This window comes from Pristis pectinata, chromosome 2, assembly GCF_009764475.1.
Source record: "Pristis pectinata isolate sPriPec2 chromosome 2, sPriPec2.1.pri, whole genome shotgun sequence".
Taxonomy (NCBI): domain Eukaryota; kingdom Metazoa; phylum Chordata; class Chondrichthyes; order Rhinopristiformes; family Pristidae; genus Pristis; species Pristis pectinata.
In genome coordinates, this window is record NC_067406.1 from 57,870,809 (window position 1) to 58,014,987 (window position 144,179).

The 144,179-nt window shown below is 39.1% G+C and overlaps 2 protein-coding genes across 5 annotated transcripts; one reads left to right on the forward strand and one right to left on the reverse strand.

Annotated features, from left to right (window-relative positions):
* Positions 1-5,162: 5,162 nt before the first annotated feature.
* Positions 5,163-107,453, reverse strand: micu3a (mitochondrial calcium uptake family, member 3a). 4 transcript variants are annotated; one of them, XM_052010071.1, is made up of 15 exons: positions 106,926-107,431; positions 87,167-87,320; positions 75,924-75,955; positions 72,853-72,931; positions 60,704-60,751; positions 59,232-59,314; positions 47,578-47,652; positions 47,169-47,210; positions 43,181-43,279; positions 36,018-36,112; positions 34,091-34,262; positions 24,873-24,981; positions 23,810-23,967; positions 8,428-8,499; positions 5,163-6,405 (listed from the first exon to the last, which is right to left on the reverse strand). In XM_052010071.1, the coding sequence occupies exons 1-14, from the start codon at positions 107,223-107,225 to the stop codon at positions 8,428-8,430; spliced, it is 1,518 nt and encodes a 505-aa protein (XP_051866031.1). In that variant the 5' UTR covers positions 107,226-107,431; the 3' UTR covers positions 5,163-6,405. The 4 variants fall into 4 exon arrangements, with proteins under 4 accessions (XP_051866031.1, XP_051866030.1, XP_051866028.1 ...); XM_052010068.1 differs by having other exon boundaries at positions 5,164-6,405; positions 8,428-8,496; positions 106,926-107,452; XM_052010070.1 differs by lacking the exon at positions 60,704-60,751 and having other exon boundaries at positions 106,926-107,453.
* A 24,854-nt stretch (positions 107,454-132,307) lies between these two features.
* LOC127587588 (fibroblast growth factor 9-like) lies at positions 132,308-136,762 on the forward strand. Its single transcript, XM_052046000.1, has 3 exons — positions 132,308-132,581; positions 133,993-134,096; positions 136,517-136,762. Exons 1-3 carry the CDS (start codon positions 132,308-132,310, stop codon positions 136,760-136,762), a joined length of 624 nt encoding a protein of 207 aa, XP_051901960.1.
* The last annotated feature ends 7,417 nt before the right edge of the window (positions 136,763-144,179 follow it).

Genomic DNA, 144,179 nt, shown 5'->3' on the forward strand with positions numbered 1-144,179 from the left:
TGTTTAGTCACTTAGTCTTAACTAATTTCCTAACAGTATATGCAAGGGGAACTAGTCTATAATTTCATTGTCTTCAATTTTCTTTCACTTCTCCATTACTAGCATTCATATTTTCTAATCCAAAGAAATAATTTCCTGATTTGGAAAACTTTGGAAGAGTATTTTTAGCAACTTGTTGGAGTGTAGGTAAGTCTTGAAGGACTTCATGCTGGAGTCTTGAAAGAGGCAGCAAGTGAGATAATTGATAGGTTGCATTTAATTTTACAACATTGCTTAGATTTGGTTAAAGTTCCATTAGATTGAAAAATAGCAAACGTAACTCTTTTATTCAAAAACAAAGGGAGACAGAAACCAGGAAACAGACCAATTCACTTAACAGTCACCAAAGGGAAAATATTAGATGGTATTAAATACATTATAGTAGGGCACTAAATAGAATTCGAGGTAATCAGGCAACATTAAATGGCTTTGTGAAAGGGAAATCTTGTTTGACCAATTTACTGGAGTTATTTGAAACATGTAACGTATCCTGTGGATAAAGGGTAACAGGTGGATGATGATTATGATTTTCAGAAGGTATTTGATAAAATCCCACAAAGGAAATTGTGGAGAATAAAAGCTCATGGTGTAGGAGGTAACATCTTGGCATGGGGTAGAAGATTAACTGGCTAACTCGAAATTGAGAGCAGGTATAACTAAGTTGTTTTCTGGTTGGCAGGATGTAACAAGTGGTTTGCCACAGGGATCTGTGGTGAGGCCTCAACAATTTGCAGTTTTTGGAAGGAACCAAAGGAATGGTTAGTTAGTCAATTTACTGATGACAAAGGTAAGTAGGAAAGTAAAGGACATTAGGATGCTACAAAGGGATTATATATGGGTGGAAAAAGTGGGCAAAGAGCTAGCAAGTGGAGTGTCATGGGAGAAGATATGAAATTGTCCATTTTTCAAGGAAAAAAAATCTGAATGATGGGAGATTGTAGAATTCTGAATTGGAGGAATCTAGTGGTCCTAGTGCATGATTTGCAAATAGCTATTAGTCATAGAGTAGAGTAATACAGCATGGAAACAGGCCCTTTGGTCCAACTCATCCATGCCGACCAAGATAACCACCCAAGTTAGTCCTATTTGTCTGTGTTTGGTCCATATCCCTCTAAACCATTCCTATTCATGTATCTGTCCAAATGTCTTTTAAATGTTGTTATTGTACCTGCCTCAACCATTTCTTCTGGCAGCTCATTCCATATACACACCACCCTCTGTATGAAGAAGTTGCCCCTCAGCTCTCTTTAAGTCTTTCTTGTCTCACCTTAAACCTATGCCCTCTGGTTCTTGATTCCCTAACTCTGGTGGGGGGGGGGGGGGGGGGGAAGGAAGACTGTGTGCATTCACATTATCAATGCCCCTTGTGATTTTATGCATCTCTACAAGGTCACCCTTCAGTCTCCTACACTCCAAGGAATAAAGTCTGAGCCTTTCAACCTCTCCCTATAACTCAGGCCCTCAAGTCCTGGTAACATTCTCATAAATCTTTGCACTCTTTCCAGCTTAATGACATCTTTCCTATAACAGGGTAACCAAAACTGTACACAATACTCCAGGTGTGGCCTCACCAGTGTCTTGTATAACTGCAACTTAACATACCAACGCCTATACTAAATGCCCTGACTGAAGGCCAGTGTGCCAAATGCCTTCTTCACCCTGTCTATCTGTGATACCACTTCCAGGGAACTGTGTACTTATACTCCTAGGTCTTGCTTTTCTACAATATTCCCCAGGGCCTTGCCTGTGGGATGTGTTGTAGAACAGAGGGACCCCTACCCTGGTTTGACTTCCCAAAATGTAACACCTTTTACTTATCTGGATTGAGCACGATTTGCCAACCCAACTGATCAAGATCCCCCTCTAACTTTTGATGATCTTCTTCATTGTCCACTATATCACCTACTTTAGTGTCATCTGCAAACTTGCTAACCATGCCTTGTACATTCTCATCCAAATTATTGACAATAAATGATAAACAATGGGCCCAGCACTGATCCTTGTGGCATACCACTAGTCACAGGCCTTCAGTCTGAGAAACAGCCTTTCACTGTCACCCTCTGCTTCCTACCATGAAACCAATTATGTACTCAATTAACTAGCTCTCCCTGGATCCCAGGGGATCGAACCTTCCAGACCTGCATTTCATGCGGGACTGTGTCAAAGGCCTTGCTAAAGTCCATATAGACAACATTCACTGCCCTGCCCTCATCAGTGCTCATGGTTACCTCTTCAGGGAAAAAAAACTAACAGATTTGAGACACTTTTTCCCATGCACAAAGTCACACTGACTATCCATAATCAGTCCTTGTCTATACAGATGCAGATAGATCCTGTCCCTCTGAATCTCCTCCAGTAACTTACTCACCACTGATGTCAGGTTCAGCAGCCTGTAGTTCCATGGCTTGACTTTGCTGCCCTTCTTAAATATAGTGCAACATTAGCCATCCTCCAGTCTTCTGGAACTTCATCAGTGCCTAAAGATGATGCAAATATTATGCAAATACAGCTAGTAATCAGAAAAGCTAAGAGAATTTTATTGTTTATTGCTGGGAAAATTGATACAAAAGTGGAGCTGTCATGCTTCAGTTATATTATGCATCAGTGAGGCCGCCTCTGGTGTACATTTTTTTTAAGGAATGATATAAATGCATTTGAAGCAGATTAACTAGACTGATACCTGGAGCGGTCAAGTTCTCTTATAAGGAAAGATTGAACAGGTTGGGCTTTATTCTGCTGGAGTTTAGAAGTGTGAGAAATGAATTGATTGAAACATAAGATCCTGAGATCCAAGGTGGATGAGGGGAGGATGTTTCATATTTTGGAGAAAATGAAATTTGGGATCACTTTTTTTTTAAAAAATGGGTCATTCTTTGAAGATGAAGCTGAATTTTTCCTATCGTGGGGTTATGAGTCTTTGAAACTCTTAATCTTGGGGGCAATGGGAGCATCAACTTTGAATATTTTAAAGGCAGAGATAGATTCTTGATGGGCAATAGGGTGAAAGGTTACTGGAGGTAGATGGGAATGCAGAAGTGAAGCTAAAATCGGATCAGCTTTGATCTTAAATGGTGGAGCAGGATCAAGGGACTTAGTGAACTACTCCTAATTTGTGTTTTTTGTATCTGCAATAATCTTGTCTACTTTCTTAAATCCTGGAATGAAATCCATCTGGTCTTTGAGATTTGACATACTTTAGTGCCATTTTCTTCATCATTCTTATTTTGCTCGCATCAATTTTTAGCATGTTCTTGTCGTCATTTCCTCAGGATGTACATACTGACTTAATCATTCAACATGACAATTACTTGCATTTACAATATTGTTATCTAGCTTTATGGAGATATGGTCAACATTGCTTTGACCACTGTTTTGTTTTCTAAATGTACACTTGTGTGGAATCTGAAAGCTAAGTAAATTTTTCATACACTTTTTCATAGTCCATACCATATATTTTGTCATCTTTTGCAGCTTTTTTTGAAGCTCCATCATTCTCCACAAACTATACTAATATTTTTCTTTTTACATGCTTTGTTAGTTTTTATTGCCCTTCATACATTCATGGCACTCTTTTGTCAAGTGGAATATTCTTGGCATATTTTCTAATCAAGTGGAACCCTTGGGAGGTTCTTCATTCAATTTAGTTTTCTTTTGGGAAAAACTCCAACTGATCGATTATTATTTTACCAGTTAGATTTGCTCACATTACCAAATAGTGTTTCTGGACTAGAAATTGTGTGGTGCATTGTACCCATTGCATTGCCTGACAAATATCTAATCCTGTTAAAGTTGCCAAATTTCTTCTGTGCACTCAGTATGGTGTGCATACATGTAAATGTGCCTAGACAAACAATAGTTTCAGCATTAACTATAAAGTCATATTTTAAATAGAAAATAATCTTACAAATGAAAAATAAATGATTTTGGAGATGGAAGTGACAAGAAAAGCAAAGTTCTTAAATGCTGAAAATTCAACAATGTGTAAAAAAAAAACCCCAGCAAATCAAAGCTATTACAAAGAAAAGGTTCCTTGCATCTTAAGTTTTGTAAATGAAATAGGTACTTCTTGTATCTTTCACTATTATTAAAGGTGGAATATTTTCAGTGGTGTTTGATCCAATATAATTAACTGCTTCAGTAACAGACTAGAAGACTGGAGGACACTAGAACAGCATCTCTTATTCCACCTGGGTAGTCTGCAACCCGACAGTGTGAACAGTGAATTCAGCATTTTTGGGTAAACTGCTCCCCCGATGTCCCTTTTTTCTCTCTCCTCCTGATCTACCCAGTTCTTCCTACACTCGCCTCAGCCCCCATCACCTACACTCTCCTCCCACTGGTTCCGCTCCCCACCTCCCTCATTTGATTCCATGCTCCAAATTCCTCTCCTATCAGAATCCATCTTCAGCTTTGTCGCCTCCACTTATTACCTCCCAACTTCTGTTGCTATTTCCACTCTCCCCTCCGCCGCCTGCCTTTCACCCCTCCACGGCTGGATCCACCTATCTCTTGCTTCACCCCTTCCTCTCACCTCCTTGTACTGGTCATCTCCCCTCTATTTTTCAGTCTAGATGATCTTGACCTGAAATGTCAACTGTCCACAGATGCTGAGCTGAGTTCCTTCAGCATCTTGATTTTTCTGTACTCTGACAAGGACACTATACTGTGGTATCTGAAGAGCTGTATGATTAAAACAAATGTCTGAATACATGCTGTATGCCCAAACACCTTAAAACATTTTTTAATAAGCAGTTTATAAGTGTAATGATGTTGCTGATTTGACCTGATAAAAGATCATTGGCTTAAAATATGAATTGTTTCTCTTTCTATAGATAATTCAGTAGTTTCAGTATTTTGTGTTTTTAACAGTCCTCAGTGTGTTGCTTTTGTAATTTGAAAATTATGTGGTGTCTTATTGTGAAAAGACTACAAAATGTCACATTTTATTTTGTGTGGTCTGGCATGTTTCTCCATTTGTTTTCCTAATGTCAGGAAATCAGGTCATCCTAATATTCACCATCAAAAAGTATATCATATTGGTGGATGGTGATTTGTAATACTTCGTAAATTTCAGCATGGCAGAGCATCTAAACTCTCATTCACGTTTAATAATGTTCAAAGCCAATAACATTGGAAATCCGATAAAACATTTTATTTTGATAACTTTATTGTCATTGAAATATGCATTTCACAAATGACTAGACCCAGAGCTATCTTTTTTTGAAAATGTGTACTTTGTAACTATATAAAACTCTATAGGCATTAGTCCTCAAGTTTGAACTACTTTTGAATGACTGTAATTAATTGTAACTGTGATAACTGTAGCAACTCAGTTTAAATTTGAAAATGCATACATGCTGTTTAATTATACAATACTACAAATTGATAGGAAGTATACTTACTATGGTTTTATCATACCAATAATGCCATGCACAAATTGCGATACAATAAGACAAAATAAATATAGCTTATTTTCAAGATAAAGTTTGCTTAGCTTGGGTGGCAATGCAATCATTTTGTAAATGATTATGATATTAACATGCTTTCCTTAGATATGAGGAGCAATGCTCCCATTTAAGTTAATGTTAACACTTGTGTCCTTGCCTGACTTTATAATAAACTACATAGAATTGACTACAACAATACAGGCCAATTCTATTCCATACAAACATTTTTCCAGCTCTCTTCATCTAACCTTCTCCAGATTCCACTTGAATACCCCCATATCTTCTGTCCTTACAAATTAAATTCCTAATAATAAACACTTTGAATTCCATTAAAGCCCTAGAAATTAATTAGCTTCCCCCCACCCCCCCCAAAAAAAAAGAATGTTGTAGGTTTGAGTTTTTCATCAACAAAACACACCTTAAGATTAATGTTCAGTCTACTTTGTCCTGGTACCTTTAATGATATTTTATGCCATCTATAAAATCAAAGTGTTCAATCATATCCTGCTTGTTCATATTAATTTTCTACTCTTTCTATCTTTGACTACTCATTTCATATTCTATACATCAAGTGATAGTGAAGCACTAGCATAATACAGAAAGGTTTGTGATCACATTTCTACTCTTAATTTAATCATTTAAAATAAAACAGTTGAACTACTTGAGCAGTGCATTGAATACTTAGCCACAATGCAGTCAAACTTTCCCAATAATTGTGCAGTTCAAATAGGGATAGAAGAGTAATTGCGTTTCTTGCATAGGTAACCAAGTAGCATTCAACCTTGACTATGGATTTTCTGGGATGTTTAAGACCATCAAAAGAAACATTCTTTATATTCTCTTCAAAGTTGCTTCAAGTAATTGCCCATTTTTTATGCATATAGCTATAATAACCTTTACTATCAGGCCATTTGAACACCTGTGTGGGAAGGTGAGAAAAGAAAGTTAGTGTTCGTTACCTTTTAGGTTTGACTGTTCTAATCCTCTTTTCGCCACCCGCTTGTATTCCACCATCCATAAGTTTGAACTGCATGCCCCATATCCCAGAATGCAGAAAATATTGTTTGCCCATCACTACTAATGATCTGAACTGGGTCACAGCCTGGGAACAGCACAATTTTAAAATTCTCATCCATTTTCAAAATGTCTTGCCCAACCCTATCTGTATCATCTCTGCCAGCCCCTCAGCACTTTGAGATCTCTGCATTTCCTCTTTAAATTTTAGTTGCTCCATCATTGCTCCTTTGGCTGCCTAGGTTCTACATAATGGAATCCTTCATTCCCTCCCTATGCCTTTTAAAAGGTTCCTTCATACTTAGTTCTTGAGACCAATTTTGACACTGTTCTAATGTCTTATCTGTCAAATTGTGTTTAATAATGACCTATGAAGTCCTTGCACTGCAAAAGGTGCTATGTGGGTTCAGCTTGTTGTCTTTAAGAAATATTAGAGTCAGTGACTTTTTAAAATCAATTTTATATTTATTGTTGGACAATAAAGATATTAAATGGAAATATCTGCATATTCTGTGCTTCACGAATGTCTTAGTGGTGAGAAACATTATTTAAAGCTAAAATAATGCACAATGTTTTTTAAAAAAAAATTGTAATCTTTCAGTTGATACAAGTGCAATATCAAAGAAAAGTTAATATAACAAACGGGTGAAGCTTGCGGAGATTAGTAGGCACGTTTTGAAAGCTTTTAACTGTATTTTTATTCTAAATATTTACTTAAAAATTTGCAATTATAACTCTACTAACCAGAAAATGTTTTTGATAATTTGAAATAGGGTTATTCCTGTTTAGTTAATCAACATTTTGACCAAAAATTACTTTTTTAATGATAAATTCATTTTCAGCTTCATTAATCAACCTGCACCTTGTTAGACTACAAATAAAATTAAAAGTATATTTCAGTAATGGTAACCACAACACTATTAGATTTCTGTAAAATGCCACCTGGTTTTCTAATATCCAATAGAAAAAAAACTTCCATCCTTTCCTATTCAGGCCTGCATTCAACCCACAACTACCTGGTTACTCTTAACTGGCTTCTAAAATAGACTGGCATTAAAATCACCATGAAAATTACATTAAGGAGTGACCTTGGCACTAGTTCAATTCAAGACAAGGGTATATCTAGTTTAATCCCTGCAGAGTCATCCTTGGTAGCAACTGGGGATTTCTTGAAAAATTGGGAGAGCCATCCTATGGACTAGTCAAGCAACAACCTGACATTTATATCTTTCAGCCAATGTTCTAGACTTATCTATCATACTCCTGTGTATATTCTGTCCCAGCAGCATTATAAAATCAAACACAACCCGATTGTACACATTCATGGGAGCTTTTGTGTTTATTGACATGCAAATCATTTGAGCAAAAAGTAAAACAAAAACTTAAATGTATGCAATTTGTGTCTACGTGTACTGAAGACAGGAACAGATAATTAAAGGTTGGTAAATGGATTAAGACTGAAAATCTTTTTTGAAGTCCACCCGCTGATATCACACAGAAATCTTACAACTGGTTTATCCAATAATTATTGTGTTTTGGAAACCTAAATATCAGACAATATAACTAATATATTGATTGCTTAATTCCAAACAGGAAAATATTTCAGATTGTCCTTCAAACTCCTAAATGCAGCCCCCTGCCTCTATTTGAAAAATCTTATCTAAACCAGCATATATTCCATCAGAGCTTCTCCCAACACACAAAATGTTGGAGGAACTCAGCAGGTCAGGCAGCATCTATGGAGGCACAAAATGTTGGACAAAGAGCTTCTCCATTGGGAGACTGCTGAAGACAATGCAGTCATAAACTTTAATGAAAAAGATAGAATGGAATTACATTTCAACCAATAAAGCATAAACAATAGCAGTATTTTGACAAGCCATATAAATATCCTTTTAAGAAAAATTAACTGATAGATTCTACATACTTATCTGCTGACAAACTCTTTTTTTAGGCAGACTTTAAAACTGGGATAGCCCTGTGTAGATCTGTAGCCCTGCTGGATGAAAGGTAGGAAAGCAGAAGAGACAGTAATATTAAATATTTCGTAGGTTGTAGCTTTAATGAATTTTAAATATCTGAAATGCTAAATGCATTTTAGCTAAGGCAGTATCTTAGTGGTAAATATTAGTCTAATATTGATGTGCATTTTTGGAAATTAATGTAGCATTTTATAATTTTAGTTTATGCTTATGGAAGTGAGATTTTAATTCATTACTTCAAATCAAATCATAGTATGTAAATCACTACTTAAACTAAGTTTACCTACTAAACGTTCATAAAATAAAGTAAATGTTTCTCTTTCTACAATGTTGTCTGACCTGGGTATTTATAGTATTTTCATTCCAGATTTCCTAGAACCAAGGTATTTTGTTTGCATTGTAGATACGACATTACACTAAACAAAATGCTTCACAAATGTAATGTAGTGTGGCGACTCACCGTCTAGTCGGGCGAACCGGCTCGGCAGTCGGGTCGCGCGGCGTCGGAGCGACGAGGCCCAAGATGGCGGCGGGCCTCGTCTTTCCGAGCGACGGGGAGAACCCGCACGCGGGAAGTCCTGATGACGTAGGACTTACGTCATTGCCGGTTTTTTTGGGCGGGAGTTTTTCTCCCTTAAAGGGCCCGCACAAGGCGGGAAAATAAACCAGTTCTGTTTGGCAATCCTCCGAGTAGAGTCTTGTTTTATTCCGCGGTAGCAACCGCTACATTGGTGACCCCGACGGTCCAAACGGCTTTTGGACCCGCGAAATGGACGACAGCGCAGCAGCCAACGCAGTGGCCCTCAAGCTGCCCACCTTTTGGACACTTCGGCCCAGCGTCTGGTTTGACCAGGCCGAAGCGCAATTCCACCTTCGGCAGATCACCTCCGACTCCACGAAGTACTACCATGTGGTTAGCTCTCTGGACCAGGAGACAGCCGCCCAGGTTGGAGACTTCATCCAGTCGCCTCCGGAGGAAGATAAGTACCCGGCTTTCAAAGATCTTTTGATCCAGACCTTCGGCCTCTCCCGTTGTGAGCGCGCCGCCCGCCTGCTTCATCTGGATGGCCTGGGGGACAGATCCCCATCCACCCTAATGAATGAGATGCTGGCATTGGCCGAGGGACACAAGCCATGCCTGATGTTCGAACAGGCCTTCCTCGAACAGCTCCCCGATGACATCCACTTGTTGTTAGCTGATGCCGACTTCAGCAACCCCCGTGAGGTGGCCGCCCGGGCAGATGTCCTGTGGAGGGCCAAGCGCGAGAGCGGTTCGTCCGTCAGTCAAATCACCAGGCCGCGAGCCCAACGCCTGCCTCGCCTGGCCCCAGCAACCGAGCAGCCACGCCCCAGGAACGCAGACGACGACACGGGTGACCAGCTGTGCTTCTACCATCAGAGGTGGGGTGCGGAGGCCCGTCGATGCCGCCCACCCTGCAAGTTTCAGGGAAACGCCAGGGCCAGCCGCCGCTGATGGCTACGGCGGCTGGCCGCCGACAGAGCCTCCTTTTCGTTCAGGACAAGAAATCTGGACGGCATTTCCTCGTTGATACTGGAGCGGAGGTCAGTATTTTGCCCCCGACAGGCCACGACACTCGTGACAGGCCACCAGGTCCTCTACTCAATGCCGCCAACGGTACAACGATACGGTCTTTCGGCACCCGTACGCTTCAATTACACTTTGGCGGCAGCCGTTTTACCTGGACCTTTACCCTTGCCACCATCGCCCGACCACTCCTAGGCGCCGATTTCCTTCGGGCCCACAACCTGTTAGTCGACCTGCGAAGGAAGCGGTTAGTCCACTCTAGCACTCTCCGGACCTATCCCCTGGGAGAAATCAGCCCACCAGCCCCGCGCCTGGACTCCATTACCCTTTCTGGCGACGATTTCGCCAAGCTCCTAGCCGAATTCCCATCGATTTTGGCACCTTCGTTTACAAATTCTCGGCCCACACATGGGGTACGACACCACATCATTACCACAGGGCCACCCCTTCATGCCCGAGCACGACGATTACCTCCAGACAAGCTCCGCCTGGCAAAGGAAGAGTTCCATCACATGGAGGAGCTGGGGATTGTTCGCAGGTCAGACAGCCCCTGGGCCTCCCCCCTGCACATGGTCCCCAAAGCCACCGGAGGGTGGAGGCCCTGCGGCGACTACCGCAGGCTGAATGACGCCACCACCCCGGACCGCTATCCCATCCCTCACATCCAGGACTTCGCAGCGAACTTACACGGGGCCCGCATCTTTTCCAAAGTGGACCTCGTTAGGGGATACCACCAAATCCCGGTCCATCCGGATGACGTCCCCAAAACTGCGATTATCACCCCATTCGGCCTGTTCGAATTCCTTCGGATGCCGTTCGGCCTTAAGAACGCCGCGCAGACCTTCCAGTGGCTGATGGACGCGGTAGGCCGAGACCTGGACTTCGTGTTCATTTACTTGGACGACATACTGATCGCCAGCCGTAACCGCCAGGAACACCTTTCCCACCTCCGCCAGCTGTATTCCCGCCTCCGCGATTTCGGCCTCACGATTAACCCGTCCAAGTGCCAATTCGGACTTGACTCTATCGATTTCCTCGGCCACAAAATCACCAGCGACGGGGCAACACCCCTACCCGCCAAGGTGGATGCTATCCGCCATTTTGCCCGCCCCGACACAGTCAAAGGCCTACAGGAATTCCTTGGGATGGTCAACTTTTACCATCGTTTCATCCCTGCAGCAGCCCGTATCATGCGCCCTCTGTTCTCGCTGCTGGCTGGTAAGGGCAAGGACATCACCTGGACTGACGAGGCTGCGGCTGCTTTCGTTAAGGCCAAAGACGCCCTGGCAGACGCCACGATGCTGGTACACCCTAGGACTGACGTCCCGACTGCCCTCACGGTAGACGCGTCCAACACCGCGGTGGGTGGGGTACTGGAACAGCTACTCGAAGGCCGCTGGCAACCCTTGGCATTTTTCAGCAAACACCTTAGACCGCCCGAACTGAAGTACAGCGCTTTTGATCGGGAACTTCTAGCGCTGTATCTGGCGGTCCGGCATTTCCGATACTTTCTAGAAGGCAGGCCTTTCACCGCTTTCACCGATCATAAGCCTCTGTCCTTTGCCTTCTCCAAAGTCTCCGATCCCTGGTCAGCTCGTCAGCAGAGACATTTATCCTACATTTCCGAGTTCACAACTGACATCCAGCATGTCTCCGGAAAGGATAATGTCGTTGCTGATGCACTTTCCAGACCAACCATCCACAACCTATCCTTGGGTGTCGACTACACGGCCCTGGCTGACGCACAGCAAGCCGACGACGAACTGCCCAGCTACAGAACCGCAGTCTCGGGTCTGCAGCTCCGAGATTTCTTGGTTGGTCCAGGTCAGCGGACCCTACTTTGCGACGTTGCGACTGGTCAGCCCCGCCCTATTGTCCCTGCAGCCTGGCGGAGACGCGTTTTTGACTCGGTACATGGGTTGGCGCACCCGTCCATCAGATCTACTGTCCGACTGGTCGCCAGCAAGTTTGTCTGGCATGGCCTGCGCAAACAGGTCAGTGAGTGGGCCAGGACTTGTCTGCACTGCCAGACGTCAAAAATCCAGCGACACACCAAGGTCCCACCACAGCAGTTCGAGCCTACCCGTAGGAGGTTCGACCACATACATGTCGACCTCGTGGGCCCTCTGCCGGTTTCCAGAGGAGCCCGGTACCTCCTTACCATCGTGGACCGGTTCACGAGGTGGCCTGAGGCAACCCCCCTGACTGACATCACAACTGATTCCTGCGCCCGAGCGCTGCTCACAACTTGGGTCTCACGTTTTGGCGTTCCGGCCCACATCACTTCAGACAGAGGCACCCAATTCACTTCCAGTCTCTGGGCTGCATTAGCGAACCTGCTAGGGACGCAGCTGCACACCACCACGGCCTACCATCCTCAATCAAACGGGTTGGTGGAACGTTTTCACCGCCATCTAAAATCGGCCTTGATGGCCCGCCTGAAGGGTCCTAACTGGGTTGACGAGCTGCCTTGGGTCCTGCTCGGCATACGCACTGCCCCCAAAGAAGACCTCCGCACTTCGTCAGCTGAGCTTGTATACGGGGCGCCACTAGTTGTCCCCGGGGATTTCATACCTGCCCTTCAGGACCAAGGGGAACAACCCCCAGCAGTTCTACAAAGACTGCGCGAGAAGCTTGGCGCCTTGGCCCCGATTCCCACCTCATGGCACGGTCAAGCCCCATCCTGCCAGCCCAAGGAACTACGGGACTGTAAGTTTGTTTTCGTTCGCAGGGGCACACCTCGGGCGCCATTGCAACGACCATATGAGGGACCGTTCCGAGTCATACGGAATAACGGATCCACTTTTATTTTGGACATTGGAGGCAGGGAACAGGTTTTCACGGCGGACCGCCTCAAACCGGCCCATTTGGATCTGCAACAGCCTGTCGAGGTTGCCACGCCACGACGCAGAGGCCGCCCCCCTAAGCGGCAGCTGGCACAGCCCACGGACCTTGGGGACTGTCTCGCCGGTTCTGGGGGGGGTTGTGTGGCGACTCACCGTCTAGTCGGGCGAACCGGCTCGGCAGTCGGGTCGCGCGGCGTCGGAGCGACGAGGCCCAAGATGGCAGCGGGCCTCGTCTTTCCGAGCGACGGGGAGAACCCGCGCGCGGGAAAGTCCTGATGACGTAGGACTTACGTCATTGCCGGATTTTTTGGGCGGGAGTTTTTCTCCCTTAAAGGGCCCGCACAAGGCAGGAAAATAAACCAGTTCTGTTTGGCAATCCTCCGAGTAGAGTCTTGTTTTATTCCGCGGTAGCAACCGCTACAGTAGTATCAATTAGACAACTATAATGCTGTTAGAATTTCAAGCCATCTATATTGCTAGTAAATCATCCATTAAAGCACATTACAGAATACTTGATTTTAGAGCAGAGGTGTTACTACCTTATGTATTTGCTCAGATTTTGTGATTAACAACTAGTAGCAGTCATCATTCATTCTCAGGTTTTCTGTCATCTTTTATACTGCAATTTGTGGTTAAGAAACTATTAAAAAGTGTTGCCTACTGCAGAGACTCTGGGTACATGGCAAGTAAATCAGTCTATCTAGTGGTTAAATTACACCACTTCTCCACTTTTATAATTCTGAATACAAAGTCTCTGGGAGGGGGATCAACGAGAGAAATGTAAGGCTGGCCATGCCATACTGGTCGGCTGCTTCCTGGTTTTTACATTTAACTATGTATGTGCGGCTGACAGAGTTGTCTGATTTTCAGTGAAAATTTAAGGAAGAGCAAATTACCACACAAAAAAACCTGCTTGTTCAAGGGAAAGTTCTCAATCATTTCAAAATGTCTTAACTTTATACCCACAATAATTTATGTAATTATAAATTCTCAATTGCACATGAACTAAATAGTTACCGAGTAAGCTGGAGAAGTGTTGAGCATGTTTATTGAATTTACAGAAGTGCTTAAAGATTGCAGATTCTACCTGATCACTTTTACTTGTGGATTTTCCACTTGTCATTTGTATGCATATTGTTTATAGCACTCAGAATTTTTAACCACTGAATAAGGTACCAAATAAAAATATTAAATTATAAGGTATCTTTATTAGTCACGTGTACATCGAAGCACATAGTGAAATGCATCTTGTTATTGTGTTGAGTGTTCTGGGGGCAGCTTGCAAGTGTTGCCACATTTCCAGCACCAACATAGCATGCCTACAACTTCTTAACCTGTACATCTTTTTGGAATGTGGGAGGAAACCAGAGCACCCGGAGGAAACCCACACAGACAAAGGGAGAATGTACAAACTCCTTATAGACAGCAGCTGGAATTGAACCTGGGTCGCTGGCACTGTAAAGCGTTACACTAACTGCTACACTACTATGCCTGTTCTAAGTTGTAGGTAACCCTTCCCCAAGATTTACATATGGAATACTGGTCAACTCTTCATAACTGAGGGAATGTTGTGTGATCAGAAGTACCACCTTTGGATAAAATGGATCCCGATGAAAGATCATCAAGCTGAAACATTAATTCAATTTCTTAGTCGGTGATGCTGCCTTACTAAATCTTTGTAGCATTTCTAGCATCCACATTTTTCTGCCTTTCAACCATTTGTCCATAAAAGTCTCATAGTTAGTTGTTTAAGATCCCATTTCTCAGATGTGCAAGGAGATCTGGATAACATTCTTCAACTACCACCACTGAAAACCATTAAACAACTTGTTTGTTTCTCTGCAGTTTAAGAGACTTCACTCTATGCAAAATAACTCTCATCTAAACATACCTGTAATCTAACTAACTGTGTGAAGTGCTGCAGGGCACTTCTGAGGAACATGACAAATTGCTCTAAACAATTCAGGTGACAGGCTGTTTTGAGGGCCAGACATATCACATATTGTAGGGTGGGTGGGAAGTTTTGCGCAGTCTGATCTGGCTTTTTAAAATCACAAATTATTTTCTACAACCTAAAATTTTCAGTTAATTGATATTACTGTAATAGTGAGGGGAGAATTAATATGTTGGCCGCATAGCCACTGTGTTGTACATTCAATGGTAAATTGCCGGTGAAAAGAAATCTGCAGGTAGCAAATTATAAGTAATAAGCCAGTTATGTTTTTAATAAAAAAGGAATTGACCACTAAAGTTAGATATGTTCCTGCAGAACTATGTATTACATAAGACTAATATAAAGATAGTAAGTACAAATCATACAAGAGATTAAGAATGAAATGATCCTATTTCAACCATTGACAATCACTGCTTTAGGCTTCTCTGTAATGAATACATTTGGGATATATGTATTCCTCTGGTGACATTGATCTTGTAATGAATAAGTAATAAAAACATGAATAAGTAAAACATGAAGTCAAGCTTTACCACAAAGTGCAGCTGAAGCAAAGAATAGCAATTATGATTTAATACTTTTTTTTATCCTTTCTATGCTTTAGAAAAATATATACAACAGTTGATTGAGCTTGGGAACTGCTGTCCTTTAATATTCTGTATCAAATGTCAACTACAAGAGTCAAAATTTCTGGTGCTAAAACATGCGAGGACTACTGGGATTGAATGAATTATTTGTTGTGCATAAGGGAGCTTTCTGATGGAAAGGAACACGTTTTTCATTACATATGAAAGGCTTACACATATATAGCATCTTCTCACATCTTTCAGAAATGCCTTAAGGCAGTTCACAAAGAACGTGGGTCATTTTGCAGATAGTAATGTCCAACAACAGCATTGAGATGAAAGGACAAGCTATTTTTGGTAAGGCACAAGAAAAAATGTGCTTTATTCCTAAGTGTGCCAACGAGGTCTTAGAATCACTGAAGAAGTAAGTATGACCTTGGTTTAGTATCTTGTTTGATGAACTGCCCCTGCCACAATTCAAAATTCCCTCAATATTACATTCAAATATCAGCCAAGAATATGTGGTCAAGTTCTCCCAGGAATTTGAATCTCAACTTAAAGGGAAGTATGCTGGGAGCATTCCAGATCTCAACCACTCCCTAGTGAAAAAATTCTTTCTTAAATCATGTCAGAATCCCCAACCCGTCTTAAGGAGCAAACCAGCTCACAAACTACCCAACTGCCTGCTGTTCCCATATTGGCCTCATCAGTCACTACAGAACTCATGAAACCTGAGTGGTAGCATGTCATCCTCGATCCTGAGGGACTGGCTAAGTAAAACGTAAAATATCTCAGGATGTTACTCAAAGAAGAATTGGACAATTCTGCCAGTATCCTGGTATTTATCATTTGTCTCGCTGTCAAGTTCAAATTAGCAGTATCATTACCCTACAAGATGGTAGTGACTATACTTTAAAAGTAGCTCGTTTGCTCTGAAGTGTTTTGGGATTACCTACAGTTGTGAAAGAGACTATATAAATGTATATTTGGAGTACATCTGTATGGCATTGACAAGGCCCTGAATTTTGTAGACAGAGGGACAAAGCCTATATGGTGATCTCCATTCCTCCAATTTGGCTTCCATTCAACTTCCATTTTATAAAGCTGGAAACCTTTTCATCTTCAGGTTGTTTCTGGCTAATTTATATTCTTCACTGTCAGTGCAGTAATGGTGGTCCTGCAGTAGATCTCCTTAAATCCCTCGGCTATGGAAATTCTTTTTGGAGCCCACCTGGTTGGAAAATCATCACAATTCACTAAGGACAATGGGGTCAGCTTGTATGGAATTGAGGAGATCGGTGCTATTTTTGCCTGCTGTTGGTCGTTACAAGAAGGGACACTATGAGCCTTAAAGTCTTGCACCATCACATCTTAGACGGTGACAATTAACTTAACTGAAAAAAACTTCAAAGTAATTTAAATCTGCTCAGAAACATCAAAGTTGACAATGGTGTAAATAGATAGTGGAGTATGAAGCAATTCCTGGGCTTCATTTTACTGCATAAGAATAAATAATTAAGTTCAAGAATGGGCCATATGGCACCTTGAGCCTGCTTTGCATTTCAATGAGATCATGGCTGCCCTGATCTTCATAACTCTCAACTTCCCTATAGTCCAAAAATCTATCCATCTCAGCCTTGAATGTATTCAGAGAGTCAATCTCCACAGTACTCAGGAGTAGAAAATTCCAAAGATTCACAATCCTGCAAGAGAATAAACCCTGCAAGAGAATAAATCCCTCCTCATCCGTTCTCAATGGGCCACTCCTTATTCTGAAGCTATGATCCCTCATTCCAGCTTTCCACTTGGAGGGTAATATCCTCTCAACAGCTACAGAACAGCTGTAGTAAGATTTAAAAATATAACTTCCAGGGAAGCAATTGACATGCTTGTAAACCCAACAGTGTATAAGCTATGCAATTTTTACAAAAATACTTCTGATCTTTATGGAGACAATAATACTAATGAACTCCAGTAGATGGCAGCAATGTTCCCCAAAATTGTACATTTTCTGCACTAAAATGTTTTGTGTTTTCTCTACATCAATGAACAGAAACAAAACAAGATACCATAAATATTTGATTTACAAAAATGGATTTAGGGATATGAAACTAAGTTAACTTGAAAATAAAAGCTGTACTATTGTATTGGTTTTGATTGAACTGCAACTACTCAAGTGAATAAATGCCACCCTTTGGGCACATATCATGATTGAATTAAAAAAGTCCAACTGTTGACGAATTACTGCCATCATTGTTCAGATCATTATCACACACCACAAAAATAAGAAATGTTGTAATCTCTTTTAGCTAAAAATGTTGACCATTTCCAGAAATTATAATCTTGAATGAGTAAAGCATCACAGTTAAATAGATCCAGTCAAGAAATGCATAACCAGCAGATGATCCTCACCTCTATCCCACCAGCCTGTCTCACTCCTCCCTTACTTCTGTATATTGGCTATCTTCCCTCTGTACTCCCAGTCCTGACGCAGGGTCTCGACCCGAAACACTAATCATCCCTTTGATTCCTTATATGTTGCTTGATCATAGAACCATAGAACAATACTTCACAATACAGGCCCTTCGGCCCACCATGTTGTGCCGACCTTCAAACCACACCTAAGACTATCTAACCCCTTCCTCCCACATACACCTCTACCTTAAATTCCTCCATATACTTATCTAACAATCTCTTGAACTTGACCAATGTATCAGCCTCCACCAACACCCTAGGCAGCGCATTCCATGCACCAACCACTCTGTGGGTGAAAAACCTCCCTCTGACATCTCCCTTGAACCCCCCCCCCCCCCATTACCTTAAAGCCATGCCCTCTTGTATTGAGCATTGGTGTCCTGGGAAAGAGGCACTGGCTGTCCACTCTATCTTTTCCTCTTAATATTTTGTATACCTCTATCATGTCTCCCCTCATCCTCCTTCTCTCCAATGAGTAAAGCCCTAGCTCCTTTAGTCTCTCCTCATAATCCATACTCTCTAATCCAGGCAGCATCTTGGTAAATCTCCTCTGCACCCTTTCCAATGCCTCCACATCCTTCCTATAATGAGGTGACCAGAACTGGACACAGTAAGTGTGGTCTAACCAGTGTCACAAACCAGCAACAAAAGAAACACACTGAGCATGATTCAGTGTTAAAAACTATTTTATTAATCACTACTTATGATAATACGTAAAATAAAAGTAAAAATGTTAGTATGTTAGAATTCAAAAATGTTAAACCTCGAACGTTAACCCCAAAACTAAACTCGTCGTGTGTGTGTGTGACAAAGTCCAAAACTCCCAGTTCCTGAATGGTTCTTAAAGTTCAGTTCCGCAAGCCATAAGGTGAAACATGAGCAAGGGCTTCTTCAACAACCACTGTTGTCTGAAGATAAGATGTAGATGCAGAAAAACATAGAGAGAGTACATACGAAATCCAAATGTTCCACGATGGAACCCAAACGACACTTCAGTATTTACTCGGTAGTGACTCCCTCACCCCGAAAAGCATCCGAAACGTGGTCGTCCACACACAAATACCTGTTTCCTTCTACAGGTCAGCAACAAAGTGAACTCCACCGGATTACTTCCAACTTCCATACATGGATTTCAGTGGCAAACACAGTTATTGTTTCTCATCCCTCTTTAGAGAAAACAAGCAGGCTGGTGTCTCTCTCCCTTCTCTCTCTCTCTCTCCTTCTTCTTCTAACTTCTTCAACAACGTCATTACGTCCTTTATCTTCTATTGACGTAAGCACGCCCCACACACACATACACACACACTCTCTATCTTAAAGGGACTTTCACTGAGTCCATAACACCAGAGTTTTGTAAAGCTGCATCATTACTTTGCGGCTCTTAAACTCGATCCCACGACTTATGAAAGCTGACATCCCATAAGCTTTCTTAACTACCCGATCCACCTGTGAGGCAACTTTCAGTGACCTGTGGATATGAACCCCCAGATCCCTCTGCTCCTCCACACTGCCTAGAATCCTGCCATTTACCTTGTACTCCACCTTGGAGTTTGTCCTTCCAAAGTGTACCACCTCACACTTCTCCGGATTGAACTCCATCTGCCACTTGTCAGCCCAGCTCTGCATCCTATCAATATCCCTCCGTAAGCTTCGACAGCCCTCCAACACTATCCACAACACCACTGATCTTTGTGTCATCTGCAAACATGCTAACCCACCCTTCCACCCCCTCATCTAAGTCATTAATAAATATCACAAAAAGTAGAGGTCCCAGAAACGATCCCTGTGGGACACCACTAGTGACAGCCCTCCAATCTGAATGCACTCCCTCCACCACAACCCTCTGCTTTCTACAGGCAAGCCAATTCTGAATCCACACAGTCAAGCCTCCCTGGATCCATTGGCCTCTGACCTTCTGAAAAAGACTACCATGCGGAACCTTGTCAAACGCCTTACTAAAATCCATGTAGACCACATCTACTGAGTTCTTCCAGCAGTTTGTATTTTAATCCACATCACATCTGGCTTCAGTGTATTCCTGTACAGTTACTTCCATCATCTCCACATCACAATGATCTGTCAGATTCCTGCTCCCCATTTTTCTTGGGCCCAGTTTTATTCAGGTCCACAAATAAAATGGTCTAAATGTTCCCGTAACTAGTCAGCAAATGATGCTCGTTGTTAGTTAGAACTTGCTGTCTGTTTCATGTGCACAAGTTACATGGATGACATGGAGCAACATATTTTTGACAGAAATATTTGGTTCTGCACATAATGGTAATGCCCACATTTGAAGTTGCTATTTTTTTCATTACTAATAGTGAGCACTATAAGCAGTGTCATTATTTTGATATTAATTTTTTTGTATTTTTTAAATTTTCAGTGCTGGGGATTTGATTTTAAAGTTACAGTATTATTTATGCTGTTAATTTCTGGCCCTAAATATCTCACTGTCCCATCTAGAATAATTACTAAATTAAAATGATCCAGAACCACGAGTTCAAATTCCCCAATGGTAACGCAATGTAACATAATAGATTTCTAAGAACAACCTAAAATCTGCCAAGCAAACTATTCAGCTGAGACAAACCAATGCATTCAAACAAGAGTTTAAAAAAAAGATCAGTAAGCATTGAGCTAGGTATTGAATTCCAAAGTAGCAAAGCCATTCTCAGCATAGTGAAGCATGCAATGTTTCCCCAATGGAAACTGGAGTATAAATTGGAAGAGCTGTCCCAAAATCTAGTCAAGCAAATGCCTGAAATAGCTGAAGTTACAGAATCATACCTTCCAGCCAATGTTCCAGGCTCATGAATCACTGTCCCTAAATATATTCTGTTCCATTAGAAGGACATATTCACCAGAGGTGGCAATACAGTGGCATACAGTCAGAGAGGGAGACGCCTGGGAACTATCACATTGACTTTAGATTCTGTGAAGTCTCATAACATGTTAAGGAAACTTTTTACTGATCACCGCCTATTGCCATCCTTCAGCTAATAAATCAGTGTTCCTCCATGTTGAAAACCACTTGGATGAAGTGCCATAAGTAGGATGGATGCAGAATCTGCTCTGGGTGACATTCAGTGTGACTCAGCAACACCGTCACTGACTGAGTCTTGACTTAGCTGCCAGTTGGGTCAGCAACAGGTGATGAGAGAATAGGAGGGAAAACCTCAACTGACCTCAACATCATCAATCTACCTGTTGCATTTGTGTCTTTCCATTACACTTGGCAGGATTGACCAGCAAGGTGGTATCTTCAAATTGAGAAAGATCCGGATGATATTCTGGCCTCACAAATGGTAAGTAACATTTGTGTCACACAAATGGCAGATATTGACCATCATCAACAAGATAGCATCTAACAATTTATCCCTGATATTTAACCACAGTACCATTGGCAAGTTCCTACTATCGATATCCTGGGCATTAACACTGAGCAGAAACTCAAATGGACCAGCATAAACACCAGGTCAGAGGCTGGATATCCTATAGCAATCATATTCCCTCCCAACTCTCTCTGAAGCTTATCCATCTTTTACAAGATGCAAGCCAGGAGCATGGAGTAAACCCCAATTACCTGAAATGAGTGAAACTCCAAAAACACTCAAGAAGCTTGACACCATCCTAGACAAAGCAGCCTGCTTGATTGACACACAATCCAAGGCACTAAAATATTAATTTCCTCTGCCACTGACACAATATGGTTGCAGTGAGTACCATGTACAAAATGCATGTCAGTTCATCTTCAAGGCTTCTTCAACAGCAACTCTCAAATGCAAAATCTCTATTGACTAGAAGGACTAGGGCAGCAGGTACATGAGAACACCACACTTTGAAAACCCTCTCCAAGGCAGCCACTATATTAACTTGAAATATTCCACTGTTGCTTCATCATTGCTAGACCAAAATCCTAGAACACTTTATTCAACATCACTGTGAGTAACTTCACCAAAGAAAAAGCAGCAGTTCAAAATGGTGGCTCAGCTTGACCTTCTCCAAAGTAAATTTTGATAGGCAAAAAATACTGGTTTGATCAGTATTTTTCTAAAATAGTTCAAAGTTTAAGGTTGTATGTACAATACAAACAGCAAGGCATGTCAATGCTGATGCAGACATGGTGATAATGTTAGCAGCAAAGCAGTGCAACTATAAAGTTTGCTCACTTGCCACTTGATGCTGCTGTACCATTTCAAAGTCAAGTTTATTGTCATATGCACAAGTACATGTGTGCACAGGTGCAATGAAAAACTTACTTGCAGCAGCATCACAGGTACATAGCATCAGGTAAGCAGCATTCACAAGAAAAACAAATTAAAATAAAATATACACAATTTTTAGAAGAAAGAACACAACCGAACAAAAAAAAAGAACAAAGTCCATTGTAGTGCAAAGTGATCAGAAGTGGTCATAGTGTTGCTATACTGAGGTAGTGATTAGGGTTCTGCCAGTTGGTTCAAGAACGAAATGGTTGAAGGGAAGTAGCTGTTCTTGAACCTGGTGGTGTGGGACTTCAGGCTTCTGTACCTCCTGCCCAATGGTAGCTGTGAGAAGATGGCATGGCCTGGATGGTGCGGATCTTTGATGACTGATGTTGCCTCGAGTCAGTGCCTCATGCGGATACTACTAATGGTGGGGAGGGACGTGCCCATGATGTACTGGGCTGACTCCACTATTCATTGCAGCTTCTTACGTTCCTGCGTATTTGATTTGCTGCACCAGACCATGTTGCATGTTATCAATGCTTAAATAGCAGTGGGTAATATTAGCCTTACTACTATTTTGACAACAAATTCTGACATTTACTTTTAATCTATCAATTCCATTCACAACTTTCAATTCTACCTCTAAAAACACTAAAAGCATTTATTTCTCTCCTTTTGTGCAGCTGTTCTCTTTTGCTAATTTTTAATGATATAGCGTCGTCGCATTTAACAAACACTCTAGAACAAGTGCTCTTTTCTACCTTCAAAAACAAAAATTTTAATGAATCACCAAGTTATCTTTCTTTCCATAATTCACCATCCTGTTCTTTATTTGTTTCCTCCCTCTTTGTATGGTGCCATTGCCATTTATTACATGAAAGTCACATTATAATTGCAAGCTATTGCAGAATATATACCACTGCCAGTCTAGACTCAGGCACAAAGAAGGATAAAGCGAATTAAGGATATTGGCAGTGAGGAGGAAAAACATGGGACATGGATGAGAAAGCAATTGTATTATCAGAGGACTAGCTGGTTGACTGATGATGTCTAAATGAAAACTGGTCTCACTGTGCTGCTTTGGGATAATGATTCAAAGGAGTAAATGGGATACAACTGTCAAAATTGGGGATGGATTTTTTTTAAGAAAAGAAAGCTCAAGAAATAAGAGTTTGTTATAATATACTTCAATTGATGAAGAAACCACACATTTGTATTCCTTTAACTATAGAGATGTTAAAATGAAAATATTACAATGTAGCTTACTCTTTAGATATTTATAAACAGGAGTTAGATGAAGCTATAAATCACAGTTTTGTAATAATGTGGCTTTATCAGACTGGGTAATTAAAAAAATGCAAGAGCAATTTTGAATCCTTGTATGCATAAGTATGTAAACAATGGATGGTGCACTTAAATAGGCCACATTTTAAATGGATGAAAGATTTTAAAAAAAGTGGTTACTCACTATGACAAGATCTTATAAAAGTATCCTTGAAAGTTTAAACATTAAATAGAGGTTTGAGATAACACTGGGCTGATCCAGAAGTGCTACTGTTTACTTCAGTTACACGTGCTTAGCATTCCAGTTGTTTTCAATTGCATTAAAGATGTAATATGTTTTTTTCTGATTGAATGATATGAAGGTAATTATCACCTATTAAGCTGTAAAGATAAGTAAATATACTTTCAAAGCAATTCAGCAATAATCTTTTGTAAAACTATATATGCTCACCCTAAATCCTCTGTGCAGCCGATCTTTCATAACACCAATGAATTCCTTGTAACTTAGTTGGTCATCTTTGTCTACATCAAAGATTTTGAAGACTGTGTTCACCAAATGTGAAGAAAGCTTGAGGCCTGTGGCCACATATACAGCACGCTTAAACTCATCTGCAAAATCAAGCCACAGAAAGAATTAAAAGTGTGAAACCACCTTTCCTATATTGCCTAGATTTGAGCTGTTTATTTGACAAAATTAAAAATTAAAAAATTGATTGCTCTACTGAAAGACAATTTATAAAAAAAACAAGGAAGATTAACTCAAGTTTTATCAGTTTTACAAATATTAATAGTTCACTCGAGAAAGGTAATCTTTATAGAAGTTATATTACCATATCTAAGAAAATGATATAATGAGCAAATTATTATCAAAAAGTATTTCAACAGTCCAAGGCATGGTAAATGAAAATAATTTTCAGAAGGAGATGTAACTTAATATTGTTCTAGTTACAATGGTACTTACACACACACAAACAACAACAAATTTATTATCCATTGCCGGCATTCTTTGAACTTGCTGCCAAGAGATGGTATTACTACAGTGTCGGTTAAGAGGCGTTAATATTTTCAGGTCACATTATCATCTTCATTACTATTTCATCCTCTATCTCCAACAATCACAACACGTCAGTTAATTTTATTACAGAAAAATGTATACAAACAGTTTTAAATCTGTAATTCTTATAGCTTTGAAAATAAAAGCAATGACTACCCAACAAGGATGTAAATACTTTTTAAAGGAGGAGGAGGTCACAGTAAACTATTTCTTATAAACATAGCAGTAAAACAGTAAACCAGTGCTAAAAGCCATTAAAAGTGCTTCCCTAATCATTACTTAAAATAATGCCAGGAGCTCAAAACTTTAAATAATTACACAAAGTGTTCATTCAGGGTAGCCTTTTTGGTTCTCAAGCACGCAAACTGAAAAAACATGATCAAAATGAATTGTTCCCAAATGAAACTGCTCCTACACAAACTATTTGAAAATAATACACTGGAGTAATAGTTGTACTCACCTTGCCCAATTGATCGATTTGCAAAATTATACATCTGCATTGCAATGGCAAAATCCTCCAAGTTATTCAAGAATTGAAAAAACGATCTGAATTCATCAAAAGTGATCCCCTAAAATGCAAATAACATAAACATCTAGTGAACCATTACACGACTCAAATAGTTTTTGATGTCAATTAAGAGGCCTTTAATTGTAACTGATTGGGTACTATATTTGATTTATTGTTATGGGTTCCATATCTAACACTTCATGTGTGATATGACCCAGCAATAGAAGGTTAATACTAGACTTGATGATCACACACAGAGTGAAAAATTTTTGAAGGTCAGCAAACTTTCCTCAGATTAGGTCAAAGATTCTTTCAGCTGACCTTTTTGACATAATTCAGTTAAAATAACACTTTGAAAAAGTACTTTTTAATGAGTGCCATGTACTAATTGTGCGCTTACAGCATTTGGGAACTTGTAGTGTCCACAAACATAGCCCAATTAGGCAGATCTTTTAATTTTTGACATCATGCGTAAGATTTATCCATGTCCGACAATACATCCCAACCTTCAGAACATTGCACAACACCATCCTTTTTATTTGTATGGTTTTCAGGCCACGAAAGGCAATTAAGAGTTCTAATTTGTAACTTACAAAGTAGATAAAAAATGAAGGTATGAAAGTATTTTCATAATAAAATGGGATAACAAAAGATATAAGGCAGAAGAGATAGATTTCCACAGCTATTTAACATCAGCCTTTTTGTGTGCCTAATTAACACAGCAAGGGGAAGAAGGCAAGAAGGAATGTACATTGTTACACATGTATTAATGACCTCTATGTTAATAAATTATTTCCAAAGCTCTATATCGTATCAGATCTGGGTAGTTTGAAAATTACTTATAACTTCTGCCAAAGGATAAATAACCCATATCCAGAAGTACAAGTTCAAATTCTACCACGACAGATGAAAAATTAAATATTTAAATAAATCTCAAATAAAAATTTACATCAGCAATGGTGACCTCAACATCTCCCTTTGCAACAGGATCCTTAACCTCCTGACCAACAGACCGCAATCAGTAAGGATAGGCAGCAACACCTCCAGCACTATTATACTCAACACTGGTGCCCCACAAGGCTGCGTCCTCAGTCCCCTACTCTACTCCCTATACACTCATGACTGCGTGGCCAGATTCTGCTCTAACTCCATCTACAAGTTTGCAGATAACCACTGTAGTAAGCCATATCTCAAATAATGATGAGTTGGAGTACAGGAAGGAGACAGAGAGCTTAATGACATGGTGTCATGACAACAACCTTTCCCTCAATGTCAGCAAAACAAAAGAGCTGGTTGTTGACTTCAGGAAGGGGGACGGTGCACATGTTCCTGTTTACATAAACAATGCTGAGGTCAAGAGGATTGAGAGCTTCAAGTTCCTAGGAGTGAACATCACCAATAGCCTGTCCTCATCCAACCACATAGATGCCACGGCCAAGAAAACTCACCAGTGCCTCTATGTCCTCAGGAGGCTAAAGAAATTTGGCACTTCCCCTTTGAAACTCACCAAGTTTTATTGATGCACCATAGAAAGCATCCTATCTGGATTTACCATGGTTTCGTATGGCAACTGCTCTGCCCACAACTGCAAGAAACTGCAGAGAGTTGTGGACACAGCTCAGCATGTCACAGAAACCAGCTTCCCCTCCACGGACTCTGTCTATACTTCTAGCTGCCTTGGTAAAGCAGCCAGTATAACAAAGATCCCACCCACCCCAGACATTCTCTCTTCTCCCCTCTCCCATTGGGCATAAGATACAAAAGCCTGAAAGCACGTACCACCAGGCTCAAGGACAGCTTCTATCCTGCTGTTATAAGACTATTGAATGGTTCCCTGGTACGATAAAATGGACTCTTGACCTCACAATTTACCTTGTTATGACCTTGCACCTTATTGCCTACCTGCACTGCACTTTCTCTGTAGCTGTGACACTTAACTCTGCATTCTGTATTGTTTTGCCTTGTACTGTTGATCTGTATGAACGGTATGCAAGACAAGTTTTTCACTGTACCTCGGTACAATTGACAATAATAAACCAATTTCAATACAGACATATTGGCATGAAACCCTTTTGATTCATTAATGTCACTGAGGGAAGACAATCAGCTGTGCAAAATGGCACACTTTAGGGGCAACTTCAGACTCTTAAATCTAATTGAGAAAAATGACACATATTGAAAAATAGCGAATGAGTGATAGTAAACACTGGAGAATACTAAGAGAGAAAATTCAATAATCAAAGTGCAGAACCCATTTCTTGTTACTTAATGAAGTTAGTAGGAAATTACATTTCTTCCATTTTGATTATTGCAAATAACATTTTGAACTTGAACAGAATTGGGACACATTAACTGATATTAATGAACTACAAATATGCTGAAAAGCTGTATTTTCCTCTGTTAACTATGTTGTAATCAGTACAATCTTGGGTAGGAGAAGTGAAGTAGTGCCCTGGGGAGGCATGTTAAAGGGAAAGATTCAAGGAGGAGCAGGTAGGAAAGCAAAATCCTCTTGGGATCAGCTTCTAATATTAACCTTCGTTTGCTAGGTCAAATCATACAAGTTAGATCTACAACCCACAATATTAACAGCCCAGGTATGAGAATGAGCAATACCCTTCTGGAGAGAATAGGAAGAACAAGGAGAGAAAGACAAGTTAAAGGATAGCAAAAAGAGAAAGGAAGTCGTAACCCGTTGTGTGCAAAGATGGGAGGACAGAAAAGAAGAGAAAATCCTGCTGAGTTTGAGGCAACAGACTCTGGTGTAAGGAATAGAATGATGTCAGAGTTTAGTGCTACATTATTCCATGATGCTGTCTTCTTCTGGAGGAGGGATAGAGTAAACTATTTAATATTTAGTGTGTCATATTGGACACTCAAAATCGTAATTCAGTTTAAATTGAAATTTTGCTTTAATTATGAATAAGTACTAAAAGTACATTCAGCAAGATGAGACCATGAACTTAGTACATATTTCTAAACCATTATGAAATAGTCTCCTATACAAAATAAACAGATTTTTCTAGTTTCACATTTAATGGCAAACACTACTAACATGTAGCAACTTAAAGCAAATACAATTGCTTGCACGTTGTTCCAAAATAGATTAACTTAATCCTTTTATAAACAAAACCAATGGGATAATCCAAAACATCCCATGCCTTAAGGATTACTTGTTACACCAGCAGCATTGATTCGCAATGATGCATTTACTTACTGCAAGATTTTTCCATTGCTGAGATACCCAATTGATAACAGACATCAGTTGTTAACAAATGGGGCAATGAGCAAAATACTTCACTACACTTACTTCTGGAATCTTAAAATGAATCTTCATTTACTGATAAGGGAGTTTAAAACTATCTATACATACATAGATAGTTTTAAAATCAAAGGCTTTTAACCAAAATATATAGAGGATGTATCGAAATGCATTTAAAATGATATAATCTTCTAGGTTTTGCTTCCGCTGATTCACATATGGATCATCTGAGTTAGTATAATGAAACAGTATCTTACAATATGAGCACACCATGGCTCAATATGTAATCTCCCAGTAGCACTACCAGAGCTGCTTTCCACTTCATCACAGCACGCCTGTACCCAGTCTCTCTTCCTTCACTTTGCCTCAAGATTCACACACATTCCATTCTCAAAGGCAGCATATATGCCAGTATCCATCCTTCCACTCTCCATTGACTTCTGCAGCAAGAATGTACTTCCATCTTGTGGATCCACTATTGTCAATTTATTGCAAAATGTCAGCCCCAGCCTCAATGGCAAGGATGTGTGGCATCTGGGCCTAGCATTATGTAACACTTGACTGGAAGAGTAAGCTAGCTGGAGGGATGGCAGAGCAGAAATGGATAGAATTTCCACAAGAAATAAGGAAAATGCAGGATAGATATATTCCAAGAAAAAAGGTTTTGAATGGAAAAAAAGCACAAATGTGGATAACGAGAGAGGTTAAGGCTAAAATAAAAGCAAAAGAAAGGGCATACAAGGAAGCAAGAATTAGTGGGAAAACAGAAGACTGGGAAACTTTTAAAAACCTGCAGAAAGAAACTAAGAGGTCATTAGGAAAGAAAAGATGAATTATGAAAGGAAGTTGGCATTCAAAAGGATACTAAGAGTTTTTTTTTAAATATATGAAGAGTAAAAGAGAGACACGGGTTGATATAGGACCAATCGATAATAGTGTGAGAGAGATTATAATGGATGATAAAGAGATGGCAGAGGAACTAAATGAGTATTTTGGCATCGGTCTTCACTGTGGAGGACATCAGCAATATACCAGATAGTCAGGGGTCTCAAGGAATGGAACTAAGTTCAGTTAAGATTACTAGAGAGAAGGTGCTAGGAAAGCTAAATGGACTAAAGACAGATAAGTCTCCAGGACCGGATGAGGTGCATCCCCGGGTTCTGAAGGAGGTGGCTTTAGAGATTACGGAAGCACTGGTGATAATTTTCCAGGAATCGATAGACTCTGGCATGGTTCCGGAGGACTGGAGGGTCGCAAATGTAGTTCCACTGTATAAGAAAGGTGAGAGGCAGCATAAAGGAAATTACAAACCTATTAGTCTGACATCGGTGGTGTGAAAGTTATTAGAATCGATCCTCAAGGATGAGGTTATGGAATACCTAGAGGTGCAAGGCAAGATAGGTCCAAGCCAGCATGGTTTCATGAAGGGAAGATCCTGCCTGACCAACCTATTGGAGTTTTTTTGAGGAAATCTCAAGTAGGGTGGATAAGGGAGAAGTTGTAGATGTTGTGTATTTAGACTTTCAAAAGGCCTTCGACAAGGTGCCGCACAAGAGGCTGATTAATAAGATGAGAGGTCATGGAATTACAGGTAGGATATTGTAATGGGTGGAGCACTGGCTGGTAGGCAGAAAGCAAAGGGTGGGAATAAAAGGATCCTGTTCTAGTTGGCTACCGGTTACTAGTGGTGTTCCGCCAGGGTCGGTGTTGGGGCTGCTTCTTTTTACTTTGTACATTAACGATTTGGATGATGGAGTAAATGGTTTTGTGGCTAAGTTTGCAGACGACACCAAGATAGGTGGAGGAGTAGGGAGCATTGAGGAGACAGGAAGGTTGCACAGAGACCTAGATAGTTTAGGAGAATGGGTAAGGAAATGGCAGATGAGATTCAATGTTGAGAAATGTGCTGTTGTACACTTTGGAAACAGAAATAAATGGGAAGATTATTATCTAGAAGGGGAGAAAATTCAAAGTACAGAAGTACAAAGGGACTTGGGGGTTCTCGTGCCAGATACCCTAAAAGTTAACCACCAGGTCGGATCGGCAGTAAGGAAAGCGAATGTTATGTTGGCATTCATTTCGAGAGGTATAGTGTATAAAAGTAGGGAGGTGTTGATGAGGCTCTACGGGGCACTAGTGAGGCCTCATTTGGAATACTGTGTGCAGTTTTGGGCCCCATATCTTAGGAAGGATGTGCTGATGTTGGAGAGGGTCCAGAGGAGATTTAAGAGGATGATTCCCAGAATGAAAGGGCTTACATATGATGAGCGTTTGTTGGCTCTTGGACTGTACTCACTGGAGTACAGAAGAATGAGAGGGGACCTCATAGAAACATTTAAAATGTTGAAAGGAATGGACAGAGTAGATGTGGCCAAGCTGTTTCCCTTGGCGGGTGAGTCCAGGACCAGAGGGCACAATCTTAGAATTAGAGGGTACAGGTTTAAAACAGAGTTGAGGAGAACTTTTTTTAGCCAGAGGGTAGTGAATATATGGAATTCTTTGCCATGTACAGCAGTGGAGGCCCGATCATTGGAGGCGTTTAAGGGGGAGATAGGTAGTTATCTAATTAGTCAAGGTATCAAGGGATATGGGGATAAGACCGGAAATTGGGGCTAGAAAGGAATAGTTTTCTTTCCTCTCATGGACATTCCCCCATTTCTCTTTTTTTTCTTTTTCTTTTTCCCTTTCTTTTCTTTGGAGCAGACTCAATGGGCTGAATGGCCTACTTCTGCTCCTTTGTCTTGTGATCTTGTGATGTGAGTTGGGAGAAGAGGACAGGACAACCCTGCCCTTGAAAACAATGACTGCTAATTTTAGAGATTCAAAGCGCTCGATGTTTGCTTTGGGTTCAAAGTCTCTGGCATTCCAAAGTGTTACCCCATTTATCTAACATCTTAGTAACTTTACCAATACCTTAAATCTGGAGGACCCCCTGACATTCAATGGACAAATAATCCACTTGTTCACTGGAGGCTGCCATTGATCAGACACTCAACCAGGTGGTCACATTAATACCAATGCAACTTAGACAGGATAAAAGTTGAATATTCTTCTACAAGTGAGTCACTTCACGACTCTCCAAAGCCATTCCACCAATTACAGCATAAATCAAAAATATGATGGAATTAACTCCACTGTCTTAAATGAATGCAACTGCAACACTAACAAAGATAATTGCAGTGCATACTACCTAAAGTATAGAATAATACTGCCAAGAAGGTAGCTATTTTGATGCACGGCAGTAACTCAATAAGATTTCTTCAACAGTACCTCACAAATCTGCAATTTCTACCACTTAGTAAGACAATCACAGCAGGTGTGTGGGAATGTCACTTACAGTCCCCTTCCAATGCATGGACATACTGCTATTCCTGTTGTTGGGACAATATCCTGTATCTCCTTTCATGACAGCTTAGTGGGGGTACTTTTACCTTAAGGACTGCAATAAGAGGACCCACCACCATGCTCTCACGGGCAATAACAGGGCAATCTGGTGAACCTTCCTCTTTCATAAGTATATCCTTCCATAGGTAGGAAGACCTGATGCCTTCTCACCAGGGCCCTATGTAATGAGAGCAAAACATCTTTACTCATATTCAAATCCTCTTGCAATAAAGGCTAACAGTTCATTTACCTTCCTAATTGCTCGATGCAGCTGCACCTTAACTTTCAGTGATTTCTGTATACGATACCCAGGTCCCTCTAAACATCTTTCAATTTCATAGAATCATACAAATGACCAGACACTCAACTGGGTGGTCTCTTCACTTCTCTACATTTAAAATCTACTTTTTCCTCATTGTATTCCATTTGCCATTTCTATTGCACATACACTTAACCAGTCCATATCTTCCTGAAACCCACCCCCCACCACACCTTCTTTTCAGAATCCATCCTGTCATTCAGCTTTGTCAGAAAACTTGACTCCCTCATCCAAATCATTTATACAGATTGTGAACAGCTGGGACCCAGCACTGATTCCTGTAGCACCTCCCCGGACAATTTTTTTTATTCTGCTAGTTACATCAAAGTACTGATAGATTTGTGAAACATTATTTCCCTATCATACGTCTATGTTGACTTTGCCTAATCCGACCACTATTTTCTAATAACAGATTCTAGTATTTTCCCTTTTGCTGATATCAGGCTAACTGATCTGTAGTTCCTCATTTTCTCTGTCCTTCCTTTGTTATATCGTGTGGGGTCCATTTGCTACTTTCTAATTTGTGAGAATGGTGGAAGATTGCAACCAGTGCATTCACCATCTCTGTAGCCACCTCTTTCAAAACCCTGAAATACAGGGCATCAGGTTTTGGGTAGTTACCAGTTTTCAGAACCATTAAATTCTCCAATTCAGTTGTGCCATGAATGGTAATTTCTTTCAGATCTTCATTCATTCTACAGGTCCTCCTCAGGTTACAACATGGTTCCATTCCCAAGCACTGTTTGCAACCCGAATAGTTTGCAAGTTGGAAATGTGGCCACCCAGCAATATATTTAAATAAAACCATATGGCAACCAAGGGTGACATGCAGATAACCAGGATACTGAACTCAACCATTCAGATTTCTCTGTAAGATGCAATGATATTGCCACGAATCAAGTTCTCACACTGTGGAAGATGCCTGCAGCCCTGCAGCAGGTGGCAAATCCATCTTGCCAGTCTCCCAAATCCTCACACATATTTACAGGCTGTATATAGGTCGGGCGTTTGTAACGTGGGGAGGAACTGTAGTTTTGTCGTCTTCTACTATTTCTGGGAAGTTTACTGTTATCTTTCTTGAAGAAGCATACAAATTGTGCAATTTTTCTGCCATTTCCTGTTTCCCAAATATAATTTCTCCTGCCTTAGTCTCAAAGGGACCATGTCAAGATTTACTATTTTTCAAATAATTCCATGGAAGCTTCTATAGTCGGTTTAAATGTTTCTTGCTACCTCATTCTCCGAATTCTTCTTTCTCCTGGTTTATCAGTTACTTGATCCTCCTTTACTGAATTCTGAAATGTTCCCAATCCCCAGGCTTACTGCTCTTTTTGGCAACATTATAAGCCCTTCCCTTATCCTAATTACAATATTGAATTACACTTAACTTTCAGTAGCTACAGCTAGACCACTTTTTCTGTTGGCTTTTTATGCCTTAAAAGGGATATTTTTTTGTTAACTCTGTGTCAATTATTTCAGTATTAGCCATTGCTTCTTTATAGTCATATCTTATAATGTAGTTTCTCAATCTGTGAGAACTGACTTATACCTAACACCTTTGCATTTTGTCTTTTTTAAACTTTAAAGATTCTGGTTTCAAACTAAGCTAGATCACTTTCAATTTTTATTTAAAATTCTATTATATTATGATTACTTTTCCCTAAAGATCCCTTAACCACCAAGTTATTAATTAACCCTTTTTCATTACACATCAGATTTTTCATTTGAATTGAAAAATTCATCTTCATTTGAAAATATCTTGCTTGTCATTTTCTAAACAAGTTACATAACCTTCTGTGGCCCCAAAGGGTAACAATGCCAAATTACTTTTCAGATAACTTATCCTATGAATCTATCCCAGCTTTTGCTCTACCATGAAATGTGGTGGTTAGAGCTGTTTTCGTCCTATTCTCGGAAACAGCTCAACCAAACTCCTTGCCATTCCCACTTAATTTCTAGTGTTTAGCTCTTCTTTGTACTCTTAAAGTTATGCTTTGCCTCAACGAAATGCATTATCTATGTCAAAAGTGTGATTTAATACCAAGTGTTTTTGACTTAGATCAAGAGGAAGATCTAATTAAAGCAGCCCCATAATTTGTTTATTAATATCACAAAATGACTAAATATAAATGTTGTATTAAAAATCAGTTATTTCATCTTATTTTGAGAGAAGGTTCTACAGATCATATGAGAAAAAACAAATACCTTTTCATCAGGAATCCTTTGTCGAACAGACTCCAGATAATTGCCTGTGTTATCTACATTTGTGTAGCGTAGTAGAGTACGAGCAAAATCCTCTTCACTAATTGTGGTCATCCCTTTGGAGTACGAAAGGAATTCAGTTTCCAAAATTTCAGTCTGTATGTTATCCATGAATCTAAAATATTATTACAATGACAGACTATGAGAGAACACAAAACAAAATATTTTCTAATCAAAAACTTGAATTTTTTTGTTTTTTTGATGTGGCACAATTGACTGAAAATAGAATTATTCTTGTGCATGCTACATTTTCCTTCAAGTAAGTTACAGATTAAAGGCTTTCTTATAAATTGCAAGCAACTTAAAGAGCAATTAGGTTATTGCCCACAGTATACTTACAACTTACAAATCTACCTGCTAGAAATAAAAAAGTCAACCTTATTCTAATTAACAGTAACATAAAATACTATAGTAGTCAACAAAATCATATTTTCATGAATTGCACGGGACCCATGCAGTTCATGAAAATATGATGAAAAGTTTTACGATGAAAAGGCAAAACCCAAAACAGCAATGTTTTTGGTCAGGAATCTTGCAAGAATTTATTTCAGATGATTTATCTTAAAGGTTGAGGATAAATTACTCCGCCAGAAATTTCTTCATCATTGTTAGTAATATCTGTAAAACTGTGATGTTCTGTTTTATCTTCCTTTTAAGCAAACCTCTGTACCAGAAGTGGAACTGCACAATTTTGGATTGAATGCTGAAACATAATGAGTATTGTTTCATTTCTGATTGTTCTAAAATAACCTGCAGCAAATTAGATTAGTGTAAAATTCTCCCAGAAATGCAGACCCATAGTTAGGAGGCAAGGCTGAAATTATTTTTACTGGAGTAGTATGGAACAAGAGAAAAGTTGTTGCAGTCTTTGTAAATTACGCAGGATTTTGATGGGATAAGGAAAGTTCTAGATGGGAGAAGATTTCATTTATTAAATGGTGAATTGGGAAGCTAGGAGAAACCTAGCTATACTGAGCACTGTTCTACCACAGAAAAGAAATTAATGGATGTGTTGAGGAAAACATTGATATAAATATATTCATTTATGTCTAAAAAAACTAATATGCAGCATAAAAAGATACAGTTCTATATCTAGAAATACCTAGATATGGTATACATAAAAAACAGAATTAATTTTGGATAGTTAAGGGCATGTAGATTGAATGGCTTAAGGTGTATTCTGATTCTCTAAAATGTTAATTGGGTTAATTTCTGAGACATTATTGCTGCTATCATTTGATGTAATTACAGTTATTGACTGGTCCATGGGAAAATGTAATAATTTTCTTGATGGACTGGAAGGTTTTATGCACTCCTCTTCTGGCACTGCATCTCAGTGCAATCATGGTTGCTATCATGCTGCCTTGTAAAAATTCTGCCTGCTATACCTTATTTTAATCAACACAAACAACCACAAATCAAGTTTATATCTGCTTGGATCTTCCATAAATTTTCTCTTAGTGGCTACAACAAATATTATTACTTTGTCTATCCAATAGCCAATCATATGCATCTGCTGTTGATTTTGCAATTTCTGCTGTTCCTAACTGGAGCACTGATTCCTTTAGTTCACGGTTTTCATCCTCAAACCCCAATGATCTTAGCAATAGTAATGTTTGTAAGCGATAACTCTAAACAATTTCAAGGTACTTACAGCATCAATGACATTTATGTATCACTTTAACACTGAGTATACTTTAACTGATGTCCACAAATGAATCTCTCAAAATAATAAAGTCTAAAATTCAGCAAAAGACCTCCAATGAGGGGAAATTGCTAAAATAGAAGTTGGTTAATCAATATTTTATGCTCAGCATTCCTATAATGCACATCAATTTAATCAAATTAAGAATTCTAATTTGTGACTTACTTGTAAAAGTCTTCGAAATTCAGCTCAGCCTTTCCTTTTCTTCCAAAAAAATGTACAAGTAGTGTAGTATCTACAAAAAAACTTTCCTCTGCACGCTGGAATAAAATAAACATTAGTATTGTATTGGCAGATGGTTTCAAAGTTTTCTGAGTTTAGTATTAATCTATTTGTAAATCTGCAAGCTAAGTCACTTTCTAAAAATTAATTTCTTGTGAAGCAGCCACTTCTTGAAATTTTGACTGTATAAAGCAAATAATCTCTTGTAAAATATTGCTCTCATATCTGTGGTTTCCCATTTAGCAACTCTCCCATACTCAAGCATAGCTTGTCTCACCAGCAACCCTCTTTCCACCTCTAGCATCCATTCTATCATACTACGTGTCTTGCTATTTTTAGTGACATAAGGGTATTACAACTCTAAACTCTTCCTCCCCAGCTTTTACCATTTATTTACACATTCTTCTTTATACTTCCATTACAATGAAATTAACACTGCTTCTCACTCTTTCAAAGATGTCAAATTTCTGCATTTCATAACTTTATTCATTTATTTCTTAAAATATGCAGTACAGAAAGATACATTGCTATATCTAGTGATACCTGAAGATATAGTACAAATAGAATATGTTTTGAATAGCTAAACTGTTCACCTTGGTTTCTCTCAAAATCCTATGACAGTAAGTTCCCCCAATTCCCTACATATCTTTTATTCGTTAGTACCCAAAGCTATTGTTGCTCAGTTAAAAGGAAGCTTGTGATTCAGTTACTGGATATTTTTAAAAAAGTACATACATAGGGTAAATAGGTAAATCTAAACTCTTATCTCTAGTCTTGAAACAGCATAAATTAGCTTCCTTGCTACCCAGGAATCAGTTCCAATCATAACAAACTTATCATTGTTTCCTGTTTAGAGCAGATTTAAAAACTGAGGCTTTAAGGTAATATGGAACGAGAAATACAAGGTTCATGAAGCGACAACCAAGTCAAACACAGTAAATACCATGGAGGTTTAAAAAAAAGGGGGATAAAGAGAGTTTATTGGAATAGATGAAAAACATAGATGATTCTGGAGGAACTAACAGATTTGCAGCTAAAATAAAGACAAGTCAATTGTCTTTTATAAGCATATTAATAGTAAAATGATAGCTGGAGAGAATGGAATCCATGAGGTGCAGAGGCAGATGTAAGTGAATTACTGAATGAGAATTTTGCACCTAAATATTACCAATGTAACACTAATGGGGAAGGTTGTGGAAATAATAAGTAAATTCATAATTAAATTAAAATACTTAAAAAGTTGCTCTCACTCAAAAACTAAATCACTGGCTTTGAAATTATTTTGTCTACTGAAACACTTTTGTATACTAGGTGAAGAATTTTAATCTAAGTCCCAATTGTGTACAGGTCATGCAATTGCCAGTGTTTGTTCCAGTATTGTCAACAGCATGCAATTAGCATTTTGACATCACTCGGTGAAAAATCCAGTTGCATATCCGTGGCCCCTGAACAGTAGTAAACAGTTGAGGCCTGCTCCATTATTTAAAGGAAAGCAACCTTACTTGTTGTGTGTTTGGGGAGTCCAAGATGCAATCTGGTAGGTAGGTGTTATTTAATAAGTTGTAGCGTTCACTTATGATCTAACCCCCCTTCTCTACCCTCCACCCACTGGACCCCTAACCCATCCCCACTCCCATTGTTTGATCATTTGATTTCCCCAACCATCCTTTGTACCTTTGACCCTCAATGGCCCTTCCTTTGATAAACCAGACCCGAGATTCCAGGTCCAACAGACCCTCTGATCCCAAGGTCCCATTCTCAACTACCACCTCCACTACAGTCTGCAACCTACCTAATTTCCTCTGCTAGTTCTGCAACTGTGGAGATGGTGCATATTTTCACAAAGCGCCTTGGGCCTTCTGTGAAAGAATATTGCCAATGGCAAAATTGCAGACAAAATTGGACTACTCCTCTTCTTCCTTTGCTGGTTCAATGTGCTTGTTTTTAGGCACTAAAGTATTTCCAGGCCGCTATTTCACACAGAACATGTCCTAAGTCAGCACAGTATGGGAGTACATTGCAGAGATTTTTACCAGAATTTTCCAATTCTCCTTATATATGGTGAATGGTACTGGAAGACTAAATAAATGTAAATGCAAACTTCAAAATAAAAAGGAAAGATACGAATCCAGCCAATACAGGCCAGTCAGCCTAACACAGAAAATGGGGACACTTGATGATAAAAAGGGGAACAAATTAACCAGCAGTTAAAAAAGAACAGGCTAATAAAAGGTAAACTGTTTGATTAACTCAACTAAGGTCTTTGAAAGGTAATGACGGCAGGTGGTGTGGTTAACGTTGTGCACACAGACTTTCAAAAGGCATGTGATAAAGTGCCTGGCCATTGTCTAAAACCCATGGTATTAAAAGTAAACTAGCAACATCAATAAAAAACCAGCTAAGGGCCTAAAAAATGCCTAAAAATTTATGCCTCAAAGCAAGTATACCTGGTGCTTCTCAGAAGCTGGGATGTGAATCACTGTTTCTTAAAATAAGTTTCTTAATGACTAGGGCTTAAGTATCCAAATTTGAGAATTTCAAAGTTTGTAGAGAATATTAAACACAAGGAACAATGACATACTTCAGGAGGATGTATTCAGACTGGTAAAACTCACTGGGTTCTAGATCATTTTTACAGAGAACTTATGAAGTGATACATTTTGTCAGAGAGAATGAAGAAAAGCAATGTAAATTAAATAGTATAATGTTAAGAGAGTGCAGTAAAAATGACCTGAAGTCATTGTACTCAGATTTTTGAAGGCAAGTTGATAAGATGGAAAATAAAATGTGGATTTCCTGAAGTTATTAACAAAAGAACAGAGCAATGCATGACAGCTGACTGGTATCCTTGTGCTGTATCATTCTGAGGATCCAGAACTAGAAGCTGGTGCTAAAAATATGGCAAATCCAACTTACAATAAATTTAAATTAATGAAAACACAACAAATTGATATGAAACAAACAGAGATGGAACAGGTATAAACAAATGAAGATAAGCGACTGCAGAGAACATTGAACAATATAAAATACCACAAATATATACAAAAAACAAGAATATACAGCAGCAAATAGAAAACAAAAGGCATAAACATTATCCGTAATGATAGGTGGGAGTTTGTTGCATCCCTCTCTATTTACGTTTTAAAGCAGCTTACACTCCCCTGTATGAGCATCCTGTCCTGAAGATGCAGGGCACTTCATTATCTGATTTAAAAATCATGTTCCAACATCCAATAGAGGGTCTGCCTTAAGTAACTGCTGCTGGTTGTATTTTTTGGGGCTTGGGAGAGAGCAGGTATCTCCAAATGTCATGAGGTTGGGGAAAATTACAAAGATAGGGAGGTGTAAGATAAGATTGGAAAACTAACATGTGCATTTAAAAATTACGACCCTGCTGAAGCAGGAGCTACTGTAGGTCAACCAGCACAGGGATGCTGAGTGAACAGGACTTGAAGGTTAGGATATGGAGTTTAGGATGACTTCAAATCTACAAATGTGCAAGCTTAGCTAGGAGAGCAAAGTCAAGCTGAGGAAACAATGACATTGATGAATGTTTCAACAGTAGACATACCAACACAAGGGTAGAATGGGATAATGTTATGAAGATGGAAGTGGATGGCCGTGACGATGGTGTGAACATCGTGTTGGAAGCTTTCCTCAGGCTCATACCAGATACCAAGATTGTAAGTGATCTGAGTCTGCCTCAGTCAGTCACCAGGGAGGAGGCTAGTGAATACGAGTTTTCAGTAGAAACCAAAGACTTTGGTCTTCTCCATAATTAGTCAAAGGAAATATTTGCTCAACCATAACTGGGTGGAGGGCATGCAGAGCTAGTGGAAGGTCACTCTGGAGCTTATGCCAAGATTGATTTGTGGGGATTTTCACAATGAGTTCTCAACTGTGGTCAGCTCTCCCTGGTAGATAGCTGGCTGCTGGTAGAGAAACAAAGGGAAAAAGTTATGGATTTGGCATTGCAGTTAACCTTTTCAAGGCCTTCATATCCCAGCTTTTCTATCTGCTCCCCATCCTCACCATCATGCATCCTCGCTATTAATAGCCAACCCAAAGAATTAAGGCGTAAAGAATTACTTTTTCTAGAGAGGGCTGGTACCTGGCAAGCCATATTCTGCTGCATTTCAATTTGGAACGTGAAATAATGCCTAAATTACCTGCTTATATTCAATTGAATGGAGTCTTGCAGTAGTATTAATTGAATACTGCTTACAAATAGACAAGGTCAGGTCTCCAAAGGCCTACTATGGGACTGCTTGCTTGAGTGTTTGTTTGAACATCTGAAGCATATTTTTTTGACTGCAGGTTTAAATATTTTTACAACCAAAAATCACCCCCAGATGTTTTCCATATTCAGGTTTCTTTCTTCAATAAAAAGAGCATGGTATTGTTTTTGCAAAGGGCCGGAAGATAGAAGGCCCTTCATCATTCCAAAGGAAGCTAAAAAAAATGGGCAGTAGGTTTAGCAGGAGATGGCCAATTCCAACAATGCCCTAAATTACAACAGCAGCTGAATGGCCTTTGGTGTTGCATAAATTCATAATGTAGCCTGCCTGATGAGCTATTACCATTCCCCTCCTGCCCCACCCTGCAAACATTCTTTTCCTCTATCAATGGTACACAGTGGCTTCAGTGTATGCCATCTACAAATGCCTGCCTAGGCTGCACTTAAAGCAAGTCCCAAAACCACCACAGCTCTTACCAAGAAGGACACCACTACCTGCAGATCCCCCTCCAAATGACACAATGTTCTATCTTGCAAAAATAAGACTGATCATTTGTCATTACTGGGTCTAAATGATCAGCATGATGGGAGTACCTTCACCAGAAAGATCTGTGGTGGTTCAAGATGCCTCAACACCATCTTCAAGGGCAATTAGGGATGGACAATAAATAATGCCGTTATAATTTTCATATACACACACACACACACAAGCATTTGACAGCAATAACTAATCTTATAACTTTAACCTTAATGCTAACACTTATTTGGTTGCAGTTATGTTTCATGTTTGACTTATCTTAACATCATTTTGCTCAACCCTGTTCTAGCTGTACACTTTTTTGCAACTCTGTGGTGTTATATGTCATTAGCAACTAGGATGTAGGTAGGATGAGGAAGGTGACATGAATTTTCCTAAAGAGAAATGCGGATCACCAACTTTTTCCATTGTCTTTCTCTGATTTGGAATTTTAGACCACTTTCCACCACTGTGGCACAATTTTAAAACACTATAATCAAAATACAACTTTAAATGCAAAGCATTGACAAATATGGGGGAATTCACACTATGCCCATCAATCATATAAGAATTAACAAGTGGAGATAAGCATTTCTGAAGTCTATGCAGGCTAAAAGCATGTGAGAATGTGGAAAGAATAAATGTGTTATAATTAAAATAAGTTATACAACAAAGGAGATTAAAGCCAGATGACAGGGATGAGAACAGGTTATAGTTTACAAGATTACAATTATACTACAGGCCATGTGCATATAATAATGCTTGTTGCAAGCAAATAAACAGTCCTATGGAAAACTATTTTCCACAACAAAAATTGGATGTATTGAAGCCTTGTTATAGTATGGACAAGATCTTCTTATGCAAATAAAAATGAGCATTAAACTGGCAGTGAGCAAGGGACCCACATCACTTTTGGCTGAGGCTCCCAGGTTACAGTATTCCATGATAAACAAGGACTAGGATGCCTTGTGTGGTAGAAAGGGCCTTGCTTGATTAAACATGCACAAACACATTTTCTCCGCACCACTACAGCGAGAGATCAGAGTAACAGTGGGGATCGAGGGACATAGAAATTCATCCTTACCTCAGTTCTAAAGGGATATCCCTTTATGCTGAGGCTGTACCCTTGGATCCTAGACTCTCCTACTAATGGAAACATCCTCTCTACGTCCGTTTCATTTATTATATTATTCTTACATTATTCAAGCCTTTCATTCCCAGGATCAGTCTTGCGAACCTCCTCTGGACCCTCTCCAGGGCCCAAAATGGCTCACGATATTCCAAATGCGGTCTGACCAAAGCCTCATAAAGCTCAGCAGTATATCCTTGCTTTTATATTCTAGTCCTCTCGAAATGAGTGCTAACATTGCATTTGCCTTCCTTACTAATAACTCAACTTGCAAGTTAACCTTTGGGAATCCTGAACTCGACTCCCAACTGCCTTTGTACCTCTGATTTCTGAATTCTCTCTCCATTTAGAAAATAGTCTACACTTTTATTCTTTCTAACAAAGTGCATAACTCCACAGTTCCCTACACTGTATTCCATCTGCAGCTCCTTTGCCCACTTTCCTAACCTGTCCATGTCTTTCTGCAGACTCCCTGCCTTCGCACCACTACCTGTCCCTGTACCTATCCTGGAATCGTCTGCAAACTTGGCCACAATGCCACCAGTTCCTTCATCCACATTATTAATGTATAAAATAAAAAGTTGTGGTCCCAACACTGACCACTAGTCACAGGCAGCTATCCTGAACAGGACCCCTTTATCCCCACTTTCTGCCTTCTGCTACCTCAGCCAATCTTCTATCTATGCTAGTACCTTGCCTCTGACACCATGGGTTCTCATCTTATTTAGCAGCCTGTGTGTGGCACCTTGTCAAAGGCCTTCTGAAAACCCAAGTAAATAACATTCACTAACTATCCTTTGCCTAACCTGCTTGTTACCTCCTCAAAGAATTCTACAAGATTTGTCAGGCAAAATCACTCCTTAATAAAGGGGTGTTATATTTGTGATTTTCCAGTCCTCTGGGACCCTCCCCGACTCTAGTGACTCTTGAAAGATCCTTTTATTTAAATATCTTTTATTTAAGCAAGCAACTTATTCCCAGATTTATTTTTAAATAAATTCAAATCTCAAAACTGCTAGTATGGGAATTTGATTTTCTTTTAGTAGTCTGGTAACATCACCACTGCACTACATAGTCTCAACTTTTGGAATTTAACTCTAGAGTTGTATTGGCATTTGTGCTTTGCAAAGCCCAGAAATGACAGTATAAGCACATTCCAAATAAAATTCATTGGAACAAATAAATTATTAAAATCTTTCAGGACTTTTCAGTTATTTCTGTACCTCTGCAAGATCTGAAAAGAGTGCTTGGCTGGTGTTACGTCTCAATGTATCCCAGTAACTTCGATCTGTGGTATGATCTGGGCAATCTTTTTTTAACATCTGCGGAGTTGTAAAAAGGTATAATTGTTGTAAGGTTCAACATTGTTAAGAAGATATAGTGAAAGTTCCATACAAGACACTAAAAAAAAATGCAATTCTGTTCCCTTTAGTTTGATTGAATTAGGAATTTTAGGAGTACATATTTAGGTGTGCAGCTTTGGTTCCTGGACCTAAAAAAAGTTATACTAGCCTCACAGGCAGTGCAACGAAAGCTGACCTGATGAATTGCAGGAACGAGGGGAACCGTGAAGGGAGACCAAATAGGATGAGCCTATAATTTCTAGAGTTTAGAAGAGTGAATAACAATCTCATTTTCATTAAAACACAAATATTTTTATTATTTATATTAAAGGGTATAGAGCAAAAATCAGATATCTTGAGTTAAGTCATAGATCAGACATGATCTGATTGCTCATGATATGAGCAAGGTCAAGAGGCCAAAGGATCTTCTCATTTTTCTAATCTGAGATGACTTGAAAGAATGTGCCAAAACTAGGTGCCGTGACCCAAGAATAAGGAGCATGCTATTTAAGATGTAGATGAAGATATATTTCTTCAATTTCTTAATTCTGGAATGTTCGATCATAGGAAACTGTGGACAGTCAATCATTGAGTACATTCAAGACTGAGATCTATAGACTTCGGACAAGGGTATCAAAGGAACTGGGCATCAGGTGGAAAATTGGAGCTGAAATCAAGGATCAGTTATGATCTGACTGAATGGTAGAACAAGCTCAAGGGGCTGAAGAGACTAATTCTGCTTCTTTTCTGATCTTCTGGGACAATTCTGAGACAAATAACAATTATTCATAAACATGCTAATTTTCCAGGTAAGGGTTATGGATTTAATTCAATCTATTGTAGTACATTTCAAGTCTATTGTTCTGAAATGGTAGAACATTATTGTTCTTTAAGTGTCAGACTCTACATCTTTGCAGGACTTCAAAAGGGTTGAGGAAATCTGTGAGATGCAGGAATTTGCACACTCGTGGTCTTCCTCTTGACACAGGCTTTCTTGGCGCAGAAATACTTCACAGTAATGAAAACTGGATAGGGGAGTCTGCTTTCTTTGTATAACTTTACAGGTTGTCCCCAGGTTGCGGCAGGGTTCCATTGCTTTGAATTATTCATAACCCAAACAGTTCACAAGTGGGAAATGCAGCCATGAACTGAGTTCCTGCATGTCAGAAGATGCCTGCAAACCTGCAGCAGTCGGCAAGTAAATTCCGCTGGTCTCACACACACTTGTTCATATGCATGGGCTATACATAGTCATGCTTTCATAACCTGGGGAGGACCTGTTTTAAATATATTTATTTATGGTATATATATATATATGCAAGTAAATTAAGGGACACAAAGAATAAAACATTAGACTTGCAATTAATTACTATTTTTTGATAGCCAAATGATGTCAAAATGAGTTTTGGACTGTTAAAATGGTAGCATAGCAGTTAGCGCGATGCTATTACAGTGCCAGCGATCGGGGTTTGATTCCCGTCACTGTCTGTAAGGAGTTTGTACGTTCTCCCGTGTCTGTGTGGGTTTCCTCCCACATTCCAAAGATGTACGGGTAGGTTAATTTGGGTTTAAAAAATGGGCGGCGCGGACTCGTTGGGCCGGAAGGGCCCGTTACCACGCTGTGTAAATAAAATTTAAAAAAAATTCATTCTTTTCTTCTTCCTGCACAAATATTGTTAATGAACTGTTCAAGTACAGTGCTATCATTATGTATTCTGTATGCTATTAGCTATGGAACATAAATGTACTAGACAAGACCAATGAGACAAAGGTATGGAAATATAAACTCTTGGTTTTTAACATTATCTTCAAAATCTTGTAGCACTAACAACAGCATTCATGACAAGTCTTTTTCCACATACAAGGAAAAGTTCACTAAGGTTCAGAAAGCAATAAATTAATAACTGACATTTTGTATCTTTTTGTTAAATCTTAAAAAACAACCAAAGTCAGAATCAATAAATGAGAAAAAAATTACAGTTGTAAAGCTATTGATAATCCTTGTTTCAATAATTCTTTGTTTCTGCATTCATGCATGCACAGAAATTTATTAATTCTCTGTTCTAATTCTGTCATTCTGGACTGTCTTCATTTCTTTATTTGTCAAGTTTTCCCACCTTTTTCCTATTTCTACAATCCTCCTCCTTCCTGAATTCCTTCCAGGTATCTGCTATATTTTTCAACAATTGTTTTCTCCGTGTTCTCTGCCCTGCACACAATTTGTCAAGTTCCTACTCATCTTACTCTAATTAGACACCTTTTTATCTGCATGCCTCATTCACTTATTTTCCCCTAACAGAGTCTAGGTGCAGAAACCTCATATGACACTAAACACGTAGGATTCACATTATCTTGGAAGTGTAGTTTTGTCACCAGCTAGTCTAACTGCTGTAATACTGAGAGGAAGGGGAGAAAAAAAGATCAGAGGCCTTAGACCAGAAAAGTGAGGACGATGTTTGTAATCACTAGAGTCAAGACTGAGGCACAGCCTAGAACAGATAGATGTCGTGCCATACTTTTAAGCTTTGCTTCAAGCTTTTTGCCTGTGTAGTAAAGATATATACCATATAGAACCTTGAGGACTAATAGGTATAAATCACTGTTCACATTGAATATCATATGTTCTGATTTAGGATTTTTCATTAATGTGGTTATATCTCTAAGAACAGGTTTCCAAAGCTCTAAGTCTACGAAATCTAAACAAAACTAATTTGAAGTAATGCAAATAGAAATGAGTGGTCTGAATTTCACATGGCATACTCTCAGGACTTGATGGCCATGAGGGTGTAATTTCTATCCATGGGTTGTCATGTACGAATGAAAGAGAAGCAAGTTGGCCTGTGGCTGGGGTCCAGCAAAAAGATTGCTGCTGGAGATAGTGGAAGTACCAGAAGTACTTCCAGATAGTGGAAGTACCAGAGCCTTGATGTGGATTAATGACAAAAAGAAACATTCAGAATGACGGAAGGACTGAGGTGAGGAGTCAAAAGGAAATAGTGCTGGACTCACTATAAAGTCACTGTAACTAAGACAACTCTATATTAAAGCAACTCATTGGAAAAAACGTGCAGCAGAGTAGAAACAGTTCAAGTGGTAGAGTTGGCTCATCTCTAAAACTATATGGATAAGAAAGTCAGTCTATTTGCAGAGTCTTGTTTGGAATGAGTGATTAGTCCCCAAGAACTATATGGTTGAAAAGTATATGTTACATGGATACCATAGACAAATGAGGACGAAAATGTTTATATTACTATATGTAAAAGTATTACCAATTTCTTTTTTCATAAGCTTATATAAAACTATTTCCTTTCCAATCTAATCAATGTGATGAAAGTGTAAATTAAGTATTTGGTTCAGATTATTTTTTTGCAGACACTAGAAATTATTGATCAACTTCTTCACCTTCCCAATATATGATCAATATAGTCTTCTACAACAGATGTTCTTTTCATTTTCTAATTAAAATACAGTAGCATTTACTTAGTCTATTAGTAGTGGTGTTATCTTATGATTTCATTGATCTTCACATTATAAATTCTAAACATTATCTCAGAAAGTAATATTATAGCACCCTTTGGTAGATAATTACATGAAATTATTAGAATTCAACAATTACCTAATTCAATTTGGATTGACCTTTTAAATAAAGACATTGTTTGACCATGTTAGCAGAGCTTCTGAAGGCTTAATTTCCAAAAATGTATGATACTGAAAATTATAAGGTAGATTTTCTATGCTTCGAAACAAGCTTTGGGGTACTGAATATTGTTAATCAAGATGCATGCTATATTTTGATACTCAAGTATTACACTCAAAATGCATCCTGCATAAATTAACACTGCAGATATAGTTAAAGAGCAATACATACACTGTAAGCAGGAGCATATTGGTAACCAAAAAGTTGCAGATTCTTACATGGCATATGGTGTGGTGTCAAATTACAGATTGTAGTCAGCAAATGAGAAAAGGAAAGGAAAAGGAAAGATAAAGCGATTAGAAAGTGCAGTCAGTCATATAAACACATTCTCAGATTAAACCACACAGGCAGAATAGAACTGAGCTCTTGTGTCTAATATTAATATTTCTCCTTTTATTCTGGAGCCTTGATCTGTTGAATATCATTTGAAAATGAAACTCAAATTATCACTCTTGGCTAGGTTTTTTGAAGGTTTGGTAACTGACATCAGGAGTGATACTATTAAGGCTAAACTGCTGTGATGTCTTTTTAAATAGCCACCTTCATCACAATCAAAAGCCGGAAAGTAATATGTGCTCACCACCAGTGCAGACTTCTCTTCATCGACACCTCTTTTCCCTCTTTTCTCATTTTTCTTCCTGAAAATTTCCTGAAGCTAAAATAAAATATTATAGAATTAACTCACATTCAAATCTATACTTACATGCAATACTAAGTTTACAGTAAATTCAAAGTACCATTGTAAAACCTTCCTTTAACCCTGACCACAGAACTGCCATTAGAATCAAGAGTATACAAACATTCACAATAAAGCAAGCTGGATAGTAAATCAGAGACACAAGAGACTGCAGAAACTGGAATCTGGAGTAACAAACAATCTGCTAGAGGAACTCAGTGGGTTGAGCAGCATCTGTGAGAGGAAAGGAATTATCAACATTTTGAGTCAAAACCCTGCATCAGGGCTGAGTGGAGAGGCAAGACAGGAGTCCAAGGTGACTGGTGGACTGGGAAGGGGTGTAAGATGACAGGCAGGTTGCACCAGGTAAATTATTTAATTTAGTTTCATGTAAAGAGAGAGTCAAGAAGGCAGCATCCATCACTAAGGACCTTCACCATCCGGGACATGCCCTCTTCTTATTACTACCACTGGGGAGGAAGTACAGGAGCCTGAAGAACCACACTCAGCGATTTAGGAACAGCTTCTTCCCCTCTGCCATCAGATTTCTGAATGGTCCATGAAGACTACCTCATTATTCCTTTTTTCTCCCCACTATTTATTTGTTTTGTAATTTATAGTAATTTTATGTCTTTGCACTGTACTGCTATCACAAAGCAACAAATTTCATAACATATAAATCAGTGATAATAAATCTGATTCTGATAAAACTTGTACAACCTTAGATTTATACTTGTACAGACAGCATTTGCTCACTGTGTATTGAGAAGAATATTGGTATTGGCACTAAGAGCGAGTAAACTGACATTCTAATTTCTACAAGAGATCTTGAACCTGACAAGTAACATTGTGGTCGATAATGAAAAGAGAAAATGCTGGAAATATTCCCTCTCTTCTCAGTCAGAGTTTGAACCTTCTTTCTTATCACTATTGGTTTTCAGGGAATGTCCTTGTCTGTACCCCACAGCTAGCTATCCTAGACTGCAGTTACTTACAGTGCAGTGGAGACACAAGAAACTGTAGATGCTGCAATGTAGAGCAAAAAAACAAAACTGCTGGAGGAACAGCAGGTCAGGCAGCATCTGTGGAGACAGAAGGATGGTTGACCTTGAGTCAAGACCCTGCACCAGTCCTATAGTTAGAAGTCTGCCCTTCCAAGACAAGAGCTCACCATGAGTTAGAGTCATAAAGCATGGAAATAAGCCTTTTGCTCACCCAGTTTGCATCAATTGTCAAGCATCCACTTACACTAACCCCTTTTTCATTCTACCCACATTCCCATCAACTCTCCCCAGATTCTGCCACTCACTACATGAAGAGCATTTTACAGTGGCCAATTAAACTACTAACATGCACATCTTTAGTACTTAGGAAAAAACCAGAACGCCCAGATTAAACCCAAGTAGTCACACAGAGCACATGCAAATTCCACACAGACTGCACCAGATATCAGTATTGAAACTGGATTGCTGGAGCTGTGAGGCAGCAAGCTCTACTAGCAGTGCCACAGTGTCACCCATGTCCCTTTGGAATTCTGAAAGGGGAGGGGAAGAATTGTCTAGTTTGGGCTTCACATTTCCAGTAACAGCGGAGTTTTGTATCTCACAGTTCTAGCATTGCATTTTTCTCATTCTTCTGTCCTCATTCTTCTCCTGCAGACAGATCTAATGCAATTAACAAGCCTTCATCACTCTCAGCTGGTACCAACACCATCTGTGTCATCCAGCCCCTCTTGATCTGCACCCTATCAAAGACATCCTTTTGTTCTCTCTACCCCTCCCCCTTCTCTGCAACTTAAAACTTAATGGATTCCTAAATTTTCCTCATTCTGAAGAAAGTCATCAACCTGAAACATTAAGTTTGTTCTCTCTCTACTCGAGCACAAGAAAATAGGAGTGGTAGTAGGCTATCTGTCCCCTTAAACCTGCCCTGCCATTCAATATGATTATGGTTGATTTGCCCCAGGCCTCATCTCCTCCTCTGTGTCAGATTCCCACTGCCCTCAATTTCCCAATCTTTCAAAAATTTATCTACCTCCTCTTTAAAAATGTCCAGTTTTCTAGCTGCCACAATCCCTTGGGGTAAAGAATTCCAGAAGTTCCTTTGCATTTTGGTTTTAATGACTCCTACCCTTAACCTTGTCAGTCACTAATGACCGCTTTGACCACTTTGCACTAAAATGGACTTTGTTTTTTTGTCCTAATGTGTTTTCTTGCAAAAATTGTGCATGATTTATGTTTAATTTATGTTTTTCTTGTAACTGCTGCTTATATGATCCTATGTACCTGTGATGCTGCTGGAAGTAAGTTTTTCATTGCACCTCTGCATAAATGTACTTGGTCATATGACAATAAACTTGACTTTGTCCAATTGTTCAGATCTCTCTCATGTGAAAACATCTCAACATCTATCATATCATGCCCACTTAGGATCTAACATGTTTCAATAAGATCATTCGTCATTCTTCTAACATCCAAAGAATACAGGTTCAATTATTTTGGCTGTTCGTCTTAGAACTTTCTCATCCCTCAAATTAGCCTGGTAAATCTCTTCTGAACTGCCTCCAATGCTAGGACATCCTTTTGTAAATAAGGGACCAGATGCAGCCTGACCTGAGGGTACTTCTAGCAATTTTATTTCAAGTTTCCAATACCTGCCGTTATTTGCTTCTCAATCCCTATGTGTCTGATGTACAAAATACTTCATTGGTGGATGCACAATTTGTGATAGAAAGTGTCTAGATAAATTTTCAGAGTGAGGCAAAATAACGCAGAAACTATTGTTGTTATGTACTCTGGAAAACAACAATTTTTGTCCACGATGTCTTAAAAAAAAAACAGAGTTACTTGTTTGGATTTTCAGGCCCACTTTTCTTCAACCAAATAGATTGAAGAATCCTTTACTGTGCAGGGCAAAGTCTAAACCAGGCAATATAAGTTAGAACAGTTAATTCGCTTAAAAAGATCTATGTACAGAAATCAAAATACAGGTCCTCCCCAGGTTATGACAGGCTTCTATTCCTGAGAACATTTGCAATCCGAACAGTGTGTACATCGGAAATGCAGTCCCCAGCAATATACAAATAAAAACATAAAACATGGTCCCATTCACCCCAATATGTCCTATTGGTCCTTCTTTCCCTTCAAAACTTTTGACTCAGGTGCTTGCTGGGGAAAGCCACATTAATAAAGTTAAATGCCACCACTTCCCCCATCATCTCGCACATTTTTCTTCTCTGCAATGCCATGGATACTATCTTATCTTCCCTGTCATCATTTACAGTAGTATCCAGTAATATTAAATGTTAAAATGATTAAACTATTTGCAATTAGTAATTCAAGTCCTATACAAGTTTTAATAACCCTAATAAAAGCAAGACAATTTGAAAACATGATTAAATATATTCACTGCTATTGGTGAAAACCATATTTTAAATACAGGTAAAAAGATACAGTGGCATGCAAAAGTTTGGGCACCCCTGGTCAAAATTTCTGTTACTGTGAATAGCTAAGTGAGTAAAAGATGACCTGATTTCCAAAAGGCATAAAGTTAAAGCTGACACATTTCTTTAATATTTTAAGCAAGATTACTTTTTTATTTCCATCTTTTACAATTTCAAAATAACAAAAAAAGGAAAAGGGCCGAAGCAAAAGTTTGGGCACCCTGCATGGTCAGTACTTAGTGACACCCCCTTTGGCAAGTATCACAGCTTGTAAAAGCTTTCTGCAGCCAGCTAAGAGTCTTTCAATTCTTGTTTGGGGGATTTTCACCCATTCTTCCTTGCAAAAGGCTTCTAGTTCTGTGAGATTCTTGGGTCGTCTTGCATGCACTGCTCTTTTGAGGTCTATCCACAGATTTTCAATGATGGTTAGGTTGGGGGACTGTGAGGGCCATTGTAAAACCTTCAGCTTGTGCCTCTTGAGGTAGTCCATTGTAGATTTTGAGGTGTGTTTAGGATAGCTATCCTGTTGTAGAAGCCATCCTCTTCATCTTCAGCTTTTTTTTTTACAGACGGTGTGATGTTTGCTTCCAGAATTTGCTGGTATTTAATTGAATTCATTCTTCCCTTTACCAGTGAAATGTTCCCCGTGCCACTGGCTGCAACACAAGCCCAAAGCATGAGCGATCCACCCCCGTGCTTAACAGTTGGAGACGTGTTCTTTTCATGATATTCTGCACCCTTTTTTCTCCAAACATACCGTTGCTCATTGCATCCAGAAAAGTTCTATTTTAACTTCATCAGTCCACAGGACTTGTTCCCGAAATGCATCAGGCTTGTTTAGATGTTCCTTTGCAAATTTCTGACACTGAATTTTGTGGTTAGGATGCAGGAGAGTTTGGAGAAAAAAAAGGGTGCAGAATTTCATGAAAAGAACACCTCTCCAACTGTTAAGCACGGGGCTGGATCGATCATGCTTTGGGCTTGTGTTGCAGCCAGTGGCACGGGGAACATTTCACTGGTAGAGGGAAGAATGAATTCAATTAAATACCAGCAAATTCTGGAAGCAAACATCAACACCGTCTGTAAAAAAGCCGAAGATGAAAAGAGGATGGCTTCTACAACAGGATAGCTATCCTAAACACACCTCAACATCTACAATGGACTACCTCAAGAGGCACAAGCTGAATGTTTTACAATGGCCCTCACAGTCCCCCAACCTAAACATCATTAAAAATCTGTGGATAGATCTGAAAAGAGCAGTGCATGCAAGACGGCCCAAGAATCTCACAGAACTAGAAGACTTTTGCAAGGAAGAATGGGCAAAAATCCCCCAAACAAGAATTGGAAGACTCTTAGCTGTGATACTTGCCAAAGGGGGTGTCACTAAGTACTGACTATGCAGGGTGCCCAAACTTTTGCTTTGAGCCCTTCTCCTTTTTTGTTATTTTGAAACTGTAAAAGATGGAAATAAAAAAGTAATCTTGCTTAAAATATTAAAGAAATGTGTCATCTTTAGCTTTATGCCTTTTGGAAATCAGGTCATCTTTTACTCACTTAGCAATTCACAATAACAGAAATTTTGACCAGGGGTGCCCAAACTTTTGCATGCCACTGTATTGAAGATTCAGTGAACAACTATTTAGAGCTACATTTAACATATATGAAATATATGGCTGCATGGTAGCATAGCGGTTAGCGCGACGCTATTACAGTGCCAGCGGTCGGGGTTCGATTCCCGCTGTAAGGAGTTTGAACGTTCTCCCGTGTCTGCGTGGGTTTCCTCCGGGTGCTCCGGTTTCCTCCCACATTCCAAAGACGTACGGGTAGGTTAATATGGGTTTAAAATGGGCGGCGCGGACTCGTTGGACCGGAAGGGCTTGTTACCACGCTGTAAATAAAATTTTAAAAAAATATATAAAATTTTAAAAATTTTAAAAAGAGAAATAGCATATCACAGCTCATCACCAAGTCTTAGGTAGGAAAAGGGATGAGGTCCTGCAAAAAGACTATAGGGAGTTAGGAAGGAAGTTGAAAAACAGGACCTCAAAGGTAGTAATTTCAGGATTACTGCCTGTGCCACGCGACAGTGAGTATAGGAATAGAATGAGGTGGAGGTTAAATGCGTGGCTGAGGGATTGGAGCAAGGGGCAGGGATTCAGATTTCTGGATCATTGGGGCTTCTTTTGGGGCAGGTATGACTTGTACAAAAAGGACAGGTTGCACTTGAATCCCAGGGGGACCAATATCCTGGCAGGGACGTTTGCTAAGGCTACTGGGGAGAGTTTAAACTAGAATTGTTGGGGGGGTGGGATCCGAACTGGAGAGATTGGGGAAGAGGTGTTTGGCTCTCAAATAGAGAAAGCTTGTAGTAGGTACGAGAGGGAGGATAGGCAGGTGATAGAGAAGGGACGTGCTCAGACCGACGGTTTGAGATGTGTCTATTTTAACGCAAGGAATATTGTGAACAAGATGGATGAGTTTAGAGCTTGGATAAATACTTGGAGCTACGATGTGGTGGCCATTACAGAGACTTGGATGGCTGAGGGACTGGAATGTTTACTTCAAGTGCTGGATTTTAGATGTTTCAGAAAGGACAGGGAGGGAGGCAAAAGAGGTGGGGGACTGGCACTGTTGATCAGAGATAGTGTCACGGCTGCAGAAAAAGTGGACGTCATGGAGGGGCTGTCTACGAAGTCTCTGTGGGTGGAGGTTAGGAACAGGAAGGGGTCGATAACTTTACTGGGTGTTTTTTATAGGCCACCCAATAGCAACAGGGATATCGAGGAGCAGATAGGGAAGCAGATCCTAGAAAGGTGTGATAATAACAGAGTTGTTGTGATGGGAGATTTTAACTTCCCAAACATAGACTGGCATCTCCATACAGCGAGGGGTTTAGATGGGGTGGAGTTTGTTAAGTGTGTTCAGGAAGGATTCTTGACACAATATGTAGATAAGCCTACAAGAGGAGAGGCTGTGCTTGACTTGATATTGGGAAATGAACCTGGTCAGGTGTCAGATCTCTCAGTGGGAGAGCATTTTGGAGATAGAATTATGATCACTATCTCCTTTACGATAGCATTGGAGAGAGATAGGAACAGACAGACTAGAAAGGCGTTTACTTGGAGTAAAGGGAATTATGAGGCTCTCAGGCAGGAAATTGGAAGCTTAAATTGGGAACAAATATTCTCAGGAAAAAGTACGGAAGAAAGGTGGCAAATATTCAGGGGATATTTGTGTGGAGTTCTGCATAGGCATGTTCTGATGAGACGGAAGTCACGATAGGATACAGGAACTGTGGTGTACAAAGGCTATAATAAATCTAGTCAAAAGGAAAAGAAAAGCTTACAAAAGGTTCAGAGAGCTAGGTAATGTTAGAGATCTGGAAGAGTATAAGGCTAAAAGGAAGGAGCTTAAGAAGGAAATCAGGAGAGCCAGAAGGGGACATGAGAAGACCTTGGTGGGCAGGATTAAGGAAAACCCCAAGGCATTCTACAAGTATGTGAAGAGCAAGAGGATAAGGTGCAAAAGAATAGGGCCTATCAAGTGCAGCAGTGGGAAAGTGTGTATGGATCTGGAAGAAATAGCGGAGGTACTTAATGAATACTCCACATCAGTATTCACTATGGAAAAAGACCTGGGTGATTGTAGTGAGGACTTGCAGCAGGCTGAAAAGCTTAAGCATCTAGATGTTAAGAAAGAGGAGGTGCTGGAACTTTTGGAAAGCATCAAATAGGATAAGTCGCCGGGACTGGATGAGATGTACCCCAGGCTGCTGTGGGAGGCGAGGGAGGAGATTGTGGAGCCTCTGATAATGATCTTTGCATCATCAATGGAGACGGGAGAGGTTCCAGAAAATTGGAGGGTTGCGGATGTTGTCACCTTATTCAAGGAAGGGAGTAGAGATAGCACAGGAAATTATAGACCAGTGAGTCTTACCTCAGTGGTTGGTAAACTGATGGAGGAGATCCTGAGAGGCAGGATTTATAAACATTTGGAGAGATATAATATGATTACGAATAGTCAGCATGGCTTTGTCAAGGGCAGGTCCTGCCTTACAAGCCTGATTGAATTTTTTGTGGATGTGACTAAACACATCGATGAAGGGAGAGTAGTAGATGTAGTGTATATGGATTTCAGCAAGGCATTTGATAAGGTACCCCATGCAAGGCTTATTGAGAAAGTAAGGAGGCATGGGATCCAAGGGGACATTGCATTGTGGATCCAGAACTGGCTGGCCCACAGAAGGCAAAGAGTGGTTGTTGAAGGGTCGTATTCTGCATGGAGATCGGTGACCAGTGGTGTACCTCAGGGATCTGTTTGGGACCCTTACTCTTTGTGATTTTTATAAACGACCTGGATGAGGAAGTGGAGGGATGGCTTAGTAAGTTTGCAGATGACACAAAGGTTGGATGTGTTGTGGATAGTATAGAGGGCTGTCAGAGGTTACAGCGGGACATAGATAGGATGCAAAGCTGGGCTGAGAAGTGGCAGATGCAGTTCAACCCAGATAAGTGTGAAGTGGTTCATTTTGATAGGTCAAATATGATGGCAGAGTATAATATTAATGGTAGGACTCTTGGCAGTGTGGAGGATCAGAGGGATCTTGGGGTCCGAATCCATAGGACGCTCAAAGCGGCTGCACAGGTTGATTCTGTGGTTAAAAAGGCATATGGTGTATTGTCCTTCATCAGTCGTGGAATTGAATTTAGGAGCCGAGAGGTATTGTTGCAGCTATATAGGACCCTGGTCAGACCCCACTTGAAGTACTGTGCTCAGTTCTGGTTTCCTCACTACAGGAAGAATGTGGAAGCCATAGAAAGGGTGCAGAGGAGATTTACAAGGATGCTGCCTGGAATGCGGAGCATGCCTTGTGAAGGCAGGTTGAGGGAACGGCCTTTTCTCCTTGGAGTTACGGAGGATGAGTGGAGACCTGATAGAAGTATATAAGATGATGAGAGGCATTGATCAGGTAGATAGTCAGAGGCTTTTCCCCAGGGCTGAAATGGTTGCACCAGAGGACATAGGTTTAAGGTGCTGGAGAGTAGGTACAGAGGAGATGTCAGGGGTAAGTTTTTTACTCAGAGAGTGATGAGTGCGTGGAATGGGCTACCGGCAACAGTGGTGGAGGCGGATACGATAGGGTCTTTTACGAGACTTTTGGATAGGTACATGAGCTGAGAAAAATAGAGGGCTATAGGTAAGCCTAGTAATGTCTGAGGTAGGGACATGTTCAGCACAGCTTTGTGGGCTGAAGGTCCTGAATTGTGCTGTAGGTTTTCTATGTTCTGTGTTCTAAGTTAAGATTTTTTTGTACCATCCATCAAACAAAAATATTGTTCCTTGGTTAACTATTTTAAGAATGACTTGCAGCATGTTGGAATTCTTGAGATGCTCTGTGCAATCTGGATGACCTCATCTACAGTAGGTATCTCCAGTTTGTGCACTGGGCTTTGGACTTTGACTGTTGGTGAGAGGAACTACAGTATATCTGTGAGGGACCTTGGTCTACAAGTCCAAGGATACTTAAAGTGGCAGCGTAGTTAAGAAGGCATACAGGATATTTACTTTCATTAGCTGGGGCACAGAATATAAGAGCTGGAAGGTTATGGTACAACTTTATAAGTCATTGGTTAGGCCACAACTGCAGCACTGTGTGTAGGTCTGGTCACCACACTATGGGAAGGTTGAAATTGCACTGAGGAGGGTATAGAGGAAATTCACCAGAATGTTGCCTGGGATGGAGCATTTCACTTAGAGAACATGAAAAGGCTGGACTTGTTTTGCTTGGAGCAGAGGACGCTGAGTCAACTAAAGCCCAGTCTAGTTTATTCTCATGTGCGTAAGTACAGTGAGGTAAAGGTACAATGAGGGGAGGCCTAATTGTTGTCAAACCAATTGAGACTAATGAGGTATACAAAATTGTGAGGGGCAGAAAATACAGAACTTCTCCCCATAGGAGAGGTGTATAAAATCAGAGGACAAATGTTTAGGGTAAGGGGTAAGAGGTTAAGTGGGGATCGGAGGAAGAGTTTTTTCTTCCCATTGAGAGGGTGGTTAGAATTTGGAACGCACTGCCTAAGGGGATGATGAAGGCAGGCATCTCACAATATTTAGAACATATTTAGTTGAACACTTTAATGGCCAAAGCATAAAAGGCTAAGGGCCAATTGCTGAAAAATAGGATTGGCTTGAATGGTCTGTCTGGACATAGTGGACCAAAGGGCCTGTTTCTTGATGCATGGCTCTATGATAAATGGCACATGTTAGAAGCCTGAAACTGTTCAAATTCATTTTAGTACTTCAGTTTTCACCTGCTTTAGATGCATCATTTCTTGATTCCTTCATGGAACAAAACCCTGAACCTGAAACCAGACATACCTGTACCAATTTATAAATAGTAATCTTTAAACTACACATTTTGATACAAGAGGAACAGAATTAGAGGGTACAGTTTCAAGACAGAGATGAGGAGAAGTTTCTTTACCCAGAGGGTGGTGAAATTGTGGAACTCCTTGCCACGCACAGCAGTGGAGGCCAGATCAGTGGGGGTATTCAAGGAGGAGATAGACAGATATCTAAATAGTCAGGGTATCAAGGGATATGGGGATAAGGCTGGCAAATGGGATTAGAATAGTTTTTTTTTCTCTCTTTTTTTCCCACCCCATTTCTTTTTCCCTTTTCCTTGGAGCAGACTCGATGGGCCGAATGGCCTGCTTCTGCTCCCTTATCTTGTGATCTTGTGAACATTTGAGACTAGGAAAGTTTCATTAATAAATGTTTGCCCTTTTTTGTGCACAGCTCAGGTAAAAAAAAATACACTTTTTCAATTATTAGGGAATGTTTAACCAGAATGTTAATTCAGCTGTTAGAAACTCTGACTCTTCAGTTCTGTACTAGGCTTCTTCATTTAAGAGAGTTTTAAGAAGTTAAATCTTAAACCATACAATGATTAGTATTGATCCATGGAGTTAGCATAGCTACAGGATGTTTTTGTTATAAACTAAGGTAAACGTTAAATGATCTGTTTTGTATTAACTATATTATTAGAGAGAAATGGGTTCTGTATATATGAAATGAATAACAAATACTAGAAATGAACAGCAGGTTAGGTGGCATCTGTGTAAACACAAAATTGGAAGTCTGAGGTATATGCCTGTCAATAGAACTGGAAAAAAGAGATGAACACAAATGCAAAGGAGGGGAGGAGAGAGTTCAAGCAATGGCCTAGGATTTTGAAGAAAGCAAATTAAATTGAATTACAAAAAGGAATGATGGTATAAGGCAAGTGAGAAGTGAGAACAAACGTGGTCAACTCATGTCCCCTGTCCTAGACTTTCTCACCAACGGAAACATCCTTTCAGCATCTACATTGTCAAGCTCTCACAAAATCTTGTGCTTCAATGAGAACAACTCTCAATCGTCTAATCAAGTATTGCCTATTCTGATCAGGAGTGGATACAGTCCTGAAGAAAGGCCTAAAAATGTAAGTTTTTATTGGAAAAAGAAAGTTAAGGAATCCTTTAAAACAAAAGCTTTGACCTGAAACATTAAAAAGTTGCTTAATCTGCTGATCCTTCCATCATTTTCTGTTTATAATTTTAGATTTCCAGCATCTGCAATTTATTGATTTTCAATTATCTCCAATTACTATTATTGCTATTTAAAAATTAAATCCTGAACAAATATGTCACAAATAAGGTCTACTTTAGAATCTGGTTTCATGTTGGTATTGTTCAATATGTATGAAAACACAACTTGGGATGGAGGGGAAAGAGATAATTGATCTAAGCTTTACTGTTGCAAGTGGTAAATTATACTTCAATTCACCGCTACAATTTTGAATTAAGTGCTCACAGCAATCAACAAATGTGCACAATATAAAAAAAGATACTGAAGAAAAGGCAGATAATTTATAAAAATGTGTACACATGCATATTTCTTTGCATGTCAGAATACCTTAAATAACCTTACCTTAACATTTTACATGGTACAAGGCTATCACAGAAGAATTCTTACATTGTCTTCAAAGCAGGTTTTAATAAACAAAATCAATTAAAAATAATTTTCTTTTGACAAGTTACAAAGAACTAAAATTGAGACAGTTTGAAGTACATACCACCAAGAATTCCTTCTTGTCCACCATTTCATTGCCATCAGTATCAAACATGTTGAAGGCTATTTTAAAACCTGCATGAGGCTCTGTAACATTTATGCAAAATATATTAATTATAAAATAATAACAACAGATGAATGCATAATATTCATCACAAGTTTTGGTACATCTATTATCCAAAGGACAAAGTTTTATTAGATACAGAACTTAAAATATTGAACAGGCATTTAAGGTATGTACACTATCAACACATAAGAGACTATCACATTACAAGTAAATCTGCTTGAGTATAAAATTAAAATGCATAGTGCGATGGATTACTAATTTAAAATAAATATTTCCTTGCTTATGATTTTAAGATCAACCAAAAAACTTACATGTATACATTTTCGTATTTCATTATAAGTAAATGTAAGAGAAAACAGAATCAATTTTATCAAGTACTAGATATGTTACTTAGTTGGACCAAACAGCTATCTATTGCATGTTATTTGGATTACACTAATTTCCGGTTTTATTAATGATTTCATCTGTTATTAAGGTTTTATTAGAAGACATGTTGCATGGTTTCAAGTGCTTAAAATTGTATTCAATTGCATGAAAAACAAGCTGTAGAACTTACATAATACCTTTAATTTGCAAAATAGATCCTATGCTGCTTTAGCATAGTAGTGATGATGTAGTATATTTTTGTTACAGCCAACTGGAACTACACAGATGAGAATACAATTAATGAGGACTTGATCAAAAGATTCCAGAGAAATTAATTGAAATACATAGCAATCTTTTGCCATCTGGAACAAAGACGGGTTAATATTTCCCAGAACAAGGAAAAAAGTACTGGCCAAAACAAAAGAACAGGAGAAAAAAAGGGTTTAAAATGGAAGAACAAAAATTGAATGCAGCTAAATGACAATTGTTTGAAATTACTGATTCAGACTCAAAGGTTTCTAAACATCTAGAGGAAAGCAATTTACTGAAGCTTATGCGAGTTTGATTTAAAAAAAAACACAGAAGACTAAAACAGAAAAGTCGAAGGGGCACAGAACGTATTTTTCAGTTTACCATAATTTCTTTAGGTATTTCCTATATATATTTGACCCTTTTCCTACTTGATAAAGGACTCCACTTGAAACTTTAACCAGTTTTGCCTTTTCAGATATTGACAGATTTGCTCTGTATTTAGGGGATTAACAGTTGGCAAGTGAATAAACTAATGCTTTAAAGAAATATTTAACTTACTGAAAAGGAAATTACTGAAATTATTTTGATACAAATTATAAAAGGTGACATAGTTTCATTGTCCTTAATTCAAAAATTATATATAAGCATAACAGAAATATTAGAAAAATGAAATTGTGAAGATTACTTTACTGTTAATTTATATTGATATGTAAAATATATTGATATGTAAAAGTTCTAAAATATGCAAAGCATTTGTTGAAGTTATTAAACATGCCATCTTCTGGACTCACTTGTTAGTATGCACAAAAGAAACAAATATTCAGTGTAGGCAATCAGACCTAGAAAAAAAAGTGGTATCACTGATTATTATAAAAAAAATCAACTGCAGATTTTCAGCATTTAGAAGAACATTTGAAAAGAAAGCACAGCATGTGAGGTGTATGAACTGCAGAGCATGCCCTAATGTTTTTCCAATATGTCAAAACCATCTAGTCTTGTCAGTGAAACAACTACAATCAAGTTTTTAATCCTTTAGTACAAAGTTTCCTGTTTACACTAAACCTGAATGTTAAAGTGCACTTGTCGAGGTTAAGTAGTCTTCTAACTTTACGACCTACTGCTTTTGTTCCCTAAAGCATATAAAAATAGAGAACAAACAGTATAATTGACCTTCTAAGTGGCTACAAACTCAAATAAAATTAAGATACCTATATGGCATTCATCTGCTGATAAGATGCTTCTTGGGTTTTGATAACAGGGTGTAAAACATCCTTAGGTAATCACTCAATTAGTGTGAACAGTTTTTTTGTTTTTATTTGTCTTACAACAAAGAGATTGCCATCTAACAAAGAGAACAGCATCCAATGGGCAACAAATAACTAAACATGAAGCAAACTACTAGCCTCTGAAAGCATTTGGTCCTTTGTCTGTAATAGAAGATTGTGACCAACAGTCAGATAGCTATGGTTGATTGCACTGAGGTTATGGGAGAAAGATTTTGGAATAGTCACCACAAAATAGACCACAAAGGTAACATAAAGGAGCCCTGAAAATAATTAAAAAGAAAATGTACAGAATTATTGAATCTGTTAATAAAAGTGAAGATAATTTTACATTAGTGCTATCATTGCTGTTTAAATACCACGATTGAGGTATAATACACGTTAAGAAGGCCTCTAAATTTTCAGTGGGCCTGCTTCACTACTGCATTTGTGAAAGGAAATCACTAGCCAACAAATGCAGAGTATCAATCCTGTCCTAAAATGACAAGACAGAAATTAATTAATGAGGCAAGGCAAGTAAACGAGATCCTGAAAAGTTGGTATAGCACTCCAATAATCCAATGGAGGGAGCTAATCATACTTCATATACCATTGGATGACTTTTTAAAAATCCCCTATAAATATTTATCATTTTGAGGAAAATTGGTTCCCTCCCCATACTATTTACAGCTTTTCTAAAGGTTTACCTTATTGGAGGGTATGCTCATTGAATTACAACGTAGGCCTCCTGAATTCTCAACCATATGTCTAAGAAATGGGTGAATATCTTCCTTACATCATGGCCCCTGAAAGGAATGTAGGCTGCACAGGGTGGAGATCTAGCAGATCTAAATAATATTGAGATTTAATACAGTAAATATCGAGATCTAATACAGTAAAAATATACCTGTCTCAAAATCCTGGGAACAGGTATAAAATTAATGGTATGCAAGGTACCCAAGTTAATGGGCTAGTAACCCATCTGGAGGGAAGAATTTGGAGGCATGAATTTCAATCACGCCATGGCAGCTGGGGAATTTGAATTCAAGTAATTAAATAAATCTGGAATAAAGATCCAGTATCATTTACGATACTACTAGTCCAACAGAATAAGGAATCTGCTTTCTTTACCCAGTCTGGCACAGTTGCAACCCCAGTTGACTCAACTGCCCTCTGAAAAGGCCCCAGCATTCAGTTCAGAGGCAAATAGGGATAGCCAGCAAGTGCTAGCCTAATTAGTAAGACTCACACCCCATGAATGAATCAAGAAATTTCTTAGCTTTACAAATTGCAAGTTAAATTCGTGAATGATTTTATTTAGATCATTACTGCTGGAATAGATCTGGCATTAGCAAAGTCATTAGCACAGTGAAATATTTTTCATTCAGATAATTTTTACTTTGGTTATATTATAAAATGTGTCAGAGGGACTCAACCTCATATCTGTTTTCATTCATCTTTCTAGTTTCATCAACAAAGCCCATACTATTCATTTCCCAAATAAGAAAATAATTTATTAAAGGGATTGGACAGAATGTAAAATGAAACATATTTTACTATTTTTGGACACAACGGATTAAATGAAACTTTCACATTTTACTTTTTACATTTCCAATTCATAAAAATATTCACCAAAAGCCAAAACAAGTTCATGTCTTCAGTTCTGATGAAAGGTCATAAATTTGAAATGTAAACTCTATCAGTGCTGTCCACTGCTGGATCCTACAGGGAGACTAACTGCAGAGCACCAACATACTGAGATTTTGCAGCTCTTACGCTCTCAGCAGCTCTAATGGAGTTTGAGGTGATTCGGTATGTCACTCAAGTCTCTTATGAATTTCTATAGATGTACAGTGGAGAGCATTCTGACTGCTTGCATCACAGCCTGGTATGGAGGCACCAATGCACAAGATCACAAGAGGCTGCAGAGGGTTGTAGACTCAGCCAGCTCCATCAAGGGCACAACCCTCCCCACCATCGAGGACATCTTCAAGATGTAGTGCCGCAAGAAGGTAGCATCCAGTACTAAGGATACTCACCATCCAGAGCATGCCCTCTTTCCGTTACCACCACTGGGGAGGAGGTACAGGAGCCTGAAGACCCATACTCAATGATTCAGAAACAGCTTCTTCCTCTCCACCATCAGATTTCTGAATGGTCCATGAACACTACCTCATTATTCTTTTCTCTTTATTGCACGATTTATTTTTGTAATTCATAGTAGCTTTCACTGTACCGCTACTGCAAATTTCACGTCATCTAAGCCAGTGATAATAGATCTGATTTCGATATTCTATGCTAGAATACATTTTGACAGGATCTGTAAATCCATTCATTTCAGTGGAGATTTTACAGGTACAAAGAAAGATAAGAGCGAGTTACATTTTTTCCTCATTATATGCTGTTAGAGCAATGTTAAATTTAACTAGAGGTTTTTTTGAAATGTAAATTTTCAATTGTCTTTTTCATGCCTGGCCATGTTTGAATTCTTCTGAATGTTACAAGTATTCCAGAAGGTTTAAGCTGATGGCAAAGCCAAGGGATGGTTTGATATCTGGCAAAATATTCTCAATGATTTTGTGGATTGGATTTGTTTGATTCCCTCCACCTCACTTATCCCAATTAAACTTTGCAAGGCCCTTGTGCCATGCAGTTCTCATGGACAAATCAAGAATGTCCTCAGCCAGCAAGTTTGACCTTATGGGTAGAAATCAGGGTTGTGAGGGCAACAGAGAAGTCCGATGTGCAAAATCTAGGACACTTTTTTTCCTACATACAATATTAAGATTGCAGTGACATATAGAGAGAGTAGTGTGAGTAAAATGACAATCTGGCAACCGTTCTAGCAGCAATATCAAGTAGGCTTGGACTACACTGAATTTATGAAAGAAGTGGAAATTTTCAATGCAGCAGCTTCATATACTGTATTTGCATTAAATTTAGCTGTATTACGCCCTGCTCTACATCCTACATCTCCTACATCCTCTTGTTTAAATACTACAGTGATCTAATCGCACTTTTATCTTTGAACTCTTGCCGTGTTCTATGGCCTCAACAATGCTTCTATTGGCCCACCACAGGTGACGATTTCTTCAGCCATATTGGGTCATGGTCTATAAATCTTGATTTCCTCTGTCAAAAGTATTTTCAAATCCAACTACTTTTGACCAAGTTTTGGGTCATCCCTTATAGTTTAAATTTTCTGTAAACACATCTAAAAAGCATTTGTCATTAGATGGTATATAAAAACTGTTGATATGGAAATTAGTACTTTTTTGTAGTATTGTATAATTAGCTGACAATACCATGCTATGTGAATAGGTAGGTGTTAGGATGAAACAGTACATGTGACAGACAGATTTAAAGAGATAAATTATGTAAACTTGGATTCATGATTACCAAGCAAATCTTAATATATGTATTTAATTTTTCAGTTATATGTCTGGAGGAGCATAGTATTTACTGTATAATTATCCCTGACCTAGACTGGGGACTCTTAAATGTGAAAATGTAGCAAAAAGAAGTTTGTGTCAATAGAAAACAAGATGCTAATACTTAAAATGCTCATAAATTTTTGGACACAAGTAGGCTATGAACTAATGCCTGAAGAAAGAAACTTCATTTGTATGTATGATGGTAAAAGAAATCCAGTAACATTTTTATTAAAGACAAGGAACAGCTTTCAATAAAAAGCATACTCTTTTTAAACATTACAGATAAAATAATAATAAATGAATTGTTCCCTTTTAGATCAGGTTTTGATCAAGCTGCATTTATATCCTCTTGTTAATGGTAACAGTGCAAAACATTCAACATCTGGAAAATATAATTATGGCACAAGTTTATGTAAGTAGTTTTGTTTTAAAGAGCAGAATTACAAATTTTTATCTCACTCTTTGATCCTCTGAGATTCTTCTCTGTTGAGACAATGACTGATTGCTCCAAATTATTCACTTTCTAAATCTATATACAGGGACAGACATAACCAAAAAAAAGTTTTTTGATATATATATGGTCAGCCCTTTCCTATAATATTCATAAGAGAATCATGAAAGCTCATGCTTGATAATCTATAATTGTGGATTAGAAAGAAATATTTTTGATTAATATTGAAATATTCAGACCAATTTACTGAAGCCAAATACTGGAACCACTGATGCTCAGTGATATGCAGCATCCAATTTTTTTAAAAAATGCTATCATGTACCAATAAGCAACCTTTGCTGATCTTCCATCAACATCAACCTCATTGTAAAATCCAGTCTTATGCCCTCTGCTCATGCAGCTGTATCTCCATCCTTCCTTACTCCTCTGGTTTCTACCACATGTTGTTGCCTCAAAAACAAATGCCCCACTTTCCTGCAACACAATGTTTAAACCTTTACAAAGGAGGTTAACATTGCTGGAAACCAAAACCCTAATCAACATCATAGATAACATTCGCTCTTAATGTGACTTTTTTGTACTACACCTTTCTTAAATTACCCACACCCTGTGACATGATTGACCCCTCCATTGTCTCTGTTGCCTGACTGTCTGAAATGCAATCCTGGGTGAACTAAGATTTCATTTTAAAATCATCATCTTCAACCACTTCACAAATACTAATGCCTACAATGGCTCGTCTCAGACATGACCAGACCAAGCAAAGCATCAGCATCGTCATTATCTCTTCCAGTCCTCTTCCATGGTGCTGTTACCTCCAGACTCCTGATAACTCCAACACTCTCCTGGTTGATCACACAGCTTCCAGTCTCCATAATTTTCAGTTGACCTGCCGCTTGTATTCTAACTTGAAACAGGTCCTGGTTAACATCCCTATGCTCAATGACTTGCAATAGAATCTGGTTCTGAAAATATCAGTTCTAAAACTCCCCATGCTTATTTTCAAATGCTCCATAGCAAACACTCCGTCTGTCACAATAATCTCCTCGAAAGTATCTCCATAAATTGTGGGCCTCCTGCTAAGGATTTCATACACTCCTTCGTCACTATCAGCAAAACATGCAGCTGTCTAGACTTAAAATTCCTGAAACCTCTCCCCAAATTCTCATCTTGCCACTCCCTTAAGGCATTCCTCAAACTCACCTCCTCAACCAAGTTTCTGGTCAACCTTTCTGAAGTCTCTTTCTTTGGTTTGGTGTCAATTTTTGTTTTGTTACGTTCCAGCGAAGCGCCTTCAAATACTTTTATTGAGTACTTTAGAAAAGAATGTTATTCTTGCCTATAGTTTTAAAAAACAGATCCATGGAAGTGCTGGTATCAGGCAACTCATTGTTTATTAATCAATGTATGAAGATCAGACTGCAAAGGTCTATCTTACATCACTTGGGTGTTTGAGTGCATTATACAATTGAAACTCAGTAGGCTGTAAATTGCTCATTGAATGGCTAGTTTTTGTTGAAACAGCTGACCTGTTTAACATAACTTGGTAAGCAATAATGATAATGAAAAATATTTTGTGCTTTTTTCTCCTTTTTAAGTAATTGCATGACCTAAATGTGGGCTGATTAACTGATGATAATAGTATGAAATATGCATTTTTGCTCAAGATTAAAAATACTGCAGAACTATACTGTTTGCAATAGTAGAGCAGAATGTGTGATAAAGCTACATTAATATAGCTAGATAAAACACAGGATTGATTAAATACATTGATTTACTGAACACATTTACAAAAAATAGATGTTGAAGTTACAAGCTCATAATGGGAAGGAATTTAATCTAAAACCTAACTACATTGCTTATGTAGAGGTCACACACTTCTGAAAATTTGTACCAGGTCTTCTTGGGATATGATGTGCACACACATGAAAGACAGCAAGCTGGCACAGTGGTATCAAATGGCATGTGACACACACCTTAAAATCATGTGCAGAAGTCATTTATGCATGAGCTTGAAATAGATCAGATAATGGATACATTTATAGGAACCTGCAGATTTAAATGCAAAATTTTTCTTCACCGTTCATGAATGTGATAATACTACCCTTTGACTATATTCCCTCCAGGTATAATCAATGTTTATACAAATGAAAATACTTAATGCCTACTGAATTACAAAGTGTTGCTGTGTTTCTTTGTGAATGCCTCCAAATTCTTGTTCAAATAATTGACACTGACAAGGCAGAAGGTTAAATAGATGTCATTAAGTAGAAAAATTCCACAGCAACACCTCACAAAAAGCTTTCTTACATACATTGTAACTCAATGCTACTCTAACAGTTAATACTGATCACTGTGAATAGAATTAAGAACATAAAATTGTCTTGCTAGCCAGGCACCTCAAACAGATTTAGGCATTCTCGAGTGCCTTCACAAGGCCATCTAAAGATGAGGTTTGTTTGGCGGCCAACATAATACCTTTGTGAGTGACTTTGCTTTGGCTTGAAACTCAACACCAGGATTAACAGGTTTCAACTTAGTTCTGGTGCTCAGTTTCAGTTCCAACATAGCTATTTGGTCTGAGTGTGGAAAAGTACCTACATCACAGGTATTCACAGTGTAGGAATTAACTCTTCAAAACTCTAATGGCAGCTTTATCCATCAACAATGAGCAAGATTCTGGAAATTTAAGGTTTTTAAAATCACATAAACTCCTACCAACAAAGGTACGAAAATCACAGTAATTTTAGCATTTTTTCCAATTACTTTAATGGGTTATGTTCCAGAAATTACAATGGACTACACTCTTGTTTTGGAGAATTTACTTTTACGAATTTAGATAAAACTTGTACAGTAAATATGAGCATTTCCAAATGTCTTAAAACTTCAAAATACCAATGTCAAATCACAAAACTTTCTTTTGAGGACTAAGTATTAGCATTATGTTAAAAGAACTAGAAGGCACCATATGCTACCTTATAGTAGAATTCAACTGCACAAAAGTGGAAAAATACATCTTATGATTCTCTCAAAATTTATTGTTGTATTCTCAGACTGTTAAGCCATTTTTCAGTAGAAACAGTGATTTAGATCCTTTAGTTATGTATCCAGCAATGACAAGGTTTTTAATAATGACTGATGTTTTACACTCAATTATTTTTCCTGCACATAAAAGTAATATGCTCCAATCACTTTTTTATCCTTCCCAAATTTTAAACTAATTTCTATAATGTCTCATCCAAACCAATTACTTGATTTAAACTTCAAGATAGAGACTGAGACATCACCAATATACTAAATGCACGTGATGACCAGGAGAAGCACTGTGGAGGCTGCAGTTGCCTCCTAAAGGACCCAACTTCCCATGCTGTCTGCCCAATGCTAGACCTGGTCCTGGGAATCAGGAAACAGAAGAGGCCTGGACGCTAATGACCAGTCATGGTTCATTGAAGAGCCTAATACAGTATACTAGGAGTACTAGACTAAAACTAAAACTTGAGTATTGCGTTCAATTCTGGTCACCCCATTACAGGAAGAATGTGGAGGCTTTGGAGAGGGTGCAGAAGAGGTTTACCAGGATGCTACCTGGATTAGAGGGCGTTTCTCTGGAGCGGTGGAGGCTGAGGGGAGACCTGACAGAAGTTTATAAGATAATCAGGGGCATAGATGGATTAGACAGCCAGCATCTTTTCCCCCCCGAGGGTCGAAATGTCTAATACTAGAGGGCATGTATTTAAGGTGAGAAGGGCCAAGTTCAAAGGAGATGCGTGGGGCAAGTTTTTTTTTTACACAGGTAGTGGTGGGTGCCTGGAATGTGCTGCTAGGGGTGGTACTGGAGGCAAATATGATAGAGACATTTAAGAGGCTCTTAGATAGGCACATGAATATGCAGAGAATGGAGGGATATGAACTTGTCTAGGCAGAAGGGAATAGGTTAGTTAGGCTTTTAATGACTAGTTTAATTAGGTTGGCACAATATCATGGGCCGAAGGGCCTGTTCCTGTGTTGTTCTATGTTCAATACCAACCTGGTAAAGTTAAAGCACAGGACTACATTGATGCTGAACAGCAGAAGCAGCATGTAATAGGTAAAGCTAAGTAGTTCCATACACAATTGAACAGATCCAGATTCTGGGCTCCTGTAACATCCAGTTCTGAAGGGTAATGTCCATGGAGAGAAGGCACCATGGACATATTTATTCTCAATGATGCAGAAGCCCAAACTAAGTACAAAAGAAAAGGGTGACTGATGAGTTTGTAAACATCAATGAGAAGTACTGAATGGGATGATCTATCTCTGTCTCCTCCTGAGATTCCCATCACGGAAGCCAGGTTTTAGCTAGATGGAATAGCTTCAACACACTTCATGTGTTATCAATAAATGACTAAACACACTGGTTACAAAGGACATGGACCTTAACAACATTGCAGCTGGAGTGCTGTTATGCTCCAGCACAAAGCTCATCTCCAGCCAAGATTCTCCAATACAATGATAATATTGACATCTTCTCAACAAAATGGAAAACTGCCTAAAGTATGTCTGGCCCATAAGGAAAGCAGGATAAATACAATTCAGTCAATTACTGTCCCATTAGCTGACTCTCAGTTATCAGAAAGTGATTGAAAAAGTTAGTGTTATGAAATGGCATTTACTCACCAAAAGCCTAGTCACTGGTGCTCAGTTTGGATTTACTAGGGCCACTAAGCTCCAAGCCTCATTATAGCCTTATTCTAAACATGACAAAAAAGCAGAATTTCAAAAAGGTGAGAGGGAATGCCTTTGGCATCACGGCACGATGACCTAGGCCAGAGTAAAGCTGAAGTTGATGGAAATCAGAGGAAAAACAATCATACACTGGAGTCATATTTATCACAAAAAAAGATGGTTAAGGTTGTTGGAGGCATTTTTAACTCAGATATTCTGCTGCAAAAGGAAATATATCAATGTTCCTTCACTAATAGTGGGTCAGAATTCTGGAATTCCTGACATAATACATTTTACTATCAACTATGGAGGTTCATGAAGGCAACTAACACCACTTCCTCAAGGGCAATTAGGGATGGGCTACAAATATTGGTCAAATTAAAATAAAAGATATACTAAATCATTGCAAGTAATGCTCAAGGAAATAAATGTATGAAATAAATTTTATATGATTGACCGCATTTCCCTTTAAGAGCTCAATAGCAAGTCAGAAAAGACTGAAAAGTGTACCCTAAGACATTGTAGGAATCAAGGGAAGAAACTGCTGGGGCCCTAGCAGAGATTTTTGTATCTTCCTTAGCCACGGGCAACGTACCAGAGACTGGAAGGTGACTAATGTTGTGCCTTTATTTAAGAAGGGTTGCAAGAATAAGCCAAGAAAGAACAGGCTGGTGAGCATAAAGTCAATGGTGGGTAAGTTATTGGAGGGAATTCTGAGAGACAGGACATACCTGCATTTGGAAAGGCAAGGATTGTTTAGGGATAGTCAGCATGGCTTTGTGTGTGAGAAATCATGCCTTATGAACTTGAGATTTTTTGAAGAGGTGACTGAGAGGATTGATGAGGGCAGGGCAGTAGATGTTGTCTACATGTATTTTAGCAAGGCTTTTCACAAGATCCTGCTTGGTAGGCTGGTCCGGAAAGTGAGATCACATGGGATCCAGGGTGAGCTAGCCAATTGATTACAAAATTGGCTTGATGGAAGGAATCAGAGGGTGGTAGTGAAGGGTTATTTTTCAGTTTGTAGGCCTGTTACCAGTTGGTATGCTGTAGGGACAGTGCTAGGTCCCCTGCCGTTTGTCATATATATTAACAATTTGGATGAGAATACAGGTTGCATGATTAGTAAGTTTGCGCATGACGTCAAAATTGGTGGTGTGGACGGTGAAGGAGGTTGCCTAGGCTTACAACAGGATCTAGATCAACTGGGAAAGTGGGCAAAAGAATGGCAGATGGAATGTACTTCAGACAAGTGCAAAGTGTTGCATTTTGAGAGGTTAAACCGGGGCAGGACTTGCACAGTAAACAACTGGGGCCTGGGGAGTGCTGTGTAACAGAGAGAACTAGGGGTACAAATACATAGTTCCCTGAAAGTGGTGACACGGGTACACAAAGTGGTGAAAGAGGCATATGGCATGCTTGCCTTCATCAGAAGGGGCAATGAGTACAAGAGTTGGGACATCATGTTACAGCTGTACAGAATGTTGGTGTGACTGCACCTGGAATATCGCATGCAGTTCTGGTTGCCATACTTTCGGAAGGATGAGATTAAACTAGAGGGTGCAGAAAAGATTCACAAGGAAGGCTTGAGTTATGAGGAGAGACTGGATATGCTGGACTGATTTCCTTGGAGTAAAGGAGGCTGAGGGTTACCTTATAGATGTTTATAAAATCATGAAGAATAAAGGTAATGTGGATGGTCACAGTCTTTTTCCCAGGATAGGGGGGTCTCAAACTAGAGGGCATAGGTTTAAGGTGATAGGGGAAAGATTTAAAGGGGACCTGAGTGGCAGGTTTTTTCCACACAGAGGGTAGTGGGTATGTGGAATGAGCTGCTAGAGGAAGTAGTCAAATGCAGGCAAATGGGATTAGTGCAGGAAGGCACCTTGGTCAGCGTGAACAAGCTGTATAGTTTTGTGACCGATCTGCTTGGTCATGGCACACTATATTCTCTTTCTCTCTCTCTCTCTCTCTCTCTCAAAAGAAGGCCTTTCACCATTCCAACTTCAAATCTTGACCGGTGAAATTGTTAGACTATATTCATGTGGCACAACTATTCTACATTTTTCTTGCTAGTCTTTATATTATAAACTCAAAACTCTTCCATGTTTCTTATCTCACACTAAGTCCTCTTCACCCACTACTCTAGCTTTCACTGACCAACACTAGATTCTCATGTCTGAATTTCATATCTTTTAAACCCCTTCATGGGCTCTCCTCACCCTAACTAACTCCACATTCAGTACATCTTGTCCATTTTCCTTTCACTTCATCACTTTCAGAGCTTTCTTACATTGGAACCACAATTCTGGAATATATCTTTCTTGACCCTTTGCCTTTCTTCCTCTCTCTTCTTTAAAAAGTTCCTCTAAATGTTTGGTCTTATCTTTTAGATTTTTCCTGGCTTGGTATTCAATTCTCAAGTTGTCTCTACAGAGCACCTTGGAATAATTTTACATGAATGTAAACAGAAGTGTAATTTTGTTGGACAATATGCAGTGTGTTGCAGTACCATGCTATCATGTTTTGAAGTGCGGCAAAACTAAGAGTGTGTACAACTTTAAAATGTTTACAGCTTAATATTGTTTGATAGAATGCAGTATTGAAATATGGCATAGATATTCTCCCAACTCTCAAAATTTAAAAGAAAGTAAGAAAAAACAAACTTCCAGCTTACATTGAACTTCTCCGTTGCTGCACCTGCCTTTGATATTATAAATGGAACTCAATTTAAATGCATGAAGCTTTAATGGAATTATAACAAGGCTTGTGGTTCACAAAAAGCAATGCAAATTAAACACTGCTGATCATAAATATAAATAAAAACATAAAATTCCAGAAATACTCAGCTAGTCAGGTAGTATCTGTGGAGAGAGAAACAGTTAGCATTTCAGATCAATGACCTTTCTTCAGAAGAAGTATTTCCAGCATTTTGTATTTTTATTTCAGATTTCCAGCATTTGCATTTCTTTTTGATTCTGATCAGAAACATCCTAGGTTGTTACCATGGGTTCACATTTGACCACAGATATCGTAAATTCACAATGAATAGCAAAGTGGTAACAAGTTATCAAGAGAGTTTTACTCACCCCTATCACACAAATTTCGAAAGAGTCTTGAAGAGCCCTTCCATACTGGCGGAGTTTCTGCAAGCATATTTTCTAAGTCCTGTAAGTTACATTTGGAAATAAAATTCCTCATGAAGAAAAGTACTTTTTCAAAAATTTCTTTTTTAAGTAGTTATTTAATTACAAGTCTACATAGTTTCTAGAATATTTTATTAAAGATGCTAAGTATATTTCTACTCAACAATTTTCTGATCCAACATTGATCAATTAGGTTTTGTGAATGTTGGAGGTATGCTGACAGGTTCAGGACCTGAAATGTTAACTGCTTTTCTTTCCATAGAAGTGGGCTGACCTGCTGAACATTTCTGTTTTTATTTCAGATTTAAGGAGTGTCTTAAAGGTAGAGAAGGAGAATGACAAATGGGAATTGAAGTAGGGAATTATACAACTGAGATCCCAGTGGCAAGGCAAGTGGGGAATGGAAGACCAGACTGGAGAGGTAAGTGATGTGTAATGCTGATGGTGGATTACAGAGATGGGAACAAGTGGGGGTAAAATACATTCATGAGAGTTACACACTTGCAGCATTAACTTTGAATGAGCTGAAGTCTACAATGGCTTAAGAATGACACGCTAGCCAAGAGAGAATTGAAATAATTGAAACTAAAGGTGACAAAGCAAAGGGATAAATGAACACAGGAGGCCAAATACATACATAGAGCTGATACATTTTAAATTTATTCAATCTACTAGCTGTTACATTAACAGAAAAACAATACTACAAAAGTTTCTTTTGCAGTTATAGAACATAGAACATTACTGCACAGTACAGGCCCTTCGGCCCATAATGTTGTGCCGACATTTCATCCTGCTCTAAGATCTATCTAACCCTTCCCTCCCACATAGCCACATGAATGATAGAGAAATGGAGAGCTATCTAAGGGTCTCTTAAATGTCCCTAATGTATCTGCCCCTGCAACCTCTGCCGACAGTGCATTCCACACACCCACCATTCTCTGTGGGAAAAAAAAACTTACCCCTGACATTCCCCTTTATATCTTCCTTCAATCACCTTAAAATTATGTCCCCTCGTGTTAGCCATTGTCACCCTGGGAAAAAATCTCTGACTCTCCACTCGATCTATGCCTCTTATCATCTTGTACACCTCTATCAAGTCACCTCTCACCCTCCTCCTCTCCAAAGAGAAAAGTCCTAACTCACTCAGCCTATCCCCATAAGACATGCAGAGCGTAATTAACCAGACGATTTTCTGTGGTAGCTTTGATAAAGTTACTTTGGATAATACTAAATGTGGACATACATATGAAGTCATAGAGCTAGTCATAGAATTGTACAGCACAGAAATAGTCCCTTCGGCCAACCACATCCATGCTGACCTTCTTATTCATCAACATTCCATTTGCCTGCATTAGTCCATGTCCTTCTATGCCTTGCCTAAGTGCCCACCTAAATATCTCTTAAATGTAGTGATCACATCTAACTCCACCATCTCCTCTAGCAGTGAGTTCCAGATAAAAACTGGAATAAAAAAAGAAGAAAAAATCCTTTCAAATCCCCTTTAAAACATCATCTTCTCACCTTGAACCTTTGCCCTCTTGTTTTTGATACCCCTATCATGAGGAAAAGATTCTGACTATCTACCTCATGCCTCTTATAATTTTATACATCTCTGTCAGGTTACCTCTCAGTCTCCTTCACTCCAGGGAAAACAAATCCAGTCTATTCAATCTTTCCCCATATCTAAAGTCCTCCAATCCAGGCAACATTCCATCGAATTCCCTCTGCATTCTCTCCAACGCATTCACATTGTTCCTGCAGTGTGACAACGAAAACTGCACACTATACTCCGTGTAGTCAGACCAGTTTTGTAAAGTTGCAACATAACATCCGAAACTTGATATTTTATGCCCTGACCTGTAAAGGCAAGCATGCCATATGACTTCTTTATTGCCCTATCTAACTGTGTTGCCCCTTTCAGGGAACTATGGATATTAACCAAGATCCATCTGTTCAGCAACATTCCTGAGCGCCCTGCTATCTACTGCATATGTCTTACCACTGTTTGACTTCCCAAAATACATCACCTTGCACTTATCGGGATTGTATGAAGGGTTTAAATATGTTATTTAGTATACAAACATATGAATATATGAATTGGGAGCATGTATAGACCACTCAGACTTAAGCCTATCCCATCATTTAATCAGGTTACAGCAGATCTGATTTTAGCCTCCTCCACATTTCTGCCTATCCTCAGTAATCTTTTACCTCCTTGCTTTTCAAGAATCTATCTACCTCTGCCATATAAATATGCAAAGACTCTTGTTTGCACTTCCCTTTTAAGAATAGTTCGGAGGACTCATGACTTTCTGAAAGAACCAAAAAATTACCTTATCTACCTTCAGGGGTGAACTCTTCTTCTCAGAGACCCCTAGCTCTAGTTTATCGCACAAGTGGAAGCATCCTCTCCATATCCATCCTGTCAAGACCCCTTCACAATCTGTATGCATCTGATATATCTACTGAATTTATTTAAAAAGAAAGCTATGTTTTTAACCCCCTCTTCTGAGCTATTGATACTTAACATTAATAATAATGTTCTAAGCAAAAAGACTAAATATTTTTGACTTAATTTCTGCCAATTATTGCTTCTGTGACAATGCAATTATTTCCACAATTTACAAGTTTTAAATATGCCACAAAATCAGTTTAAATTTATACAGCAACTTGCAGTTTCTGAATAGGCATTGAAGAACTTTAAATATGCTTTGTCCTTTATCTTTTGACAAACAGAATTTGATTTTAGTTTGATACATTATATAGGCAGATGAGACTCCTAAACTCTTTATATCTTTGATCAAAGTTTGTGTACTGTCACTGTTTTTGTGTCCGGAACCTGTAAAGCAAACAGTGCCATATATTTGATGTCGATAATGGGATTAGAAAACAAAAGTGATCTTTTGATAAACAAAGGAAGGAACCTGTTTTTTGTTATGGGGTGAGAACTTGGTTTGATGGCTAGTTTTCCAGCCAGAAGTGAAAATTAGTCCCATTGTCTCATGATCACTCACCTGCCTTGAGAGTGATTTCCGAGGCTTAAAACCTGCAAAAGAGAAGAGTTATTTCATTTCTTGAAATATGTTAACTGTACAGATAATACCAGTATCCACATATTAAAATTTTTAAAAATTCAATGTTTATTTATTTTTAACACCTGAGCAGAAAAGATTGTGGACTAATTTGATGATTTTTGTGACTATATTTGAATTATGAGATACATTATGACAGATTGTTTTCACTCATTAGTGAGATAGCAATAGGGCATATTTAAGAGACTCGTTGAAGAGTCTAGAAATCCTTTAAAAGAAAGGATTCTAAAAGAACCACATGAATTGGTAGGTAGAAAATTTCACACCTGTAGATGAAGGCATGATCACCCCTGGTGGATTGATTAATTAACTTCCACTAGAGAAGTTCAACCCAGGTTCAAACTTGATCTTGGGTGTTGTATGTGGAATTTGCATGTTTTCCCTGTGACTGAATGGGTTTCCTCAGGTACTCTGGTTTGCTACCACATCCCGAACATGTGTGGGTTGGTAGGTTAATTAGTCACTGTAAATTCCCCCTAGTTTGTACATGAGTGGTCGAATTTGGGAGGAATGGGACGAGAATGTGGGAAGAATAAAAAATGGGATTGACGTAGCATTAGTGCAAAGTAGTTGTTGTTGGTCAGCGTGGACTTGGTGGGCCGAAGGCCTGGGTTCCATGCTGTATTTCTCTATAACTCTTCGAGGAGGCAACAGAATCAGGGAGAGGTGAGGCTTTGGAGAGATTTGAAAACAAGGAAAAGAATTTTAAAATTGAAGCATTGCCTGACCAGGAGTCAATGTAGATCAGGAGCCAGCACGGGATTAGTAAGCAGAGACCATATGTAAATGAAACATGCTACAAGAAGTCACACGCAAAATTTTGGATAAGTTCAAACTCATGCATTCGAAAAATGGGTGGCCTGCCTTGGGAGTATCCAGATTGTCATCTATGAAGGTAAAACAGGCACAAAGGAAGGATTCAGTAGCAGTTCAGCCAGGGCAGAGCCAGAGGCATGCAATGACTCAAAGGTGAAAACAGGCAATCTTGGTGACAAATGGATATGTGGTTAGATTAAGACACCAAGATGGTGATTGTGAATGGTCTGGTATAGCTTCAGACAGCTTTCCAAGAGAAAGCTGTGGTATTAGGTTGGGAAAATAGTTTATGGCAAGGACTAAAGATAATTGTTTATGTCTTCTAAATATTTAGTTTGGAATAAATTTCTTCTCACAATGGAAACTACATGAGAAGGCAAAGACTGAGGGGTGAATGCATTCACCAAGTAGAGAAAATGCAGCCAGATTTAGGATCTTAAACACCCTGATCTCTTTGGGTTTACAAAGCAGCATAAATTGATTCTGTGATTCACCAAAGGTACAGAATCTCCACGGTAGCCTTAGATGGTGGCAATGTAAATATATTTTATATTTCTTTAATTTGAGGACTACATAAATTTCACATCTCCCAATCTACATATACACTAAAATCTAAATGTGCATGGAATGATACATTCCATATTGTCCCCCAGTTGGCTTTCTTCCCAAGATGGTGGACAAAGTGATCACAAGCAATCATGACCTGAGGTGGAGACAGAGCAGATGGCTGGGTTGGAAGGAAGATGATACCACTTTACCATGTATATATAAGTGGGACTTTCATTCAAAATAATTTAGAGACCATTCCTCCATTCTACCTCTACAGTGCATGCCAGCTGTAGCTAAAGTGCTCTCTTCTACAGTAGTAGCATCAGATTAGAACGAAAAAGCCAAAGAAAATGTTCATGCAAAAGGAACATACCAGAAAGTACTGGCCAGCACTGGTTGAAAAGATCAGAATAATAGTTCTTGTACATGGGCCAAAATTGCCAAGAATGTGGAAAAATAATACACAAGCTACTTGCATTGCTTTATAAGTGCTTTTCCATGCGGGGCTTTGTAAATAATAAAGTTATCCAGAGAATTCTGAGCACAAAAGCTTGGTTAAAAAACTAAAAAGTTTAGGAAAGGATTCTCAAAGATTCAGCTTCCAACAGCAGAAAATGCTGTTACCAATTTAGTGATTAAAGCAGAGATAGCCAGAACTAGGGGAAAGCAGATATGTCAGAGATTTTTAGGGTTGGAATAAATTACATTGACAGAAAGACAAGAATGAGGGTCTTAAAAATAAGAAAGTGAATTACAAACTTGCAGGGTTATTTAATGGGGGGGAGAGAGAGGGGGCTGGCGATACAAGTTAGATGGGAAAGTTGTTTACAGGAATAGGGGATGAGGATCAAATCTGCATCTGAGCATTTCATAACACTGGTGCACAGAAATACCTTTTCATTTGTTCGTGCTACTGATGATACAATTATGACAATAAATTACAGACTTTTTTCCCCCCATATAAAAATATGGATTACTTTTCCCAAATGGATGCTTACTGCTGTCAGTCTAAATGTTTCAAGTAATTTTTCCCCCATGATCTGAGCTCCTTATGTGGTCTCCCACTTGCATCTAGGCCAAACATTTCCAATGTAACCAAATAGAAAATTTGGTTGGATAATAAAATATTTAAAAAAACAATCTAGACCGATACATAACCAATGGAAAATGGGCAATAGCCATCTATCAAGACAACAACTAGCAAAACGCGACCAAATCAATTGAACACAGTTTTAGAGCATATTCTAGAAAGTGAATGAGATTTGTGAATTGGACAGGGTGCATAAATAAACAAAAGTGATCTTCAAAATTTGAACAGTTTGTTAGCTAGGTGCTCTGAGAGTGCAGTTGGGAATACTCTTGCACAGTGTGACCAGCATATTTGGAATTTTCTCATTCATGTGAAAGTTCCAAATTTACTTATATACATAAGGCTAAATGTTAGCAGATCAACTTAGAAGGGCCAGCATTCTCCCAGCAAGTTCTTTCCAAAACACTGCTATAATAATTCATCCAATCCTTCCCACAACAAAAAAACTAAACTACATCAGTATCAGGACTAGGCTATTCAGGCAGTCAAATGTTCTCCAACCAATAAGCTCATGATTGACATTAAATTGATTTCCTTGCCTTTATTCCATAAACCTCTATTAACCTTTAAATGAAACACTTTACTAATATCATTACTTAAAACTTTTCAATTTTAGTTTCTAATCCTTGTTCTACATTTTCCAACAAAAAATAGCTTTTTGCTATTTATCCTATCAAATTATTTACTCTTATTAGAGCACGTCAACTACATCATTACTTTATCTTCTGAACTCAAGGGAATTCAAGCCTAATAAATGCAAACTGTACTGTTTCTTTCAGTCCTCTCCTGTTGTATCCCATAACAATATTTTCTTGTCTACCCAGAAGTGCAAGGCCTCCGAAAGGTATATGATCTCGTGTGCAACAGAACAGGCTGCCTGTAAAGTGCTGTATTACTTCATCATTTTGGATATATTACAATTTCTAAATCTATATTTATAATTAAAATGCAGTAAATGCATTGCTTTCTTAATTTAGCCAATTTAGATTCATTGATAATTTAAGCTCTAAATTTGAACGTTATTTTATACATTTTATTTAATTCAAATCACTGAATAATTCCATGCTGTTTAGCATGAAAATGACAGAATTATAAATAATGCGAAAGATTCCATATATATCCCATACTGACCACAAAATTAATACATTAAAATACACTGTTCAGAAATAAACAAGAACGTATCTCAAATAATAACTGTCCAGATGTTTCTTCAATGCCAACATTTAAAAGCACTCAAAATAATCCAGTCATGTGATTTATTTTTAAAATGTATGTTCTATATCTAGGTGCAAAAATATTACACTTTCTAACAGAACTCAGTGAAAATCCAGGTGCTAGGGTCAAGGATGTCTCAGAGCGACTGCAGAATATTCTCAAGCGGGAGGGTGAGCAGTCAGAGGTCATGGTGCACGTTGGCACCAATGACATAGATAGAAAAGGGGAAGAGGTCCTAAACAGTTAGTATAGGGAGTTAGGAAAGAGGCTGAAGAGCAGGACCTCCAAGGTAGGAATCTCTGGATTACTCCCGCTGCCACGTGCTAGTCAGGGCAGGAATAGGATGATAGAACAGATGAATGAGTGGCTGTAATGGTGCAGGGGACAAGGTTTCAGGTTCTTGGATCATTGGAACCTCTTCTGGGACAGGGGTGACCTGTACAAGGAGGATGGATTGCACCTCAACTGGAGGGAAACCAATATCCTGGCTGGGAGGTTCACTAGTGCTACTCGGGAGTGTTTAAGCTAGTTTGGCAGGGGGATGGGAACCAGAGCACTGGGTCAGAAAGTGGAGGGATTGAGAGGAAGGTAGATGTCAAGGCCAGTAAAAACAGGCAGGAGCAAAGTAATAGACACGATGGGACGAACAGTTTGAAGTGTGTGTATTTGAATGCTAGGCGTATTATGGGTAAGGATGATGAACTTGAAGGATGGATCAGTACATGGAACTATGTTGTTGTGGCCATTACAGAGACTTAGTTGAGAGAAGGACAGGAATGGGTGTTTAATGTTCCAGGGTTTTGATGTTTTAGAAAAGATAGAGAGGGAGGTAAAAGAGGGGGGTGGAGTTGCACTACTAATCAGGGACAATATTACAGCTGAAATCAGAGGGGACATAATGGAGGGCTTGTCCATGATATGAGTAGAACTCAAAAATAAGAAAGGTGTGATCACTCTGATGGGATTATATTGCAGACCCCCCATAGCCAATGGGGCATTGAGGAACAAATATGCAGGAAGATTAGGGAAAGGTGTAAAAATAATAAGGTTGTTGTTATGGGGGACTTCAACTTTTTTTAAGATAAGATCTTTATTAGTCACATGTACATTGAAACACATAGTGAAATGCATCTTTTGCGTAGAGTGTTCTGGGGGCAGCCTGCAAGTGTCACCACGCTTCCGGCACCAACATAGCATGCCCACAACTTCCTAACCCATACTACTTTGAAATGTGGGAGGAAACCGGAGCACACAGAGAAAACCCACGCAGATACAGGGAGAACGTACAAACTCCTTACAGACAGTGATTGGAATTGAACCTGGGTCTCTGGCGCTGTAAAGCATTACGCTAACTGCTACACTACTGTGCCTGCCCTGTTTCCTAATATAAACTGGGACCTCCTTAGTGTAAGAGGTTTTGATGGGGCAGAATTTGTTAGGTGCATCCAGGAGGGTTTCTTAAATCACCATGTTGATAGTCCAACTAGGGGAGGGGCCGTACTGGACCTGGTGTTGAATAACGAGCCTGGCCAGGTGATCGACCTCTCAGATCAAGAACAGTTAGGGAACAGTGACCACAAGTCCTTAAGTTTTAAGACAGCCATAGATAAGGGTAAGTATGCACCTTGCGGGAGAGTATTAAATTGGAGCAGGGCAAACTACAGAACCATTAGGCAGGAACTAGGGAGAATTAATTGGGAACAGCTGTTTTTGGGCAAGTCCACATCTGACACGTGGAGGGTGTTTAAAGACCAACTGCACAGAGTACAGGACAGGTATGTTCCAGTAAGGAAGGATGGACAAAAATGGCAAGGTAAGAGAACCTTGGATGTCAAGAGAGGTGGTGAATTCAGTCAAGAAAAAGGACAAGTATGTAAAGCTTAGGAAGCTAGGATCAAATAGAGCACTTCAGGAATATAAAGAAGCCAGGAGGGGCCATGAAAAGTCCTTGGCAAGTGGGATTAAAGAGAATCCCAAGGCATTCGATACATACATCAAGAGGAAAAGGATAACTAGGGAGAGGGTAGGACCACTCAAGGATAAAGGAGGGAACATGTGCTTGGAAGCAGAAGATGTGGGTGAGGTCCTTAATGAGTGCTTTGCATTAGTATTTACCAAGAAGGACTTGGAGGACAGAAGCATGCTAATATGCCAGGGCATTTCGAGATAAAGGCAGAGGTAGTGCCATGTCTCTTAAAGAGCATTAAGGTGGATGCTTCCAGGGCCTGATGGGATATACCCCAGGTTATTGAGAGAGGCAAAAGATGAGATTGCTAGGGCCTTGACCACTGTTTTCGTGTCCTCTCTAGCCACAGGTGAGGTCCCAGAGGACTGTCGAGTAGCTAATGTTCTTCCATTATTCAAAAAGGGAAACGGGGATAATCCTGGTAACCATGGACCAGTGAGTCCCATGTCAGTGGTAGGGAAGTTACTGGAGAGGATACTTAGGGATAGGATTTATGAGCATTTGGAAAACCATAGCCTAATTAGGGACAGTCAGCATGGCTTTGTGCAAGGCAAGTCATGTCTTACTAACTTGATTGAGTTTTTTGACGAGGCGACGAGGATGATTGGTAGAGCTGTGGATGTTGTCTACATGGATTTTAGTAAGGCGCTTGACAAGCTCCCTCATGGGAGGTTCATCCAGAAGATTAAGATGCATGGGATCCTAGGTGAATTGGCCATTTGGATTCAGAACTGGCTTGCCCATATAAGACAGAGGGTAGTGGTTGATGGGATTTATTCTAGCTGGAGGTCTGTGACTAGTGGCGTTCCTCAGGGATCCGTCCTGGGATCTCTGCTGTTTGTGATGTATATAAATGACTTGGATGAAAATGTACATGGGTGGGTTAGTAAATTTGCAGATGATACAAAGATGGTGGCGTTGTGGATAGAGTAGAAGACTGGCGAAGGATACAGCGGGATATGGATCAATTGCAGATATGGGTGGAGAAATGGCAGATCAACCCAGCCAAATGTGAAGTGTTGCACCTTGGGAGATCAAATGTAAAGAGACAAGACTCTTAACAATTTTGAGCAGAGGGATCATGGGGTCCAAATTCATCGCTCCCTGAAAGTGGCTAAACATGTTGATAGGGTGGTAAAGAAGGCATATGGGATGCTTGCCTTCATTAGCCGAGGCACTGAGTTCAAGAGTCAGGAAGTTATGTTGCAGCTTTATAAGACTTTAGTTAGGCTGCATCTGGAGTATTGCATTCAGTTCTGGTTGCCCCGTTATAAGAAGGATGTCGAGGCTTTGGAAGAGGGTGCAGAAGAGGTTTACCAAGATGCTGCCTGGACTTGAGGGCATGTGTTATGAGGATAGGTTGGACAAACTTGGGTTGTTTTCTCTGGAGTGGCAGAGGCTGAGGGGTTTATGAGAGGCATAGACAGAGTATACAGCCAGCATCTTTTCCCCAGGGTTGAAATGTCTAATACCAGAGGGCATGCATTTAAGGTGAGAGGGAGAAAGTTCAAAGGAGATGTGTGGGACAAGTTTTTTTTACACAGAGATAAGATATCTTTATTAGTCACATGTACATCAAAACACACAGTGAAATTCACCTTTTGCGTAGAGTGTTCTGGGGCAGCCCCCAAGTGTCACCACACTTCCGGCGCCAACATAGCATGCCTACCACTTCCTAACCTGTACGTCTTTGGAATGTGGGAGGAAACGCATGCAGTCATGGGGAGAATGTACAAACTCCTTACAGACAGTGGCCGGAATTGAACCCAGGTAGCTGGCACTGTAATAGCATTACGCTAACCACTACACTACCGTGCCTGAGCGGTGGGTACCTGGAATGCACTGCCTGGTGTTGGTGGAGGCAAATATGATAGGGGCGTTCAAGAAGCTCTTAGATAGGCACATGAATGTAGGACAAATGGTAGGATATGGACATCGTGTCGGAAGAAGAGATTAGTTTAGTTGGGCATTTTATTACTAATGAAATTGGTTTTGCACAACATTGTGGGCCAAAGGGCCTGTTCCTGTGCTGTACTGTTCTATGTTCTATATTCTAAAATTAAAAACACAGGATCTAATTTTAAAGGAAATTACAATATTTAAATGGACATTTAATGCATTTAGTTTGAAATAAAAATAAAGTTTACATAAATATTTGCATAAGTAACATATCCAAAGTATTGTTTTCTTTATGGATCAAGATAATAAACGAGCAATGCTCCCATTGACTATAATTGCCTATCATCAATGTACTTCACACAATTAGATTTGCTATGTACATAAATGCAGTTTTTTATGACTAGGGCATAAAGCCATAAATTTCATTATACTTGCATCACATCTTCAGAGTCAGGACCTTGCAAGAACCTAAACAAACCGAGATTAGTGTCCAATAGGAATAGACGTGCATGCAAGTGCTATAGACATAGACTTTGTGCAACAATTAAAGGAACGGCTTATTGCATATGCTATGTGGGCTCACAATACAGGCAATAAAAAATTATCGGTCTTACAAAAACACTCTCAGAGCTGAATCTTGAGCAATTACTTGATCCCTGAACACAATGATCCAAATTTTCTATCAGTAGCAAGGGGATGCTGCTCACTAATGATGTTGTTGAAACCTGCCCAAAAAAGGTTAAGCAGGCTCTGTGGTTTGCTTTTCCCTATTATAATCTGATTTGCAATGAGGTAGGTTCTGCAAGAGATCTGTGGAATCTCTGAAAGGTTCCACATATCAAAGACTGAGCAGCAAATCTGAATGAAGAATTCAGATGGACAACAAAGAAGCGAAAAGCACTAATTTTACCCAAAACATTTTACAGAAACCAAAATAAAGATTAGGATATATACAGTGAAGCCATAAACTGGTAAAAATAAATCCACATACATTAAATTAGTCAAAATTTATTCAAAAACAATTCCTCCTTAGTCTGTCTTAGCACAGTCTTAAAAACTCAGCATCTCACTCAGCAAAGATTAACAGTATTATTTTTTTACAGCAAGAATAGTATACAAGCAGTTGATGTTTAAGCTATGACATAGATTTGGTGTTGATTACACCTTAAGACAGCAACCAAACCTGTGGAGAAGCAGGCCAATTCTGGATTTCTGCATTTAGCTATAAATATGCAAATGTCAGTAGCTGTCAGATTTACAGTAATTATAGTGAACTTCAACTGCAAATTCTGTACTAAATCCTAAACTATTTGGTATTGGCATATTATCATCAAGTGTACCGAGATGCAATGAAAAGTTTCTGATATTTGACTGTACAGGATGTCTGCTTACTGCAAGGTTGTACAGTCTCATTGATTACTTTCATAAAAGAAAGGAATTAAAAGCATCTCTTTTATTGGTGCAGTTTGCATAATTTCTGATTATTAGTTTATCTTATGAATCCCAGCAATGGTCACATGAAGGATGCTTTGGATCCAACTGAAAAGTAATACCTCATGCTGATGCTCTTCTGGAAACAAGCACCAAATTTGTTTTTCTCCTTAGGAGTTACGTAGAGATGGTGATTAACAATTTAAGTCCTTATTTCCTCTGAGCCAGCCAGAATCACATATATACTTTCCTTCCTCTATGTCTTTTGGTTTATAAGGGATCTCTTCACCATTCTTCATCTTGATTCAAACTGACACTGTTCTTCGCCAATTGCTCCTCTTTAGTTCAACTAGATACCATCATCCTAGCTCAGATACTGCTAAAGTTCATTATGCCCACATCAAACTCTTACTTCTAGTTTCTACACATTTCCTCCTCTCTCTTTAAACATACTTATTACAACACAGGAGGTGGCCATTCAATCCAACAAGAACTATGCCAACTCATAAAACAGCAATCCTACTAGTCCAATTTCCCTTCATCTTATTGCCCTGTAGCCCCACAGCATATTCTCTCTCATGCCTTCCCATTTTGTATCTTCTGCCAATTAACCTGCCAGCATGTCATTCGGATGTGGGAAGAAACCATTTAGTCACAGGGAGAACATGCAAGCTCCACAAAGACAATAATCAAGATCAGGATCATACCGGGAACCCTGGAGCTATGAGGCAGCAGTACTAACTGCTGTGCCTCTATGCTGCTCTTCTTCATTACTATTTAGTTCCAGAATTTTTTCTGCTGTTCATAATCTGCCCCTTCCGATGTAATTTATTCCAACTTTCATCCAGCCTCACACCAAGTCTTTTGACTACTTTCTGTACTCCACACAGTAGGTGTATACTGTAGATATTAACTTTTGACAGCAAACACTGATCTTGGTTGAGTTCCCATAAAGTTACTGATCACAGGAAGAGCTGATAGGTAGCACACGTGAACAAGTTATTTGTGGCTGGGCTAAATTCTGTGTGAAAGTCCATGCAATAGTGCAGTGATTTGGATTCATGGCTGCTGATGGGCAAACAGAAGTGGGTTGGAAAACCTAAACCATACCTTGACAGTTGTTTATCTATGTCAGATAAACAACTGTCAAATCAAAGCATTATACACTCAGCAGCTCCTGTCTATTTTGCAAGTTGCTTCCCTATATTGAACCAAATTCTGGGGTGGTGAAAAGCCCAAGTTCTAGGTGCAAGGACAGTACTGCTCACTGCATGAGGATTTAATGCAGTCAATACCTGTAGTCACAAGCCACAATACTCAAAAAGACCCACCCAGGCATCTCCATAGTTTCTAGATACAGACCCCAGCCTGCTCTCTATTATCCGCAGGATTTACTTTCCAGCCCTATAATTTTCGACATTTGTAAAATATTTTCTGTATTTCCTTCTAAATTACCCAGCCTTTAATCCTTCATGTAACCTTCTTCCATTTTCTCCTGTACCCTGATTTTCCCATGAATTCGATTCCTGATATTTGTTCTAACATTTTTTTCCTTTTTTAGTTAAAGTTCAACCTTGTTCATTATCCTGGGAGCACCAGCTTTGGATGTCTCTTAATTCATCTTCATAGGGAAATTGTTTGTTCTTATCCGAGCTATACCTACCATCAAGGCCTGCCATTGTTCATTCACTGCTCTTTTAGGCAGTGTTTCTAGTCAACCTGTACAAGATCCCCCTTCAAATCACTGAAATCAGTTCTCCAGCTGAGTTTTCTAGTTGGACATTTTTACCTTTGATTTTTCCTTGTCATGGATCTATAACATAATTATGTTTAAAGATAGCTCTGATCATTTTAACCAGATGTTATTGCATTAAAACAGTCCACTTTGTTCAAAAACTGGATCTAGTATTGCTCTGTTCTAGAAATGAGCATTAAAGATCTCTGGAAATACTTTAGAAGTTCTTTATCTTCCTTTCCCTTTTATCATCTTTCCCAACCTCAACAACAAACCCCCAACCCAAGACCATTTCTCCTTCCAGTCCAGATGTATTAGGGCAAATTAAGTGCCCTTTATCTAAGTTCTGTTTTTTTCACTTTCCTCCAAAATTTGCATTTAACATCCAGCAAAATAGCAGCTCCTTTTCCATTCTTTAAAAATAGTCATATATGAAATCATTTTGAGAACTCAAATGTACTTACTTCTTGGTTCATCTGTTGTGACAGATTCAATAAAGTCCTGTGGGGTCATAAAGAGCTGCCCATCATATTCCAGTGATGTAAACAGTCTAAATCTTTGTTCCTGGGAAGAAACATATAGTTCTACATCTTCAAAATCAGTTTCTTCTATTGTGTTCTGAAAGATACAAAATTAAATGCTTGTCTCATGTTTTTGAATACTGGCATTTGTATTTCTCATACTGTAGTTGCAACACAGAATGATGCACAAGTCATTTATGCATGAAATTTCATGTCAGCCTATTTGATCTAATTTGATTATCATGTTTCTTAAATAAATGAAGGTCATAAATGGGCAAAATCACAAAGCACACTGTTGTTTCAAAGCCCACATAAAAGATACAGCAACAGGACTTTTCCTTCTGAGCTATATAACAATGTGTCTTATTAATAACAGAAAGCAGTGGAAGTTTAATACAACTGGGAAGTGATTTCACTTTGCACCAACCACCAAGTAAACATGGTTAATCCAGTGTTGTGGCCTAATTTGATAATGAAGACATCCACTAAAGAAAGCAGTGCCAAACTATTTGGGCTTGACGTATCAAAAAGATAAATTCTCTAAACTAAGTGCAACATTTCAACAAATGGTAAGACTTGGATCTAATCAACAATCCCGCCTAATCTCAATCAAAGGGTTTAGATAATTGGGATCTAAATCTAACTGCGGGGAGTGAACTCTTTTCCCTGTCCACTTTCAGTCACCTGCATAACTCTCTCTTACATAAGATCACTGAAATAAATTGTGTTGATGACCAGCAATTTCTAGTTGAAATGCAGAAGTCTGGGATGAGCTAGAGGTCTATTACTACTGCATCTGACCGTTTGCTCTGGTGGGACTCACCAGATAAAAAGGATATGATAACAAAAAGACTGAATAATTTATATTCTAGAAGTCGGAAAAAGGATAATGTCCCTTATGACTTTCATGTTGATCACCTAAGCATACAATAAATTGTGCATTATTTTTGAATGTCTGTATTTGGCATCTCTGGTTTAATTTTTCATGCTTTTAGGAAATGGACCACACAAGTTTTATCAAAAATCTAATGTCAGAACCAATATTTTTCATCTAAAATACATTTAATGTATTATCAAATAAAAATTAACAAATTACTTAGCTGCTCTTTCCAGTCACGATGAGTGTATTGGAACTAAAGTGAATTAGAATTACTGAGAATTACAGTGTTTGAAAACAAGAACTAAATATCTTAATTTTGGTAAGTGATGTACTCACTTCATTGAAGTTTACTGCAAGTAGTACAGTACCAGTGGCTCACATTTTGGAGAACAATAAGCTTTTCCAATGTTAATGGTGTCATATTGCATGACATCCAATAGCTGCTACTTTACCGGGCAACTATGCAGCTTTAGTATCCATAATTGCTGTTTTTGATTAAGTAAATGAAATTCCTAACAATCGAAATAAACACCTAAACAAAGGCCATTAAACCCAAATATTAATTTCTCGTCGCTCTCCCAGTATGGCCTAACCTATTGACTCTTCTTAATTTTGTTTTTTTTAATTAAGATAATTAGCTTGTCTTGCATGGTTGTTGACAGCTTAATTAGGTGGGGTGGGGGTAGCTGGTCTCCTCTTACATGTATAGATCCACCTCTAATATTCTTAATTGTTTCTACAAAACAAATGACTACCCTTTCCTTGCTTGTGTGTCAGTTAGCGGTACAATCTTGTTCAGATCTCTTGATATTGCCTGTCTTATCAACAAAAAATTCCTTAAACAACTAATTCATCTCCATCCTGCCATTTTCTCCAAAGTCTTGAATACGCTGTGCTGTTCCCGACAAACGATGATAACAGCAGACTGCCTCATCATCACCTCTCTCAATTGCTCCTGGGTATCCAAGATAACAACCTACCTGTCCAATACCTGATATGGGATGAGCAAAACCTTCCCCATTGGTAAGACTGAAGGTACCATCTTTGGTCTACAGCATAAAATCAGCTCCCTAGCCACTGACTCCATCACTTTGCTAAAAGCAACTATTATGTGGCTTGATCAAAAGATTTGCAATCTTGGTGAAATATAACACAACAATAGCATCTGACTGCATATTTGTAACATAAAGAACATCCAGCTCAACTCTAAGTCCCACCTTTGCCCAAGCTCATCTGTTCCTGAACTCCTTTCTACTTCTAGGTTGGACTATCCAAGAGTTCAGACTAGTCTCCCACCTTCTATCCTCCATAAAGCTGTGGTTACCCAAATTCTACTGCACGAGTTCTAAATCAGACCAAGTCTTGTTCATCCATTTCCTGTATTCACTAGTTCTGCGAGATGTGCTCCTCCAATTTGCTCTCAAACATTCCAGATTTTAATCAACATTTGCAACTGTTCCTTTGTTGCCAAGGACCAAAACTCTGTAATTCACTTCCTCATCCTCAATAACTCTCTTTCTTCCTTTGTCATAAAATTTCTTAAAGTGCCTCAGCATCAAATTCTGTTTGATAACATTCTTACATGAAGCCTTGGAATACATTAAAAGTGCTGTACAAATGCAAGTTGTTATTGTTGATTAAAGTTTTTACTACTCCTCGAAGTTTGCCTTCAATTTGAAAATTTTGGCAGCAGAGTGGTAATTCTGTGGTTGAATTTTGATTGTATAATCTGACTACGTGCAACAACTTGGTTAGGTATATAGTTATTTTACTTCATTTTTCTCTTTTTCTACTCAACAGATTTTCTTCAAATGAATTAAAAAGCATAGAGCAAAATTTGTTAAACAAAAGTTACTGAGGGAAAATGTATAGTACCTTTCTTAAAAAAAGCATGCAGAGAAGAAATGACAATGCTTAGATACATTGCTTTTTCTTCTAGGTATCCTAGGAAATGGAATAATCTTACATAGGGGATACAGAAACAGAGAGAGGAGAGAGCGAGGGACACGGGGAGATAGGAGGGGACGGGGGAGAGGGGGAGGGGGGAGACACCGAGGGACAAGATAAGACAAGACATCTTTATTAGTCACATGTACATCAAAACACAGTGAAATGCATCCTTTACGTAGGATGTTCTGGAGACAGCCTGCAAGTGTCGCCACTCTTTCAGCACCAACATAGCATGCCTACAACTTCCTAACCCGCATGTCTTTGGAATGTGGGAGGAAACCAGAGCACCTGGAGGAAACCCACGCAGTCATGGGCAAAACTTACAAACTCATTACAGACAGTGGCCGGAATTGAACACGAGTCTCTGGCGCTGTAATAGCATTACGCTACCCGGTACACTACCCTGCCTGCTCTTAGGAATAGTAAAGGGAAAAAATAACTGGTGAGAGTTGTCTATAGGCCACCAAATAATATTACAGTGGCACAGGCAATAAACCAAGAAATAGATGTAGCAGAGGATGCGGAGAGTCTACAGAGAGATATGGATATGTTAAGTGAGTGACCAAGGGTCTGGCAGATGGAGTACAACGTTGGTAAGTGCGAGGTTATCCACTTTGGAAGGAAAAATAGAAGATCAGATTATTATTTAAATGGTGAAAGATTGCAGCATGCTGTTGTGCAGAGGGACTCAGGAGTGCCTGTGCATGAATCGCAAAAGGTTGGTTTGCTGCAACTGTACAGGGTACTGGTGAGGCTAGAGGGACACCGGGGGTAAGATGCGAGAATGGACTGCAACAGCTCCAGGTGGTTGGTCCCAATTCTTCCCAAGGGCAGTTTGGCCAGGAGTGTCTGGAGGAGACATTAAAAGAGTTTTCTGCTGGGAAAATAACAAATTTTTAGATATTTACATGTCAGGAAGAAGATTATTCAATGCACATTTTGATTTTCAGTAATTGTAAGTGACACCTGCCAGCAAAAACTCAAGCAGATAGAATTTGGCAAAATATACTCAATAATCAAATGATCTAAACAATTCAACTGGCACTAAAATAAACCAGAATTTACATGTTAAGTCATGAGAACTTCAAATATTGTCACATGGAAGTGAACAATCTTTGCCATGAGTTTACCTAGCTCTTGATAATCACCTACTAGCTCATAAGTTTGGATATAAACAATAGAAGTAGCGATTTCCTTTTGAGCATAATGTCACACACCTGTGGTTAACAGCATTAGCCAAGTATCTAATGTAATGCCACAAGAAGAATAACAACTGCACAACCACCTTTAGGTATTTCCCCAGTTTACAGCTTAAACCTATTTGTTGCCACAGGTGTACATTTATTATAGCTAAATGCAATCTATGCTTTCAAATTGGAGTCTTCTCAATTAATTGAGATACAAGCAACTTACAACATGCCTGATTTCCTTATGGTAGACTCATCCTTCAAAAATGTGTATAAGCATTTCTGTCTTACAGTATTAAATTATAAAGCCATTTCAATGGTATTAGCTTTGCCTCCAATTTCTGTAACCTTCTCCAGTTCTGGCTTCTTCAGCATTTGCATTCCTCCACTATTACCAACTCAAGCTTCAGCTACCTAGCTCTACAATTCCTTTCCAAAGTTCAAAACTTCTCCACCTCTTTCACCCCTCCTTAGAGTTGTTCCTTAAAGCTACTTTAATAATACTTATGTGGCTTGGTATCAAATTTAGTTTGATACTTCAATATAAGTGCAAGATATTGCTGGTAAGGCTCTCACCTTCAGGTAAATGCTCATCAATTCAAACCCTATGTGGTTACAGATTATAAAACCTTCACAAATATCTTTGAATAAATCATATGCATTAAATTTCTTTGAAATGCATCAATTTTTACAAAAACAGAGGGTCCATTTTGACCCAGTAACTTCAAAGTGTAAGACTAGCTTGTTAACTGCTTTATTTTTCAGTGACGTTGGTTGAAGGAGGAAAATAATGGGTGAATTTCCTCATCATCTTTGATCAGTAGCAAGGATTTTTTTTTACATCCACCTGAATCAATTAGAAAAGACAGGAACTTGATTTAACATCTTATCCGAATGAAGGAACGGTATAACTACCTAGGAAATTTATCAATTCACATTGGGCTTTTGTCCATTTCCTGTTAGTATAAAATAGCAGGTGTTTTTAAAAATTTCACACTACTGATTATCTATACTGAATGACCATTAGAGCCATTACTGATCTTAAAGTACAATAAATGCCCAGATAAATTCAGAGCTACATTTTCTAACCAAACAATGTGAAACACTTTCAGAATTTAAAGTTCATTTTAATTCAAGTTCTTGGAGTTATCCTGTCCTCACCCCCAATTCCCTTCTGTCAAATTCTTAAGCAATTTCAAATGAAACACAGCAATAGATGTTCCTTATAAGTAGGTTGCACTCTGTATCATTATCTTAAGTACTAACGAAAAGCAAGGTTCACTGCCAATACGTTGTCTCACATTACCTTGAACTAACACCATTAAATTTTTACTCAGATGTTTCACATTTGGTTTTCCCATGACAACATGATTGACTTCCAGATAAAGAATTCACAACCATTCAAGGGAAACAGGTGCCAAACAATTGTATGAAGCCTCAAGGAAGTAAACAGACAATTTAATCTTTCATCTTACTTAATACAACACAAGCCTTTCATCACACTTGGACATGCCCATCAAGTGATAATGTTTGCCACTTATGGTAAATGTTGAAAAATTGCCTTCAATCAGTCCAGAACGACCCAATACATCAATAATTTTATCTTTGTATTAGAATAAAACACAAACCAATGGAGCATAGAATTAAAAAATTTGCATTGGCAAGAAAGTATGATCATAAACAATTAAGATAAGATATCCTTCTTAGTCTTTCTGCCTTATGATCTCATGATCACACTTCCTATTGTTACAAAAAAATTTAGTTCACAATCTCTGAAATGAGAAATTAATGAACATTTACAAATGACATGGCTTTGATTATCTTCTTTAAATTAAAAAGACAAAAGTGCCAAATGTAGCAAAGGCTATTAGGATGACACATAAATGATTCTGATTAATATTGATCGATACTCCAGGTTTCTTTAGAAGTTGCCATTTCCAGTTAAATTGTTTAAGAAAACTAGAGAGAATAGAACTTTAGGTGCAAGATGTTTGAGGTTTAACAAAATACAAGAATCTTGCTTTGACCAGATTTTTCAAATTCTGAGTTCTTTTCAGCTGATAGCCAAAAACTAGCAATGTCATGTTTGACATTAATGCACAAGCAAAATGCCTCAGAGTTTTTGATAGTAATAAGTACGTGCCATCATTAAAGTCTAGATAAAGAGAAATTTCCAGCATTCATTGACTCCACTTTAAAAGGTAGAAATTAGGAAATCTCTCTCTTTAAGTTAACTTATTGCTTCTGCTGTCTATCTCAAGAAGTTTTGCTATATTAGCATCTCACTAGACACTTTCCAGAGAAATACATGGAACAGCATGAAATCTACGATACCTATGTGATAGAAACTTATTGAACATGCAAGAAAAAAATCCATTTCCGTCTAGTTGAAATTTTAGTGCTGTAATTAATGTTAAACAACTTCTCTGACACTGAAAATTAACAATTATCAGTGTGAAAACACATTCCTTCAGATCTTAATCACTCAAGATTTGAATCATAGAAATGTCATAACATGAGAGTGGGCCATTTGGCTCACTAAGTCTGTTCCAGCTCTTAGAGGTAGAGTCCAATCAGTCCCATTCACCTACTCTTTCCCAAAAGCCCTCAATTTCCACCTTGAATTTATTAAATTATGCTGCCTACAAGACTCTATGTGGTAAAGAATTCCAAAGATTCACAACTCTCCAAAAGAAATTTCTCATCGGTCCGAAATGGGCATCCCCTTATTTTGAAACTATACTCCTTAGTTCAAGACAATCCCAATAAAGGAAATATCCTTTCAGCATTCATGCTGTCAATCTTCATCAGAATCTCATTCGCTTCATTATTTCCTCTCATTCTTCTATACTCCAATGAGTATAGATCCAATTTGCTCATCCTTTCTCTGTACGTCAACTCCTTCATCCCTGTATATCCTAGCAAACCTTGTCTGTGCTGCCTTTAAACACATCCTTCCTTAAGTAAGAAGACCAGTATTGTACACAGTATTCCCGATGTAAATCACCTGTGCCTTGTAAAGTTGCATCAAAACTTCCTTACTTTTATACTCCATATACCTTGCAAGACTAACAACATTTCTCTAATTACTTGTAGTACCTGCATGCTAACTTTCTGTTTTTCATGTACTAGGTCCCCAGATCCCTTTCCCACAACATTTTGTTATGCCAGCATTTAAATATTTCACTGAATAACCTCACATTTTCTCACATTATACTCTATCTGCCAACTTCCTGCCCACTCACTTCACCTAACTTTTTTTTATTATCATTCATTCGGGGGATGCGGGCTTCACAGACTTAGCCAGCGTTTAATTGTCCATCCCTAATTTCCTTGAGAAGGCGATGGTGAGTTGCTTTATTGAACTGCTGTAGTCCTTGAGTTGTGGGTATAGCTGCAACTGGTATTGGTATGTTATTGTCACTTGTACCGAGGTACAGTGAAAAACTTGTCTTGCATACTGATCGTACAGGTCAATTCATTACACAGTCCAGTTACATTGGGTTAGTACAGAGTGCATTGAGGTAGTACAGGTAAAAACAATAACAGTACAGAGTAAAGTGTCACAGCTACAGAGAAAGTGCAGTGCAATAAGGTGCAAGGTCACAACAAGGTAGATCGTGAAGCCATAGTCCATCTCATCCTATAAGGGAACCATTTAATAGTCTTATCACAGTGGGGTAGAAGCTGTCCTTAAGTCTGGTGGTACGTGCCCTCAGGCTCCTGTATCTTCTACCTGATGGAAGAGGAGAGAAGAGAGAATGTCCCGGATGGGTGGGGTCTTTGATTATGCTGGCTGCTTCACCAAGACAGCGAGAGGTAAAGACGGAGTCCAAGGAGGGGAGGCTGGTGTCCGTGATGCGCTGGGCTGTGTCTACAACTCTCTGCAGTTTCTTGTGGTCCTGGGCAGAGCTGTTGCCGTACCAAGACATGATGCATCCAGATAGGATGCTTTCTATGGTGCATCGATAAAAGTTGGTGTCAAAGGGGACAAACTTAATTTCTTTAGACTCCTGAGGACATAGAGGCGCTGGTAAGCTTTCTTGGCTGTGGCATCTACGTGATTTAACCAGGACAGACTGTTGGTGATGTTCACTCCCAGGAACTTGAAGCTCTCAACCGTCCAGACCTCAGCACTGTTGATGTAAACAGGTGCATGTACACCGCCCCCTTTCCTGAAGTCAATGACCAGCTCTTTTGTTTTGTTGACATTGAGGGAAAGGTTGTTGTCGTGACACCATTCCCTTAAGCTCTCTATCTCCTTCCTGTACTCCGACTCATTGCTGTTTGAGATACGGTCTACAACGATGGCATCATCTGCAAACTTGTAGATGGAGTTAGAGCAGAATCTGGCCACACAGCCATGAGTGTATAGGGAGTAGAGTAGAGGGCTGAGGATGCAGCCTTCTGGGGCACCAGGGTTGAGAATGCAGCGACAGTGAAGGAATGGCAATATGTTTCCAAGTCTGGATAGCGTATGGCTTGGGGGGGCAAATTCTAGGTGGTGGTGTTTCCATGCTTTGGCTGCCTTTGTCCTTCTAGCTGGTAGAAATTGTGGGTTTGGAAGGTGTTGTCTGCAGAGCCTTGATGAGTTGCCACAGTGCATCCTGTAGATGGTACAAACTTCTGCTACCGTGCATCAGTGGTGGAGTGAGTGTATGGTTGTGGATGGGGTGCCCATCAAGCAGCCTCTGTTATTCTGTCTGGTGTTGAGCTTCTTGAGTGTTGTATATATTCCTTTGCAGGCTCATTAACCCACCTATCCTTATACCATAAGCAAATTTGGCTTAAGTACACCTAATTGCTTCATCCAAGTCATCAACATAGATTGTAAATAGTCAAGGCCCTGGTACTGACTGGTTGCATCATGTTCCAGTATAGCAATTCGAATGCAGAGGAACACAATAAGATGCAGAGAGAGTGGACTTAATCCAATATATCACAGGCACATCCCTCCCCACCATCAGGGCATGAGACAACATCAATCATCAAAGATCCCCACCGGATCTTTGATGATCTGGGCTGTGCCATCTTCTCGCAGCTACCATCAGCTAGGAGTTACAGAAGCCTAAAGTCCCACACCACCATGTTTAAGAATAGCCACTTCCCTTCAGCCATTCAGTTCTCGAACCAACCTGCATAACCCTAACACTATGACCACTTTGCACTACAATGGACTTTGTTCTTTTTTTGTTTTGTGTTCTTTCTTGTAAAAATTATGATTCATTTATGTTTTTCTTGCAAACGTTGTGTATCTGATGCTATATGCCTGTGATGCTGCTGCAAGTAAGTTTTTCATTGCACCTGTGCATACACGTACTTTTGCATATGACAATAAACGTGACTTTGACTTATCCCTGTGGCACCATACTAGATACTGACTGCCAATCCAACATTAATCCATTTTTCCCCAGTTGTGTTTCTGTATGTTAATCACTCACCCATCCATGCCCACATTACCCCAACCCCATGCACTGTTAGCTTGTGCAATATGTAGGGCCATATCAAATGCCTTCTGGAAATCAAAATATGCCACATCTTCTGGTTCCACTTTATCCATCCTGTTTTTTTACATCCTCAAGAACTCTGGCAAATTTGTCAAACATGATTTCCCTTTCATAAAACCAAGCTGATTCTACTTGATTCTTACGATTATCTAAATGCCCAAATCCCTGCTTAGAAATGGAATCTAGCATTTTCCTGAAGACTGATCTCAATTAACTGGCCTATAGTTTCCTGCTTCTTGTCTCCCTCCTTTCTTGAATAGCGTCATTATAATCTTTTGGGACGTCTCCCAAATCCAGAGAATTTACCACCAATTACAATCCACCATCTCTGCACCACTGTCTGCCTTTTCTTTCAATTTAACACCATCCTTAACGAGCCACAGATGGTGCATCACTTCTGTGGAAATGTTTATCGTCACTGCAAAATACCTTTGCTGAAGTTTATGAAACATTTCCTTAAATGTCTGCCACTATTGATCTGCTGTCTTAACCTTTATTTTTCCTATTCACCTCAGCCAACTCTGTCCTCATATCATAATTACCTTTATTTAAATTAACTTCAGACCCAGGTTTCTTACTCTCAAACTGAATTTGATATTCTGCCATGTTGTGATCACTGTTTCCTAGGGAATCCTTTACTATGAGATCATTAATTATACAGAGATGACCTCTTAAATCTTATCTCCTGTTAAAGCATGCCACTTCTCGCAGAAAGGAATGTCACTTTATTGGTTTCTTCCACAGAAACCAAAGAGGTATTCTATCAATGGGCTTCTGACCCGAGCACAGGACAGGTATCAATGTAGTGTAGTCTGAACCAAGTGAGAGCACCATTCATTTTGGCTGTTATCTTGAGGCAAAACGTTCAGCAAATCAATATGGTTTTTATTTTTCTAAATGGAAAATGTGAACAATTTTGCTATTTTCTAATGCTATTCTACTGTTCTAACACCTATTCTAGTGCTCCATGTGCCACTGGAGGGCTAGAATAACAGCAGCTGATAGATTCAGGCAGCATAGGAATCACGTGACAGGTAATTGCTCTCATTCTGGGCTGCATGGTAATGCCTCATATGTTCTGCTGGTGAAATGCTCTGAAAGGATTGCCCTGGGGTATACTGCTGTCCCGAGAGTATGAACAAGATGGTGCAGCACTACTTAGTGTCTCACTAGCACAACCATTTTTTGTTTCCCCTGGGTTTCCCACAGCAGCAATGGAAGTGCAGCAAAGCATTAGTCACAGACAGAGGAAAGCACAGAAGACTGTGTGGTGCTTCAAAGGAACATCAAGGCAACAACACAGGTACCTACTTATAATCTTGCATTGGTCAGGTAAAGCACTGGAATACTAATTCCTCCTCACGTGCTTTTCACACTCAAAGCAACACATGTACTTAAACCTTCAGAGCACTCCTTAACTAAACAACTTTTTGAAAGTAACTGAATCATTCAATCTCTTGCCTTCAAAGAGCAACAATGACTGTGCAGATGATGTCATTTATTCAAAAGGTAATCTTCATGAAAAATACACAGTGTTCAGAAAAAGGACATAAATTAAAGCCATTTTGATAAATATTTTAATCAGTCTTATCCATTTCATCACAACACCTTGCTTCTTAAGTTCTTCACAAATGGTGGTAATTACTTCTATCGTGCACGTTTGTTCTTTTTTAAGATAATTCTCCTTTCCAAAAAGTGTGCTTCTCATCATCTTGCTACAACTGAAAATGCAAAAGCAAAAGTAAATGTATGCTTTTCTCTTCAGTAGCACTATTCTTTAAATAAACTTAAGCAAATGTTTCTCTTTTGCCGAGAGTTTAGCACTAGCAAGTCAGCTTTCAAAGTATAGCATTCAGCATTACAAAAACAAACAGCTTGGTCTTTGCTTAAAAAAAAATCACTGATATATTTATGTTCATGTACATTACAACACAAAATGATGCTACCTGGCTTTCAACTAAGTCTATATTGATATTTAAATCTCTTGTGTAATGTTGGACCTGGACTCCAGTTGTAATGTTTAATGAGTCCTCTTTTCACCTGGGCAACAAAACAAGGAATAGGAGAGTAGCTTACTTAACTAAGTGACGAATTTACTGGAGATAACACACATATTTAATGATTTTTTTTTGTTTTTCTTGAAAGCAAAAACAGATTTTACCAATTAAAAAATATCCTAACACCCACACAGTGATTTAACCTGGCAATCTTTTGTTATCTATTATAATATAAATTGGATAAAGTGTATTAATTAATGGCAATGTATTTCATGATATCTGAGACTCAACATCTGATGTTTAGAAAAATTGATCCCAGTCTGCAAGGCAAGAATTTATAATTCATATTGTTCACTTTCTTGAGAAGTCGCACACAAATTCTAAGGAGAAATGATACAACCTTATAACTTTCAATGGTTAATACACTATCAACCAATTCATCCTTCAAGTACAGTCATCTCTCACCTCATCTCTGGAATTCAGCTCTCATACATTTTGAACCAAGGATGAAATGAGGTGTGGAGCCGAGTGATGCTGACAGAACTCAAACTGAGCACTGGCAAGCAGATTATTGTTGAAGTAATCACTTTGCTGATAATTGAGGGAAGGCAAATACAACAATTATTTGACAGATTGGATTTATCCGATTTTTTGTTTACAGTATAAACCTTGGGATTTTAATCACTGGGGCACATCTCCAGTGCTCGTCAGGATATCCTCAGGGCCCACAGACTTTCCTATATCCAATGTGTCAGCCATCTCTTGATATCATTCAGGGTAATTTTTATTGACTGAAGACTGACATCTATTAGGTGGGTTTCCGGCTGAGGCCAAGACAGATCATCCACCTGACACCTGTGGCAGCACAGTGGTGCAGTTAGTAGAGCTGCTGTCTCACAGCTCCAGCAACCTGGGTTCAATCCTGACCCTCCGTGCTGTCTGTGTGAAGTTTGTATGTTCTCTCTGTGATCGCTTGAGTTTCCTCTAGGTACTCTGGTTTTGTCCTACATCTCAAAGACATACAGGTTGGTAGAGTAATTGGCCACGATAAATTACCTCTAGTTTAGGTGGGCAGAAGAATCTCAGATGAGAATGTGGCAAGGATAGAATGGGATTGGTAGGATTAGTGCAAATAGGTGCTAGATGACCATTGCAGATATAGTGGGCCAAAGGGCCTGTTTCCACGCTGTACCAGTTGAAGATGGTTACGATGCTTCAGCCTTGTATCACATACACATCTCCGTCAAACAAGGATAAGGATGCCATGAAGCCTCCATCTCTGAAGTTTTCTTAATCATTCACCACTACTTGTTGGGCTCAAGGCCTAAAGCAGGCTTTTTAAAAAAAAAATCAAGGGTGCCAGAAAGACCCAAAGTGTAGAAAGGGAGAGGAAGGAGCAGATAGTGGCAACAGAAATAAGTGCCCAGAATGATTCAGCCCATGCCTGTGAACAGGGGAAGAATTCCATGACCTCACCAAATATGTCAAGGTAAGAACTGTATCTCAGCAATGTAATTTCAGAGCAAACACAGCTATATATTCACATAACTGATACTTCAAAACACATACACAAACAAAATGACAACCATTTCTCCTCCTTAGCCCTTCTCAGCAATGTTTGTGACTTCAATCACACATCATATACGAGGTTATGCAAATGAACCATGACAATCATGCCATTAGAGTCCTTGGATATGAATTTTTCCCTTTGTCTTGCAGAATAAAGTCACCCTCAACAGGAACATGTTTCAGGTAACTGGTAGGGGACCCTTCTAGTCTCAAATGCTTAAAAGACTAGATGACAGCATTCATTTTCTATGGACATTAAGGTAACACAGATTGTTACCCTACTGAGGTCATGCACACCCTTTAACATGCCTCAGTCCTTCATATTTGCACATCACCTGTGTATTGCCCCAAAGAATGCCATGAATTCTCCATTACTTATGTCTTATTTTTATCTTTATCACTGCAGATTCTCATGAGAAACAATTTGTCAAGCATTCTTCTCTCTAGCTCAGATACTGGTACTGAGCAGGCTTGACAAATAGCACATTTTTCAAGTGGAGATATTGGCCACTAGTGGGCAGTAGTTAGGCCAAAGGGATAGGGAAGCAAGTTTGTGATCTCTCTGAAGGAAGATGCAACGCACGAGTTCTGTACCACTATTATGGAGGTGGAATCAATGTATTTGATCCTGAATTACAGGTAATAGTGCTAGCTTTCTCTGCCCAATGTATTAAAATTGATGAATTCAAATTCTAAAGCTCCCCCAATGGGATTTGAACTCTTCTCTGAATGTCCTCTAGATCAACGTTTCCCAACAACCAGTCTGCATACCAGTGCTGGTCCACAGCAATGTCTTCACCAGACCATGCGAGATCAGATGAAATGTGAAAATCAAGAAATCAGATGCTGGAAATTGAAATAAAAACAGAGAATGCTGTAAGCGCATAACAGGTCAGGCTTGTCTAGGGAAAGAAAAACAGCTAACGTTTCAGGTTGAAGCTCCTTCATCAGAACGTTTCATTAGATAAAATACAAATATAAATAACTTTTAATTAAATAAATGTCAGCAATAACTTAGATTTCTGAGTGGAGTGGAAATTCACAAAATCCCAAACGGCTCATCGTTGACATTCTGATTTACTGCTCTGCTTTGGGTCTTCCAGTTAAAATAATGTTTTTGTGTGGTTTTCAGCTGAAATTAACAGGAGTAAAAACCAGCAAGTTAAACAAGGATTTTAGTTTGCTCATGCAGGATGTCAAAGCAGATGCAGTTGGATAATTTTATAGAACTTGTAAAAATTTGGGAAACATAAAACAGATAAGATACATGATTGAGCAACATAATAAAAAAGAAAAAAGTTGGGGAAAAAAGTGAGCAAGCATTTGGCAAGTACGATAATGCATATGTAATGCATGTTTTTTTTCTAAGCAGTGAAAGGAATTGCCCAGACCTCAGTGATTCCATGCAACAATGCCATGAAAGCTTTGAAAATAATTTGAAATCAAGACCAAGCACCTGAACATAAGAGTCTGTGGAATTTTTCCAATGGAAGCAAGATAGAGTGGTGTCTCAATGCACTACAATAATGATAAAGGTATGTTAAGAATGTCTCATCACCTGGCCCATTGCATTGTCAAATGTAAATCACCATTTACATTAGATGGAGACTTAATAATACCTGCTGTTCAGTCATTGGCCATACTGCTGCCAGGAAAATTAGCAACATTCCTTCATCAAATGATACTGTCTCGCGTAGAAATACTGATATTGTAGAAGATACTGAATCCCAATTGATTAAGAGTAAAAATGTCAGGCTGATTTGTAATATGATTAACATTTGAAACATGGTCATTCTTATTATGTTCACTGGGTACTCAAGCAACACATTGCTTCATTGGCTGAACTGAGTACATGAACTGCATCATGCACTGAAAGACTTTCCATCTCTTAAGTCTCCTTTGGTAGTATACTTTTGGAATGTACAGTGGCTTGCTTACCTAGCAGTTATAATTGATCATGCAAGGAAGTGTATCCTGTGTGTTTGAAATGGCAGACAAGATCACAGCTATTAAAATGTACAGTTGGGGAAGAAAGAGTTGAACATAATTGTTTTGACATGCTTCTGTCTTTTGCATCAATGGGTATTGATGACAGTGAAGACACTGATCTCACCCTTCAAAGTGAAATAATATCATCCCATCAAAGTTCCAGAAGTCAAAAGAGTATTGGCCCTCTGACTCATGGAAAAGAAAGCAATGGATATGTGACCCATTCTCAAATTTAGACACCAACATCTCAGTTGCCAATTGCTGAAGTTGTCAAGTGACAAGGGCCTGAAGTTACAATTTCAAAACCAAACATTACCTGCGTCCTTAATTAAGTCAATAAACAATATCCAGAACTCAATAAACATGCAGTCCAAAACATGCTGCCACACATTCCACTTACCTTGGTGAAGAGTGGATTTTCAGCAATGACTGCAACTAAAACCAAGTACCAAAACAGATTCAGCTTTGGAAAGATGCTCCAAGTAACCTTGCCTAACAATCATCCCTGGGTCAAAAAGCTTGCACTGACATGGCAACCACAGAAATCCCCTTAGTATATGGTAACTAAATTGTTTTTAAAAAACTAAATTATTTAATGCGTACATGTAGAAAAAAAAGTGAGAAGGCTTGATCTTGTTATCATACTTTTGATGGTGATTTATATAAATTATGTAACCACATCTGCAGTTTACTTTGGGGATGGAACATGTGTAGAAAGTAAAGCATCGTCCCTAAAATCAAGCAGGGAAATAGGGCTTCCATTTTTAAATATGAACATGCTCATTTCACAGCAAAGGTTTCTTTCAAAATGTTTATTCAACAGAAACCTTCTTGTTATTGGTTTCTGTACCAAATAGAGCGAGTTCCAGGTTATTCAACTTATTTAAATCCCAGTGTGCACTTTCATTTAATTTCAAGCTAACATGGACAAATCTAGCACTGAAACAGAGAGAAAAAAAATCAAGATCTTAAAAGAGGTCCACATCAGTTTAAGAAAATACTTTGTTGGTAGTTGGTGACAAAAGGCTTCAGGCACACTGCTCTAGGTTCTTGATATTGTATCATTACCATTGTTCTATTCATTTTCAAAAACATGAGAAATCAACCATAAAAAGTGTTTCTCACAGAATACTTCAAGCTTGAGACAAAAAGCTTCAAAAACTTCAAATGGTTCAAAACATTCTAGTCTGAACATAAAACATGAGATGAAAAAAGGACATTTAAGTGAACAGAACAAATAGTTTTGTGGAGACAACTGGGTGGGTTTCTGGAATAGAAAGGAAACTGAGGGATACGGATGAGAAGGAATAAAAGAATAGGTCTGTTGTATTAATTAGCAATATAAGTTGCACACAGTAAGATCCTACAAGCAGCAATATGAAAAAGCCCATTAATCTATTTTTAGTAATAGCTAGAACACTAGGGATAACTCCGTTAGCACCCTCAAAATCCACCCAAGAAACCACACATTTCTTCTTCAGAAGATGGCACGTGTGTTTTTTCTTTAATTCATTTTTTTGGGATCTGGTTGCCACTTTCAAAGCCAACATTTATTATCTATCCCGAATTGCTTCTGAAGCCACAAGCAACTGAATAGCTTGCTAGGTTAGTTCACAGGTCATTTAAGAATCAACCATGTGAGGTGGATGCAATGTCACCTATAGTCAGACTGAACAAGGATAGCAGATTTTCTCTTCTAAAAGGACATATGTTAACTAGATAGGATTATTGTAAAAGCCTATGACTTTTGTGATCATAATTACTATTTGCTTCTCCAAATTCCATATTATCGACAATGTAAGTACTGCTATAGTGAGTTGTGAACTCAGTCCACTGGATTATGAGTCCAGTAATTTACCGCTGCACCACTACCATACCGTCTACCTAGATTTTGTGTTCAAGTCTCAGTTGAATGATTTTTGACTCATTACCTTCCAACTCAAAGGTCAGAGTGTTACCAACTGAGCAACAGCTTGCACATTGATCTGGTCAATGAATAAATATCAGATTCAATGTTACTATCATGACTCTTCTTCAAATCTCCAAGTACTACATAGTTATGGATTTCTATATCTATGAAAGACAAAGATGCAAAAACTACTCAACTTCACAATGGACTCCATTTTTATCTGCAATTATAAATGGAGTATGACTAGTCAGTTTTGATCACTGTTGATTCCAAGCATTGCAACTCTTTTGGTATAAATTATTAACTTTTTGGAATATTTGAAATATGTCTACCCATGCACTCTCAAACTGCCTGCACAGAATATGGGTAAACAACAGATCTGAGGCAATGCATTTTAGGAAGTAACACTGGGGTAGGACATATACAGTAAATGGTAGGGCACTAAGGAATCTTGATAAACATAGAGCCTTTGGTGTTCAAGTCCATAGTTCTCTGAAAGTGGCAACACAGGAAGATAGGGTGAAGGCGGCGGCATGCTTGCTTTCATAGGTCAGAACATGGAATATAAAAGTTGGGATGTTACGTTGCAACCTTACAAAACACTGGTTAGACTGTACTTGCAGCATTGTATGCAAAGAACATTCACCAGGGTGCTCCCTGGATTGTAGAACTTTAGTTAGGGGAGAGATTGGATAGGCTGACTTGGTTTTCCCTGCACTTTATTGCACTCCCACCATCCCTCCTAGCACATTTTATTATCCACTGTTCTAGCCGACAGGTACTTTTTAAAACTTTGATCTTGTGGATCATTCCTTCCTCTTTTAGTCTCACCCCAACTGATGTTTACAATTCTCTCTCAAGTGTACACCATATCAACTACAACAATTTTACTAATGCTTTTCTTGTCTAAGTAATGAGATATTAATTCATTAAAACTTTCACCTTTTATTCAATTGGATTTTGATGGAATTACTGGAGGAAATCACCTGGGACCAACTATGATCTTTAAATGCTCTTATTCAACTGCTGCTTATTTTTTTCCAATAATACTTCATGGAATCTGACAAGTAAATAAGTATTTAGGCATGAAAAACCAGGCAGACATGTTTATCATCTCATTTCTATCCTTTCAACACATTGCTGTTTTCTTCATAATGATGCAAACCAGCATGAGGCAAGGTACGACTAACCAGGATGCTGCTGAACAACAACTACAACTCAGATAATGTTGAGTCCTGTAAAAATTTACTTAGATTCAATGAGATCACCCCCTCAATATTCCAAATCTCTTCCATCAGTATTCACCAGGAAAGTGAAGGAGGAGATAGTTGAAACACAAGATACATCCAAAGCTGGTAACATGGAGGTATGAGAGAAGTTGGCTGAACTTAAGTCTATTAATGTCTGAATAGGAAGCACCCTAGGATTTTGATGGAATTACTGGAGGAATTCACCTGGGACTGACCATAACCTTTAAATGCTCTTTGTTTTGGGAGTGGCGCCAGAGGACTGGAGAGTAGCAAATGTTAGTCACTTCCTCAAAGAGTTTTAACCTCAGTGGAAGGAAAGATTTTAGAAACGTTGATCAGAAAGGAGTAATAATCAGCTAGAGGAAGCTTCTTTACATCCTCCTCACTATTTCACAATCCTGCCCAGCATGTACCATCAGCAAATTTGGAAATATGACATTTCATCACCTCGGCCAAATTGTTGATACAGATTTTAAATAACTGTGGTCTAAGCACCAATCCTTAAAGGTATTCCACTAGTCACAGTTTGCCAACCTGAGAAAACACCAGTTTATTACCAATCTTTGTTTTCTGTCTGTTAACCGAGTCTTCGTAATATTACCTAACTCAGCCTGTGCCTCAGTTTCTCTGGTGCTAAAACCCCCCAATGATTCCTGGTTACTTTTGAACTTGACTATTCCAATATATACCGTGCCAGTCTCCCTTGCTCTACATAAACTTGAGGTCACTCAGAGCGCTATTGCAGTTGAAACAGACCGCGTCCTTGTGCTTAATCATCTCCAGTTAAGTAATAGCTTGAATTTTAGACATACGCTCCACGTTCTCAAATCCGCCTTCCCAAGTTCTATTATCTCACCCCGTCGTTCAACTTTCCAAGTTATCCATGCTATCCTTCAGTATCCAGAGTGTAACGGCTCCGCTTCAAGCCGCTCGATCTGCAGTTGCAAAGGTCCGTTGTTTTGAATTATTTCTTAAACCTCTCCAGCTCTTTGTAAAACAATATCTAAGTTTTTTTTGGTCATCTGTTCCAATATCCCCTTCTGAGGCTTGGGGTCAACTTTTTTTTTTAAATTGGATAACGCTTCTGTAAAGCTTGTCGGTACATTTTTCTTAAGTTAGAGGTGTTGTACAAGTACACGCTGCTGCCAGCTCAGCTGAACATGGTGCATCCTCAGACTCAGCGTGGGAGGGCGTTTGAAACCAATGGTGCAGTATCCCAAAGACATTTGTCACTACACATACGAGACCAGCCTTCTGAAGACAGGTTACAGAAATATGATGCGCCAAAATTGGTGATATTAGCATCACCAATCTTTCTGTTTGGTGTGTGTGAGAGAGAGAGAGAGAGAGAGAGAGATGAGAACGTCAGCCTGGATGCTCTGATGGGTAGCCCGGGGGCTCAGCAATCCCTCCCTACTTCGGTCTGCCGACCACGAAGCCCCCACACCCCGCTCCGGCTCCTACCTTGGCCTTCCCCTTGGCTTTTACAACGGGTATTCGCACATCGCCGCAGGAGAGAGCCCATCTCCTCCCGCCGCTCCCAGCCTCCGGCTCCGTGTGGTAGTAACACCAGGAGGAGGAGGCGGCGACCACCGCCGCCCCCCCGCACACCGCCGCCACGCACAGCCCGCGCCTTCCACCCGGCGCCGGCCGCCGCGCACCCCCACCCGCCCCTCCGTTCGAGGCAGGCTTGCTCAAAGCGACCAGTCGCCATCGCCCGGGACACAGGCGCTGCAGCGACACGAACCTCCGCAGAGCGGCCATTGCTGCGGCGGGTTGGCAACCGGCAGCCCGCAGCGCAACGCCGGCAACTCTCGCGAGAAGGATGGCGGGGCGCGTGCGGGGCGGTTGGCCGGGCGCGGGCGGACCGGGCGCAGGTGCAGAAATTCGCCGGCGACTGGCAGTGAGCGGCGCTCGGGTGGACCAGTCGCGTCTGTTTATGGATCGAGCACAACATCGTTTTTGAAGCGTTTCCCACCACCCCACTCAGAAACCAGACTGTCCGGTCGAAAGCTCGGGCAGGTAGCGCATCTGGTTAAAACTAGGTGTTGACTTCGATGTTCGCGCACGTATTATTTTGGTTGTAAAATATGTCGAGCGAAAACGATGCCTGTTAAACGTGTCACAACGTATATGTGCTTAATAAACAAATAACATTTGTTTGCGAAGAAACCAAACTGCTCATCGGGTCAGGCAGCATCTGTGGAGGCAAAGGATAAGAACAAGATATTTATTTATTAGTCACCTGTACATCAAAACACAGCGAAATGCGTCTTTTTGTGTTACTAAGAGTGTGCTGGGGCAGCCCGCAAGTGTCGCCACTCTTCCGGTGCCAACATAGCATTCCCACAGCTCCTAACCTGTACGCCTTTGGAATGTGGGAGGAAACTGGAGCACCCGGAGGAAACCCACGCAGTCACGGGGAGAACGTACAAACTCCTTACAGACAGCAGCGGGAGTTGAACCCAGGTTGCTGGCGCTGTAATAGAGTTACCGCTAACCGCTGCACTACCGGATGTTTCGGGAAGAGACACACTCAGTTCTTCCCAGCAGTTTTTTCTTTGCTCCAGATTCCAGCATTTGCAGTCACTTGTGCAGTGCATGCTTAATCTTATTGTAATAATAATTTTTTTCAAAGGTGGTAGGTAGGGGTGAGGGAATGGGAAGAGTGATGGGGGTAAAGGGGATGAGATGGAGTCGGGTGTGGGAGACGACGATGGTGATATGGGAGATGGCGGGTGGAATGTTGCGAGGAGGTTGGGAATGTCAGGAAGGTTGGGCGATGTTGGAGTGAGGAGAATGGGTGGGGGGTGAGGAGAGTGAATGGACAAGGAAATGGAAATAAGTATAGGGTAGATGGGGAGGGGATGACAGATCGGATGGAGGGATATAGATGGGAAAGAAAGTATAAGGTGGAGATCTGGAAATGATAGGAGAGGAAAAAGGTGGGAAGAGGGGTGGGACTGCGTAGTGGTGGGGTAGGTTGTGGTTGAGGTAGTGTCCATAACAGGTAAAATGGGTTCATACTGCTGCTGCAGTGCCAGGATTGCCAAACTATAGGTGACAGCATCAGATGTTGTGAATAATTTGCTCTCCATATAATACTATTTTGACTGGGCTGCTGGTCATATATTTCCAGATTATAAATAGAATTTTCAAACAGCACATAAAATTGCATGGGGGTTTATTTTTGGAAAATTACATGAGTCCCAAGAGAACTCAGTCTGTGTGGAACAATCAAGGACAACCAGCTGTTCAAAATCAACTGGAATACTGCTCCGTTGGGATCCAATTGAAGAATAGGATATGTTGAAAATTCAGAAAAGTTACCAGACAAGGGTTTTTGTTAGTTCTGTGACATATTACTGATATTTTATATTAATTCCTAGGGTATAAGGATTTGGGGATCATCAATGAAAATGATCTGTCATAAAAGTCAAATTTATCTTGGGCAAAAGGATTAAAAAAGACTAAGAAAAGTAACAGTGATATTTTGATGAAAGCTTTCTTTCTTCCTCCATTATTTTTGAGCCAATGTAATTTCCATTGGTAAACCAAAACATGAATTGCCTCCTTTGACCAGGTCTTTCACAAACATAATTTCAAAACAGTCTTAGTTCAACCCTCCTTATTAGTCAGTCATTCAGGTTGGAGGATGACTCACTTCCACTCTGGTTTTGTAGGTGCTGAGGTGACTGAGAAGGCTTTATGTGAACACCAGACTTTCCCAGGATGTGCCTGACAGGTCAGGTAGGTGGATAGTTTGTCAGGTGTTGCACTCCTTCTGCCATCTTGTGTGCTTCTGTGTGTTCTTCATGCACAAATTCAAGATTCTCAATACAATCCTGTGTGCACTTCTCTACTTTGAGTAGTCATGGACCAGAGGTTCCCAAGAGTCAGTTAAATGTTACATTTTTAAGTAAGGCTTTGAGCACGTCCTTGAATCTTTTCATCTGTTTGTCTGGTATTCACTTTCAGTGACAGAACTTGGAATAGAGAGCCTGCTTCGGGAGTCTTGTGTCAGATGTGCAAGCAACATGGCCTGCCCAACATGGCTGACTGATTGTAATTGGGGCCTCAGTGCTGGATACATTGGCCTGATGGACACTGATAGTGGTTCACTTCTCCAAATGAATTTGGAGAATTTTGCAGTGATAACATTGGTTGTATCTTTACAGTGGCTTGAGATGTCTGCTGCAGGTTAGTCCAAGTCTCAGATGTATATAGGAGGGCAGGAATTACTATTGCATGGTTGACAGTGAGCGCTGTGCCATCATCTGGAGTCATGATCTTCAGGCACACTTTTTAACTCAATCGACCAAAGGCTGTGCTGGCACATTGAAGATGACAGTGAATTTCATCATCTGCCTTCTCCAAGATGCTTCCTGAGATGTGAGGAGTGCTCCACATATCCCATCATGTCACCCTGAACCTTTATTTTTGGAGTTTGATATTGTGAGGCATGGGCATGTTGGTAGAGGACCTTTGCCTCGTGAATGTTGAGTCTAAGGTGTACCCTTTTGTATGCTTCAGTCAGTTATGCCTGGAGCTCTGAGCATGCACACACACACAAGCATCTTTTCCACATTGTAGCTTGATTACTGAGGTTCACATGATTTTGGAGTGTAGTCACCTTAGTTGAATAGTTTCCAATTAGTTCTGAATGTTAGTTCCACTCTCATGTGAAGTTTGTTGGAGGTGAGATGGAGTATTGTGGCAAGAAGGATTGAAAAAATGTTTCAGCCCTTTTTGACATGGGCTTGTTTGATATGGATCTTCATTGGGATATTGAGATTGGCTCTGTCACGGACCCATTCATTAGGATCATGGCTTGTATATCGTCATGAAGCACATGTATGATGAAGAAAAATTTGTGTGGACAGCTGAATCTGAAGAGAGTTCTCCACAGCCTACCCCTCCACTCTCCTCCCCTTCCCCCCACCACCCAGGTTGATGGAATTGAAAGCTTTAGTGAGGTCGACAAAAGGCCATGGATCTTAGTTGGTGCTGTTCGCTGAATTTTCCTTTGAGTTGCCACACGGTGAAAGATCATGTCAACTGTGCCATCTGGATGGACAAAGTCCACACTGCAATGCGCTGCTCTTTGGTCTCTGGGAGGAAGTTTGGGAAGACCTTGGCGATGACTTTCCCTGCAACAGGATGTAGGGTCATCCCTCTGCAGTGATCACAATTGAACTGGTCCCTTTTCTCGATGACAGCCATGATTGCAATATTGAATTCCCCCGGTATAATTTCCTCTTCCCATAACTAAATTCATGACTAAAGCTCTTCACTGACAAGTTTTGGAACGTTCGTGGAGATAGCATCTCCTCTAGGTCTTGTTATTTTTTAGTCAGGAATGGCAACAAAGTTGGACTGTATAGGCTGTGGGATGGATTAAAGACCACACACATCAAGGACATAGTCGTGATTGAGGTGGTTTTTGAAGTTTTCCTTCAAGACTGCCACTCTATTCCTGTTAAGTTCACCTCAGAAGTTGCCTCTCAGTAGAGTGAACCTTTGGAAATCTGGGCCATTGATGGCTTTGACAGCTCTGAAGAGCTCATGCATATCCTGGCTGTCAGAAAGTTGCTGACTTCCTATATTTGACCTTTAAATCATGGGTTTTCTCCTAGATCACTGCCTTCAGGTGCCAGCATAAATGTTTAATTTCTCTCGAGGAAAGGTGGAGCTTCCAATCCAGAAACTCCTCAATCTCCTGATTATTCTCATTAAACCAGACCTCATTCTTCTTGGTAGTCAGACTCTTGGCTTCTTCGCAGGTGTCAATTACGGTGGGCTACTGGAAGTCCAAATGTTGTGGGCACTCTGTGACTAGGAGTTGACTGGTTACCTTTCGGGCTCTGCCTGAGAAAAGTTATCTATTTTGGGTCCTTGAGAGCTTCTATGTTGATGTTGCATCAACATTTCTGTTTGTGCTGATGTTTTGGGGCAAGGTTGATGGAGCTGATAGAATGGATTAGGCAGTGATCAGTCCAGCAGCCATTGGTACCTGTCATGACGGAGATCATGTGGACATCTACCTGGTCCTTCACTTGGACGATGATATAATCTTGGACAGGTAGGTCTTGTACTTGTCTCATTGATGAAACAGGTCGTTGGTTATGACAAGGCCGTGCTCCAGTTTTATCAGGGGAAGGACCCTTCTGGAGTTGGCCTTTGCTACTCCCCCCTTGCTGATCATTCCTTATCAAGGGTTGCATCTTTTCCCATTTGGCAGTGAAGCCACCAGGCAGATCAGTCCAGCTTTCTTTGGGATCTGGAGCAGGATATTTTGAAGGTCAGAGCAGAAATCCTGCTTGACCTCATTGAAAGCTTCCCAGGTTGGGGTCTATGCACTGATGACAGTAGCACGTTGGTTCCGTGTTACCGTGAGTTGCAGGGTCATAAGGCATTTGTTAATTCTTGCAGGGTTGAGCTAACATGCTAGACTAGCCTATTGATGGCGAAGCTCACTCTATGAAGTCGATGCTCCTCTTCCGGTTTGCCCTCCAGAAGGAGGAGGTGTACCTGTTACGGACTAGGTAACTATTGGTGAATGTCCCTTTAAGATAGGGCATTGTGTGTGTGTGTGTGCGTGTGTGTGTGTGGCGTGCTTACGTCAACAGAAGATAAATGACGGAATGACGTCGTTGAAGAAGTCAGTCAGGAGAGAGAGAGAGAAAAGAGAGAGAGACACCAGCCTGTTAGTTTTCTCTATCGATGGATGAGAAACAATAACTGTGTCTGTTGCTACAATCCACTTATGGAAATTGGGAGTAATCCGGTGGAGTTCACTTTGTTGCTGACCTGTAGAGGGAAACAGGTATCTGTGTGGACGACCACGATTCGGGTGCTTTTTGGGGTGAGGAAGTCACTACCGAGTAAACACTGAGGTGTTGTTTGGGTTCCATCGTGGAACATTTGGATTTTGTAATTACTCTCTATGTTCTCTCTACCTCTACGTTTTATCTTCAGACAGCGGTGGTTGTTGAAGAAGCCTTTGCTCATGTTTCACCTTATGGCTTGCTGAACTGAACTTTAAGAACCATTCCTGGACTTAGAGTTTGGGACTTTGCCACACACACACGACGAGTTTAGTTTTGGGGTTAATGTTCAAGGTTTAACATTTTTACTTCTAACATTCTAACATTTTTACTTTTATTTTTCTTATTATCATAAGTAGTATTAATAAAGTAGTTTTTAACACTTATCACATGACTCGGAGTGTTTCTTTTGTTGCTGGTTCGTAACGTACCCAATGCCTCGTTATTCAAACTGGTCATCACCTGCCTGTCATGTATTTTTATGGTGAGAATGCTAATGTCAAAGCATCTGAGTTCTCAAGCTTTGGTAGCAAGAAGGCATTCAGGTCAGTCATGTCTGGGACTATCCATAATGGTCCTGCAATTCCAGGTCCCAACCTTATTATGGTGTAGTGGAAGTTACCTGTGTGTGGTTTCATTTAATGTGGGGTAGCTGTTGCACATCAAGTACATGCAGACTTGACACAAGGAAGTCTTGATCCAGTGTTAAGGGGAACCAAGACAATTGGAGACCACAGTCTGCTGCATTGATATTAATGCTCACATATTGGTTGGCACCTCATAGGTGCCACCCAGCTCTTAGACATTCTCTCTCGTGCATACACACACACACATACTTCTTATTACCTCACCCATGCTCCTGGCTATGCTCTTGGCTGCACATGTGACCTTAGTCCCAGCCACACATTTTCCCTTGTTCCAGACTCTGGCTCTAGTCACTCAGCTAGCCATGTTCTTGCCCACCTGTTCTGGCTGCACACCTGCCCATTTTCCTGATCTCTGGCTCTGGCCACACACCTTGTGCACATTCCCATCACACTCCTGACTTCTGGTTCCAACCACACACTGTTCTGAGTTTCTGAAACAGCAGAAAGTTTATCCCACTCCAAGGATTTGAACCCATAATTCAGGCTGAAGGAATATCACACTGTTGGAAGTGCCATTTTTGAGATAAGACATTAAATTGGAGTCACAGCTGGCCTTTATTTTTAAAAGCAGAATAGCAGGGCGTTTCTTCTGGAGCTTTTCAGAATATTTATCAACATCATGCAAATAAATTATTTGGCCGTAGTCTCATTTCAGTGTCTGGGAATTTTCTGTGTGTTAAATGATTGCAACAGTTCCAACATTACAAAAGTGTTTACATTTCAAAAGTAATTCATGAAGCAGACTGGAACATCCTGAGAATGTAACAGGTATTATCTAAATGCAGGTTTGTTTGTTAAATCCTTTCAGTGATGAATTGCATCCCATTCCACCTCTCTATCAATCTGCCACACAATAGAAAATAACTAATTCATTATGAGCAAAGTTACAGAATCATAAGTAAATAAATAAAGTCAAGCTGCGAGAACTTTGTTCATTATTTCTTGCTGTGGTCTTGTCGCAGGGTGGACAAAATTTAATGGGAATCACAGGTCTTAGGATCGTAGACTACTCCCTAATAATGCCAGATCATAGTATATCTTAAGTGCTGTCAGACTTCTTAATTCAAATTCTGCTTGTTCAGAATCACAATGACAAAACACTACAAGGTTGAGCGCCACCCAAAGAGGTGCATGGTCCTAAAAATGCTCCCCAAGAAATCTAAGATCTTAACTTGTCTCTCCCTGAATGCTCTTCATATTCACCTTTTTAAATGTTCCCAGGTCATCCACTTGCACCTACATGTTCTGCCAAGTCCTTTATTCCTTAATTGTGATCTACTACACTTCTTGTTCTCCATTTTTTTGGTTACACATTTTGTCCCAGGCACATTTGCTGCACCCAGGCTATCTTTAATATTGAGCACCCAACCCTTCTCTTTCTCCTTGCCTTAAATCCTTTGTCCTTACTCTCCAGTTTTGTCAATCAATGTATTGCAGCAACTCTTGCACCTCCTAACCTCTGGTGTCAAAGAACACAGAGATAAGGAGGTTGTCTTTGTGAATGTTAGAAAAAGGAGTGGAAAATAAAGCACACGTAAAGAAGGAGGTTGAAAAATACACAAAACAGAGAGGGAGAGGAAATATTTGGAAAATAAAAGCAAAAAGGAAAATTTAGACAAATAAATAGGAACATTATAAGAAGACTTACATTTGCATGCCTCTGTATCTTAATAAAATAGTCATGTGCATTCAATTACTATTAAAGTTAAGTATTTGTTGTTGTGTAATCATCATTCTGCACCAATTGTATATTACAAAGAATTAGATAAATAGCTAGCAAATTGTACTTTGTTTTTATTTGTTGAGGAGCCACTATTAATTATCAGATGGTCTCCTAACTTCTTCTAACTTATCTGTAGCATTCACCTGAGAATACAAAAGAGAAGCCAATTTAACATTTTCTCTGAAGATCATTATCTCCAAAATTGCAATATACCTTTACACACTGAAATGCCAGATCGGATTATGTACATAAAGAAGAGACTTCTTCATGTACATAGGAAAAGCAATGGGGGATAAGTAAAGTCATTATTATACACTATGCGCTTATAAAGTAGCACACACTGTCAACACACAGCAAGAAATATAATGAATGATCAACCCATTATTTACTAAACAAGGATGAATGTAATTAATCCAGTGATACAATGCTGATATTCTGATGATCATGTAGTTTGAGCATCATTCTTTAGATTATAATATCCTCAAAATTCTTTGACCATGTTATAACTTTTCAGTACTTATTACTACAACATGGCACAGATTCCATATCCAGTGAAATGGTGCCAAGTTATTTATTTTCATGTAACTTGTTATTTTTGTTTCAGATTTATTATCCCACATAAACAATTATGTCCTTAATCTTGGATTGCTCTCTTCATGCTTTACACACTCTACTAAGTCTCAGCAGTACAGATTTAGTACACAGATGACAAGAACCAACATCAACATTTTAACTTGGCTGCCTTTTAAAATGCTTGAATTAAACATGGACATAAATATTTTTATTAGAAAAGAATTTTCATATTTATCTATAATGCCAATGAACTTAATGCCATTGTCACTGTTATTTTTCCAATTAAGTTCAACAATAACTTTAATAAATGTAATTGGTGTAAAACAGTTTTTCATCTCTAATGTACATCTTGAACTTTAGAACCATAAAGTTTGATCTACTGGATTGTTGTATAAACTTCCAGCACCAGATCCTTAGTCAAGGTGCTCTCTTTTAATGCTTCAGTCTTAAACAGAGTTCTCAATCCAAAATGTCATTTGAAGAAATGTGCACAGAAATGTATCATTAAAAGGAAGGACCCAAGCAGAAAGCTTCCTTTGGTTCAATCTGACATTATGGCACAGGGATTCTGTGAAGATGTTGAATGAGACCAATCTTTTGCATGTTTATAGGCATAAAAATAATGATTTTGGTATTGTCGTCTAGATCGTTCTGAATGAGATCACTGGTAATCATTATAGTCGCAATCAACCAGCAAAGCTTTCATAAGTACCCAACAGATACAACTATATCGTGCTGCCCACCAACTCATCTGATGAGCAACAGGCTGTCAATATTGACATCTCATTGGTTTTGTTTCAAAGGTTTACATAAGTTGCTTTTCAGTATGGAGCATTTACTCTTTTGCTGTGGACTCTGCTTCCCCTTGTCTTTTTTCAGCTTGCTGCCTAGGATGTTTTTTAACATTTTGTATCACTGTTGGAAGGTAATAAAGATTGAAAGAACCATCAGGCACAGAGTTCATTTTTAGCTGCTTCCACAGCAATAATGATAAAAAAGAATTACAGTAAAGAAAACTGCACAGTTCTGCCTGATGTCTAAATGAACAAGTCCCTCTGGAGTACCATGTACCATGCTCATCAGGAAGTAGATGACTCAAAGTATCCTGTGTCAAACAAATGCAGAGGATAATTGAAACAACCAAATTGAAACTTGCTCAAGTATGTCCACAAAACAAGGCAAATCCAACCTGTCCAATTAGTATCTACTCTCAGGAAGGATGAAAGTTATGGAAAATATTGTCAACAATGTTATCAAGCAGCATTTGCTTCCTCACCAAAGCTTATTTCAGTTCCGCTGGGACTCCTTTACAGTCTTAATCCGAACATGCAAAACATTCTAGAGTTGAGGTGAGGCTAACTGTCCTCGGCATGAATACAGTATTTGAATATCAAAGTACCCTGGTAAAATTGAATCTTAAATGGAGGAGAAAGAAGTAGATAGGGAGTTTTAGGAGAAAAGTTCTGGACTATTGGGTCAAGGCAGCTGAAATAATGCCACCTCTAAGTTCAGGAGTGCTCTCAAGGCTAATAGACAATAGGAGCAGAAGTAGACCATTCGGCCCTTTGAGTCTGCACTGCCATTTTGAGATCATGGCTGATCCTCAACAATCAATATCCTGTTCCTGCCTTGTCCCCATATCCCTCGATTCCCCTATCTATAAGAAACCTATCTAGCTCCTCCTTGAAAGTGCCCAGAGAATTGGCCTCCACTGCCCTCTGAGACAGTGCATTCCACAAATTCACAACCCTCTGGGAGAAGAAGTTTTTCCTCACCTCTGTCTTAAATGGCCTAGCCCTTATTCTTAAATCATGCCCCCTGGTCCTGGACTTCCCCAACATCTGGAACATATTTCCTGTCTCTATCTTGTCCAATCCCTTAATAATCCTGTATGTTTCAATCAGATCCCCTCTCAATCTTCTCAATTCCAGCGTGTACAATCCCAGTCTCTCCAACCTCTCAGCATAAGACAGTCCTGACATCCCCGGAATTAACCTCGTAAACCTACGCTGCACGCCCTCCGTAGCCAGGATATCCTTCCTTAACCCTGGAGACCAAAACTGTACACAATACTCCAGGAGTGGTCTCACCAGAGCCCTGCACAAATGCAAAAGAATCTCTTTGCTTTTGTACTCAATTTCCCTTGTAATACAGGCCAACATTCCATCAGCCTTCATCACTGCCTGCTGCACTTGCTCATTCACTTTCAGTGACTGATGAACAAGGACTCCTAGATCCCTTTGTATTTCCCCCTTACCTAACTCCACACCATTCAGATAATAATCCGCCTTCCTGTTCCTGCTCCCAAAGTGGATAACCTCACACTTATCCACATTAAACTTCATCTGCCAAGTATCTGTCCACTTACCCAACCTATCCAAATCACCTTGAATTCTCCTAACTTCCTCTACACATGTCGCACTGCCACCCAACTTTGTATCATCAGCAAATTTGCTAATGTTATTCACAATGCCTTCATCTAAATCATCAACATAGATCGTAAACAGCTGCGGTCCCAGCACCGAGCCCTGTGGCACCCCACTAGTCACGGCCTGCCATTCTGAGAAACATCCATTCACCCCTACCCTTTGTTTCCTATCCGCCAACCAGTTTTCTATCCATGTTAATACCCGCCCCCCAATTCCATGAGCCCTAATTTTACCCACCAATCTCCTGTGCGGCACTTTATCAAATGCCTTCTGAAAGTCGAGGTATACAACATCCACTGAATCTCCCTCGTCTATTTTCCTGGTTACATCCTCAAAAAACTCCAGTAGATTAGTCATGCATGATTTGCCCTTGGTAAATCCATGTTGCCTCGACCCAGTCCTATCATTGCTATCCAAATATGCCGCTATTTCATCCTTAATAATGGACTCTAGCATCTTCCCCACCACAGATGTTAGGCTAACTGGACGATAGTTCCCAGTTTTCTCCCTCCCTCCTTTCTTAAAAAGTGGGATGACATTAGCCATTCTCCAATCCTCAGGAACTGACCCCGAATCTAAGGGACATTGGAAAATGATCACCATTGCATCCACAATTTCTAGAGCCACCTCCTTTAGTACCCTGGGATGCAGACCATCTGGACCTGGGGATTTGTCAGTCTTCAGCCCCATTAGTCTACCCATCACCATTTCTTTCCTAATGCCAATCCACTTCAGTTCCTCTGTCACCCTTTGCCTTTTGTCCATCCTTACCTCTGGAAGATTTCTTACGTCTTCCCCCGTGAAGACAGATCCAAAGTACTTATTAAATTCGACTGCCATCTCCCTGTTTCCCGTAATAATTTCACCCGATTCGGTCTTCAAGGGCCCAACATTGTTCCTAACTAACTTCTTTCCCTTCACATACCTAAAAAAGCTTTTGCTATCCTCCTTAATATTCCTGGCTAGCTTGCCTTCGTACCTCATTTTTTCTTCCCGAATTACCTTTTTAGTTAAATTCTGCTGCACCTTAAAAATTTCCCAATCTTCTATCTTCCCACTCAGCTTGGCTCTGCCATACTTCTTCGTTTTAACACAATGCTATCTCTGACTTCCTTTGTCAGCCACGGTGGCCCCTTTCCCCTCTTTGAGTCTTTCCTTCTCTGGGGAATAAACTGATCCTGCACCTTGTGCATTATTCCCAAGAATACCTGCCATTGCTGTTCCACTGACAATTCTGCTAGGATGCCCGCCCAGTCAACTTTAACCAGCTCCTCCCTCATGGCTCCATAGTCTCCTTTGTTCAACTGCAAAATTGACCCTTCTGATTTGCCCTTTTCCTCTCCAATTGCAGATAAAAACTTATCATGTTATGGTCACTACCTCCCAATGGCTCCTTTACTTCGAGTTCTCTTATCAAATCCTGCTCATTACACTGCACTAAATCCAGAATAGCCCTCTCCCTGGTCGGCTCTCGTACCAGCTGCTCCAAGAATGCATCCCGGAGGCACTCTATAAACTCCCTTTCCTGGGGTCCAGTACCAGCCTGATTTTCCCAGTCCACTTGCATATTGAAATCCCCCATAACTACTGTGACATTACCCTTGCCACATGCCAACATTAACTCACTATTCAGCTTGCACCCAATATCCATGCCACCATTCGGAGGCCTGTAGATAACACCCATTAGGGTCTTTTTGCCCTTACAGTTTCTCAATTCTATCCACACTGACTCTACTTCTCCTGATTCAATGTCCCCCCTTGCAAGGGACTGAATCTCATTCCTCACCAACAGGGCCACCCTACCCCCTCTGCCCACCTTCCTGTCCTTACGATAGCATGTATACCCTTGAAAATTCATTTCCCAGGTCTGATCTCCCTGCAGCCATGTCTCCATTATCCCAACAACATCATACTTACTCATTCGTATCTGAGCTTCAAGCTCGCCTACCTTATTCCTGACACTCCGTGCATTCAGATATAGAATTTTTAACCCATTTCTCCTCTCTCCATTCGTATTAATGTTCCGAAATTGTGTAGTTCCTACCTGTCCTCTACCCTCCATCTCGCTATCCTCTATCTCATTCTGGATCCCCTCCCCCTGCAAATTTAGTTTAAACCCCCCCGAGCAGCATTAGCAAACCTTCCTGCAAGAATGTCAGTACCCCTCCAGTTCAGGTGTAAACCGCCCCGTTGGAACACATCCCATCTTCCCTGGAACACATCTCAATTATCCATAAACCTGAAGTCCTCCCTCTCGCACCATCCCCTCAGCCACGTATTAATCTGCCTAATCTTCCTATTCCTCTCCTCACTCGCATGTGGCACAGGTAGCAATCCTGAGATTGTTACCCTGGATGTCCTGCCCCTCAACTTAGCACCTAACTCCCTGAACTCCTTACGCAGGACTTCCTCTCTTTTCCTGCCCACGTTGTTAGTCCCTACATGGATCACAACATCTGGGTTCACGCCCTCCCTCCTGAGAATAACCTGAACCCGATCTGAGATATCCCGGACCCTGGCACCAGGGAGGCAACAGACCATCCGGAATTCCCGATCATCCCCACAGAATATCCCATCTATCCCCCTGACTATAGAATTCCCTATCACTACTGCTCTCCTCTCTTCCTCCTTCCCCTTCTGAGTTGAGGGTCCACTCTCGGTGCCAGAGACCAGACCTCCGCAACTAGTTCCTGGTAGGTCATCTCCACCAACAGTATCCAAAGCGGTATACCTATTATTGATGGGGACAGCCACAGGGGTGCTCTGCTCTCTCTGCATTGGAGGGGCACAGAGATGTCAATGGCCTGTATGGCTAGCAGAATTTTTATAGATACAGCAGATGAATGAAAGCAAGACCAAGGAGAAACTTGAAATAAGGGAAGTGGATCTTAAAATTGAGGCATCGTCAGAGAAGGTGCAGTCTAGATGAACAGGCACTTACAGCATATGGTGAGTGAATGGAACTTAGAATGAGCTGTTATGGGCAGCAGAATTTTGAATGAGCACTTGTCTATTTCGGGTAGAGGATGGGAAGGCCAAGAGAGTATTTGAATATTCAAATCCAGAGGTAACAATAGCCTTGATAAGGCTTCATCAGCAGGTAAAATGATATGGATCAAGAAAAGGGACAGGCGCTAAATGTTGTTACACTGATGATTATATTGCAATTTAAGTGGTGGACTGGTTATGTGGATATAAATTCAGCATAAGTTCAAATGCAACATAAAGATGATAAGTAGTCTTGCTCAGCTTCAGGAAATGTTGGCATGGGAATACCAGCTCCCTGTCTCAGAGTTTTGTTTATAGCTAGGATCAAAGGCAATGTTTCCCAAATTAAAGGAAGTTCCAGTAACATGTGCTTAATATTATTGTTTTTCTCTACTGTGATGAAAAGAGGAAGCCATAATGGAAAAGAGATAAAGTGAAAATAGGAAAAAAAAACATGGAAAAGGAAATAGAAGTGAAAGTCTCAGGTCCAGTGTTGCAGTCAAAATCTGCTCGTAAATGAACATAGGGAAGGCTTATTTCCAGGGCCTTGGTTACATGTCAGATCAGATATAGCTTGCCTTTAAATACACAAGGAATAGAGAGGAAATAATTATCTTAAAACAAAAAAAGATTTAAAATTAAAGGTTGATGTAGATTGCTGATTCCCCTGATGGATGAGATGCCAAGAGGGTGAATAGATCTGCATGAATCACTGCTGATGAATCTGGAAGACCCAGTCATTATTATTCCAGCTACATAGAAAGTTAAAATTTACTTAAAGTAGAACAAAAACAATACTTGTTTATTATTTATAATTTGACAACCAGTTATAAGTCGCGAATCCAGTAGATTACTTGTTAAAAATAATGATTTAAGTTTCCCAGCTGCCAATATATAAAAAGTCTTTATTCAAGCTATTCCAGCTGCTGGTAAGAAATGTCTCAGAATCAGAATCAGGTTTACTATCACTGACATATGTTGTGAAATTTGTTGTTTTGTGGCATCAGTAAAGTGCAAGAAATGAAGACATAAAAATTACTATAAGTTGCAAAAATAAATAGTGCAAAAGAGGAATAATAAGGTGGTGTTCATGGGTTCATGGACCGTTCAGAAATCTGATGGTGGAGGGGAAGAAGCTGTTCCTGAAAATGTTGCATGTGGGTCTTCAGGCTCCTGTACCTCCTCCCCAATGGTAGTAATGTGAAGAGGGCATGTCTTGGATGGTGAGGGTCCTTAATGATGGATGCTGCTTTCTTGAGGCACCGCCTATTAAAGATGTCCTTGATGGTGGGGAGAGTTGTGCCAGTGATGGAGCTGGCTGAATCTACAACCCTCTGCAGCCTCTTCAATCCTGCATATTGGAGCCTCCATACCAGGCAGTGATACAACCAGTCAGAATGCTTTCCACCATACATCTGTAGAAATTTGCAAGAGTCTTTGGTGACAGACCAAATCTCCTCAAACTCCTAACAAAGTAGAGTCGCTTTGTGATTGCATCAATGCGTTGGGCCCAGGATAGATCCTCTGAGATGTTGATGCCCAGGAACTTGAAGTTGCTCACCCTTTCCACTGCTAACCTCTCAATGACGACTGGTGTTTGTTCTCCCAACTTCCCCTTCTTGAAGTCCACAATCAATTCCTTGGTCTTGCTGACATTGAATGCGAGGTTGTTTTTGTGACACCTTTCAACCAGCCAATCTATCTCACTCCTGTACGCCTCTTCATCGCCACCTGAGATTCTGTCAACAATAGTGGTATCATTAGCAAGTTTATAGATGGTGTTTGAGCTATGCCTAGCCACACAGTCACGAGTATAGAGAGAATAGAGCAGTGGGCTAAGCATGCATCCTTGAGGTACGCCTGTGTTGATTGTCAGCCAGGAGGAGATGATGCTTTAGGGGGAATCAGCAAATGAGACAAAGAGACTGTGAAGTATGTTTTCTAGAAGTGAGTAAGAACAAAGAAAAATAATTGTATGTGCTTGTAATCACCCCAAATAAACTCTCAAGAAAATGTTGCAGGTGTGGTACAATATTTTTACAACATGTGCAGGATCTCTTTCTTACCCCTTATATAAAAATACCAGCATGAGAAGGAGAACTTTGGATCTACTAACAGGAATTGAACTAATTCAAATAAAGCTGCAAGAGAATATCTTTGCATTAAAGTCATATAGTTATAACTTGGTAAATACAGCATGGAAACAGGCCCTTTGGCCCAACTCATCCATGATGACCAAGATGCCCATTTACTAGTCCCATTTGCCCGCGTTTGGCCCATATCCCTCTAAACCTTTCCTATCCATGTACCTGTCCAAATGTTTTTTTAAATGTTGTTATTGTGCCTGCCTTAACCACTTCCTCTGGCAGCTTGTTGTATATATGCACCACCCTCTGGGTGAAGAAGTTGCCCCTCAGGTCTCCTTTAAATCTTTCCCCTCTCACCATAAACCTATGCCCTCTAGTTTTTGATTCCCTTTCCCTGAGTAAAAGACTGTGTACATTCACCCTATCTGTGCCCCTCATGATTTTATGCACCACTACAAGGTCACCCCTCAATCTCCTATGCTCCAAGGAGTAAAGCCTTAGCCTGCCCAGCCTCTCCCCGTAACTCAGGCTCTTGAGTCCTGGTAAAAATCTTCTTTGCACTCTTTCCAGCTTAATGATGTCTTTCCTATAACAGGGTAACCAAAACTGTAGACAATACTCCAGGTGCACCCTCACCAGCATCATACATATGCAACATAACATCCCAACACCTATATTCAGTGCCCTGACTGATGAAGGCCAACATGCCAAATGCCTTCCTCACCACTCTGTCTATCTGTGACGCCTGTCTACTACCTGTCTACCTGTGTTTCACCTGTCTACTACCTCTCTACTAGTGATCACAACATAATACGTTTTATGATAAAGAATGAGAAGGACATCAGTTACACATTCCAAATAATAAAATGAAAAAAAATCTAATTTTAAAGAGATCAGAATGGAACTAATAAAAATAAATGAGGAAAAAATACTAGCGAAGAGGTAGAACGGCAATGGTGGCCCATAGTATATGGAAGAAATATATGCCACTAAAAAAAGAAGTAATCTGGTCAGTAATGGTTCATCCCATGAATGAACAAAGAAATAAGAAAAACAATTGAAACTAGAGAAAAAAAGAATAAAGACAAAAAAGAAGGGTATGACAAAAGGACATGAAAAGGGAAACAATGAAATTAAATCAAGGAATATTAAAAAATAGTATTCTATGGACACATTTACACTAAAAGAAAAATAGGATGGGAATAAAACTACAAAGTAATATACATGATAAAAATTATAGGTAAAGACAGGGATATGATACAAATATTAAATGCTTACTTTTATTTGTTTACTGAGGAGACTAACATCAGTAAAAGGTATGAAGACTTTGCAGATGGAACAAGAAGATAATTGGCAAACTAGACAAACTTTTTGAGGATAAAAAGTTGAACCCTGATGGGTCTATGGAACTGAATGGGCTGTTTTTGTGTTATAATACAATGGGCCAGATGGTGCTGGCAGCACTCTCCCTCCGCCAGCCCATCCACCTAACACTAGCTTTGCCATTGCACTTTGGCTGTCATGCAGCTCCCAATGCATTGCTGGCATTGTTGCTGCGCTCATCCCATTAAGCAGAGCAGTCTGCAAGTGGTAACTAGACCATAGATAGTGGAAATTAAGGCTCGCTTTCTACCCATAAATAGCCCTTAAAGCCTTCTGGCAGTTAGCAGATAAAAAACATTTAAATAATAGAAGTTATTAATAAAAACAAAACATATCAAATTCAGTTATAAATACATTTAACTGAAGTAAATTAATTGAAACATTAATGAAGTAAAGAAGAGTCTGTCTTCACTCACCTTTTCAATCAAGGTTCAAATGCAGTAGCCGTGGTTGGCATAAACTGAGTGGACAGATATAAAGTGCATCCAGCCCCTTGGTTTGGTAAGTTATGAATCACCACTGGACTGTAAGTCTAGGGGAAGAGCAAGATGTCAAATATGTTTGTGATCTCTGTCACTTTGCATATTTCCATGCAGGCATGGAAGTTCAAAGCCGACTGATGTGCACACAGCAACTAACTGGTGATTCCAAATAGGTGTACAGGCTAGTTATCAACACAGGCCAATGCGATAATATTTAGTGTTAATCAGCCTAAATATGGTTGTTGTTTATACTATGCTGCATACAGTCTGACTCTTTCATTATCTGAGCCGTTGCAATTGGAGCTGAACACTGCAATCATCAGTGAACTGCCTCACATATTACTTGGACAGTTAAAGTCATTTAAGAAGCAGTTGAGGATAATTTCTCCTCAGTTGTTAACCTGAGAAATTCCTTTGACAATCTCCTGAGATGATTGACTTGCAATAATCACAACCATATTCCTTTGTGCCGGCATGATTCCAGCCCCTGAAAATTTCTCCACAGTTCATATTGATCTCTGTTTTACCAGGACTTCTTGATGATGAACATGTTATTGTTCTGTAAGTACTACTTGAATGCACAGCTGTTGGCTCCTTTCATCATGATGATTAGAAGCAGGCTAATGGGGCAGAAATTTGCCTAATTGACAGGATATACCTGGATGATATAAAAAAACTTACAAATCTTCACTTTGTTTCTAGAAGATAGAATACAAGATAAATTGAATCTGTAACCTTCTGGGAAGCAGAATACATGGTTCCCCAGTGCAGATGATGCATTTAGATCCCAAACAGGGTATGCATGTTTCTTGACACCCATCCTTTCTTGCAAAACTATCTGTAATGTAGCATCCAAAAGTAGCAGTGGTGCATGTTATTGGTGAGCTAAGTCTAGTTTTCAGGTTGCCCTATAAGCTCCAGTTTTAGCTTTAATGAGCAATGACTATTGAACTTTCTTGCATGTGCTCAGAAGTGAATTCCCACAACTGGCTGCAGAATATATACACCATTACAAATTGTCCTGGGTGTGCTTATGATAGAGTAATTAATCTTACCACCAATGGTCTGCCAGGCCATTTCTGAGAATGCAAAGCTTTAACTGTATAGCGTGTATTAGTCATTTAGAGAGAAATAAAGTTGTTTCAGTTCAGAACTAAAAACCTTCTCCATTACATCAACCAATACCTAACATGAGAAGATCATTTCCCCACAAAGGTGACAGAAACCTCAATTATATAAATGCTGGCTTAGTTAGGGACCAGACTCTTGTGTAAAACAGATGCTTGTGTTAAACCTCATCCTTGTTTAAAGAACTCCAACCTACATACAAAATTAAATATGCACCTACCTCTGACAAATGTTTTCTCTTGACTGTACTTTGCACTGATGAAACTTGCCTATTAGGCACACCAATGTTTTAAGTGATTGCAATAATTGAGATTTCTGCACATCAGCTTTGTTGAAGACAAAATTAGATTAAAAATAAAATAATATTTCCAGAATGCTTGTGATTTCTTATGAAATGAGCATTCTGAAATCAACTGGCAGCAATCCATGCTCATATTTTATACAAAATGAGTGATGGAGCATTACAAGGTTGTTTAAAGGCACCAGAGAGCTCTATAACGCCTCACCTGAAGGATGGAACCATTGACAGTGCAGCAACAGTGCAGTATCCACAGTGGATAGCACTCAGAATTTTGTCCACAGATCTATGGAGCATGTGAATAGTAGTGGATTCTGCAGGAGTTACAAAGCATTAGAACATTTGAAAAAGACAGGCAAACCAGTACTAATTGGTCTATTGAATTGCCCACTGACCAATAGCCATGCAACATCCTGGGAGGAGAATAAAAACAAAACAGATAAAAGGAACCTTAGGCCAATTTAGGGGAAAAAAATTCTAGAGACTTTGCCAGGAATCAAATTACTAGAGATTCCATCATCAGTGGGCACTTCACCAAGTGTCTCAACGAGGTTTTGAATGCATTGCATTATTCCAAAGATTATATTCGCCTCCTGACCTAAGATCTTCTGATAGTCTGAGTGGCAGAGTAGCACAGCTAGTAGAGTTGCTGCTTTGCAGTGGCAGAGACCCAAGTTCATTCATGAACCCAGGTGCTGTCTACTTGGACTTTCTGGGGCTTCCAGTTTCCTCCCACTGGCCACTGTAAATTATCCCCAGTGTGTAGATGAATAGTTGAATCTGTGGGGAGTTGATGAGAATATTGGGGTATAAAAATGGGATTAATGTAGAATTAGTGTAAATGGTTGATTAATTGTCGGTGTGGACTCAGTGGGCTGAAGGGCCAGTTTCCATGCTGTATCTCTCTATCTGATTTAAATGCAAATCAGTATGTTTTTCCGAACGCACTTGGATTCTTTCATCATTTTAAGCACCACAATCAGGTCTAGAGTAATGTGATCCAGCCATCTGGATATATTATAATAACCAAGGGTTTTAAAACAGTTATTAATCTAGTGGTCTACCTCTGAACCCTTTCCAGGGCTTCTATTTCACTCTCCATACTTGAACACAAAAGAAATAGACAGTATTTTGGATGCAATCTAAGGCCTTTCTTTTGAAGACACAACAGTCCTTTTTGTTTTATATTAGTTTCTTCTAATCCATAAAATGAAGGGCTTTGATGTTAAGGGAATGGCAACAGTTCAAGGGAGGCTGTGGCAAGCAATAGGTTTGCAAACTCATGTTTGTGTTAAGTGTGAAGCCTGAGTAATTTTAATAGATGGGCATAATTTAAATATCATTCTTTGGTTCTGTGTCTTCATTGCATCTCAGCATCACACTAACTTTCATGGCACAAGTTTCCTGTGCTTACTTGGAGCCTCAATGCCACACCGAAGTAAATTAGGAGAACTCTCCACAAAGAAAAAGGATTTGCAAAATGCTTACAAGTCCTCTTAATGAGTAAGTAAGGGCAAAGATAAAATTAGGGACCATCTACTGAAGTTTCCATTTGATAAAACAGAATTCAGTGGCTAAATTCTGCTAATTACCCTGATACGTCGACCGTTCCTTTCCTTCCACAGATACTGCCTGACCTACTGACTTCCTTCAGCAGCTTATTTCTTCTCCCAAAGACATGAATAGGCTACCATAAATGACCCCTAGTGTAGGTGTTTGGTAATAGAATTGATTGGCAAAATGGCCTATTTCAAAAGGAAGTATGAACATTCCAGCCTGCAATATCTGAAAGAACACCTTCCCCTCCTCTCTCCTTCAGCATTTCAAAGTGAATGTTGGCCAGTGAGTTATTGGAAAAAATTGAGGGACAGGATTAATCTACACTTAAAAAGGTAAGGATTGATCAGGGATAGTCAGCATGGCTTTGTTGATGGAGGTTCTGTTTAACTAATTTGATTGAGTTTTTTGAAAATGTAACTAAGTATGGAGAAGAAGGCAGTTTATTTAATATAGTCCACATGGATGTTCATAAGGCACTTGACAAGGTCCCATATGGGAGGCTGGTCCAAAAGATTAGAGCCCATGGGATCCAAGGCAAATTGGATCCAAAATTGGCTTGGCTAATAGAAGGCAGAGGGTGATGGTGGAAGATTCCTTTTGTGGTTGGAAGCCTGTGACCAGTAGTGGGTCATGGTGTTTGGTGCTGGGACTCTTACTATTTGTCATATACATTGATAATTTGGATAGAAATGTAGGAACTATGATTAGTAAGTTTGCAGATGACACTAAAATTGGTGATGTTATTGATATTGAGTAGGATAGTCTTAGATTACAGAATGATATTGATTAGCTGGCAAGTTGGACAGAGAAATGGCAGATAGAATTTAATCCTGATAAGGTGATACGTTTTGGGTAGGATGCATACAGTGAATGTTAAGACCCAAAGGAGTACCGAGGAACAGAGGCACCTTGGAGTACAAGTCCAAAGATCCCTAACGATGGCAGCAAGATAGTTAAGGTGAAGGAAGCATGAGGATGCTTGCCTTTATTAGCTGAGTCATAGAATATCAGAGCAGGGAGGTCATGGTGCAGCTTTATTAAACTTTGATTAGTCCACAGCTGGAGTACTGTGTGCAGTTCTGGTTGCCACACTAAAGGAAGGACGTGATTGCACTGGAGAGGATGCAGAGGAGATTCACCAGGATATTGTCTGGAATGGAGTGTTTCACTTATGAAGAGTGACTGGATCAGCTGGGTTTGTTTTGCTTGAACGGAGGAAGCTGAGGGGGGATCTGGGAGGAATGCAAAATTATGAGAGGCATAGAAGCAGTGAATAGTGAGAAACTTTTCCCCATAATGGAGACATCTAAAACCAGAGGGCATAGCTTTAAATTAAGTAGTAGGAGGTTTAATGGGGATCTAGGAAAGTTTTTTTTCCACCCAAAGGGCATTTGCAATCTGGAATGCATTGCCTGAGAAAGGTGGTGGAAGTAGGTACATTCACAACATTTAAAAATATCTGGGTGAGCACTTGAATTGCCAAAGCATAGACGACCATGGACAAAGTGCTGGTAAATGAGATGAGCATAGATGAGTATTTGATGGTCGGCATGGACACAGTGTGCCAAAGGGCCTGACTTTATGACTCTGAATTCAGGTTGGATGATCGCTTTGCACAGCACCAAGACTGACCCTGAGTTTACAGTTATCTGTCACTGCAGGTCTCCCTGCCACTCCTATTGGGATTTCTCTTTTCTGGCCTCTTACACTATTCAAATGAAGCCCAACAGCATCCTATCTCCTGACCCGGCACATTACAGTCCTCAGGACTCAATACTGAATTCAAAAATTTCAGACAATCAGCAGTTTGCATCAGAATTGGCCAGTTCTGACAAATTGGTTTAATCTGTCATTGGTGCTTCCTGAACTGCTGAGGATTTCTAGCCTTCTCCCTTATTTCAGATTTCCAGCAACTGCAGTATTAAGTATCACAGTTCTGGTACTGTATTTTTTTCTCTCTCTGTTCTTATTCATCTTTCTCTACTTTCACCTCCTCTAGAGAGATCATGATCAACTAGACTTCACCAACCTGCCTCAACTGACATCATCACCACATCTGGTATTCACAGTATCGCATGTCTTCCATTTCATCAGACACCTTTTCTTTGTTCTTTCTATCCCTCCTCCTTCTCTGAAACTTAAAACTTGTTTGATTTCCAGTTTATCCTAGTTCTGATGAAAGGTCATTGATCTGAAGCATTAACACTGTTTCACTCTCCACCTATACTGCCCGACCTGCTGACTATTTCCAGCATTTTCTGCTTTTGCTTTTAATTTTCTATCATCTTTCCTTGGTTGTCTTCAAAATGCTTTATTTTAAATGAATGGGCAATGGGAAACAAGTTCCATTGTTTGTATTAGTGATGATCACTATTATCTACATAATGAGGAACAAAACGTTTAGACCAGGTTTATTGATGACCTCCTCTTTCATTGGGTCAACAACAAAGGAGCTCTGCTCAATAAATAAAGAAAATGTCACTGCTCTCCATCACTGGAGTTATTTGATTGGGATTTAATTCTTGGAATTTAAAAAATACTTAAATATGAAGTTAAATTCTAAGTTGGATACCTTGTTCATTATCTTATATCAAAATAGCATTTGTGAAATTTTATTTCTATTTAATCAAATTTGAACAATAAGTTTAGATATTTCCATTACTTATGAAGTATAGAACTGTGACTGTCATATATTAATTGCTAAACCAGGGCTACCATAAACGATATAAATAGAATGACAATTTCAGAAAATAGATCAATTGGAAGAATCTAAACTTGCAGTGAAATTACTGTTGTGTTTTCCTCCCCAGGATGAAGATGATTTGCCATATAATCATATAATCCATAGCCATTTTAATTTGGCACGAAAATGTGCAAGCTGATATCCAGTGTAGATAATAAACATCGATTTAACAATACAGTTTTACAATAATCTATGAATTACAGTGTGCTTCTAGCTAAACGACATTCAACATCTCTGATAAAGTACAATCGTTTCCACCATATCTTCAACAGTTGCGTCTTATTGTCAAGGAGTCATAAAATTTGCTTTGAGAAGATAATGTTTAAATATAGGATTTTTTTGAAACTTTGATCTGTTCCCTTTGATTTCACTCTACAATCAGACAAAATTTTCAAAGAGCTGATCAGTGGAAGTGTTAACATTTAGGTTATTATGTTTACACAGATATGCTTTGAGATTACAATTATAGCGGTTTGCGGGTCGCGCCACATGACATCATAGTTTACAAAGGGAAATAATACAACAGACACCTGCTGTGGGGTCGTTGATACTTGTTTGGGGTAATTTATCAGCATTGTTTAATACAAAAATAAAATTAAATTGGAAATCCCTCCGTAGCTGGAACATCGCCAGTTTGATTCGTAGGTAGCATTAGTTATCTGCCCTGTTTTTTTTGTGTGGAAGGAATATTCTTGACAAGTGAATTAAGCAATGGAGTTGCTTAATTTGTCAAGATATTTAAGTTACCAAGGTGACCGCAGTAAGATGGGACCCATTTGGTTGTCAGTGGAACCTTGGCGATTATTCCAACAAAACACTTGACATGGCTGTAAGTTTTGAAGAAAACTCCAAAACTATAGTATTAGAATGCTCATTAGGTAAAATGTATTGATTAGATTTAGAAAGTACACGCTAAAGGATTTCTTATGAAGAATTCTGTTTCTGTACCTTATAAGAATGGGATTTAGTTCAGATACGTGTAAATGAGCAATGTAGAACCTTACGCGCACGGTCATTTTCGAATTCAAAATCATTTTCTGACAAGTAAGCGGATAAATCTCGACAATAACGCCATCCAACTTCCTCTATAAAAAGAGACTCAGAATGTAACTCATTTGCTCCCATTAAAAAAGAGGTGCATAGCTTTTATTTTAGAGCTTTTATTTTTATTAGACGGATTAAAGTTGTTTCTTTTCCTACGTCTGCTCTAAATCGCTCTTCCAGCGTTAATGTTACCTATCAATGCAGCATCTACTATCGAGGTTTGCTTCCAAAAATCGCATGGTGGTGGTGATGGTGCCGTTGTGGGGAGGGGAGGGGGAGGGGTGGTTCACAGATTTACGCCTTAATGTGTCTGGGCAGGTACAAGTCTCGGGTAACGCCTCCACTCGTACCTTACCTTGCACCTGTTCCACGTAATACACAGACATCAAGCAGTACCTATTAAATCAAACTGCCCGATGTTTATATAAAATCCATGTCTTAAACTAGGGAAATAAGCCGAATATATCTCCCTCCTTGGGCAAAAGGTAAGAAGAGAAAGCTTTCAACAGCTGTTCGGCAGCAAATCTTAGAACAGAGATTTTGTGCACAGCACATTTTCACATTCGCCGGTCTTTTAATTGTACTGCTAGTGTGTTGAAGATTGCGTAAGATCGTTTTGCGGTATGGCTGCAGTTGAAAGTAAATAAATGAAAAAAGTTTGGCGATCCGAATAAGCCGAATTTATTAGCATATGCCCCGAGGGCTTATTTACATACGGTATGTATATAAACAGTCGGCTAATCTGATCCGTTTTCATAACAGCATCAAACTAGAATATGTTACTCCAGCCGCCTTTAGGAAATAGAAATAAGAAGACCGAGTGAGAAGCGGAGAAATAATCGGAGGCATTATCTTTATATATTTTTTTGTTTTTGTTTTGTCATTTTCTATTTCAGTATTGGACTGTTTCCTTGGTTGTGATCAACGGCTCGCTATGGCCCCGTTAGCCGAAATGGGGAACTACTTGGGCGGTCTGGAAGGTGGACATGTGGCGGCCCCATTCTTTCTTCCTGCCGTGGACGCCCCGGTCCTTCTCAGCGATCACCTCGCTCAGACCGAAAGCAGGCTGTCTCGCAGCACCACCACGGACTTAGTGCATTTGCAGGGGATTTTGCGAAGGAGACAGTTGTACTGCAGGACTGGCTTTCATTTGGAGATCCTTCCAGGTGGAACAGTACAGGGGACCAGGCGAGACCACAGCCGATTCGGTAGGTATGCCTCTTTAAAAGTAAAACAATCCGATATCATAGTCTGTTCTCCTTATACGCCGAAGTTCAGAGACATACGCTGGAATATCCTAATGCCATTAAGACCCTTTTCCTCTGCTCACAGTCCGAAATAAATTGTTCCGGATCGCTAGGATTTTGTGGTTCTTGGACCATAGCTTATTAGAGCCCTTGGGTTTTCGCTTTGGTGCGTCGGTTCTTCCTTTAGGGTTGCAATAACTGCTTTTGAAATGCACCTATTTTGTGATGCTTTACGAAATAGTTGGATCCTACTTTAAAAAAATAATTGCAAGACATTTAAATCACATTTTGGGGTCTCTTAAAACACTGTAGAGCGAAGCCAGTATACTCCGCAGACATCACTCAGCATGACATCAAGCATTTCAAGGCGTTCTTTTAAACTTCTACCTTTCATTGGACCCTTATACACCCTTCTTATTGATGTGGTCAAGATAGAAGATAAATCACGCTTATTGTCACATTCAATACCTCAGGCACACACGTTCCTGTTAAAGGGTTTAACAACTTATTCGCTGCTGCGTTCAGCGCAAATTTACTGGTGTGTTTGAGACTACATGGACATAATTCAGAATTGTGAGATTCCCCTATTAAAACATATTAAATTGCCCGCCTGCAGTGAACAAACACCGCGATAGAATCCTCGGCAGCCTAGAGAATATGCAGCTTTCAACCTTGTAGAAAATTCAAGGGAATTCACTAAATGAAAGGCGCCGAGCCCCGGGATTACTGGTCGGATTTTCCGGATTCCCGCACCACTGTAGACCTTCACAAACCGCAGTCTCCAGACGTGGATTCTTATTGTCCAACCTTTAGATTGTAACCGCTTCTCCGCAAAAAAAAAGTTCTCCGCAGACCCGCTCTCCGCGGTTTGGATTCTCTCCGCTTTCCCTCCCCGAATGTGCAGGCACCCATTCAATGTCACAGATACGATTGCAAATTGGCTGTTCTCCAACAGAGTTGACTGGGAAAGCAGCGCAGGCAGCAATTTGGCATTCGGAAATTTCTAATACTCTTCCGGCAAATGCCATCTTATTAAAAAAGTTCCAAAATTAAACTCCCAATGGGCTGATCCTCCCGTGTTTTCAGGAAAATAACATGGGACGGCGGCCAAGGTACTTTCGCCTTCTGGCGTGCACCTGCGGAAATTCTGGAGATTACATGACATTTCAATCTTCGAAACGTACGTCTAATTAAACGTAAATATTATGTTATTCTGAGCACTCAATAAAATTCCATACCACCGCAGCGTTTTTGTTACACTCAATTCGGAACGTGCTATAGTTCAACTGACACGAACATTTGAATCTAGTTTATTCAAATCGGCTTTGAAAATGCAAACTTTCAATGCATTTTTTTCCACACTGTTTTATAGGGATCCTGGAGTTCATCAGTATAGCCGTAGGGTTGGTCAGCATTAGAGGAGTGGATAGTGGTCTGTATCTGGGAATGAACGACAAAGGAGAATTGTATGGCTCGGTGAGTAACAGATTCTACAGCTAATATCAGAAAAAAGTAAAGCTGATATTGCAGTGTGGACACTTATAATTAGACCTACAATGTTATAAATATGCAATGCCACCCTCTCCTTTCCACACTCACAGTTACTGCTATGGATATTGAAATATTGTTATATTTGTGTAATTACATGGAGGAAGAGTACAGGAGTTTGAGATCTATGGTAAAATGCATATGATTTTACAGGGTACTGTACATCTTAATTATTTTATATCAATTTGAATTAAAATATGTACCAGTGCAATAATAGGGAAGTTTTTACATTTTACCATTTTTAAGGCATTATTACACATTTTTCATTTGTGCGAAGCCCATACTTGTGCCACTTTATCCAATATTTTAAAAGCATGAAAATGCACAATTGCTCATTTTAAAAATAAGATATTTATTTCCCTCCAGCTTTGTTAAATATCTGTTAAAGGTGTGTCGTGGCTTACCGAGAATTTCTGGGAATGGGCAATTCTTGGGTCATCTTAGAGTAGCCTGGCATGGAAATATTGCTTAGTTCTGATATACTTCACAGAAGAAGGTACATTTGGCGATGAACAATATGAATGTTTGCCTCCAGTTATTGGTTTTGGCTCATGGGCCATTTCATTACTGCCCAGGAACAATTTAACTGCTATTTTAAGGATATGCCACACATCTACTACAAGTATTTTCAATCTGGTTGTCAGGGGACACAAATGTCCAAGTTTTACAATTCACTGCTAAATAATGATGATTAAGCAATTTCACTCAGAGAGATGGTAAGCATAAATGGTCTTGAAAACAAAGTTATCACTCTAATGCTGTGGGGAAACCTCAGACTCTGATTAGATAATGTTACTTAGGAGTGTTCCACCACATATAAAATCTGTGCTGCACCTAAACTTGGTTTCTAATACTGCCTCTGGATGCAGGAAAAATATGAGATTGTATTGGTATATTTGTCCAAATCAATGACAACTAATTATAAAATTTAAATTGAATATACCGAGCTAGAATATTAATGCAAGAAGTGGGTTGTTAAATCTAACTTGAATTTTACAATTACATTTCCTCTTCTTCAAGCATTCTTGTATTAGGGATAAAATAATGTACACAAAATTTGTTGTATTCAAATAGAAGACTTGCTGATAAACAGTGCATAAAGTAGTGATGAATATTATTGAATTTATAACTGTAATTATAGTTGATTAATACAATATAATATTAACACCTTGAAAGAAATGCATGCTAGATTAGCTAGATTAAGTATTAATGGGTTCCATATAAATAATTTATAGAAATTTTGATTTATCAACAACCATATTGTAAATTACCCATTTTTCCCTGTAATAAAATCAAGTTCCAGCAGGTGGTGTCTAAATAGCAAAATACTTGCAAAGCTATATTTACAATTGGGAACATTTTTGATGTAGAAATTTTAAAAAATATTGCTCTAACATGGGCCATTTTATTTAAATAATTCAGCATTGACCAATACACCTTAATTTGAAAAAAAAGGAATAAAATTGGAAAAAAATATTGTTTATAACTGAATGTGGTTGTAGCATCATGATTAGGTTTGTTAAAAGAATGGCCTAATTATTAGTCAGTAGATTGAACACATGAACAGTCAGGTTCAGTGAAGATTGCCACAAAAACATCAACAAATGAACCGCATATTAACAATTGCATTATTTATAAAGAAAATTTAAGTCAGTTTTATTGAAAATCAAAAACTGCAGGTGCTGGAAATCTAAAATAAAAATTGTTCATTGATGTTTCTTTTGTTGTTGGTGGGTTCATATTGCAAATACAAGGACTGCAGTTATTTAAATGGAAAGGTTGGCAATCTTCTTAGAGCTAGTGTCATCCAGATCCTAAGAACAACCTAAACAAATTGGGTTAGCTCCCTTATGAGCATGCTCTTCTCTTCATTTGCACTTGGTCCCTGTGATCCAACATGTCCAGGCAAGGCAGATACAGGAATTCAAATCTGACCATTTTTGAAGGAGCATGTTAACCAGGTGCACATTACACCTACACATATGCACCCCTAATGTGCATAATATTGTTGGGTGGAGGAGGGTGCGGTTGTTGGAGTATATTATTTCGACTGAAACTTCCTCCAGTTCTGCCCCCATTCCAAGTGGAGAATGCCCACACGTGTCTCTGTGACTAAATTCATTTCACTGAAGTAATCTGTATGTACATGAGTAGCTCTTTTGTACCTGCAAACAAATATAGATTTAAATAAGTATTTCCTATTCTGAGACATGTTGTTATCTAAGCACTTTCAACAAGTTACAGTGATCATTTTTTAAATTTCTGTTCATACATTTAAATAATCCATATTTTAACCTACTATTTATTTGCAGTAAGTGATACTTTACTATCTGTTCTTTTCCTTTTAGGAAAAATTGACAGCAGAGTGCATCTTTAGAGAACAATTTGAAGAAAATTGGTATAACACTTATTCTTCCAACCTATATAAACACAGTGACACGGGGCGACGATATTTTGTTGCACTCAATAAAGATGGATCTCCAAGAGATGGGAGTAGATCCAAAAGGCATCAGAAGTTTACACATTTTTTGCCAAGACCTGTGGATCCAGAAAAAGTACCTGAACTCTATAAAGATTTATTAGGTTATAGTTGAAGCAATGCAACTTCCAAAGAAGAAGAATTATTTACTCTGTTCATCACAGAAACATGAGCTTCCAATGGCTACAGGTGATTGAGACAGTGTTTTGGAAAGGATGTGGCCTTAGTTTCATCACATAAGAAGCACTTCTGATGTGTAATCACCTGTTCAGGATCTTTACATCTTATTACTAGGAATTCACAGCGTACGGACATCAGTAATGCTATATAAAGCAGCAGACAAAGGGAATCGGTATTTGCTGATTGTAGACTTTGCTATATAATGCTGCAGGTGCCTTTTCACTGAGAAGTTACTCTGACAGAGTAGTGTTACAAGATGTTCCTTTGTGTAACTGTGGATAAGCACCATTTGGACGATGGAGAAATGAAAAAGGTCAACCTAAGATATCCAATATGAAGACTACTGCTAGACTTTTCACTGTTACTACAGAGTATCAGAACAATGAACGAGTTACTGTAATTTATAGCACAATAGTGTGGCCTCCATCATAAATGTTGCCCAGAACTTATACTCACATTGTCTTGGGCAACCTTGGACAGGAGTCTTTACAGGTCTTTTAAGATGGATGTATTTATACAATTCCAAATTGCATATATTTATTTTATATAATTATTTATGAAGCAGAGTTTATTTTTACTGAGAAATGTACAGGTAAGATTTAAAAAAAACAAAATGAACTGTGCCAATATTAACTCAGAGGGTTTTCTCAATGCATCATGAAACATTACTACCATAGATTTCCCTATCATGGAGCATTTTTTATAATCTATATATGTAGCTGTCTCTTGACTGTACTGTAAGAGAACATCAGTTTCTTTTTGTTTCATAAGGAATTGTTTCCATTTCTGTACTGAATGCAGCACATGTTCAAAAGGGAATTAAAGTATTGAAAATAATTTACAGGCACAGAGTCTTCTTTCATTTAGGATCTAATCCTGAAAGAACAATAATTTTTCATAATTAGGGGTTTAGACTTTAATAGTACAATAAGGCCTTACTAATATTTTCTGATTATATCTTACCTGATCTGAAGCAAATAGAATGAGTTTATTTTGCAGTTAAGTTTGTGGAAGTATTTTGTTGCACTTACATACAATGAGAACTATAAAAGTGTTTCCTCTTAATTATTTAATGGTTTATGTGAAATAACTCTCCAACATCACTCTTCACTTTGAAGAGACCCTATCGGGTATCAGTGATGATTATTCTCTAAATAGTTACTGTTTTTCGTATTTTATGAATACCCCAATTAACAGCTATTCAGACAGGTGTACTGTGAAAACAAATATTGGAGTGCAGATTTTGACGTTGGTTTAATGGGTACTGCAGTAACCCAAACTAATCCCAATTGACAGATTTCAGATTAAAATGCTTTATAACATAATTTTCAACTGTTAGAGTGAACAATCGGTATCCTGACATTTTATTGACTCTAAGGCAGAAAATTTTAGTTTAAAGATAAAAATGTAACTCTTGAGGTTAATGGAATAAGGGGATATATAACTTTCACAGTCACCCATTTTACACAATTGCATAAATTCAATATCTATGGAAAACATAAAATCACACATTTTAGAAATTTAAAATGAGCATTTTCTGTAGATATAATTTAATTATTGACTAGAGTTCTACAAATTTTCGAAGTCAAAGTCATATAATATATAAAGAAAATCTGATAATTATAATTCAGAAAGGCAATCTTTGCATGAGTGAGAATTGAAGCAAATATGCAGCCACTATAATTGTGCATTAATGTTCAGAAACAGTATTATATTTAGAAAGAGCATTGGGCCTATCTCTTCAATGTTTCCTGAATATATTGTATAGCACAAAAGATGAGAGTTACTGTGCACCATCTTTGAATGATAATCAGGAAATATCTTCAGAAATGAACTGCATTAACAGTGTTTTTGAATTATAGATCTTTGAGTACAATGATAATAATGAGTGCAGTATTCCATGGAAATATTATTGTAGCATTCCTGCACCATTTGACCCTGGGTGTAGTACACTTTAGTATATAAAATGAACGTTCATGACCATGATTTATCATGTCTTGTTAATCGCCATGATCAATGGAATGGGAAATATATTATGAAATATTGCTTAACAGGAAATAAACATCTACTGCCTTAGGTCTAAAGGAGCACATTGTTCAAAAAATACAACCATTTTTAAAATAAGACACCTATGTTAACCTCTATGCCTGGTGAGTCATCTGCTTACTTCTTGATATATGAGAAGGAACAGCCTTAAATGACTTAATAGACTTTTCCTAAATATCCTCATCTTCATCTTCTATTGCATGCCAATGGTGACCATTGAAAGGTAATCATATTGAATATTTACCTTCTGAGAAAGCAGGTTTGGGGTAGCTAAGTAACAAGGCAATGCCTTATCTTAAAGCAAATTTAAAACATGAGACCAGCACACAACGTTTTACAATAAACTGTTTTACTTCGCTGCAAATTGACACCCGAACGTATTTCCACCAAAACCATACAAAACCATGCAATGATATCTTTGCTGGACTACATCTACCATACTTTCTTCCATAATATTTCATTGAACATAATTTACAAGACTAAAACTTCCTTTTCAGCCCAACTGATTCATGTAGCTATTTATGCTCCATGTAAAATTGTTTTTGCTTTGGTCACAAATAATAGTTTATGTGCAAATTGTACTGGTTTTCTAAAGTGAAGTGATAGTTTAAGTTTATGCTTAAATGTATTTGCGTAATCATTAATTTAAAAACTTTCATGACTCAAATAAGCTTGGGATTTTTTTAAGAATGTAATTATTTATTTCTTTCACTTCAGTGAAAAAAACATTTCTTAATGCATTTAAGGATGGTGACCCGGTGAATCATTAGTTAAATGGCTGAAAATGGGTTTATTACAAAAGATAAGCATTTTATATGAATGTCTAATTTAGCAGCTATGAGTAAGTTGACTTTAAAAAAGCAAACATGTACAGAATCATTACTTAGTTTCCTTGACATACTCTAAACTTTACTTGATTTTACCAGGTTTTAACAGTTCTCCATGTCAAAAAAAAGGTAAATTTGAAGTTCTTCCTGGAAGGTTCATACATATGCCCAACTGTTGGAAATTTGTGATGCAGATTGTTTTGACCAATGAGCATGACCTATTTTATGGACAAAGTCAGCTTCTGGTGTACTGTTCTTTAAATGAGCACAAAAAGTTGCAGTATCTCAGTTCCTCATGCTTTTTCCACTGACTTACTCAATTTCCTTTCTTCGTGGCAGTTCAATGGAATCCAAATTGCAACATTTGAGTTTAATGAAAGACAAGTTTAAGAATCAGTTAGTGTGATTATGCAAGGATTAGATAAATTCAATTGATGTTCACTGAGCCACTTCTTATTGCCTCACTATTTGGTATCATTTTATTAATTTGCTGTTTTATGTGGTTGTGCTGAAGATCCTGTTAATACAAAATCCTAATGATTGTAATACTGTGCCAATTATAGAAGAATTCTTTTAAGATTTGTAAGATCAATGCAAAGTTAGTTACTATGGTCTTTGTCATTGTTTTCTGTAAATATGTGATGAAACACTATTATTGGCCTCATTTTATTAACTGTTATTTGTGGATATTTAAACAAATATAATTCCATTCGTTTTACATGCTGCATCAATATTACTCTGCTGTGAGCTATAAGCCTTTACACATCAGACTTCGTAGAAAATGCTTAAGAGTAAAGCTAACCTTAGGAAAACATTTCAGATGTTCTAGTTGATTATACAATAATTAATTATTTTGTTTAGTTTAAACTTTTCTTTATATTCTTAATTGCACTAAATTTCCAGAGTTGCACTGCACCTAATTAAATGAAGCCTTTTTTTAAGTTTTAAAATACTAGTACACTTTGTTGATACCATTGAGACATACAAATCAAATTTTCAGCCGTTCCATTTAATTTTATACATTCATTGATGAATTTTATAGTGATTTCTAGACATGTTTAAGACGATTGTAGTTAAGCATGAGAGAGGTTATTAGATCACTTTATTTCTCAACTACCTTGTCACTTTTGTGAATTAAAAGAAAATAAATGTTATTATTGTTAAAATACACAAATGATATGTCTAGTTTGACAGACTTTTCAGTTCTGATCTTGAGGATGAGAAAATATTTTGTCAGGAGAAAAGAATTACTTTGTACACAAGATGTGGTGGTCACTTTCAGGCCAGCCAAATATGCCTCTAGATCTGATGACTGGTTGGGCCATTTCTGAGGTCAGTTAAGTGGCTGTGAGTCTGTGGACATATTTAGGAGAGGTAAGGATTGCAGATTCCCTTTCCCTTTCAGTGGACCATATGGGTTCTTACAACAATTACTGATGCATGCCTTTGAATTCCAGATTTAATTACTTGAATTTGAAATCTCCAACTGTAATGGTAGAATTCAAATGCATTCCTCCAATACTGTACCTGTTGATATGACCAGTTTACAAATTGTTCTGCACAGATTAGACTTATGATGCTAAAACTATCAACAACAATTTTAAATGCAATGTTCCTTTCAGTGGATCATTTTTCAATATTACTGGAGCATATTTAACAAGAAAAGTAGAAATATGATTTATTGCGTTCACATTGGCCTTTTTGACAATTCATGAGTGGCAAAATATGTAATGAAAGTTACTCTCAGCTCATTGTGTAAGACATTAAAGATATCCTGGAAGTCTAGACATCTTGTTGATATAATGAGATAGTTGGGAAAATTAAAGTCTTAAGCTAAAGGTAGAAATATGAAGTGATCACTATTAAAAATTTGTTGTTAAAAATTTTGCCCCAGTTCTTTGAACTGTTTTTCTTTCAGTGCCATTATTTGTCTGCTGTGACAATCCATGTAAGATATGAACAAAAACTATAGAACTGATCTTTTTTATTGAATATAATTACCTTTAAAGACATTAAAAAAGATTTTCTGATATAGAACCAGAAGGAATATTCAGGCGGAATGTCTCTCATGGCCTCTGAATAAAGAAATGGCCATTCATTTTCCCATTGTTTTATTAAAAAATGTGATCTTACTTTTAGATGGCACATATTCATTTTGGAAAGATTTTTAATAATTTTAGTACAATACTTCTTATTGCCAATACTGTAACAAAGCACAGAAGCTGCCTCGAAAGTGGTCAAGCAGTGGACTTCAGTAAAGACAGTAACACTCACCACATTTACACAACACATGGATGATTCCTGGAAGGAACAAACTCCTGGGAAATAAAATTAACCCAAATAGTCATTTCCTGGGTGGCATGGGCATGGTGGGCCAAATCACTTCCTTCCATTGCATGGATTTATTTACTTCTAAATAAAATAAAATTGGAGACAGTATAATCTGGTTCCATTTACATTTTGATACGATTTGTGTTGATTGACTTGAAGAATTATTCCTTTTTAGTTTTGTGCAAACAAAAAATTAGATGGCAAACGAGAATAATTAAGATTTCTTTTAAGGAAAGGTAAATAAAGATGTTTTCATGCAGTAACTATAACATCAGAGCAAAGGCATTTCACTTTCACTTCAATTTGGAACAGTGTGGTTGTATTGTAAGTATAGTCTGAAAGATTCAGCACAGCCTGACATAAGAGCAAAGATCAGTGAAACTCTCTAAAGGTCAAAGTCTAACACTGCCTTGCTTTGGCCTCAGTTTGGGCATTAACACCTGATTTATACTCTACAAGTTGAAGGTCACAGTGTGAAGCTGTAATGCATTTGCATTGATGTTAAACTTGCAGTGAAAATGCATTAGATATATGATATTCATTGAAAATCATTGAAATTCACTTGATTCAATCACAGATTTCCAGTGCACACATTCGCAAATATTTTCTTAATGTAATTTTTGGTACTATTCAAAATACAGTAAAAAATATAATTGTCAAAGACTACATGATTATTATTGTTTTTCATTCCCAAAATGTGTGGGGCTACTTTAATCAAAATCATTTTCGTAGATACAAATTATATGTCATAATACAGTTATTAATGTTTGGTTCATCCTGGTTTTTATTTTTTTCATGTTCTTATTCATCAGTATATTCCTCTGTTTAAAGTAAATTCCACGGCAATCAAATCCCTTGTAGTGAACAGCCTGTGGGATGTTTAACTGGAGATAAAATCTCCAGTTCTGACACTCTAATGTTTGTTTATTTTTATCCGATAATTCTAGCATGACATTTGTTGAAGGATGACAGAGGTCATAATGCAACATCACTCTTTTACTTATATGAAGGCAGAGAATGAAATATGAGCACTTAATAGCACATCTCAAGTCGCAAAAACTCTCCATAATTTATCTTTGTCAAAACTGCAAGTTTTTGAATGCTTCTGACAGACCTATTATTCTTTTGTTGAACAGATGAAATAGCTGTTCTTTAAATGTACCCACACTACTTAGAAATAAGAGCCTTTGGTAAGGGTATTTGAAGGTCAGAAAAATGCTTTATTTAAAGCCAGTATTTGTTTCTACACAACTGACACAAGCAAATCCATAAAGCCCCCTGTGCATTTACCTGCTGATTACTGTAATAATACATTGAATCTCCAGCACTGGTATGCATTCTTTTATAATGATTCTTATACTCAATAGATTATAGCATCATTCAAGCATTTAGTTAATTCTAGCTTATGTTGCTGACAAAAAAAAACTGATTTTGCCCATTCCAAAGGATTGTTGTGCAGAGTTGTAGAAGTCTCAAAGGAGATTTTAAAAGGTCTTTGATCTTAAGTATATATTCTGCATTCAAAACTGTTATAAAATGTATGGCATTGAATGGGATTTATACTTCAAATGTATGGTATAATTTCTGATTTTATGTAGAGTATTATGCATTTTACATCATGCTACATCATTTCATATTATCCATATGCACTGGTCACTGTGTTGAAAACATATTTCATCACCAAGAAGAATTCATTTCATGGGGTACTCAAGACAAAATATGTCACACAACTAAGCTATGGAGCTAAACTGAAATTTCATTACAGTGATCCAAAATGAAAACATAGTTCCAACTACAGATTATAATTTGACTAATGGACTCAAAGAACAAAAGGAACAACTGTATGTTTTAATTTCAATGGGTATTTTGGAGTCCACATAAATATTGACCTACCATTGAATTGCTGCATTGAAGCATCATCCTAGTCTTGTGGTTCACTTTTGTAACATGTTGTTCTTTCAGGCAGTCCAAGGCTGAATGATTTGTTTGCACTGAAGGAATTTTCAAGATGGTGGCCATTCAAATTGAGAACCAAGAAGGGCTTAACATTGTATTGTTGCAGCAATCATTTTGCAACAGATGATTCATTAAAAAAATATCCCATTCTCATTTACAAAGGAGAGAAAAAACAGTTGAACAAAATTTGTT

What these genes read in the sequence shown, in the direction of transcription:
- LOC127587588 (XM_052046000.1), top strand. Translation starts at nt 132,308, where the DNA reads ATGGCCCCGTTAGCCGAAATGGGGAACTACTTGGGCGGTCTGGAAGGT. An exon ending in GCGAGACCACAGCCGATTCG is followed by an intron (nt 132,582 to 133,992) that starts GTAGGTATGCCT and finishes ACTGTTTTATAG; the next exon opens with GGATCCTGGAGTTCATCAGT. An exon ending in AAGGAGAATTGTATGGCTCG is followed by an intron (nt 134,097 to 136,516) that starts GTGAGTAACAGA and finishes TTTTCCTTTTAG; the next exon opens with GAAAAATTGACAGCAGAGTG.
- micu3a (XM_052010071.1), bottom strand. Translation starts at nt 107,225, where the DNA reads ATGGCCGCTCTGCGGAGGTTCGTGTCGCTGCAGCGCCTGTGTCCCGGG. An exon ending in CACAACAGATGAACCAAGAA is followed by an intron (nt 75,956 to 87,166) that starts GTAAGTACATTT and finishes TCTCTTTTGCAG; the next exon opens with GTTTTAAGCCTCGGAAATCA. An exon ending in TCTTTTGTGCATACTAACAA is followed by an intron (nt 59,315 to 60,703) that starts GTGAGTCCAGAA and finishes TAAATGTTACAG; the next exon opens with AGCCTCATGCAGGTTTTAAA.